We start from the raw sequence: 132,817 nt of genomic DNA, 5'->3' as shown, positions 1-132,817 counted from the left end.
TTCTGCATTTATATTATATTATTTGATTGCTTCCATTAAGGTGATCTTGGCTTATAAGGGTTTTATGTTAAGGAACTTTATCAAGAAATTTTTAAAATTCGTAGCTTCCGCTGCCCATTATAGCATGCTAGAACCCTACAGTGGTATCAGAGCCACCCTTAATTGGTTCAATCAGGTGATTAGCCATGATGTATATATGCTATGAGATAGTATTATGTTATAAATTTCATGATATGTGTTCGTCCGATTCCTGTCTACCTAAAAATATGCTAAACAGATCGTTGTTAGAACCGATAAACAAAGTTTAAATTAATTTCACTCTTACCTGTTCTACTCGAAGAATAGTGGTTGTAAGAGGTCGACCCACAGGAAGGCGATTGGAGTTGCATAAAAATTAGAACGTTCACTCGGATTTGAAATTAATTTTTGAATGATAAAAGGAAAACATTATTTTGTTGATGGATTCTCTAGTCTACCGGAGAATGTTTTCTATTTGAAAATAAACAAAGAAAAGAAAGAAAACTTGCAATTGAAATTTGATGCAGAGTAGAAGTCGATTTCTAAAGACAGAATATAAATTAAAATCATAAATCGAACTGCAAAGATTCATTCCAAGGTTATCTTAAAATTAAGAATTCTAGAATGCATATAATAAATTATAAAATATTAAATTAACACTTAGACATGTATTGCATCAAAGAAGAATTAAAAGATTGCATTAAAAAAACATAAATTAACTTGAACCTAGAACAAGGATTGCATGAAAAAGAAATGATAGATTTGATAAAAAGAAAATTCATTACAAATAAAAGTAGAGATTGGAAACCTCATATTTCTTCTCTTTTACAAATAACATAAAACAAATAAAACAAAAAGCTTCTCCCTCCCGTTAGAACATAAAATATGTTTTTTTTATTCTTTTCTTCCCCAAAAACAGAGCTCCCTCTGTTTTTTTTTTCTTTCTCACTTCTCTCCCCAAACAGAACCTTTCTTCTTCACGCTCCCGGCTCCTTGGACCTGCCGGCCACCACCCCCAGAGCTCTTCCAACCTGTCTCCTTATTGTTTTTGCTAGAGATGTCGTTTATTTATTTATTTCTTTACCTTTCTCTCTTCTCTTGAACAGAAGAAGATACAAAGGCACATGCCGGCTATGTTGGCCCACTACCCAGCTCAGGCGACGGTCATGATGGAGACAGGTCTCGAATCACAGACACTGTTCTCGATTATAGTTTTGATCCTCCCCCATGGCTACCCGGACCCCCACATGGTCCACCGGCGGATGTGATGGCCCGAGCTCTCCCCGCCTCCCCCTTCTTCTTCCGATGGCTCCCTATTTATAGGTCATGTGAGGATGCTTGAGATTCCGAAAGGGGCGGACTCGGAGGCTTGACTGCGGGATCGTTGCTGGGACCGCTGCTGGCATCACGGGAGGCTTGGATTCCGGGAGCTGATGCACGCGGGATCTCGGGAGGAAACCATTCATGGTCGCGTGATGCTGGGAGGAGCTGGGATGCTTTAAATCGGAAGGGAGGAGATGCAGTGGGCGGACGGGATGCTTGGGGGATCCGATTTCTGGGAGTCCGATCACGGCTTGGATGGGGCGGAGGGCGTCAATTCGTGCTAGATCACGGGCTGGAGGAGGCACGGGCTGAGGCGGAGGAGTTGTGGCGTTGATCACGAAAGAGCTAGGAGCGCGAGATCGATCACGGAATGAAGGAGGAGATGCGCGTGGGCAGACGGGATGGCTGGGCGTTGTGCGATCTTTGGCCCTCCTGATATGGGAGCTGGGAGACACCAAGTTCAGTCATATAGATAAAAAAACAAATAGTGTGATGTGAAATTTGGTTTGTAAATGGACGGACTCAGTTCGTCACGAATCATTTGTTCTGACTGGAGGTCTATTGCAAGTCTTTCAAGCCATGGGTTACCCAGCACCTCATAGTTATGATATGGCCAAATTAAATTTGCCCAAAATTCTTTCTCAATAAGCCTAAAAAAATTGGACTCGAACCCGACTCGGACCCGACCCAATCTTCAACCGGGTCGGATCTGGGAAAGGATCCTTCTTTAGTCAAATTTGTACTCAATGTGCATTTTATCTCTAATTTATGAAAATCTGTGTCAAACCCAAAATAATATTAATCCAGTGAATTTATCATTATCGGTTAGCAATAATACTGATTTAGGTGACATGTAGGTCGCACTTTTGTGCTCTCATCAATATGAATTTTCATATGAAGATATGTTAATTGATTTAGTTAATTGGTAATAATTTATACATGCTATGAGATAGATATGATGCATGATAGTTGGTTATGATTTATATATGCTATGAGATAGATATATAATTTGTTATAGCATATACAAAGACATATGTTCAATATGTTATAATTATAGAATGTGCATGAGACCAGTAAGCCCTCAATAACATTATATTAAGTCATAGTATTGAAAAACTTTAAGCTGACCCATTCTAGAACAATTAATCTAATTGGTGTCTAAGGAAAGCACTAAAGGTGGTTACTTAATTAGGACCTTACTCTCTGAGTAAGGGGAGCCTCCCACCTGCTTACCTGGCCAATTGTTTGATTGCCTATTATGGATAAGCTTAATGTTGATAAAACACTACTGATATCCTTCCTTCATGCCTCGACATTATTATGTCAAGATCCATGTTAGTTTGTTGTGTAACCACAAGACTTGCAATGAGAACTGATGTTATATTGTCTTGGTGCATAGAGATGCTTATGGCATATTTTAATATGTTGCTTTGTTATGCAACCACAAGGGCAATATTATTTGAATATGACTATATGGAAATGAAGGATTTGACTTAACTAAAATATTATAGTTTGTTGTGCAACCACAAGGCTATAAGTGTTTTAAGAGGATAGGAAAAAGTTGAGAATTGCATGAGATGCAATTGGAAAGAGTTTCCTACCTTTGAACTCATAAAGGTTTGTTGTGCAACCACAAGGCTTTTATGATGAATTAGGATCTCAACCCTACTAAGAAAAATTAGATTTTCTCGTTTATCATAGGAGAGGGCTATGATATTCGATAAAATAGTGGGAGTAACAATTAGATAAAGTCCTTGTCTAATTGTATATATGTCATCATGATTGGTTTGTTTATGATAGTTTTGTTCTTTGCTTATGTAGAATTAATTCTGAATTAAATGGCATCTTCACTATCACTAAGAGGCATCTTGGATGCCAACAAGTTGACCGGTCTAAACTATGTAGACTGGTTGAGGAATCTTAAGATTGTACTCACTCAGGAGAAAATTTCCTATATTCTTGAAACCCCTGATCTTGGAGATCTAGGGGATGATGCTACAGAAAAAGGAGGTAGCCACACATAAGATGTGGAAGAATGACAGTTTAACTGTCAAATATATCATTCTTGCCTCCATGAGCAATGAGCTACAGAGACAACATGAGAACATGGACACTCAATCCATACTTCTTAATTTAAAGGAGTTGTATGGAGAGCAGAGTAGAACTGCTAGATATGAGATATCTAAGCAATTGTTCAGTGCTAGAATGAATGAAGGAACGTCCGTGCAAAACCATTGTCTTATGGTTATAGACTTGATCACCAGATTAAGTCAATTAGGTTTTGCTATGGAAAGTGAGCTCAGTCAGGATTTGATTCTGCAATCACTACCTGAATCATTCTCTCAGGTTGTTGTGAATTTTCACATAAACAAGCTGAATGTCTCACTGCCTGAGCTGTTAAATATGTTAAAGACAGCTGAAACCCATATCAAAAAGGAAAAGGGTCCGATCCTTCTTGTTGATAGGGGCTCAAGGAAGAAATCAGGCAATAAGGGTTTTAAGAAAAGGTTGAACCCTAATAGTAGCAAGATCAAGAAGAAGAAAGGAAAGAAAAACTCCAAACCCAGTACCTGTTTCCACTGCGGCAAGGAAGGCCACTAGAAGAGAAATAGCAAGAGTTTTCTTGCAAGTATGAAGACCGATGCAAGAGTTGCATCGAAAGGTATGTTTATGTTACATGTCAACTTATCATTAAGTTCTTCAAATTCAAATTCATGGGTATTAGATACCGGCTGTGGTTCTCATATTTGCAAATCTTTGAATGGACTACAGAAAATTAGAATTTTGAAGAAAGGTGACTTCGAGCTGTATGGTGCTGAAGGAGAGTCCATCCAGGCTAAAGCTGTTGGAACCTACCATTTGGAGTTGCCTTCGGAAGAGCTCCTGGAATTAGAAGATTGTTATTATATGCCCAAAATTATTAGAAATGTAATTTCCGTTCCTTTGTTGTTAAAGAAAGGATATGAAATTAATATAAAGAGCAATGGTTGCTCAATTTCTTTTTCTAATAAAGTCTATTGCAATGGCACTATGGAAAATGGTCTTCTTGTTCTATTACTTAATGACAATGTCTTTCATATTGATAAAAGCAATAAAAAAAAGAGAGAAGAAGTAAATAACACCCTTCTTTGGCATTGCCAACTTGGTCACATAAGCGAATCAAGAATCAACAAGTTGTACAAAGAAGAGTTCTTTGATCCTTATGATTATGAATCATTAGGAACTTGTGAATCTTGTCTTATGGGTAAAATGACTAAGTCTCCATTCATTAGACATGGAGAAAGGGCAAGAGAGTTATTAGGACTTGTGCATACAGATGTATGTGGTCCTATGACAACTCCTGATAAAGGTGGATACTTTTATTTCATCACATTTACTGATGATTTATCAAGGTTCGGATATGTGTATCTTATGAAACATAAATCCGAAGCCTTTGATAAATTTCAAGAGTATCAAAGTATGGTTGAAAAACAAACTGAAAAATGTATTAAAATTTTTCGATCTGATCGAGGAGGTGAATACCTTTCTAGTGAGTTTTTAAATCATCTTAAAGAAAAGGGCATTCTCTCTGAATGGACATCGCCGTATACGCTACAATTAAATGGTGTAGCCGAACGGAGAAATCGTACTCTATTAGATATGGTACGGTCCATGATGTGCTTTACAGATCTTCCTATTTCCTTCTGGGGTTTTGCCCTAGAAACTGCTGCACTTGTATTAAATAGGATACCATCAAAATCTGTATCTAGTACTCCATATGAGATATGGAGAGGATAGAAGCCTAATCTTAAGTATCTTAAGATATGGGGCTATAAAGCTTATGTCAAAAGAAATTTTAGACATAAGCTAAGTGCTAGATCAGATAAATGTATTTTTGTAGGTTATCCTAAAGATAGTATAGGATACATCTTTTATCATCCTACCGAACAAAAGGTCTTTGTAGGTAGACATGCCACTTTCTTAGAGCAAGAGTTTATCTTAGAAAAAGACAAGGATAGGAGAATTGAACTTGAAGAAGTTCAAGACCTACAAATGGAAACACAAGATATTCCTCAACCAGATGTACCCATTGATGAAGTACAACCACAACACACATCTCCTGTCCAAAGATCAGATAGAGTGCGAAATGCACCTAAGAGGTATGGATTTATCATTGAGAATGATGAAGCCCACATCGTTGAAAATGATGATCCTCTGACCTATTCGGAAGCTATCATGAGTAATGACTCTAACAAATGGTTAGAAGCTATGAAATCCGAAATAGACTCTATGTATACCAACTAAGTATGGACTTTGGTTGATGCACCAGAAGGTGTAAACCCTATAGGTTGCAAATGGATCTATAAGAAGAAGATTGGAGCATATGGCCAAGTAGAAACCTACAAGGCTAGATTGGTGGCAAAAGGTTTCAGGCAAAAGCAAGAAATTGATTATGATGAAACTTTTTCACCAGTTGCCATGCTTAAATCTATTCGGATTTTGCTTGCAATAGCTGCATACTATGATTATAAAATTTGGCAGATGGATGTCAAAACTGTCTTCCTTAATGGTTATCTTGAGGAAGAGATTTACATGACACAGCCAGAAGGATTTGTCTCAAGTGGGAGAGCAAATCAAGTATGTAAGCTTAAGAGATCCATTTATGGATTAAAGCAAGCATCGAAGAGTTGGAACATTCGTTTTGATACAACAGTCAAAGAGTTTGGTTTTATCAAAAATGTGGATGAACCATGTGTGTACAAGAAGACTAGTGGGAGTGCTGTTGTCTTCTTAATATTGTATGTAGATGACATACTAATCATTGGAAATGATATTCCAATGTTACAATCGGTCAAGACTTGGCTATCAAAAAGCTTTTTCATGAAAGACTTGGAAGAAGCATCCTATATACTTGGTATAAAGATCTATAGGGATAGATCTAAAAGGATGCTAGGCTTGTCCCAGTCTAAGTACATAGATCGTGTGCTGAAAAGATTCAGCATGGATGAAAGTAAAAGAGGTTACTTACCTATGAGTCATGGCATACGTCTCTCTAAGAAGATGTCTCCTAAGACATCTGAAGAGAGGAATAGAATGAATTCTATTCCCTATGCTTCGGCAGTAGGATCAATTATGTATGCTATGCTATATACTAGGCCTGATGTTGCTTATGCCTTAGGCATAACAAGCAGATTCCAGACTGATCCAGAAGAGAATCATTGGATAGCTGTGAAAAATATTCTTAAGTACTTAAGAAGGACTAAAGATATTTTTCTAGTTTATGGAGGATCTGAGTTGAAACTAGAAGGATTTTCTAATTCTAGTTTTCAATCAGACCCAGATGATAGCAAGTCCACTTCAGGGTATGTCTTTACCCTAAATGGTGGTGCAGTGAGCTGGAAGAGTTCCAAGCAACAAACTGTAGCTGACTCAACTACTGAGGCAAAATACATTGCTGTAAGGGAAGCCGCTAAGGAAGCTGTTTGGATGAAGAAGTTCATCTCTGAGTTGGGAGTAGTTTCTGAGATTGCTGGACCAGTTCCAGTTTATTGTGACAACACTGGAGCTGTTGCTCAAGCAAATGAACCAAGGTCTCATCACAAATCCAAGCACATTCTAAGACGCTTCCACCTCGTTCGAGAGATCGTCGAGAGACAAAACATAGTCATTGAATGAGTAGACACAAAAAACAACTTAGCAGATCCGTTCACTAAAGCTCTACCACAACAGCAGTTCGATCGCCACCTCAATTGTATGGGGATGAAATATAAGGACGATTGGCTTTAGTGCAAGTGGGAGATTGAAAGAGTAGATGCCCTACAAGCCAATCGCAATATGTATTGTGAAGGATTTTCTTTTGATTTTCCAAATCATGTACATGACATTTAATATAAATAAAAGCATAGTGTTTCATCATATGCTGTTGATTATATTTGTGATGAACCCTTTAGATTAAGGCAATGATTTTGAGGCTATGATGAGATCATACTAGTGAGACCTAAAATTCTAAAATCCTAATCTTAAATATTCCCAGTCATTGGTACATTGAGTCGGGGATCAATATTTACCGGAAAGACTGGCACATCTTATGTATGCTCGATGCAGAGGGTGATTGATCTCACAATCACTTGTGTGGAGACACTAATACAAAAATGTGGGTGCTCATTAGAGAAATGAGTTCACTGAATTGACTACAAAGAGAAATCTTATGAAGTCTTACTTATATGTCAAAAGATGATTCTCTTAGTGGGAGTTGTGCAACTAATCCTTCGACCTGAGATCACCATAGTATCTTGTGCACATAAATCCATATTTTGGTTTCCACTCATTCATGACAATAAGTTATGTACGAGCTTCTGGATATAGTGGATTGTGTACGAAGGTTATGAGTAGGTCAACAAGGAATTAATCACTTCTAGTAAGAGAAGATCGCATCCTATTTATTCTAATCATATGGTAATTCAGAAAGCCTTTGATCAAAGCACAATGAAAATTAGAAAGAGTTTTTAATGTTTCATTATTCGAATTATCATTAGAAGATTGAGAAATATATGAATATAAAATTGAGTTTGACATATATTCATACTCATATACATATTCGGGATGCAGTTTGATTAAAGGATTGAATTGCACGGTAACTTGCCACTGAAGGGTATTTTTGGTATTTTCACCAAATTTCATATTTTTCGGGTAGACATGATACGTTGCTAGACGTCAATCTTGTCTTATAGGTTTGATCGAATTAAAGAGTTTAATTCGATCACCAATTAGAAAGGATTCTAATTGTTAAGTTCGGGTTCGCGCAGTTTGGACTTAAATCGATTAGAAGAGTTCTAATCAAGTTGGGTCAACTCGCACTCACACCTATTGCTGGCTAAGTATGGAATCCAATGGGTCACACACAAGAAAACTTATTAAGGGTCTAATTGGATTAGATCATGTTTGCAAGATAGACATCCTAGCAGGTGTTGCAAACCCTTAGCTCTTGATTCGAATTGGATTCGAATCCGATTCTTAATTGATCTAATTTGATTAGATCATGTTCTAATATGGGTTAGTCAAGAGTTGGCACCTAATTGGCTTGGTTTGAGTCTAATTGGATTAGATTTAATAAATCATTCAATCTAGACCGTTAGATCTTGATCTACCGTTGGATGAAGACATAATGGAGAGTTGGTTTAACCCAATTGGATTGGGTTATAGGATGGCTATCATAATTGACCATTGGATCTTAATCCCACCATTGGATGAAGACATAATGGGTCAAGTGAATGGCGCCTTGCATTGGAGCCCTTGGATCATCATCATTAAAGATCAAGAGGTGAGGCGTGATGGACATGTGATTAGCATGTGATGTTGACTTGGTCAAAATATGGCACAACATAAAAGGACATATCATTTGATACACCTCCTCACCTGATCTGCACCTCCTCTTATTTGATATGGCCCTTTAGATGATGCCCTTTCATGAGAGGATGTGTGGATGGGATGCATCCCTTGGAGATGCATCCCCACACCTATTATAAATAGGCTAGCACTCCATGGGTTTCATCATTCCAACTCCACCCCACTCCTCTCTTCTTTCTTTCTTACATTAGTTTCTTTCTTTCTAGCATTGCTTCTAGTGTGTCCTAAGCCAAGACAAGGTGGTCTTCTTTAGGACAAAAGGATTAGAAGTGATTTTAGAAGGTTAAAGAAAAATAGAAAGAAAGGAAAGCAAGCCATTAGAGTTCTTTAGAAGAATTCTGCATTAAGGATCAAGTCTTTGGAGCTTAAGACTTAAATCAAGTTTTCGTGTGGATCAACGTTGGAGGGTGAACACTTGGGCACCTAGTGGAAATTCTGCACATTAGATTAGCGTTAGAGGTATTCTTCTATTTCTGAATTTATATTATATTATTTAATTGCTTCCATTAAGGTGATCTTAGCTTATAAGGGTTTTATGTTAAGAAACTTTATCAAGAAATTTTTAAAATTCCTAGCTTCCGCTGCCCATTATAGCATGCTAGAACCCTACATCTAGTTATGTATTGAATGCAGTTCTTTCTTCTTTTGCTTGTCTTTTCTCTCAATAGACTCTTGGTAGATAGAAAACACTTAATCCTCAGATGGAGTGACTCTCTTAGTGTCTACTACTGTTCACTCTGGCTATTTAAGCAGTTTTCTTTGAAAACTAGCTGTTAAACACTAATTTGTGGCCGTTCTACACAGTCTGCAACTCCTGACAATGTATCCGTTGGGGTCGGAGTCGACTCGCTCGATCTGGGTCGACTCGGCTGTTATTGGAGTCGACTCATGCTTTACTGGAGACAACTCGCTCTCAGGGTTCCAGAGATCTAATTTTCTGTATTTCTTTCTCGAGTCGACTCGGATCATCTTGGAGTCGACTCGGCTCTCAGAGCCCGAAAAACTGATCCTCTGTTTTTGGAGTTGAACTGCCTTGGAGTCGACTCGGATCATCTTGGAGTCGACTCGGCTGATTTGGGGTCGACTCTCGTATTCTCGGAGTCGACTCATTCACAGAGTCACTTTGTTTGATTTTCTGCCTTTCAGTCTGCTTTTCTCTGAGAGTCGACTCTTGCTTGTTTAGGAGTCGACTCGCCAAACGTTGGAGTCGACTCGAATTCTTCTGGAGTCAACTCGGTAACAAGGTCCAGAAAATACTTCTCTGTCCTTCTGTCTGTTACTCCTTGGAGTCGACTCGGTAAGCATCGGAGTCGACTCGAAACCGTTGGAGTCGACTCGGTGACAGGGTCTGAAATTCATCTTTCTGTCCTTCTGTTTATTCTCAGTCGGAGTCGACTCGTAGTGTATCGGAGTCGACTCGAGCTCGTGCCAGAACCTCTGAAACACTTAGAGTCGACTCGTACTCTTCCGGAGTCGACTCGTACTCTTCCGGAGTCGACTCGAGCTTCAGACTTTGGCTTAAATTAGTTCAATACTTAGCCAAATGACTTTGACAAAGGCTCGATGCTATTAAAGATAAATTCACATATATTTGCCTGAAACACTAGATTGAATTCATTAGTACAACTTGAAATATACTCAAATGCTTTGAGCTCATCAAAATCAAATAGGGGTATAACCAATCACTCCACAATCTTCCTCTTTTTGATGATAACAAAATATTGAGTATTTGTAAAGTGAATTGCTCAAACAAAAGGAGATTTATAATAAAGTTTTGAAATGAATTCAAATGTCTAATCATTTAATTTATCCAAAATTAAAAGATATGAAACAGTAAATCCTGAAATTAAAGCTCCCCCTTTCATTTGGAATTATATAAGCCTTAATATCATGCAATCAATTGTTTGACTTATATGTGTTTAATGAATTTGCTTTCTTAAGATTTCAGATTCTCCCCCTCAACATATGCATTCAATTTTGTTTGGGTTCTCTGAATTTTCTTTTAATGTCTTGAAGCTTTTGATCTTAAATTCTTACTTTCAGAGGGAAGATCTGACAATATGTTCTTGAGTATGATTCAACTAATCTCCGAATATCCCTTGAATAGATTCTGGAGATTACTCCTTGAGGAGCTCCAACAGAGAGATAATGAGCCTCGAGGTATCGAATCCACTAAGAACAAATTACTTTTTGCTTTAAGATTTTTCTTTTTAGTGATTCCCTTTACATTTAAATTCATCATATTTTCTCTCCCTTTTTATCATCATAGCAAAAAGGCACAATACCTAGAAAAGTATTAGAACTCAAGAATGCACAATTTTGAAAGGAAATTTCTACTCATTGTATTAAATTCAAATTTGAGTACAAGTGTGATTACATATCCAAAAAGTCCTCAAGGGACTGTACATCATAAAAATAGATAAAAATACACTAATTTTTCTTTGTAGTGGAGGATGTGGCTCCCGAACTCAGTCTAGTGTGTTTGATGACCATGCTTAACCCCTCACTGACGTTCCCTATTTGTTCGAGGATCTCCGAGGTGGCCCTAGACTGTATCGAGGTGAACTAGGTCAGACTTTCTTGGAGGGTGTCAAGTTTGGAGATCAAGGCATGTGCTAGCCTTTCTGCACCCTGACTTTGGCTACCAAGCTCATTTCTGATGCTATCTCGCATCTTCCTCGTGTCATCCTTTACGTCACTCATATTCCAATATTGAGCCTGGACTAGGCTTCTGATGTTGTAGATTTCCTCCTTCAGGTCTGCAACCATCTTGGACACGGCTGCTAAGGAGGGAACAACTTCAGAGGAGGGAGCACTGAGTGGACCTCGGAGCTCTCTCAACAGATCATCTCTCAGCTCCCTCACAATCTCCTGTCTCATCTTCCGGAGCTGCTCAGTGCTGATCCGGACTTTGAAAGGTTGCTGAGGTGGTGGAGCTGTAGAGGGTCCAGCAGAAGTAGATGGGAATGATGGACCAGATGTGGAAGAAAAAGTGGAAGGAGCTATGTAGTGGTCCTGGTCATGATCAGGACTAGGTGAGTGATGAGTGGTAGGATCGGATGGTGTGGATGAAGATGTTTTTCTAACCCAGACATTGTCTACTTTATGGAACCCCATTCTATGGAGAGTCCCCTCACCCATGTGATCAATGTTACGAAGTGAATGAGAGGGTTCCCCCTCAGGAATAGGGACCTCTAACTCCCTAAAAAAAAGTGTGAATAGCATGCCATAAGGGAGACTCAATCTAGATTTATCTAGGGGTTCACAAATATATTTGTAGATGGGTTTGGGAAAGTTGATGGGAGTGTCTCGGAGAATGTAGAACATTAGTGCTAGGTCTCTCTCGGAGATGAAGTCAAACCTACTTGTTTTGGAAAAGAGAGTCCTAGAAATGATACTTAGGAGGAGCCGCATTTCAGCTGAAAGCTGATTTGCAAACACCTCCTCTATTGGGGATTGAGGTGGGCTCCCTAAAATGGCCGTAAGGGCCTCAGTCCTATCCTGGGGATGAGTGGAAAAGATCCCTTCTCGGAAGAGATGGAGGATTCGAGCAATGAAGTCCTTCGAGATAAAAACAGGGACACCCGCTACGGTTCCCTGGATACCACCACTACTTCGGGCTACAGTCCCATAAAATTTCCTAACTAACCCTGGGTAAGTAGGGAGGTCTAAAGAACAAAACAACTCTAACCCTTGAGCCCTAAGATGATGCCCAAGAGTGAACCCTTTTTGGGAGAGGAAGTCAAGGTTGACTTTCCTCCCGGTAGAGAATGCCCTTCCGGCGCACGGACGTGAGGGAACCGGCCTAGGCGGGGAAGGAACCGGAGGTGGTGGCCTCACGGGTTCGTTCCGTGCCTTGGACCGTCGCTCGGCGCCGCTCGTGGAGAGAGGTCTCTTCCGGCTCGGGACAACGGCTTTCCGAGGTATTTTGACCTAAAAATCGAGGGATGGACAAGAGAAATGGAAGAAAACTTGAGGGAGAGGACCTAGAACGGGTCGGAGACGAGGTCGGAGACGTCTCTAGGGATTTGGAACAGTGGCGGCCGAGAATAGAAGTGAGGAATAAACGTTTCGATTAGGGTTAAAAATCGGATTTCCGACCTCGAGTCGACTCTGGTATGTCGCAAGTCGACTCGACCTCGAGTCGACTCCTAAATATGCGCGAGTCGACTCGAACTCTGTCACATAATCAAAAAATCTTGTTATTACCGTGCCATAGGAGAGAGTTATGGAAATATCTAAGATTTAAGATCTGATTTGATGACCATAGATAAGAAATCCTATATCTAACATAAGCTAATCATCAAAATCAATCATTTAGAGGGGAGTATCACAAGAATGGATCAATCACTCCTAACCCTCTTCTAAGAATGCAAAATCGATCTTCACTCAAGAGTTTTGTGAAGATATCAGCAAGTTGATCATCAGTGCAAACAAATTCAAGCATTACATCACCATTTAACACATGATCTCTTATGAAGTGATGTCTTATCTCAATATGTTTAGTTCTTGAGTGTTGAATTGGATTTTTAGTTAGATTTATGGCACTTGTATTATCACAATTTATGGGAATCTTATCTTGTTTAATGCCATAATCTTCAAGTTGTTGCTTGATCCATAAAATTTGAGCACAACAACTCCCGGCAGCAACATATTCGGCTTCAGCCGTAGATAGTGCAATCGAGTTTTGTTTCTTGTTAAACCACAAAATTAAGTTTTCTTCTAAAAATTGACAAGACCCGCTGGTGCTTTTTTATCAAGTTTACAACCAGCGAAGTCTGAATCAGTGTATCCTATTAAATTTATGCTTGATTCTTTAGAGTACCATAGACCTATGTTTTTTGTTCCTATGAGATATTTGAAAATTCTCTTAACTGCAATTAGGTGTGATTCTTTAGGATTAGATTGATATCTAGCACACATGCATACACTAAACATAATATCAGGTCTACTTGCTGTAAGATATAGTAAAGATCCTATCATACCTCTATACAGCTTTTGATCAACTGATTTACTTGATTCATCTTTGTTTAGTTTGCATGATGAGCTCATGGGGGTGCCAATTGCCTTATTTCCATACATATCAAACTTCTTTAGCATTTTCTTGATGTATTTAGCTTGATTGATGAAAATTCCTTCCTTGGATTGTTTGATTTGAAGTCCAAGGAAGTAGTTCAATTCTTCCATCATGCTCATCTCAAATTCACTCTGCATTAACTCAGCAAACTCTTCGCAAAGGCGATTGTTAGTAGCACCGAAAATAATATCATCTACATAAATCTGCACTACCAACATATTTTTGTTTTCCTTTTTCAAAAACAGAGTTGTATCAACATTTCCTCTAAAAAATTCATGGTCTAATAGAAATTTGCTAAGTCTTTCATACCATGTTCTAGGGGCTTGTTTTAGACCATAAAGTGCTTTGTTTAGTTTATAAACATGATTGGGGTATTGATGATTCTCAAAATCAGGATGTTGTTCTACATAAACTTCCTCATTAATATACCCATTCAAGAAAGCACTTTTTACATCCATTTGGAATAATTTGAAATCTTTATTGCATGCAAATGCTAGTAACAATCTAATTGCCTCAAGTCTAGCTACAAGAGCAAAAGTCTCATCAGAATCTATACCTTCTTCTTGATTATAGCCCTTTGCTACTAGTCTAGCCTTGTTTCTAATCACAATTTTATTTTCATCAAGTTTATTTTTGTATATCCATTTAGTTCCTATTATTGAGTATTCAGTGGGTCTTTCAACTAAGTTCCATACTTTATTTCTTGTAAATTGGTTAAGTTCCTCTTGCATAGCATTTATCCAATTTACATCACTTTCAGCTTCTTCTATGTTCTTAGGTTCAAAGTGCGAGACAAATGCAAGATGATTATTTAAGTTTCTAAGAGATGTTCTAGTTCTAACAGGTTGAGATGGATCATCTAAAATTAATTCTTTAGGGTGACCATGAGCATACCTCCAAGCCTTAGTAAGCCCATGATCAACAATTACCTCTTGGCTTGTTGAAGTTTCTCCAATTTGCTTCGGTTCATTCTCTTGTAATGTCATATCATCTATCCTTTTCTTAAGTATTCCTGCATCATCATCAAGAGCTACTCTCTTGCTAGAAGAGACATCATTAGTATCATCAAAAACAACATGTATAGACTCTTCAATAACAAGGGTTCTTTTGTTGAAAACTCTATAAGCTTTACTTGATTTAGAATATTCCAAAAAGATACCTTTATCAGATTTAGAATTAAATTTGCCTAAGTTATCTTTGCCATTATTATGAATAAAACACCTACACCCAAAAACATGAAAATAGTTTACTTTGGATTTTCTATCTCTCCAAAGTTCATAAGGTGTTTTCTTTATAATTGGTCTCAATAAAACTCTATTTAATATATGACATGACGTGTTAATGGCTTCTCCCAAAAATACTTAGGGAGGTTACTTTCACACAACATGGTTCTAGCCATTTCCTCTAGGGTTCTATTCTTTCTTTCCACAACTCCATTTTGTTGTGGTGTCCTAGGTGCAGAGAAATTATGAGTTATCCCCTTTTTACTACAGAATTCATCAAATAGATAATTTTCAAATTATCTATAACTGAAGCATTTCTTGAGTTAGTTACTTTCTTATGAAATTTCTTAAATACTGAAAATGCTTCATCTTTATGAGCTAAAAATATGACCCATGTGTATCTAAAAAAATTATCTACAATGACAAGACCATACTTGTTTCCACCAAGGCTTGTGGTTCTAGTTGGTCCAAAAAGATCCATGTGAAGTAGTTCAAGGGGTCTAGCAGTAGAGACACAATTTATGGATTTAAAGGAACTTCTAGATTGTTTGCCATATTGACATGCTTCACAAATTTTATTTTTCTCAAATTTTAGCTTTGGCAAACCAATCACAGAATCTCTTTTAACTAATTTTGATATTGTATTCATACTTACATGACCTAATTTATGGTGCCATAACCAACTTGCATCATTGACTTTAGAATCACTAGCTACTAGGCAACGGCTATTATTGGCGAGATCTTCAAGATCTACTACATAAACATTGCCTTGTCTTATTTCTTTGAATATTAAGCTATTGTCAATTGAGTTGGTTATGATGCATAGAGATGGCTTAAACAGAACATCAAAACCTCTATCACATAATTGACTAACGCTAAGTAAGTTATGCTTAAGACCATCTACAAATCGTACATTATCAACGAAGGTTGAAGAGGTGATTTGTACTTTACCTATGCCAACGATGTGACCTTGGTTATCGTCTCCAAAAGTCACAGCACCTTCTTTTTTAGGCTCTAGGGTGAAAAATTGCTCCTTGTCACCCGTCATGTGTCTTGAGCAGCCACTATCCAAGTACCAACAGTTTTTGTCGACTTTGGCTGCAAGACACTCCTACACAAGGAAATCATACAATTTTAGGTACCCAAGTTTTCTTGGGTCCTTCAAGGTTAGTAATGTTGGTTCCTTTTGGAACCCAAATATTTTTAATTTTTCTTTTAGCTTCTACTTTTCTATTGTCACACACATTAGCTTTATGTCCTACTTTTCCACAGCAAAAACATGTTATATTTTTAGTTTTACTTTTCCCAGCTTTTATATAAAAGTTTTTAAGAAACTATTGCTTATTCTTAGGCTTATACCCTAAATCAACTCTATTAAACACAGCTCGTTGATTATTAAGGATCATCTCCAATTTTTCAGAACTATATATAAACTTTCTACAATAGGTTTGTATTTTTCAAGTTCTTTTGTTAACTTCAGTTTTTCTGTTTTTAGTAAGTTTAAGTCTTTTGTAAGATTATCTTTTATAGTTTGTTTACTGTTTCTGTCTTTCGTTATCTTTAATTAAGGTATTAGTTTTTTGAGTTAGCATTTGGTTGCTTGTTTTAAGTTCTAAATTTTCTTTGATGATAGAATCCTTGTCCTTAATTAATTTATCGTACTTATGGGAGTGAGATTGATTAGTTAGTTTTAATTCTTTATTTTTAAGGTTTATTGTCTTATATTCATTCATTAGTTCATTAAAAGCATCATACAATTCATCAAAGGTAAAATCTAAATGCGTTTTAGATATTACCTCATTATCATTTGCCATGAAGCAAAAATTTGCTTTTTTCTCTTGTTCCTCATCCGATGATGATGATGATTGATCGGAGTCTGTCAAGGTGGAGACAAGAGCTTTCTTCTTCTTGTATTTGCTGCCCTTCTTCAGCAAGGGACAGTCGATTCTGAAATGTCCCGGCTTCTTGCATTCATAGCAATCAATTTTCTCACTTTCTCTTTTCTTACCTTTGTCCTTGTTGTAGGAACTTGAGGAACCTCTCCTCTGATGAAAGGATTTCTTCCGGTTGATGAATTTTTTGAACTTTCGCACGAGAAGAGCCTCATCTTCATCTCCCTCATTGTCTTCTTCTTCACTGCAGCTACTGCAAGAGGGATCCTTGTTAGAAGAAGTAGAATTAAGGGCAATTACCTTTTTCTTGTGGGTGGACTCTTCTTCACTGTGTTGCTTCATTGTGAGCTCATGTGTCATTAAGGATCCAAGGAGCTCCTCGAGTGCCAGCTTGTTCAAGTCTTTGGCTTCTTGGATCGCCGTTACCTTGGCTTCCCATGACCTTGGTAAACATCGAAAAACTTTTCTGACAAGATTACTGTTAGTATAACTTTTGCCAAGGCTTTTTAGGCCATTGACAATATCAGTAAATCTAGTATACATGCACGTGATAGTTTCATTAGATTCCATTTTAAATAGTTCATACTTATGAACTAGCATGTTTATTTTGGATTTCTTGACTTGATTCGTGCCCTCGTGGGTCACTTCAAGTCTTTTCCATATCTCTTTTGCAGAATTGCAAGTAGAGACTCTATTGAATTCATTACGGTCTAAGGCACAAAAAAGTACATTCATCGCTTTGGCATTTAGTTGTGCCTTCCTTCTATCATTGTCATCCCAGTCTTTTTCAAGCTTGGGTATAGTAATGTTATCTACAAAAATAGAAGGAATGTATGGTCCAATAACTATGATGCTCCAAACCTCATAGTCTTGGGTTTGGATAAATATCCTCATCCTAGCCTTCCAATAAGTGTAGTCGGTTCCATTAAAGAATGGAGGCCTATGGGTGGATTGCCCCTCAATAAGGGAAGATCCAAAAGGGGTTGTCATTTTGATCTTTTACTCTTTTAATATAAGAGCTCTGTCTCTGATACCACTTGTTGCCCAAGAACACAACCCAAGAGGGGGGTGAATTAGGTTTGGATTAATTCTCGACCAATTAAAAACTATGATTAGTAATTAACTAAATCTATTGCAAGCAAATTAGTTAAGTTACTAGATGAAGTGAATGAAGAGAGAGAGAGAGAGAGAAAACAGCAACCAATACAAACACAAACCAATTTATAGTGGTTCGGAGCTAACCCTTGCTCCTACGTCCACTCCCCAAGCTTCACTTGGGAGTTCACTATAATCCTCCGGATTACAGCCGATTATTTTACAAGTTTACAACCCAACTTGTTGTTTTCGCGAGATCACAACGAACTCGGTCGGTTTTCACAGGCTCATCGACTAGAACCGCCCGATTGTTTTTCCGGGATCACAATCGAACCCTTACACCGTTGGTTTTACCTTCGGCTCACCAACAAACCTTACAACCCTTGATTCAATCCCCTAATTGAATCAAGTAAGAAAATAGTTTGGAAAAAGTTACAAGGAAAGCTTCTTAACAAGCAAATATTAAACAATATGAAAAGAGTAGAGTTAGAAGTCCTCGAACAGATTTTGAAAGAGGAAGAAGGAGCTTCTCGAACTCTGAGTCTCCTCTTTGAATGCACTGAAGATCTGATGTCAGAGGAAGAGCCTTGAATGTGAAGGGAAGACTTCTAGTTATGTATTGAATGCGGTTCTTCCTTCTTTTGCTTGTCTTTTCTCTTAATAGACTCTTGGTAGATGGAAAACACTTAATCCTCAGATGGAGTGACTCTCTTAGTGTCTACTATTGTTCACTCTGGCTATTTAAGCAGTCCCCTTTGAAAACTAGCCGTTAGACACTAATTTGTGGCCGTTCTGCACAGTCTGCAACTCCTGACAATGTATCCGTTGGGGTCGGAGTCGACTCGCTCGATCTGGAGTCGACTCGGCTGTTGCTGGAGTCGACTCATGCTTTACTGGAGATGATTCGCTCTCAGAGTTTCAGAGATCTAATTTTCTGCATTTCTTTCTTGAGTCGACTCGGATCATCTTGGAGTCGACTCGGCTCTCAGAGCCCGAAAACTGATCCTCTGTCTTTGGAGTTGAACTGCCTTAGAGTCGACTGGGATCATCTTGGAGTCGACTCGGCTGATTTGGGGTCGACTCTCGTATTCTCGGAGTCGACTCGTTCACAGAGTCATTTTGTTTGATTTTCTGCCTTTCAGTCTGCTTTCCTCTGAGAGTCGACTCTTGCTTGTTTAAGAGTCGACTCGTCAAACGTTGGAGTCGACTCGAATTCTTCTGGAGTCGACTCGGTAACAGGGTCCAGAAAATACTTCTCTGTCCTTCTGTCTGTTACTCCTTGGAGTCGACTCGGAACCGTTGGAGTCGACTCGGTGACAGGGTCTAAAATTCATCTTTCTGTTCTTCTGTCTGTTCTCAGTCAGAGTCGACTCGTAGTGTACCGGAGTCGACTCGAGCTCATGCCAGAACCTCTGAAACACTTAAAGTCGACTCATACTCTTTCGGAGTCGACTCGAGCTTCAGACTTTGGCTTAAATTAGTTCAATATTTAGCCAAATGACTTTGACAACGGCTCGATGCTATTAAAGATAAATTCACATATATTTGCCTCTAGATTGAATTCATTAGTACAACTTGAAATATACTCAAATGCTTTGAGCTCATCAAAATCAAATAGGGGTATAACCAATCACTCCACAAATGATGAACCCCATAAATTAGGACATTGGTTTTAGGGTTATGATGACATCATACCAGTGAGACCTAAAATTCTAAAATCCTAATTTAGAATATTCCCAGTCAAATTGGTATATTGAGTCGGAGATCAATATTACTGGAAAGACTGGCACATCTTATGTATGCTCAATGTAGAGGGTGATTGATCTCACAATCACTTGTGTGAGACACTAATATAAAGATGTGGGTGCTCATTAGAGGAATGAGTTCACTAAAATGACCAGCCATGAGAACATCTTACGGATTCTTACTTAATTGTCAAAAGATGGTTCTCATAGTGGGAGTTGTGCAAGTGATCCTTAGACCTGAGATCACCATGGTACCTTGTGCACTTGAACCTATATTTTGGTTTACCCTCATTCACGACATTGCGTTGTGTACGGGGTATTCTAGATATGGTGGAGTTTGTATGAAGGTTGTGAGTAGGTCAACAAGAAATCAGTCATTTCTAGTAAGAGAAGGTAACATTCTACTTACTCTAATCTTATGATGATTCAAGAAGCCTTTGATCAAAGCAAAATGAATATTAGAAAGAGTTTCTAATGTTTCATTATTTGAATTATCATATAAAAGATTGAGAGAGACATGAATAAGTGATTGAGTTTGATATTGATCCATACTCATGTACTTATTCAGGATGTAGTATGACTGAGGGATTGAATTGCACGGTAACTTGCCACTAAAGGGTATGTTTGGATTTGTCCAATACATTCCTCATCTTCCGGGTAGACATGATACGTTGCTAGACGTCAATCTTGTCTTGTGGGTTGATCGGATCAAAGAGTTTGATTAGATCAAAGCATCAGAAAGGTTCTGATTGCTAAGTCAGGTTTAGCACTAAATTGAACCTAAATTGGATTAGAGGTATTCTAATCAGGTTAGGTCAACTTGCATCTGCACCTACTGCTGGCTAAGATAAGGAATCCAATGGGTCACACACTAGGGAATTGATCAAGGTCTAATTGGATTAAATCATGTTTGCAAGATGAACATGCTAGCACGTGTTGCAAACCCTAGCTCCCGATTCAAATTAAATTCGAATCTGATTCTTAGATTAGGTTGATCTAATATGATTACATCATGACCTAATATGGGTTAGCCAAGAGTTGAAACTCATTTGGCTTTAATTAGACCTGATTTGATGAGGTTTAATGTTTCCTTTAAGTTGGTTAAACCCAATTTGATTGGTTTTGATAGGGCCTTCACTTCTGGACCATTGGATCGCTCCCTGGATGAAGGATCTGGTCCACTGGTTGGCGCCTTCATCTGGACCATTGGATGGCTTCCTGGATGAAGGATCTAGTTCACTGGTTGGCGCTTTATTCTGGACCACTGGATGGCTCTCTGGATGAAAGATCTGGACCGTTGCTCAGCGCTTGAATCTGGACCATCGGTAATGACATCTTGCTTCTGGACCATTGGATGGCACCCTGGATGATGATGCCTTGATCTGGACCATTAGATGGCACCTAGATCTGGACCATTGGCTTTGGTTCACTGCATTTGGGCCCTTGGATCTTCAGGATTTAAGAGGAAGACATGAGAAAGAAGTTGATACACCCTTCTCCTTAGCACCCCATCATGATGGGATGCCTCTCTTGGCACATGCCTCATCATGATGAGGTGTGTGGATGGGATGCATCCCTCCATCTCTTATAAATAAGGAGGTGCCTTGGGGTTCTAAAGATCATCCAAAAAAAAGCCTCTTCTTCTCTCTCCCTTATCCCTTCTTTCTTACAAGCCTCTCTCTTTTGTCCTAACCCAAAACAAGAGGGTCTTCTTTAGGACAAAAGGGCTAGTGAATGTTTTAGAGGTAGAAAGGAAGAAAGAAGTGAAGGAAAATCAGCCAATTAAATCCTTTGGAAGGATTGAATAACTAGAATCAAGTTTTGGTGGAGCTAGAGTCTTGAACCCATTCCTGTGTGGATCAACATTGAAGGGTGAACATTTGGGCACCTTAGGACATCTTCAGACATATTGGATATAGCATGACAGGTATTCTTCTATACCAAGATTATATTTTCTACATTATTTGGTTATACTATTAAGGTGATCTTGGCTTATTAGGATTTCATATAATGGGCTTTATAAGAAAATTTTATAATTCTGTATCTTCTGCTGCGCCCTAGGGCACTGGGAAACCCAACATCAACTCTAGCACAGTTGGAGTCGACTTGATCTCAGTGTATCAGAAACTGACCTTCTATCTTTGGAGTTGGCTCATCCTCCGTTGGAGTCGACTCGATCTCTGATTTGGTCCTTGGAGTCGACTCGGCCTTCATTGGAGTCAACTCGATCTCAGTGCCGTAGAAAACATTCTTTTATCATTCTTGTCGAAGTCGACTCATCCATAGCTGGAGTCGACTCGATATCAGTTGGCTTAAAAATGAGGCTTCTGTCTTTTCGTAGGAGTCGACTCATCCATAGTTCGAGATGACTCGATATCAGTTGGAGACGACTCGATATCAGTTGGCTTAAAAACTGATCTTCTGCCTTTTCGCAGGAGTCGACTCGCCTACAGTTGGAGTCGATTCGGGCACTGTACCTCAGAAAATACTTCTCTGTCTTTGCTCTTAGAGTCGGCTCGATCTCAGTCGGAGTCGACTCGTGCTCTGCACTTAGAAATTCTGCTTTCTGCCAATCCATCAGGAGTCAACTCGTCCGAACTGAGAGTCGGCTCGAGGGTGTGCCATTTAGCAACCTTTGTGCTAGAGTCAACTCGAGAATCTTCGGAGTCGACTCGAGTGTAGGGTAAAAATTGAAATGGTTCCAAACATAGTAAAGGTAGAATTTAAAAACCTCGAACCAATTTTTAAGTCATTCTAGCACATTCAACAATATTTTTTTTGAAACACTCATTTGAATTCATTAGTATAATATGAAATATACTCAAGTATTTTTGGCTCATCAAAATCAAATAGGGGAATAACAATCACTCAACAAAAACTATCCTTGGAATCTATATTTAGAGATCTCTTCTAGCTCGTATCTCAAATATCTCATTCCTAAAGCTAAACTTTTTATCCTTGATTTTGGTGATATTTGTTACCCCTGAAATTGTTTCAGATTTACTCTTTTTGAAAAAGAGATAAAAGAACCTTAAAAGAATGTTAAAATAATCAAATTTGTTGTGATCTCATCATAATTTTGAAACTATCTTAATTGGCTCTGATCTATACTCATTATCTTGCCCTGACATTATTGCCTTGAGTTACATGATCCATATTCTTACAATAATTTGACATGCATTGAATGAAATGTTGCTTTGTGCTTAATATTTCATTATTTTGCAACCTTTTTGATGTTGTCAAAAAGGAGAAAAATCTGAGTATATGCTCATAATGCTTTATGTTTTGAATTGAATATAAATCAGCTTAGTTTGAAATATGTTGATTATGTTAAAGCTCATTAACTCTAAAGCATTGTCATGAAGTATGTTCTTAAAGTGTCTCCTCGATTTTGCATTTATTTTGACTAGTGTTTACTCTCTGTTATTGTCTGTATTTCTTCTCTAAAACATTGTACTTTTGGTTTGGATGAAATACAATGTTTCATCTTGAGTTATGATATTTGTGATTGCCATTACAATGCTATCCATTTCATTGTTATTCATTCTTTTTGATGATGACAAAAAGAGGGAGAAAATATAAGAGAGAAACTAGAAGCAAATTCTATAAGAAAGATTGTATAGGAGAGAAAATATGGGAGAAAATATGAGCATCAACCCTTAAACTAAGAGGCATATATTATATACTTAAGGGGGAGACATGTGACAAAAAGAAAATCTGAATTTTGACAAAAAGAAAAATCTAAATTTTGATGCATAATCATAGAGATTTTTCTTGCCTCGATACATAACATAAAACTCTTGTTTTGGCACAAACTTTTGAAAATTTTGCTTTTAATGATACACAAGAGTAAGGTGGGGGCAAAGCTGAAATTCTTTTGACATTCATTTGGATAAGATAGGGGGAGTTTTTGGTTCAACCCATGCTATATGATACGGCCTACCATGATACTATCTTGATACTCTTGAACCAAAAGCATTTTAGGAATGTTAAATCTAACTTTTCATATGAACGCCAATTTGCTTACACTAAATGTTTTGTAATCATCAAAAAGGGGAAGATTTAGTATCCTAGTGTGATTTTGATGTTTACGAAGCCATTGAGGCCATATGGAAGTACTAATGCCATTAACTCAATTGATCAAGTATATAAACACTCAAGTAAGAAAAAAGCAATACATTCTCGATATATTCTTGATCTTATACGTTTAAAACAACTCTCAAGAACTTTTATCTAAGGACAAATTTATTAGAAGAACTTAAGAAAAAAATCTAAATTTCACTTTGACAAAGTTAAGAGTGAAGTTTCCTTGTTAAGGGGCAATTCTGTTTTTTTTACTAGTCAAAGAGATGAAACTTTTAAGTGCCAAGCATCCTAAATTACTTGCAATGTCTTTTATTTGTTTTATGTGTAAAACTAACCTTAAGATGTAGAAAATCAGGATTAGAGTCGATCTAAAAAAGTTTGGAGCCGATTCTGATACATTTGGCACACTTTGGCACGCTTGGCATAGGGCTCGAGTCGACCGCCAAAAAAAAGGCACAGTACTCGGGTAGACCCCAACTATTTCCAACAAAAAATTGCTCTCTAGATTTACTGTCAGAATCGACCCTAAGCAAGGTCAGGTCGACCCCAGCCAAGGTCAGGTCGACCCCAGGAAAGCTCGAGTTGACCCCAGCTTGAAACATCAGAAAAATAGTTCTTTGGATTCTTTGTTAGAGCCGACCCCAAGAAAGTTGGAGTCGACCCCAACCATACTCGGGTCAACCCCAACAAAGCTTGAGTCGACCCCAGCATGTGGCACATTAGCTTTGGTCGACCCTAGATCTGCTCGGGTCGACCCCAGCTCGACTGACAGCCTAACGGCTAGTTCTGCAGAAGTACATTTTAAGGCTTCAACGACTATAAACAGCTAGTTTCTTCAATCCAACGGCTAGTAACTGATATTTGGAGGTTGGAGAAGTATTTAATAGCCACTATTCATCAAAGGAAAGCATCTTGGTGAGAATTTAAGTGTGCATTCAAGAAAAAAAAGCAAATCCAAGAGAGTTCCATTATTGCTTCAGTTCAAACTCAAAAAAAAAGTGTGTTGAGCAGAAATACAAGTGCCTTCAAGAGCTCAACCATCCATTAAAGTGTTAAGCAATCTCAGCAAAGAAGAGAAGAGCATCTTCAAAGCGATAATTATTTTCTTATCTCTTCCTTTAGTGCATATATTTGTTTTATTTGCTCATTTAGGAGTTTTACACCTTATTCTTCTGTTTCTTTGTAAGGTTTGTTGGTGAGCTCGTAAGACCAATGGTGTAGATTTGTTGGTGAGCCCATAAAACCAACGTTAAGGTTTGTTGGTGAGTCCGTAAAACCAACGTTTAGGTTAGTTGGTGATCCCATAAAACTAATTGTAAGGGTTTTTGGATTGTGAGTCCGAAAAAACAATCCAACTGTAATTCGAGGGGTTATAGTGAATTTCCAAATGGATGCTTGGGGAGTGGATGTAGGTGCCTTGGGGTGCACCGAACCATTATACATACTTGTGTTTATATAATGTTCTTTTCGTGCCTCTTGCTTACTCTCTTTGTTATATCGTGTAGTTGCTCTAGCTTAATTTCTAAAAGTGATTTAATTGTGCTTAACTAGAGCTTAACTAATTTTGCCTTCACTGTACTTATACACTTCACATAAGTCAAATTGCATATCCGTTTATAAATAAAATTTAAGGTCATAAAATTTAGAAAACCCAATTCACCTCCCTCTTGTGTTGTCACCTTGGGCAACAAATGTATAACCCCCAATTGCTAGGATTGAAAACATAATCAGGCTGAGAGTCGAAATCTGATAAATATTAAAGTTCTTTTTTTACAAAATAAATAAATATCATAATCTAATCAATATAACACTAGTATAGAAAATATTACTCTGAGTTATATATCTATTTTTTCATTCAAAAGACTATCTCATAAATTCATAATTCACATATAAATCGATTAATAATTTACTTGATGTAAAAATAATATTATATAAATAAAAAATCTAGAAAAGTCAGATGATTACTTACCTTGCAATGCAATCCAACTAATAGATCTTATTAATCTCAAAAATTCTTATTAGAGCCTAATATTCCAAAATTATACTTTTTATTAGAATTTTATCATAATTATTTTAAAATTAAAAATTTTAAATTTCAACACCCTCATAGGGCTGACTAAGAAGAAATGCCCAATATTTGGATTGGTCCAATCAAGATGATTTTATCGAATCATGTTCGAACTAGAACACAGATGGTTCAATAAGGAACTGGGGTGATCAAATTCAACAGTGTTTGGTATGGGCCAAGGTGGGCTGACACATCGTCCGACAACCTTGGATCGGGACCCTTCACCTAGGTCGATCCAGAAATCACTAAAAGTCGTACTTATAGGTCCAATCAACTCTAAAGAGAGAAAATCCAAATAGAGAGAGAAACTTTGTAGAGAGAAATACGACTGAGAAAGGATGGAAAAGAGAGAGAAATAGAGAGAAGAGGGAAGAATAGAGAGAAACCCCTCTCTTTTCTCTCTTCATGAATGGGGAAGTTTCTCTTCCCCTTCTCCTTTTCCTTTCCCCCTTCCCCCCACAAGTTCAAGGGGTTGACAGCCGCGGTGGCCCAGCCACACACCAGACAACATCCACAGGCGGCCGCAACCTATACTAAACCCAGCGACTGGTGGCAGTGGGATTGGAAGATGAATACCGAAACAGGGCACCCCTATTTCGAACGATTTTTCGGTGATTCGGTGGCTCAAATCGTGATGGTTCACACCTAAATCTTGGGTGACAGAGAAGGAGATGAGGAACACTTACCTCGGTCTGGCAAGATGGTCCGGTGACTCCTTTTGATGACAAATCGAGAAAGATGATCCAGAAAAGAAGCTTAGGATCGGTGGCTTAATTTTGGATGAACTTGAAAGAGGAGGAGGAGATCTCCAGCCTTATTCGGCCGGTTTTTGGATTATAATGAGCTTTTCGATCTTCGATGCAATCGGGAAGAAAGAAGACTCTCGGTTGAAGTTTTTTTTTTTTCCTATCTTACTTACGTGCGTCACATGTGAAGGTTGGTCCAAAAATTGGCTGGCTCAGCCAAGTGGACCGGGCCTAGTCCACTGGTTTCAGTGGCCTGTTTTTTCTTAACGCAACCTAGTTCGCAGGTCCCAGCTTTCGCAGGAAAAGCAAAGGTAAAGGAGTCTCGCTCGACTCGGACTGGCGTGCGACTCCCTTCTCCCAATCCTCCATCTCTTCTTTCTCCGCCCTCGCGGCCTAGGGCGGAAAGAGAAGGCACGCCGGTCCAAGTGGCTCCTGCGAAAGCGGGGACCTGCGAACTAAATCGATAAACCCAGTCGCTCCGTGACCATCTCCGCCACAAGAATAACAGGAGCCCTTCACCTCCCATTCCCACTCCCGCCAGTACCATCCCTCTTCCGCTTCGCCCGCCTCCCCCACCTCCTCAAAGGACTAGTTGGGTTTCCTGTCCATGTTCTGCGCTTCCTGGGCTTCCACCTGTCTCCCAAGGCGCCAAGTGTTCGGCTGCTTTCCGGTCCTGCAGAAGGAGAAGTCTCATTTGAAGCTGTTTGTGGGCTGCAACGTTTTCTTGGACATGAGCGCAACCGGTGCGCTCTTTCTCTTGATACTAAATAACTCCGCTTATATATTTGTTGCATTTTGATGAGGTTGCTAGGTCCTAGAGATCACAATGCCGCGTGCTATTTAAAAAAACTTGTGCTCTCTTCATATTATGACTTTTGATGAAGCAGATATTTTCTCTAATTCCAAGGATTTCATACTGATTCACAGCAAGGAGTACATGTTGTTCTTTCTTATTATTTCAGACGATTGTGTAGTATTGTTTCATTGTTTCTGTTCTCCCATGTTGTGTCATTGCTTTCTGCTTCAACAAAGATTTTATGGTTTCCTTCTGCTAATGCAATTGTAACTACAGTACAGACGCTGACTTTACCCCCTAGAATTTTCTGTTTTGTAACTCAGACACATGATATATCATGTTCTTCTTGGGAATGCTTACTTACTAGTAAGTATTCTAGAGTAGTTATGCTATGTTATTGACGTTATAGACCTGCATCTGCTTTGATTAGGTGCAGTGTGAATGTCGTGAACTAGAGAAGATCATAGAACTAGGAATAGAGTAAATAGATATAGGGCTCGTTTGGTTCGCGGGAAAAGAAGGGGGGAAAGTGTGGTCAACGGGAAAGTAATGAGATGCCTCTTGTTTGGTTGGAGTTTTCAAAGGAGAGAGAAGGGAAAGTTGTATTCCCATGGGAATGTGATTCCCATATTTCATGGGAAAGTCTTTCCCATGAGAAACATGGGAAAGTTACTTTCCCATGAGGCGGGAATCACTCCATTTTTATTTTTTCCCAAAACGTCCCTTCAGCATTAAAGAAGCATTAAAGAGGCATTAAAAAACTAATTTTTATTAAGGGCATAATAGGAATTATATATAACTTTCCTAGGAAAGTGGATGGCCAACCAAACATAAGCACCTTGGAAATTTGTCACTTTTCCATGGTCAACCAAACATGCCAAAAGTACTTTCCTAGGCATCCTCTTCCTAGGAATTTGTTTCCCAGGAATCATATTCCTAGGAAGGAAAATGCTTCCCGCGAACCAAACGAGCCCATAGTTGTCGAACACATAAATTTTTCTCAATCCTTTTATGTTTTTATTTGCTAATTTTCCATAGGTATTGCAAATTATTGTATGCATGGTCTTCATGGGAGCACTGGCTGATTGGATCTGTATTCTGGAATGAACTGATGCGGTTGGATCCACTAGACCGCCTCGGACTTAATCATTTGGTTATTTTTGCTTTTGAGTCCTTGATGTTAATTTTATTTCAGCATAGCCTTGCTCGGGTTAGCCGACTTGGCCTTTATTAAAGTCGCTTTGGGTTTAGTTGTTTCTTGAATTCAATTAGATCAAGTCAAGTTAAGGGATCAGGTAGCCACCTATAAATAGATGTGGTGAGCACCTATTTCAGTATGCAAAAATTAATTGAAAGGCTTTTGCCCTAGCTCTCTTCCCTTCTCTCTTCTCTTCTTGCGACGCCTTCCCCCTCTCCCTAGGCCGCCGTCCAAGGCCGCCGCCCCCTCCTTCATCCGGCTGCACCACCTCTGTCCCGAGAGGCCAGCCACCTTCTCCCTCTTCTTCCTCTCCTCCTTGATCCCTTCCAGCCTCTACAAACAACTCCATCCCGTCGGATTTTCAGCCCGTCCTTCCCTACGCAGTCATCAGTCGGAGGCTGATATCTCAAGATCCCGACATCATCTCTAGACCCACGACCTACCGCTGGAAAGCTAACGTGGAGATCTACAACATATCCAAAATTGAGATCGATCTGACGGACGGATCTTCAGAAATTGTGTCTGCAATAAGGTCGGAACTACCCTTCCAGAAATCAAGAAGAGTCAAGAATCTTGAGATACGGATCAAATTCTATCGGATCGCATCAATTTGGTATCAGAGCAGTTCAATCCTTGGCCTTGGAAGATGGTGAACACCCGCTCTACAACCTCGAAGCAGCAAGAAGCGGCATCTTCAAAGGGCATTGACCCACATCAAGAAGGCTCGCGATCACCCGCGGCCTCGGCGGACCTGAGACGCGATCTTGATTCCACCGACCGTCTCTTGGAGTTCTTGCATGGGAATCAAACAACTATGCAGCAGAGCCAACAACAATTGATGGAGAAGATGGATACCACGCAATGCCATATCGAGATGATGTTGCAACTATTGCTAAATCAGCGGCAAGAAACTCCACCGGGGGGAGCTCCGCGTCGGACCCGGGTGGAATCTCTGGCCCCTACCCGTGGACGACCAGGACGGAGGGGACCCCCTCCTCGTGAGCCTCTCCTTCCCAACCCACCAGAGGAGATGCGGCTGGACCAAGGAGAAGATCGACCTAGACCTCGACCCGAGCTCATACCGATTGGCGCACGCGCTAGGGCTCGGGGGATGAGCCCGATTGGCATCGATGACGGGTCGGATATGGAGGATGATCCCATCCAAAATTTTCAGATGAGGAACCAGCGTGTGGGAGAGTACCCACGCCGAGGATATGAACGAGATCGGGACCGTAATGGAGATCGAGAGGGAGGAAATCGCGGACTGACTCTTAGGCTGAAATTTCCCAAGTTTAAAGACGGCGATCCTCTCGATTGGGTGTATCGAGCTGAGCGGTTCTTTCACTACCATGGCACAACGGAGGACCAAAAGGTATTGATCTCATCTTTTCACCTAGAAGAGACCGCCCTGCGATGGTTTCAAACCGTCGACCGAGCCCGACCTTTCAACGGTTGGGAGGATTTTTCTGCAGCAATTTGTCGGCGTTTCGGCCCTACCGAGTACGATGACTTCCAGTCTATGCTATCAAGGGTCACCCAAAAGACTACTGTTAGAGCCTTTCAAGAGGAGTTTGAGAGGATCAGCAACCGAGTGGTGGGGTGGAGCGACTCCGCGCTGAAAAGCGTATACCTCGGAGGACTTCGTGTCGACATTCAAGCCGAGGTGAGGACTTTGCGGCCACAATCTCTGGAGGATGCCTTTGCCTTGGCCCTAATGGTGGAAGAGAAGATCAAGACCACTCGATCAGCGGCATGGGGCAGCTGGACCAACCCCCGGGCCGGCCAAACCGCAGGGGGCTCCATCGGCCAGCCGAGAGCGCCGACGGTTGCAGCAGCCAACACAGGGCCGAGGACCCCTCTTCGCTTGTCAGGTGACGTCAAGAGGGTTGAGCGTCCACCCGGGAGGACCTTGACACCAGCACAAGTGGAGGAACGTCGAGCAAAAGGCCTATATTTTCGCTGCGACGAGAAATTTACACCGGGACACCGGTGCGCGCGGCCCGTCGGAGCGGTGATGTTGATCGACGGATTGGAGGACGAGGCCGTGGCTGAAGATGGTGATGAGGTTGCTGAGGATGAGTCCCAAGATTTAGAGGCCAAGGAAGAGGACGTGCCACCTCAGATTTCATTGCATGCCTACTCTGGATCGGCGACACCGAAAACGCTACGCGTGGACGGCATGATCAAAAGACGTGTGGTGCGTATCCTCATAGATACGGGCAGCACCCACAATTTTTTGGATGAGAGGCTCGTCAAACAGATCGGTCTCATAGCAGAACCGACATTGGGCTTCGACGTGGCATTGGGTGACGGAGCCACGTTGAGGGCGGAGGGGATATGCCGAGGCATCACTTTGACGATCCAGGGCAGCCAATTCAAGCTCGATCTCTATCCGTTGGCATTACGAGGAGCTGATTTGGTCCTTGGTACGCAGTGGCTGCAGAGTCTTGGCCCGGTTACATTCGACTTCGCCGAGATGTGGGTGACTTTCAGACGGAGCGGACGGCGAGTTAGATTGGATGGCATTCGGCCTAGCCCAAGGGCTGCACTTCAGCCCCTAGTCGGCTTGCCCGGACCCGACGCGCACAGCTACTTGATGCAGCTCTTACCTCTGTCGACGGAGACCACGACGGAGGCAGGTATACCTACTGATTTGGCTGCTCTCTTACAGGGGTTCGCAGATTTATTTGAGGAGCCTCATGGTCTTCCACCCGAGAGGGAGCACGATCATCACATAGAGATTGTACCGGGAGCAGAACCGGCGAATGTGAGGCCTTACCGCTACCCGCACGTTCAGAAGGAGGAGATCTCAAAGATGGTACGAGAGATGTTGGAGAGCGGCATCATTCAGCCCAGTAGAAGCTCATATTCATCGCCGGTGCTGCTGGTACATAAGAAGGACGGGACGTGGCGATTCTGCGTTGACTACCGGGCACTTAACGCGATCACCGTTAAGGACCGGTATCCGATTCCAGTCATCGAGGAGCTGTTGGATGAGCTTGCTGGTGCGGAATACTTCAGCAAACTTGATCTTCGTGCCGGATACCACCAGATCCGTGTCAGGCCCGAAGATGTGCACAAGACGGCGTTTCGGACACACGATGGCCATTATGAGTTCCGGGTGATGCCGTTCGGCCTCACCAATGCACCAGCGACGTTCCAGGGGCTCATGAATGACATATTCAGACCATTACTACGACGGTATGTCCTTGTATTCTTCGATGACATACTGGTTTACAGTCGTTCATGGCAGGAGCACCTAGAGCACTTAGAGGAAGTGCTGAAAATTCTGCGCAGAAATCAATTGAAGGTTAAGCGATCTAAGTGCCTATGGGCCGAGCCGAAGGTCGAGTACCTAGGCCATGTCATCTCTGCTGTAGGTGTGGAGCCGGACCAAGCAAAGATACATTGCATGACCGAGTGGCCGCTACCGAAGAACCAAAAGGAGCTGCGAGGATTTTTGGGCCTAACCGGTTATTACCGCCGGTTTGTGGAGGGATATGGAAAGATCGCCGCGCCACTGACCCTGTTGCTGCGAAAGGGCGAGTTTAGATGGACCGAGGCAGCGACGGAAGCATTCGAGAAGCTCAAGGAAGCCATGACGACGGCCCCGGTTTTGGCGCTACCCGATTTCGCCAAACCGTTTGTAGTCGAGTGCGATGCTTCCGGTGCCGGCATTGGTGCTGTTTTGATGCAGGAGGGACGGCCAATTGCTTTCATGAGCAAGGCGTTGTCCCCTAGGACCCGCTCGCTGTCCACATATGAGAGGGAGATGATGGCGGTCATCCATGCAGTCACAAAGTGGAGGCCGTACCTTATCGGCCGCCGATTCATCGTTCGGACTGATCAGCAGAGCCTTCCATTTTTTCTTGAGCAGCGCATACATACTCCAGCCCAGCAGAGGTGGGTGTCGAAGCTTCTCGGCTACGACTATGAGATGGTGTACAAAAAGGGCGCAGAAAATCGAGTGGCGGATGCACTATCGCGCCATCCCGAGTCCGGCGAGTTGGCGGCTTTGACTACGCCGGTTTTTCCTTTTATTTCAGACTTGAGGACCGCTACATGCCGGGATCCGGACCTAGTACAGATCCAGAGGGAGCTGGCAGCAGATCCGAGCAGTCATCCCGAGATGGAGGACCGAGATGGGTTGATTCTGGACCATGGGTTGATCCGCGTGCCCACCGATTCAGCCATGCGGCAGGTATTGATCCAGCACTTCCATGATACTCCTTTTGCTGGACACGAGGGATTTTTCAGGACTTACAAGAGGCTGAGCCAGAGCTGTACGTGGGTAGGCATGAAGGCAGCAGTCAAAGCTTATGTACAGCAATGCGATGTGTGCCAAAGGGCGAAGGCGGATTCACTGCGACCTGCAGGTCTACTTCAGCCTTTACCGATTCCTGATCAGGTTTGGGAGGATGTGTCGATGGACTTCATTGAGGGGCTGCCATTAGTTCGAGGGTACTCAGTGATCATGGTCGTTGTGGACCGCCTCAGCAAGTATGCCCACTTTTCGGCGCTCGCACATCCATTTTCTGCTCGACGGGTGGCAGAGGTCTACATACGGGACATTGCTCGATTACATGGTATGCCTCGGACTATTGTTTCTGATCGTGACCGCATTTTTGTTAGCGCATTCTGGCAGGCTTACTTCAAACAGCAAGGGACGAAGCTTGTCATGAGCTCGGCTTACCACCCTCAGACCGATGGGCAGACGGAGGTGTGTTGCCCAAGGTGACAAGCCAAGAGGGGGGGGTGAATTGGTTTCTTTTTAAATTTAAACTATCTTACTCAAGTCAAATGGATGGTTAGTAAGCTAAAGCAAATCACAACACAAACAACACAAAGTATAGTGGTTCGGTGCTCTCCTTAGCACCTACGTCCACTCCCCAAGTGACCCCTTGGGAATTCATTGTTACAAATTGCTCCCCCTTGGATGTATAAGCTTTCTTATATGATTTTCAATTTGTTTGCCCAATTATTTCTCTTTTCTTGCATAAGTTCTTATTTCTCTTTCTTTACATAACTTCTTATTTCTTTTTCTTTACTTCTCCTTTCTTTAACTTTCTTTACTTTTGCTCTTATTGATCTTTCTTTACTTACTCTAAAGATATCTTTAGTTCTCCCCTTTTTGTTACTTTATTTACTCTAAACAATATCTTTACTTCTCCCCTAAGATCTTTACTTCTTCTAAAATAAATATTCTTTCTTTACTTCTCCCTTTTTTTGTTATCATCAAAAAGATACATGGGAAAGATGCAATAAATACCAAACTTCAAATTTCATTGATCAAAATGGGAACATTTTCATACATTCATGCCAAAAACAAAAACAGATACAATGTTCCTGAATCAAAGTTTAAAGATACATGATAAAAGCAAAATACATACGAGAACTAGATATCTAGCCTAGGCTCTAAACATAGATGCTAAGATCAGCCTAGGGAGACTCTAACGGCTGGGATCTAGTCCTCATCCTCCTAGTGTACGTGGCGAGGGGAGGTCGAGCCTGGTGAGACTGTGTCTGGCGTGGAGCACGACGAGCTGGATGACTCTGTGCCGAAATCTCTGACTCAGCAGCCTGTGGCACAGATGGTCCATGGGTCTCTCTCTCTCTCCGGAGTGCTCCTATCTGCTGCCTCAGATCACTGATCTCAGCAGACATGACGTCCAATCGGGCGTCCAATCGGCTCGTTAGCCCGTCAGTGATAGTCCTCGCCTGAGCTGACATGAGCTCAGTCATCCTGCTCCAGAACTCATCCGTATCTCTCGGAGGAACGGATGATGATGGTCCAGCCTCTGAAGGTGCAGTAGGATGATCCATATGCTCCTCATCCTCATCCTCTGGTGCATCTCCTTCTGGTGCCTCACCCTGAATGCCTGCTCCAGTGTGAATCCACTGCCCGTTCACTTTCTCATATCCCATGCATATAAGTGTCCGTGCAGTGTATGTGTCAGTATGATGCAGACTCTTGGATGCCTCCTCGAGAGCTAAACCGTGCTGTCGAAAAATCAAGGTGAGTATCATACCATAAGGTAGTGATACCCTGGAGTTGCACATCACCTTCCTCATCTGTCTCAGTATCATGGCCGGAAGATTTAGGGGAATCCCCTGAATCATACACTCCATCACTGCTAGATCTCGCTCTGTGATGAGATCGAATCTCCCGGTCTTTGGAAATAAGATTCTATTTATTATACTGAGCAGTAATCTCATTTCAGCAGTAAGAGAACTAGCTATTACCTTCGCGGAAAAGTCGAAGTTCTCATTTTCCATGATCAACTGTAGAGCTCTCATTTTGTTTTCAGGCTTTTCCGGAGTGGCTCCTACGCAGGGTAGATGAAGTAGCTCACTCAAGCTCTCCTCGGAAACTCGAACTCGAACCCCTCGAACTTCCGAAACAAGCCCTCCCATACCAGTTTTGAGGAAGGCATAGAACTCCTGAACCAATCCGGGGTAGATCATCACGTCTAGGGAGCAAAGATACTCCCAACCTTGCCTTTGGATCCATTCCCTCAACCGAAACCCTTCTTGATCAAAGAACTCGGAATGGATCCTTCTCCCCGTTGTAACCGGTCTCCCCGCAAATCTTGCAAGTATCACTGAGGGGGAAGGAGGAGGAGGGGCCTCCGCACATGCCTCACGTCGTGGAGACACGGTAGATGGCTCCGTAGGTTGCCTTTCCTCCCGTTGGATCTGTGTGACTCTTCCGGATCTCTTGGCTACGGCTCTTTTGGGTCCCATTTCTCTAAGATCTCAAGGTAATCTACTGTTTGGAGGAGTTTGGAGGAGTTTGGAGAGTGGGGATTAGAGTATTCAGAAGAGGACAAGGGCAAACAGTGCCCTAACAATGCTCTCGGGTCCCCTTTTAACAGTGGGGTCCCGACGTTGGGTCGACTCAAGATTTTTCTTGGGTCGACTCAACGTTGGGTCGACCCTATTCAGGGTTGGGTCGACCCAAGTGCAGAATTTTTTCTTTTCTCTTCCTTTTTGCTTGTAAGAATTTTTCTTGCTTCCAATCCTTATAAACTCTTTATGGGACAATGATACATGAGTAAGGAATCTCTAGATAACAAATTTGACTCATGTTTCATGGGATTTTAGAAATTGGAAGAATGTATCATGAGACTACTAGCTCCCTTTTATATTTCTTCAATAAAAAGGATCACATATGCCTAATTCCCTCCTTAGCATGCAGAATCTATCTTCACTCAATGGTTTCGTAAATATGTCGGCTAATTGTTTTTCAGTGCATATATGCTCAATACATATATTTCCATTTTGCACATGATCCCTAATAAAATGGTACCTTATTTCTATGTGTTTGGCTTTAGAGTACTGAACTGGATTTTTAGTAAGATTGATGGCACTAGTATTATCACACTTAATAGGAATATTATCTAGTTTAACTCCATAATCCTCTAGTTGTTGCTTAAGCCATAATACTTGAGCACAACAACTACCAGCAGCTATATATTCAGCTTCAGCTGTGGACAGTGCCACTGAATTCTGCTTTTTGCTAAACCATGATACTAAGTTATTTCCTAAGAATTGACATGTGCCACTTGTGCTCTTCCTATCTAATTTGCATCCGGCAAAATCAGCATCTGAATACGCAAGCAAATTTAGACAGGAGTCCCTTGAGTACCATAGCCCTATATTGGTAGTTCCTCTTAAATATCTAAGGATTCTCTTAACAGCACTTAAATGTGACTCCTTAGGATCCGATTGGTATCTAGCACATATTCCTACACTAAATACGATGTCGGGTCTACTAGCAGTAAGATAGAGCAAGGATCTAATTAGTCCTCTATAGAGCTTGATATCAATACAGCGGTTAAGGTACGCGGCAGTGAGGGAATATGGTGACAGCGGTTCGACCTCCCTTTTTCATCCTTGTCTAGCTTGCTAGTGGGATTCATTGGAGTGCCTACTCCCTTATGATTTTCATTCCCAAACTTCTTTAGTATTTCCTTTGTATACTTAGTTTGATGAATGAAAATGTCTTCTTTAGTTTGTTTGATTTGTAATCCTAGAAAGAAGCTTAGTTCTCCCATCAAACTCATTTCAAATTCTCCATGCATTAAATCAGCAAATTCTTTGCAAAGAGTATCATTTGTGGCACCAAAGATTATGTCATCTACATATATTTGTACCATCTTTCTGTCTATAAATAACTGCATGCATTGCGCGATGGATGTGAAGAAGTAGGCCGTTATCGCGACTAATAGATTTTTGTCCTTTCTTTTGAGAAATAGAGTTTTATCTACATTTCCTCTACTAAAGTCATTATTAAGCAGAAATTTGCTTAATCGATCATACCAAGCCCTAGATGCTTGCTTTAATCCATATAATGCCTTATATAGTTTAAAGACATGATTTGGCAATTCATGATTCTCAAAACCTGGAGGTTGTTCTACATATACTTCCTCCTCAATAAAACCATTTAAGAATGCACTCTTCACATCCATTTGATATAATTTGAAATCCATGAAACATGCAAATGCTAGAAGTAATCTAATAGCCTCTAATCTAGCTACAGGAGCAAATGTCTCATCAAAATCTATTCCTTCTTCTTGATTGTATCCCTTAGCTACAAGTCTAGCCTTATTTCTTATAACTAATCCATTTTCATCTAATTTATTTCTAAATATCCATTTTGTTCCAATTACTGAATTATGCTTTGGTCTTTCAGTTAATGTCCATACATTACTTCTTTTGAATTGATTTAATTCTTCTTGCATGGCATTTATCCAGTTAGTATCTTTTTCAGCTTCTTCATAAGTCTTAGGTTCTAATTGTGAAACGAAAGCAAGATAATCATTTAAATTCCTAAGAGATGATCGAGTTCTTACCCCTTGAGATGGATCACCAATGATTAAGTCTTTAGGATGTCCATATGCATACCTCCATTCCTTTGGCAAGTTTTGGGATTGTGGTGGCACACTATCATCTCCCTTATCTTGATTTGGCACGTCATCAATATTCAACTTTTCAAAATCGATAATTCCTGTATCATCATCAACAATATTTTCTTTCCTAGCAGACTCACTATCAGACTCATCAAATATAATATTGACTGACTCTTCCACTACTAAGGTTCTTTTATTGAATACTCTGTATGCCCTGCTAGATGTGGAGTATCCTAAGAAGATACCTTCATCTGACTTGGCATCAAATTTACTTAGATCCTCCTTGCCATTGTTTAAGATGAAACATCTACATCCAAAAACTTTAAGATATTTAGCAGTTGGTTTCTTATTCTTCCAGAGTTCATAAGGAGTTTTCTTGGTTATAGGTCGTATTAAAACTCGATTTAGAATATGGCAAGCAGTGTTTATAGCTTCAGCCCAAAAGTACTTTGGAAGATTTGACTCACACAACATTGTGCGTGCCATTTCTGCCAATGTCCTATTTTTCCTTTCAACAACCCCATTTTGTTGAGGCGTTCTAGGTGCTGAAAATTGATGTGATATTCCATTTTTAGTGCAAAATTCTTCAAAGTGTTGATTTTCAAATTCCGTACCATGATCACTTCGAATTGCTACTAAGGTGAGTTTCTTTTCATTTATGATATTATTATATAGTTTCAAAAATTCTGAAAATGCTTCATTCTTATGTGCCAAAAATGAAACCCATGTATACTTTGAAAAATCATCAACAATAACTAGTCCATATTTCTTCCCTCCTAGACTTGTAGTTCTAGTAGGTCCAAATAAATTCATGTGTATGAGTTCAAATGGTCTAGTTGTTGATACTACATTCTTCGATTTGAAAGATGATTTACTTTGTTTTCCCAATGAACATGGTCCACATATTTTGTCCTTTTCAAAGATCAATTTTGGCACATCTTTTATTAATTCCTTCTTAACTAGTTTTGATATTAATTCCATACTAGCATGTCCTAATCTTCGATGCCAAAGCCAACTAGTTTCATTTTTCTTTTCTTCATTAGTAATTAAGCATAAACCATTTTTCCTGCCTAACTCATGAAGATCTACTAAGTAAATATTTCTTTGCCTTTGTCCTACAAGTACAATGCTATTATCTTTAGGATTAGTGATTATGCATACAGATGCTTCAAATGTAACTTTAAACCCTTTATCACAAAATTGACTTATACTAAGAAGGTTATGTTTCAAACCCTTAACTAATAAGACATTTTCTATAAAAATAGATGGAGCAATGAAAATTTTATCCTTTCCAATGATATGCCCTTTACCATTGTCTCCATAGGTTACTACTCCACCTTTCTTTGATTCCAAGGTGACAAATTGATCTACGTCACCGGTCATGTGTCTTGAACAGCCGCTATCTAGATACCATCGTTTTTCCACTTTATCAGCTGTAAGACACACCTGCAATCAAGATCAAGAAGAAACTTTAGGTACCCAAACTAAGTTGGGTCCTTTAGGGTTAGTACTCCATGTTCCTTTTGGAACCCAAACTTTCTTGAAGTTAATCTTTTGATTATAACTTGATTTGTTTTGACTGGACTTTCTAAAGTTACATTCATATGCTCTATGTCCGAACTTATTGCAGCAATAACAAGTAATATTTTCACTTTTAGCTTTTACAAAAATGTTCTTTAAGAATTTTTGTTTCCTATTTGTTCTATATCCTAAACCAGCCTTATCATATACAGCTTTTTGGCTATCAAGAATCATATTTAATTTGGTAGAACTAAGTGTAAATTTATCTACCAAGGATTTATATTTTTCAGCATCTTCTTTTAGCTTGATATTTTCAGCAATTAGATCCTTGGTTTCATTTGTAAGTTTCCTACTCAAAGTTTCACAGGTATGAGACAGTTTTAACTTGTCCTTAATAAGAGATTGATTTTCTTCTTTTAAAACTTTATTTCTATTAATTAGTTTCTTATGTTCTTCCATGAGTTTTAAGAATGCATCATGTAATTCATCAACAGTAAAATCACAGTCAAGTTCAGAATCTACCTCATCGTCATTGGCCATATGACACATTTGGGCCGTCTCTTGATGATCTTCCTCCTCCGAACTTGATTCCTCACTTTCACTCCATTCAGCCATGAAATTCTTCTTTTTCAACTTTCTTGCCATCCACTTCAAATCTGGGCAATCTATCTTATAATGCCCGGGTTTGTTACACTCATAGCAAATGGGAGTTTCTTTTTCCTTTTCTTTGTCCTTACCCTTTTCTTTGCTTGAGTTACCTTTAAGGAAGGGTTTCTTTTTATGGAACCTATTCTTACCTCTCATAAATTTTCTGAATTTTCTTCCAAGCACAGCCATCCCTTCTTCATCGATTTCTTCATCATCATCTGAATCTTCTGATTCAGTTAGTTGTTTAGGGGTGGTAGTCTTTAGGGCAATGGGCTTTCTTCTCTTGACCTCATCTTCTGAATTTTGCCTCATTGTCAACTCATGGGTCATGAGTGATCCTAGAAGCTCCTCTAACTGCAGTGTGTTGAGGTCCTTTGCTTCTTGAATAGCGGTTACCTTGGCCTCCCAATTCCTTGGTAGAGACCTGAGAATTTTTCGCACCAAATCAGAGTTAGAGTAAGACTTTCCTAAACTCTTAAGCCCATTTATAATATCAGTAAAACGAGTAAACATATCAGTTATGGACTCAGTAGATTCCATTTTAAACAATTCATACTTGTGTACTAATATGTTTATCTTTGACTCCTTAACTTGATTGGTCCCTTCATGTGTGACCTCAAGTCTGTCCCAAATTTCTTTGGCAGTAGTGCAAGTAGATATTCTATTAAATTCATTTACATCTAATGAGCAGTAAAGTATATTTATAGCTTTTGCATTTAACTGTGCTAATCTTCTATCACTTTCATTCCAATCCATTTCTGGTTTGGGTATGATAGTGCCCTCTATGTTAAGTGTGGGTGTGTGTGAGGTCCTCTAGTGATGATTTGCCATAGTTCATAGTCTGAAGCTTGAATGAATATCCTCATTCTAGCTTTCCAATATGTGTAGTTTGTGCCATTAAATAGAGGTGGTCTATTTGTGGATTGCCCCTCACTCATAGAACATCCCACTTGGGTTGTCATGATCTTTAACTCTTGATTGTGAGATCAATGAGTACTATTAGAGCACCTCGCTCTGATACCACTTGTTACCCAAGGTGACAAGCCAAGAGGGGGGGGGGGTGAATTGGTTTCTTTTTAAATTTAAACTATCTTACTCAAATCAAATGGATGGTTAGTAAGCTAAAGCAAATCACAACACAAACAACACAAAGTATAGTGGTTCGGTGCTCTCCTTAGCACCTACGTCCACTCCCCAAGCGACCCCTTGGAAATTCACTATAATCTCGCGGATTACAGTTGGATTGTTTTCCGGGCTCACAATCCAAAAACCTTTGTTGGTTTTACGGGCTCACCAACGAACCTTTACACTTTGGTTTTCCGGGTTCACCAAAAACCTTTGTTGGTTTTACAGGCTCACCAACGAACCTTTACAGTTGGTTTTCCGGGTTCACCAATCAACCTACTCCGTTGGTTTTCCGGGCTCACCAACCAACCTTTACAAGTTGTTTAATAAATAAAGAAGGAAGATTTAAACTCCTAAATGAGCAAATGAAACAATATAAACTACAAAGAAGAGTATAGAAAATATTTATCGCTTTGAAGTGGCTTCTCTCTTCTTTGTCAAGAATGCTTCACTCTACAAGGGAGGATGGAGCTCTTGATGACTCTTTGAATCTGCTCAACCCCTTTCTTTGATTCTTGAATGAAGCACTTGGATGAAGAAGATTAGGGCACTTTTGTTTTCTTGTGTACTCTTTGATATTGCTTTCAAAAGGTTGTTCTATCTGATGAATAGTGCCACTTTAAATAGTCTCCTACATCCATTGAACAAGCCCCAATGGTTAGAATTCAAAAACTAGCCGTTACTGACTTTGGAAAGGACAAAAAGTACATCTGCAGAACTAGCCGTTATGCTTCAGCCCGTGTTTGGGTCGGCTCAACCTGTCCTTGGGTCGACCCAACTTTCACTTGGGTCGACTCAAACATTCCTTGGGTCGACTCTCTCAGAAAACACAGAAACTTGAAATTCAGCCTTCCTTCCCTTGGGTCGACCCAACCATTCTTTGGGTCGACTCAAAGTTCACTTGGGTCGACTCAACTTCTTCTTGGGTCGACCCTCTCAGTAATTCCAGAGAACCATTTTCTGTCTTCTTTTCTGTCTTGCCTTTGGGTCGACCCTCTCAGGGTTTGGGTCGACTCAAGCTTGGGTCGACTCAACTACTTCTTGGGTCGACCCTCTCAGTGAATCCAGAGAACCATTGTTCTGTCTTGTTTTGAGGATCTTGATGTTTGGGTCGACTCATGCTTTCCTTGGGTCGACCCAACTCACTGTTCATCTGTGCCATTTTTGCAGAAGTGTGCCAAATGATTTCTTGATGTGCCGGGGTCGACCCAATCATCCTTTGGGTCGACTCAATCCACACTTTGCTGTATCTCAAGGTTAGATTCATTCAAATAAACAATGAAATGTATCTATATCAATTTATACAAATATCCTGAGAGTAATAGTCTTATAAATGAAGTATCAATTTAACTTATAACATACTCTAGATAATTGCTTGTTAATCATCAAAATAACACTATCATCCTCAAGGTGGTAAACCGCTGCATCGAGCAGTACTTGCGCTGTATGATTGGTGATCGGCCCCGAGAGTGGCTTTCTTATTTACCTTGGGCCGAGTATTCGTACAACACCGCTTTCCACTCAGCCATAGGGATGACACCCTTTGAGGCGGTGTATGGACGAGTACCACCGACTCTGCGAGTTTATGATCCACTGTCACATGCGGACCGGACAGAGGCAGATTTTGAGCTCTTAGACCGCGATGCTACCTTACGGCGGTTAAAGTTCCACATAACGACTGCGCAGAACAGGATGAAGCAGCTGCATGATCGGAAGCACAGAGATCCAGTATACGTGGTGGGCGACTGGGTATACGTCAAGGTGCAGCCTTATCGACAGTTGACACTGCGGCCCATGGCGAACCAGAAGCTCTCTCATCGCTTCTATGGGCCCTTTCAGATAATGGAGCGCATTGGACCCGTGGCGTATCGCTTGGACTTGCCGACTACATCAAGAGTTCATCCGGTATTTCACGTGTCGCTTCTGAGGGCCCGGCTTGGACCCAAGACATCTGTCGGCCCAATCATACATGAGCCACCGGAGGACGAGGTAGTGGAGCTAGTTCGAGTGCTGGCGAAGCGCAGAATACGAGTAAAAGGACGACTGGAAACCCAGATACTAGTGGAGTGGCTGGGGAGAGCATCAGACCAGGCCACATGGGAGTTTGAGACTAAGATACTTGATCGTTTCCCTGACTTCCGACCTTGAGGACAAGGTTAAAGAAAGCGTGGTGGAGTGATGCGGTTGGATCCACTAGACCGCCTCGGACTTAATCATTTGGTTATTTTTGCTTTTGAGTCCTTGATGTTAATTTTATTTCAGCATAGCCTTGCTCGGGTTAGCCGACTTGGCCTTTATTAAAGTCGCTTTGGGTTTAGTTGTTTCTTGAATTCAATTAGATCAAGTCAAGTTAAGGGGTCAGGTAGCCACCTATAAATAGATGTGGTGAGCACCTATTTCAGTATGCAAAAATTAATTGAAAGGCTTTTGCCCTAGCTCTCTTCCCTTCTCTCTTCTCTTCTTGCGACGCCTTCCCCCTCTCCCTAGGCCGCCGTCCAAGGCCGCCGCCCCCTCCTTCATCCGGCTGCACCACCTCTGTCCCGAGAGGCCAGCCACCTTCTCCCTCTTCTTCCTCTCCTCCTTGATCCCTTCCAGCCTCTACAAACAACTCCATCCCGTCGGATTTTCAGCCCGTCCTTCCCTACGCAGTCATCAGTCGGAGGCTGATATCTCAAGATCCCGACATCATCTCTAGACCCACGACCTACCGCTGGAAAGCTAACGCGGAGATCTACAACATATCCAAAATTGAGATCGATCTGACGGACGGATCTTTAGAAATTGTGTCTGCAATCAGGTCGGAACTACCCTTCCAGAAATCAAGAAGAGTCAAGAATCTTGAGATACGGATCAAATTCTATCGGATCGCATCATGAACTCTAAGTAGCGTGATATAAACTTATTTTTGCACAGGAGCAAAATTATATATGAGTAAAACAGGAGAGAAATTATATGAATGACGATATGAATAAATTAGATTAAACATTAGAGACAATGATTTCCTTTACTGAGGCAAGATTTCTACCAGTTTGACTATTTGAATCCACTTTCAAATTTATATAGAACCCTATCCTTTATGTTAGTAAGCTTCGGCGAATCCTTTCTCATAAATTTCATCCTTTTTTGGCCTACATCCTACATTTTTGTACATGGCATAACATTGGCGAAGGTAGAGTTATAGATCGGAGGAGGCTGGCTTTGGGTGATTCGACTAGGTTAGATTTCCTAAGAGCATGTTGTGGAGAATGATGCTGTTCTCTTTTGTTAGCTTTTCTCCTTTATTTTTTTTCCTTTCAACCATAAATGCAAGGTTTATCCAATCCAATAATGACTGGATGGCATGATCTGGATCGTTCAATTATTCTAGTAATTGGAGAGGGTCTGCATCTACTGGTAATCACCCTAATCTAAGGACATCTTGGGTATTTATAAATTGGGGATGTAGGGCTTTAATTAAGGGATTGTTTCATTTATACTCATTGAATCATGAGGCCTGTGAGACAAGAATTGAGGCTTTGTCATATTCTTCAACTCAAAAAGCCACTCTCCTCTCTCTCTCTCTCACATATTTTTAATTCTTATTTTAATCTTCTCATCCATCCTCTTCAAATTCTTTTCTTCATTCCCTTTATTAATTGTTGAAAATTTAACTGCTGTTTTCAACTGATAGGTGAGTGATGATTCACCTATCCAAATTAACATCCTACAATCGATATTTTCCATCATCAAGCTAAATCTCATATTTAACCTAGGTTCATAATGTTAATCTGAATTCTTGATATTCTTTCTGCTAGTACTTGTGGACTGATTATTTTTTTGCTAATAAACCCCTTCCAAATCCAATTTAAGATCCTTATAATCCATACACACAGTTTTAACATAGTTTTTATTAGTTCTTAAAGATTACTAATTATTACAGTAAATTCCCAAATTTCTGAACGTAGATTTTTCTGGACAGTAGCTACTTGTTTTCTGAACGTAGATTGGGGTAACAGCCTTCTTAAGCTCTGGATTAGTTGAATCTTCCAATTCTTTCTTTTCTGAATTCCCTAAAGCTTTATGTGCTTATCTACCTGACCTTCTTTAGTCACTTCTAATAAACTCCCGATACTCTGGTAATTAGTCCTTAACCCTATTGCTGGATTACTTTGCCGTCATTCAACCTGATTGTCACTTTTCCTTTGTTCTAGATCCTTTGCTTGCTCCTTTTTTTCCAATGACTTATAACACTGTGACTGATGATCCATCTGGTTTAAAGCCTTCAGTAGGATATTTAAAGCACTCGAATTCTGTTTTGCTGCTAAATGCAATGTCAGGTTAGAGTTAAGGAAACAGGAGAAAGAAAAAAATTTAGTGAGCTAGTTAGGTGCTAAATTAGGATTCTTAGCAACCGAAGAACTCAATATAGGAATATACTGAATGGAGCAGAAAGATTTTCCTGAATCTTTGCATGATTTAAGACAGAGATACTGCAACTTTCAAGGGATGATTTCAGACTGAAGGATGAGAGACCACTTTCAGAGGATACACCTAAACACATTATTGGAGGAGCATGTGCGATTTGAGGTGGCAGGCTTTAGGGAAAGATGGATCCTAAGAACATATTGCACTGATTGGATACTTGCAACAACTAATTTGTGAGGCACTATGACGCAGTCGGAGGAGGGGAGGTTGCTGAAACTTGGATGATGGCGGCTGATCTCCCTCTCTCTCTTTTTTTTCCTTCTCTTCAATGGCGGCTAGGGCTCTTTGCGGATGGAAGGGAGGAAGAGGAAGGGGATGGCTAATGGGTTCAATTGAGTTCAATGTGAGGTGGCCGAATTGGGGGTTTGGGCTTGAAGTGTTATGGGGCGGATGGGCTTTGGTTGGACCCAAAGTTGATTTGGGTTTGGGCGTGAGACTTGGAGGCATGACTGGAGGTTTAGGAGTTCTAATGGGACTATAACTCTGGGTGGGTGTGAGCAAGGTATGGTGTGAGATAAGGTTGGATAACTATGGGCTTGAATGAGAGAGTCTCCCCCTCATTCAATCCAAGGGTTGGCGTGAAAGGGAGTTGGCGTCTCACCTATCCCTTCAGCCACTTCTTGGCGTTGCACCAAGGGAAGAAGAATCTCTCTTCTCATGTGAGGGGATCTCAAAACTCAATGAATTAATCTCTTTAAATTTTATTCTTCAACCTTTCCTATTTATAGAGTAAGAGGTTAGGACAAATTGGACTCCTACAATTTGAAATTTAAAGAACTCCTTCTAAACATGGACTCTTTTAATTTTAAATCAAATGATTGACTAAATCAAATAACTAACTAAGACTGCACTTGACTTTGGACTCTTCATGACGCATGGACTAGAGTCCAAGTCAGCTAGGACTCCTTCCCACACGTCATGAAACAAAATGAAATAGACTCCAACGAATCTAGGACTCCTCAATGCCATGGACTCAATGGGATTTTGGGCATTGGACACTAGGACTCAAAGGGGACTTGACACGCCCCAACAAATGGACTCAATCCTCGCACGCCCAAAGGGATTGGGCTCAATGCTCCTGCATCAATTCTCTTCTATTGCGAAAGAACTCGGCTCTGTCGAGTTATGCGACTGATAGAGCTCGTACAGGTCTGGGTTCAGGCGCTGGACCTCTTCCGTCTTCAACTACAAACAATCTGAAAGGGATCGGTTCTTCCACTTCACTAGAAATTTCTAGTATCCTCCTTGATGTGTAGAAACGATTTGATCATCAAGGATGTCTTCAATTACATCTTTCGGGGCTGATTGTCGAGGGAGTGCTGGTATTGGCGGGGTGTCTTTAATTTCAGCATGGTGGCCTTCATAGAGCTGCAAGTCTTCAACATTAAATATGGGGATCATTTGAAGATCCTCGGGCAACTCTAGCACATAAGCATTCGATCCCAATCGCTTCAGCATCTTGAATGGCCCGGCTCTTCTTGGATAAAGCTTCTGAAAATTTCTACGAGAAAACCGTTTAGCCTGCAGCCACATCAAAACTAGATCTCATTCCTTGAATTCCAGGGGACGCCTTCTTTCATCTGCTTGCTGCTTGTATAGCTCGGTATTGGTGGCTAATCGGTGTCTAACTTCAGCATGTAAGTTCTGGATGTGCCTTGAAAAGTCTTCTCTACTCTCGCTGATCCGTGAGTTGTTGGGTAGAGGGACTAGATCAATAGGCTGCCATGGCTTCATCCCTAGAACAACCTCAAACGGAGATAGCCCAATGGTTCGATTGATGGAATTGTTGTAGGCGAATTCTGCATTCGGCAAAATCAGATCTCATGAAGTCACATGATCACGAACCAAACAATGAAGTAGGTTGCTAAGGCTTTGATTCACCACTTCAGTTTGCCCATTGGTTTGAGGATGATAGGCGCTGGAATAAGACAGCCGCGTGCCAAGCTTTGCCCAAAGTGTCTTCCAAAACTAACTGATGAACTTGACATCATGATCTGAAACTATAGTCTTTGGTAGCCCATGTAAACGAACCACTTTTCTCAAGAATATGGCAGCCACTCAAGAAACATTATAAGTTTTGGAACAAGGCATGAAGTCTGCCATCTTAGAAAACCGATCGAAAATGACAAAAATCGAGTCATGACCACGTACCGTCTTTGGTAATCCTAGCACGAAGTCCATGCTAAGATCTTTCCATGGAGAACTCGGAAGAGGCAAGGGAGAGTAGAGCCCGACATTGGTCTTGGTGCCCTTGGCGAGTTGGCATGTCCAGCAGTGCTTGATGGCTCAACTGACGTCCTTCCGCAGGGTCGGCCAGAAGAAGCGATCCTCCACCATGGCAATGGTCTTATCACGACCAAAATGTCCAGTCCTCCACTATGGATCTCCCTAATGATATGGTCACGAAGAGAAATTTTTGGGACACAAAGCCTTGTGCCTCGAAAAAGAAACCCGTCATGAAAAGAATACTCCATGTGCTGCCGTTGGTTTCCTGTGGATAGATCCATGTAGATCGGCTGAAAATAAAAATCTGATGCATATAAATTTTTCAGGTCTTCAAATCCCATTACTTTTGCATTTAAAAGAGTTAGAAGATGGGCTTTTTGGCTTAAGGCATCAGCAACTTGATTCTCCACGCCTGATCGATGCTTCAAAACAAAAGTAAATTGCTGCAACACATCTATCCGTCTGGCATGTCGTGTATTAAGTTTTTTTTGGGAGTTGATGTACTTCAGCGAATTATGATCAGTATATAAAACAAACTCTCGATAAAGAAGATGGTGCTTCCAATGCTTGAGGGATATGGGCCGGTACGGGCTGGTACATACCAGTACCACCCCAAATCGGTACCGAATCAGCATGGAATCCGGTACCGGGTTGGTTTTTTTGGAGAACCGACCGGTACATCTTCTGTATCGGTCGATACCGGCCATGTACCGGTGACGTACCGGTGCGAATCGGCCGGTATGCACCGATATGTCAGTTTTTCAAATTTTTTTAAACCACAGCACGGCGTGCTGTGGTTTTTCAAACGAAGTGGCCGTTGTCGGCCACTTCTTTTACTGTGGCCGAAAGACCACAACGTGTTTAAAAAAGAAGTGGCCGACAACGGAAGGAACTTGTGCTTTAAATGCATGTAAATGATTTTATCTTAATTTGAAGATATTTTGTGTATCATTTTATCATTTGTATCATTTGGAACGGAAGGAAGTAATAAGATGCATCATCTATCTTCAACCCTAAACCTAAACATAGAAACATCAAAAATCATAAAAAATGCAAGAAAAAAACATCAAATTTCACTTAATTTGACACAATAAGATCTAACAGAGACAAAATTTAAAAAAAAAAAATCCACCGGAATCCAAAACTCGGCTATTCAACCGAGACCGGTACGAGACTGGTACGAGACCAATACGTACCGCTCCGGGCTGCTGCCGGTATGCCGATCGGTATCGGTACGGCGGACCTTCTTTGAGGGTTTAAACAACAACATAAAACGCAATGTTATAAGTAGAATACCTCTTCTTCGCATTGTTGAGTTTCACGTTGAAGAAAGCTACCGGGTGTCCTTGCCTCCGAACTCCTCCAATGCCGACATGGGAAGCATCACACACGACCTCAAAGAGCTGATTAAAGTCTGAAAGTCGAAGAATAGGGGCTTGAGTCAATCTCTCCTTGATCTCCTCAAATGCCTTGATAGCTGTAGGTGTCTATTGTAGCAATTTGGCCTTCATGCAGTTTGTAATTGGCGTGATAATGGTGCTAAAATTTCTGATGAACTTGCAATAGATGGTAGCTAGGCCGTGAAAGCTCCATACTTCATGGATGTTGCTCGGAGTTAGTCAATCCCGTATGGCCCGAACTTTCTCCGGATCTGCTGCAACGCCTTGATTTGAAATTATGAATTCTAGAAAGAAAACTCGAGATTTAGCAAAGGAACATTTTTTCAGATTTACATAAAGCTTCTCCCATCGTAGAACTTGAAGCACTTGTCGAAGGTGCTGTTTGTGCTTCTCTCGGCTTCGACTAAAAATCATTATATCATCAAAATAAATGACTATGAATCTTCCAATAAACGATTTCAGCATTTGGGTCATAACCCGCATGAAAGTGCTCGATGCATTAGATAGACCGAATGACATGACCAACCACTCGTAGAGGCCATCTTTGGTCTTGAAGGCGGTCTTCCATTCGTCCCCAGGTCTAATCCAGATCTAATGGTAGCCGCTTTGCGAGTCCAACTTGGAGAAGATAGAAGAACCAGGCAGCAAATCTAGCATATCATCCAATCATAGAATAGGAAAGCGATACTTCACCGTTATTTTGTTGATGGTCTGGTTGTCCGCGCACATACGCCATGTACCATCCTTCTTCGGAGTGAACAATGCTGGGATGACGCAGGGGCTGAGGCTTTCCTTGATGACTCCCTTGTCCAAAAGCTCTTGGACTTGGCGACGTAGCTCCTCATGCTCCTTGGGGTTCAGCTGGTATGCAGGAAGATTCGGTAGACTAGATCTTGGGACGAGATCTATGGCATGCTAAATGTCGCGCATCGCTGGAAGTTTCTTAGGAAGATCCTCAGGTGTGACGTCAGAAAAATCATCTAAAATAGTTTGAAAATCGGATGGTATTACTTCTGAAATTTCAGACCCAACTTTCCTCGAAACCAATGGGAACATGACTCCAAACTCATGGCCGATTTCTTCAAATCACCTCGTAAATAAAATCCTTTGGATTACTAGATTTTCAGGTGTGAAATCAGCAATCCGAAGTGGTTTTAGAACAATTTTCTTATTGGCATACATTAAGGAATAATAGTTAAAATGTTTGTCATACTTCACCCGCCGATCATACAACCAAGTTCTTCCTAGAAGGATGTGGCACACCTTCATGGGTAGAACCTCACACCACACATCGTCATGGAAGTTCTTGCCTAGTAAAAAGCTAACTAGGCATCTTTACTTGACGGGAATAGAGGTGTCATCGATCCAACTTACTTGGTAAGGCTTGAGATGCGGTTCTGATTTCAGCTTCATCTTTTTCAACAAGTCATTGGAGACGATGTTCATGCTACTCTAGTTGTTGATGATGAGATTTAGGGCCTTGTTGTGGTACTCGACACGGGTGTCGAAGATGTTGGTGCGCCTCCAATCTTCTTCCACGTCCTCCTCTTGTTTGCTACCTATAAGGATCCTGCGAACAATGCAAACAGGCAGATTTGAATCTTCTAGCTCCACCGCAAGTGCCTCTTCTTTGTTGCATTCCTCCTCTTCTTCAACCTCAGTGGGTATAGGAAAATTTCAGAGGGCTCCGCGATCTCATCTTCTTCACATACCAACACAAAGCACTGGTCTTTGGTAGGGCAAACAACGACGAAGTGGCCTCGCCCACCGCACTTGTAGTACTCGGATTGGCTCCCTCTTTGTGCCATAGGTTTCTTTTTTTTCCGCTGAACCTTGCTGCTCCTCGCTCCATATTTGGACCCCTATTTGTAGATGTATTAGATCTCATAAAAGGGAGGTTACCTTGAGGGAAAGGAGTGCCTTTGGTGCTGTGTTCTGGAGGCCATCACCCAACTGATGGATTGGCAGGGCGTCGTTGTCGCAGCTGCACCACCACGCGAAGAGTGATTTGATACGCCTCCTCCAAACTAAATATACGAGACGTTACCAACTCTCTTCGGATGTCCTCCCTCAACCTGGATGGGTATCGAGCCAAGGCTTGCCGCTTCGTCTCCGTAATATTGCTGTAGATCGTTAGTTCATGGAATCAGGCGATGTAGTCCTCCACAGATGAATTTCCTTGGCGGTGCTTCAGAAGATCTTTAAGGAGGGTCTCTTCATAATCAAGGGAAAGAAATTTTTCTTTCAATTGAAGTTTCATCTCTTCCCAATTGGTGATGGGAGGCTGACGAAGGCGATGAAACTTTTCCTCTACGCTGTACTACCAAACAAGTGCTTGGCCCTTCAGCTTCATCTTCACAAATCGAACCTTTCGCTCGCTGGTCATGTTTTACCACTTGAAATAATCTTCGAGCGACGTCAACCAATCCTAGAAGGTGCTCGAATCCATGCTTCCATTGTAATCAGAAACATTGACACATACCTGCTTCGATGCATCGTCGAAGTCATCACGTTCCTATTGTTGTTGCTGCCAATATGGGTTTCCAAAATTAACCCCCATGCGAGGATTGATTGGGGGGAGGTGCACGGGGACCCTTTGGGTGGCACTGGGGTGGAAGACCCCTAGGATAATGGATCTCGACATTGGAATCTCCTTGTGGCGCTTTTGAATTTTTTGGGTGTTCATAGGCGCCAAGGTCATCTTCATAGTTGTTTGGCTCGAGAAAGATGCGCTCCCAAATGGCTTCCATCCTGTGATTCAAGGTAGCCATTTGATGGAGAAGTTCAGCCATCTCCTTAGCATATTGCCTTTCGTTGTTGTAAGAGCAGCTGCTTCTGGTACTTAATGTGATTTAGGAACTTCGCTCGGATACTACTTGACGCAGTCGGAGGATGAGAGGTTGCTGAAACTCAGATGATGGCGGCTGATCTCCCTCTCTATTTTTTTTCTCCCTTCTCTTCAATGGCAGCTTGGGCTCTTTGCAGGGGGAAGGGAAGAAGAGGAAGGGGATGGCTAATGGGTTCAATTGAGTTCGATCTGAGGTGGCCGGATTGGGGGTTTGAGCTTGAATTGTTAGGGGGTGGATGGGCTTTGGTTGTACCCAAAGTTGATTTGTGTGAGCATGAGACTTGGAGGCGTGCTAGAGGTTTAGGAGTTCTAATGGGACTAGAACTCTATGTGGGTGTGAGCAAGGTATGGTGTGAGATAAGGTTGGATAACTATGGGCTTGAATGAGAGTCTCACCCTCATTCAATCCAAGGGTTGGCGTGAAAGGGAGTTGGCGTCTCACCTATCCCTTCAGCCACTTCTTGGCGTTGCACCAAGGGAAGAGAATCTCTCTTCTCATGTGAAAGGATCTCAAAACTCAATGAATTAATCTCTCTGAATTTTATTCTTCAACTTTCTCTATTTATAGAGTAAGAGGTTGGGACAAACTGGACTCTTACAATCTGAAATTTAAAGGACTCCTACTTCAATAATGACTTCTTCTAAACATGGACTCTTTTAATTTTAAATCAAACGACTGACTAAATCAAATAACTAGCTAAGACTCCACTTGACTTTGGACTCTTCATGCCACATGGACTAGAGTCCAAGTCGGCTAGGACTCCTTCCCATGTGCCATGAAACAAAATGAAATAGACTCCAACCAATTTAGGACTCCTCAATGCCATGGACTCAATGGGATTTTGGGCGTTGGACGCTAGGACTCAAAGGGAACTTGACATGCCCCAACAAATGGACTCAATCCTCACACGCCCAAAGGGATTGGGCTCAATGCTCCTGCATCACACTATATGTCAAATGTATGTCAAATGCTCGTTGAATTTAATTCACAACCCTAAATTTGAGAAGGGAAGCTTCTATGTGGTGGTGGCAGTGGCAAGATGATATTAGATGACATGATAGGGATACTGACATATAGGAGGATGAATATGGTGTAGAAGAGATGCAAAAAGATGTTCAGATTCAACACTGCAAGTTGCAATAGGATGACAAATGAAGCCATAATGACTAGTTCCATGAGTTGGCGATGGAGATCATTTTGTTGCATAATTTGGAGACTTTACCTGCCAAATCTTGTGTTAGACTTAGAGAAGATGAAAAGGATCATATGATTGGAAAGGAATACTGGACCTCAGGGAAGCAAGTTGATGTAGGAGCATGAGCCCAAGCCTGGAGCGTGCATAGAAATTGAGTCTCCTACTTGGGTGAGTACCAAGTTACATCAGGTCCACAAAGTTCCAGCACCGAATTACAGTAGGTCCAAGATTTTCAGCACCTAGTTATGTTGGGTTCGAGTGTTTCAACGCCCAATTACATTGAGTCTTAGTGGCGTTGAAGAGTCCTAAATAATTTGGAGTCTTTGTAATGGGCCCATGTGTCGTGTAAAAGAGTCCTAGCTGATTTGGACTTTTAGTCATGTGTCAATTAAAGAGTCCAAATTAATTAGAAGTCTTGAGTTTAGGAGTTTGGGTCCCAACACCATGAAACCACATTGCGTCCATGGCGTTGAAGAGTCCTTGAGTGATTAGGAGTTTGTCTATTTGGTCCATGTGGCATTGGAAAAGAGTCCTAGCTGATTTGGACTCTCTTTCATGCGCTATGAGGGGTCCTAGTTATTTGGAAGTCTTAGTTAGTTTAGTGGATTTCGTCAGTTGATTTTGTCAATTGATTTCGTCAGTTGATTTTGTGAAATAATTGATTTGATTTAAAAGAGTCCATGTTTAGTTGGAGTCCTAAAATTCTGGTTGTAAGAGTCCTTATTTTTCCAACCTCTTACTCTATATAAAGAAGAGGTTGAAGAATAAAATTCAGATTAGAGTGTTTTGAAAAACAAATTATGATCTTTTACTTGAAAGGAGAGATTCCTTTCTTTTCCTTGGTGCGATGCCAAGAGGGACTGAATAAGGATAGGTGAGACGCCATCTAGCTCTTCACGCCAACCATTGGATTAAGTGAGGGTGAGACTCTCTCATTCATTCCATAGTTATCCTAATTTTCCTGCACGCCATTCTTTACCCACGTCCATCTAGAGTCCTAAACCCTTTAGGACTCGACATCCTCATCCACGCCAACAACCATCACGCCCAAACCCAACCTAAGTTTGGGTCCCAACCAATTTCAGCCGCCACAACCTCTCAAGCACAAATCTCCCAATTTCAGCCATCAATCATTGAATCCAATTGAACCCTTTAGCCATCTTCTTCCATCATCTTTTTCCTTTTCCATCCACTAGAAACCCTAGCCGCCATTGATAGAAGAGAAAAGAAAAAAAAAGAGAGAGATCAGCCCCATCTTCTAAGAATTCAGCAACCTTCCCACCCCGACTGCGTCACAAGTGCAGCATTTTACCATTTTGGGAAGATAGGATGTTGAGCCAGTAAATTTTCATGTGGAAAATATTGTCTTTGGAGAGGAAATTGTTAATGAAAATACTGGAGAGCAGGGTGATGGTATTGCAAAAGTTGTGCTCAAAGGAGATACCAAGGTTGATGCATTGGCATTGGTAACCAACAGTGCAGATGATTGGAAATTGAGTAGCAATTGTTGCACTGTAGTCTCTTTCGAACAGATACCCTGTGCTTTAGTTTTTGATTTAGGGACTCCATGGAATGTGGTATAAGCTAATTTAGTGAAGATGCATACACTCAATGCCAAGCCACATCCTTTCCCTTAATATTTGCATGGGATTTGAAGGGATACTCAAGCTATATCTGCACACAGATGCATCATGCTCATTCAGCTAGTAGATGAGGTTATTCATGGATCTATTGTAGAGATACTGTATGTATTGATTGGACTATTAGTTACAGCATCAGGATCCATGAGAAACAACATTGGTTACATCTTGAAAAGATGAGGCCAGAGTTTAATCAATGAGAGAAGCTGCATTTCATGATAAATTTCGAATAATCTGATAAATTGCTAGTTCTCATCTTGGTGAAGGAGGAACTCCAAGAAATTACTATCTGCCTCAGCAACCTTATAAATGAGATGCCCAACCTCACCTATAGCTATGAATAAATTTTTCTAATACCTAGGTCAATATGATCCTCCTTGTTAAAAATACTTTATTTCAAGGTATGCCATATCATATCGAGCAGGCAGTGAGGGGTATATCGACACTCGGTACGCTGAACCAGCCCTTGTGCCTGGTATACCAACACAGTAATAGAGTGGCACCCATATGGGGCTCGGTATTGAGATGGCGTACCTTGCTCCATTTATTTGGATAAACCCCCTGGAGTATCCTATATTGTATGTGATCATGGAAAAGGCAAATTTCATGCATTAAACCAATAAGTATTTACAATAACATGCAAATAGCTTTGAGATCATACACTACTTTAACACCTGCTTCTTAAGTTTTTCTTACTAAAATTGCCTGTAAAATATTTGCTTCCCTGCACCTGCACTGGCTTCTGGTTTGGAAACTAAGATCCATCCTTCTTTGTTTAGCAAAGTCCAATGACTTCTACCAAAGAAGACAATAAAGAAGGGGATTTGAGGCTATCCTAGTGTTTCAATTGCAACAAAATGTAGGAGGATGAAGAAAGCAGTTTCTATGGTTTGCTTCTGATTTAAGAACCCCTCAGATTTGTTCTGCAGAATAGAAGGTAGAATTGAGAAAAAAAGAAAATAGGGTTGGTGAAAGTAGATAGGTGAAAAGGAGAACAATAATAGCTTAGCAAGGGAAGTGGAGGCCAAAAGGCATTTCTTTTCTCTTCTTTTCCATGCTAAAATAAAAATCTTGATTTCCTTTTCCTTTTTAGGAAATTATAATCCCATTCAATGTACTAAATATACCCCCTAATTTTTCCAATTTGACTCCATTTAAATCTCCTGCTAAGCAAAAAAATAAATAAAGGAGAGAAAACGTGGGTTGTCATATCCAATCTCACTTAGAAAACTAGAGAAGGAGATAAAAGCCATATGACTGGCCATACAATTCCCAAATTCTCTCCAACAGAAATAATAAAGTCATGACTAAAGTGCTCTCTAATCATTTGTTGAAATCTTTATAAAATATGGTTTGGATCTTTTGATGTTCGAGGTCCTCTTGCGCTCAAAAATGTGCTGTTTATAGCCTAGGCCCATCCTAACTGCAGCTTGCATTGACCACGGCCCATATAAATATAATAGTCCTGCTCTTCCATTCATGCATCTCAGTCTTAAAAAATTCATAGCTGTATACTTTGGCAAAAAGGAATAAGGTCTTGCTGCATTCTTAGCAGTAGGAAGTACGGGTATCGCATTCATTTGAAAATCTCTTTGCAACTCATCTCTGCACCTTCTAAGCATTTTCTTATTTTATTTTAGTACTTTTAAAAGTCAGCTTCTACTTACCTGCCCCAAAATTTTGCTTGCACCATATCTCCTGCTTCAGGTAACTAAGATGAGGTCACTTAATTTGTACCAGGATCTGTTGTAATATTCGAACGGCACACCTCAAGATTGATAATTTGGGCCACATTTGGGAAATAATTTTAGAAACTTCATCAGGTGCTATTTGTTACATTATGATAGTAAAATATCTAGAAGTGATGTTATATATATGAAAAGTTAAAAGGATTTCCTGGATAGAACTTTTACATCAGTTAGGGCAATCTGAATATTTTCCACAAGTGGAAGTTGTAGATCAAAGGAGCAAGTATCTTCTGAACATTCTCTAATGACATTTTATCAAAGATAGTCATTGTCTACTCAAAGCAATTCCTATAGATGCTCAGATAAATCGGAATTTAGTATTGGTTGTTGATAAGGAACCTTTAGGAAAAATATATTTTTAAGAAATCACCTTTTTTAAAATGTAGGGAAATTTGAGGTTGTCTTGTATGCTAACTCAGTTAACCATTAATGAATTGGATGTTTTGTTTTCTATTAATTTTTAGGCATGCCCTTCAAAGATTGCTAGAGGTGGATTTGGCTGCATGGTTGTCTTATGTTTACTATAGGTATATGTAAAAGAAAGGAAAAGAGTTTCATGGTCAGGTCAAGTGCGGTAGTAAGGGCACATATATTGGCTATTTGTAATAATTAAAATGTCTATTGAATATGAACATTATTATTAAAAGAACCAATATATTTCTACCCTGATCATTAAATAATTGTATATATTGCAAGTAATTTACGTGCTTTCTTAGGGAACTAAGCTCTGAAGTCAATTGCATGGATTGGTATGATGGCCCATGCTAGTCAGCATTGTATGGCACATGCTGCATTAGCATTGGACTAGCATGTGGCACGGCTGTGTGCCTGCCTGCAACCAGAAGGGAACCAGTATGCTAGTTTTCTAGTGGGTAACAGGCACTGACATAACACAAAATGACATGTCCTTCAAAAGATTAAAAGTAAATAATATGACTGCTCCATTTGTTAGGTCCTGAGAATAGATTGTGTATATGTTAATGAGAGCGCTTAGAAAAGATTGTCATTTGTCACTCCAAGATTGGATGCTTCAGTATCTATGCTGCACCGCGAGGATCCTTAAAAAGCAAATTTTATTAAATTAGTTTATGCCATTATATCTCCTATATATTTTTTCTTAAATTAGCTGAACCTTGGTTAATGGATTTCAGGCCTACTTTACATGAATTTATCAAGTCCGCACAGTACTGCCCCAAACTAGGGTGTGTACCATACTGTACCGACCCATACTATTTGGTTTCAGGTGGTACTATGACAAAAGTGAGAAAAAGGGATCTCGGTACGGGATGAATATCATATTGCACCAGCCATATCGTACTGAACTGGTAATGTACCAGTATGGTGCTTGATACTGAGATTGAGGACCTTGATACAAGTTGCAGCCGGATCATTAGGAACGTTTGGTCTTTTAGCTATAGTTGTTGCTCCCTGATGAGGTAAAAGCAAGGAAGGGCATGCCGCCTAAATAATCTAGCGAAGAACCGCAATTCCTCTCTTCCCATTCATCTTTCTTCTCTCACGAGCTATTTTAATCCTCATAGAACATTTATAGTTTATTATTTCTAAGTTTCTTATCGATAGATTAATGGGTATCCTTTCAAGGTTACTTTTTCCTACTATTCATGAGGTTTTCTTGGGAGAAGTACTATAAACACTTTGTTTTGGCCTTTAAGGATTGTATGATCCATCGTGTTAAATTTTATGAGTTTTTACAACATGAAACAGCAGATTCAATTGAATACTTTACAATTACACAGATTTTAAAGTTTTAAGGACAAAATTGCTTATGTAACATACTGTTTGTAATGCATTTCCAGCCTAGACAAACACGTAGTTTAACGAACCTGTTAATGTAGAAAGAAAGTATAAGAAATCTTAATAGCTGGAATCTTCTATCTAGATTTGGAATCCTCTTAGAATCTGGAACCCGCACTCACTTCCTAACCACTTCTTATTAGAAGTGTTTGTGCAACATCCGCTTCCCATATCCCGCACCTGCGTTCACTCCTGCACCCCCTCCCCAGTCTGGCAATTAAGTGAAAAATATCTCTACACCACAATTGTAGAAATGATATAACAAATTAGCAGCAAACCAAAAAGAAAAAAACTCTTACATCATCTAATTTTGTTTTTCTCTCTTCTCCTCTAATACCTTTTATTATGTAATTATCTTTGCAGATATCTTTACTTCTCATCCTGTGTTTAGAAAGCATCTAGGTGCACTAAAGACTCAGCCCCAATGTCATGGCAAAATTGCACACGGACTTTCTTCAGTAAAGGAAAAAAGAGTGGGCTCTTTGTGGAAATACCCTATTCAAATAGCAAGGAAGACAAATTTCAAAGGATGGTCTCTTGACAAGAAACAGGCGCCTCTTATTAAAGCAGTTGCTACTGTTGAACCAAAATACTTGGTTCCCACTGAGAATGACAACAGATATGATTCCATGTTGAAATTTTGTTCTAATTCAGATTCTCAACTGTTCCAAATTTCAAATGATGAGTCTTCTGAAATAGATGATAAAGAGAGACTGAGACGAATGAAGATTTCTAAAGCAAATAAGGGGAATGTTCCATGGAACAAGGGAAGAAAACACAGTGCAGGTATTTACATGAATCTCACAACATGTGATATTTTGCATTCTTTGCTCACTGTTTCTTCTTCCATATTTTCCCCTTGTTATTTTATTCATGTTGGATGCAGCAACACTTCAACGCATTCGAGAGAGGACCAGAATAGCAATGCAGGATCCCAAGGTGATGCCATGTAAGAATATTGCAAATTGTCACAAATGAATTGTTAGCTGTAGTAAAATAGTGAAGATCTAATAAAGGGAGTTCATCTCTAAAGAAAATGCCAACTCCTGCATGACTATCCTAAAATAGTATTTTACATGTGCCATGAACATGACTTTTGAGAAGGGGGAGGGGTGAGAGAGACAGAAAAGAAAAGGCATGTGGAGTCACATGGACTCTGTAGCAGACTTCTTTTTTTCAAAAAAAGTTAAATAAGACACAAGAGGCTCAACTTTTGTGTAGTCTGGCTTCAGGTCTCCAACTCCTAGAGTTCTCATTACAATATAGTAGATTTTCATGCTGGCAATATGACAATCTATATAATTTTTATTATTCTTCTGTACTAGTTTCATGCAATACATATTATTTTTCCTTTTCGCATGCTAATGATGATTATAATTTTTGAACAAGAATATTTGAAATCATATTTTCAATTTGGCCTAACTTATTCGGTGCAAATTTATAATTAATATACTAAATTAGTCAGATTTCAATGTTGAGTAACTAGTTAAGTTCTATTGGAACTTTTCTGAGTGCCATATATCTATGTTTCTATGTACAACCTATGTTGCCCAGACATTTAGCCTAAAGTACCTGCAACTGACATCTAGACATGGACAATCTATGACCCTTTGGACACGACCCTGTAAGAACTTGGATATTGAAAGGTCCAATGCTTAGGCATGCACCCACGCCCAAGTTTATATTGTTGGGATCCCCCGCACGCCGCAGAAAAATCAGAACGCAGCGGAAGAGGCATGCACGAGATCCTGTTCATCGCATGAACATTTTTTAAAACCGTCATTCGTAGATAGATTAGGACTAAAACTTTTTTATAAGATTAGAAAGATCAAATCTTCATCTTGTGCGAGTAGATCACCGCAAACTGATAATCGTGGTATTTGTTAGAAGGTTCGCTTGAAGCTGCACACGCGTCCGGCCTCTATGGGTATCCACACGAGGCAGAGGACCAATCAAAGCCTTTGAATCTCTTCGGGGTGCTAGCTCCCTTGCAGAAATTACTTTTGATGGCTGAAATCCTCTCTTGATCTATCAACTCTTTGATTGATCTCAAGAGGAAGAAGAAGAAGGATGGATCAAAAGGAAGAAAGCAAAGCTCCTTTGCAGCCTTTTCCTTTTCCCTTGCATTGGAACCAAAGAAGAAGAGGGAGGAAGGGATGCACACCTCCTTTTCTTTCCCTTGTTGCTGGTGGCTGAAAACCAAGAGGGAGAGAGGCTCACGGCTGAAAGGAGAGAAGAAGAGAAGGCCCTAGGGGGTCGCCCCCTATTCTTCTTTTAAGACGTGTGGAGCTTCTATTTTTTAGGAGCTCCAAGTCTATCCCTAGGAGGGGCGTACGCCCCTCCTATTCCCCTCTTACGTCTTGGCCAAGGGAGGGGCGTACACCCCTCCCTTTTATCCCTTCATCACGCACGCCCAAGCCCTCATCTCATAAGGGGCGTGGGCTGATTCAATTTTGGGTAGAAAGAGTATTAAGTGGCTCCATGACTTATCCATATGAGTCCTAATCTAATTAGGATCCAATTGGATCTTGACTCAATTGAACTCTTGAAACTCTTCAATCCTAATCCAATTAGGAGTCATCTTAATCTATTAGATCAAAATTAATTAAGACTTAAGGATTCCTAATATAATTAGGTTTCATATAATTTTAGTCTTAATCCAATTAGGACTTTAGGAATCCTACTCCAAATAGGATTCTAATTTAATTTGAACTCCTAATCTAATTAGGAGTCTAAGAGTTTTACTCTAAGTAAGACTCTAATTAAATAAGATCAAGCCCAATTAATTAAGTCCAAGTGATTCAATTAAATTGCAATCCAATTGAAATTATTCTTTTTTCAACTCACTAACTCTTAGTGGGTTACACCAATTATCGATCAAATTGATAATCATGAACTATTTGTGACTCCAAATCACAATTCAACCATCGGATCGGTTAATACCTCTAATGTGTGTGACCCTATAGGTTCTATTCTGTTTGATAGTGAGATTTATTGCGATCTTTATCACAATATCATTAAAAACTTTTTTCAATGGGTTGGAATAATTTCAACTCATCTCACCAGAGATTATCGATCATCAAGATAGTTCCTGTGAGTCTTACCATCCACCAGTGACACCTAGCAGCATGTAGTGGCAATCCAACAGAATGGAATAACGAACCTCTAGGTGCAGTTATTGTATGATACAGTCATTCTGTCGTGGATCTCTACAAGACGGAGGTCATTGATGAAAGGTTTTATCATGTCCTAATGGGCAGCGGAAGCTACGAATTTTAAAAATTTCTTAATAAAATTCCTTAACATGAAACCCTTTTAAGCCTAGATCACCTTAATGGTAACAATCAAATAACATATAAATATAAATGTAGGAATAGAAGAATACCTTTAATGCTAATCCAATATGAATGATCTCCACGAGGCGTCCAAGTGTCCGCCCTCCAATGGTGATCCACATGAAAAACTTGATTCAAGACCTTAGCTCCAAAGATTTTGATCTTTAATGCAGAATTCTTCTAAAGAACTCTAATGGCTTGCTTTTCTTCCTTTCTAATTTTCTTCTTCTTTCTAAATTTGCTTCTAATCCTCTTGTCCTAAAGAAGACCACCTTGTCTTGGCTTAGGACACACTAGAAGCAATGTAAGAAAGAAGGGAACCAATGTAAGAAAGAAAGGAAGAGAGGAATACGGTGGATTGGGATGATGAAACCCATGGAGCGCTAGCCTATTTATAATAGGCATGGGGATGCATCTCCAAGGGATGCATCCCATCCACACATCCTCTCATGAAAGCGCATCATCTAAAGGGCCATATCAAATAAGAGGAGGCACAGATCAAGTGAGGAGGTGTATCAAATGATATGTCCTTTCATGTGGTGCCATATTTTGACCAAGTCAACATCACATGCCAATCACATGTCCATCACGCCTTACCTCTTGATCTTTCATGATGATGATTCAAGGGCTCCAATGCAAGGCGCCATTCACTTGACCCATTATGTCTTCATCCAATGGTGGGATTAAGATCCAATGGTCAATTATGATAGCCATCCTTTAACCCAATCCAATTGGGTTAAACCAACTCTCCATTATATCTTCATCCAACGATAGATCAAGATCTAACGGTCTAGATTGAATGATTTATCAAATCTAATCCAATTAGACTCAAACCAAGCCAATTAGGTGCTAACTCTTGGCTAACTCATATCAGAACATGATCTAATCAAATTAGATTAATTAAGAATCAGATTCGAATCCAATTCGAATATGGAGCTAAGGGTTTGCAACACCTGCTAGGATGTCTATCTTGCAAACATGATCTAATCCAATTAAATCCTTGATAAGTTTTCTTGTGTGTGACCCATTGGGTTCCATACTTAGCCAGCAATAGGTGGGAGTGCGAGTTGACCCAACTTGATTAGAACTCTTCTAATCGATTTAAGTCCAAACTGCGCGAACCCGAACTTAACAATTAGAATTCTTTCTAATTGGTGATCGAATTAAACTCTTTAATTCGATCAAACCTATAAGACAAGATTGACGTCTAGCTACGTGTCATGTCTACTCGGAAAATATGAAATTTGGTAGAAATACCAAAAATATCCTTCAGTGGCAAGTTACCGTGCAATTCAATCCTTCAATCAAACTGCATCCTGAATATGTATATGAGTATGAATATATGTCAAACTCAATTTCATATTCATATATTTCTCAATCTTCTAATGATAATTCGAATAATGAAACATTACAAACTTTTTCTAATTTTCATTCTGCTTTGATCAAAGGCTCTCTGAATTATCATATGATTAGAATAAATAGGATACGATCTTCTTTCACTAGAAGTGATTAATTTCTTGTTAACCTGCTCATAACCTTCGCACACAATCCACCATATCCAGAAGACCTCGTACACAACTTACTGTCATGAATGAGTGTAAACCAAAATATGGATTTATGTGCACAAGATATCATGGTGATCTCAGGTCAAAGGATTCGTTGCACAACTCCCACTAAGAGAATCATCTTTTGACATGTAAGTAAGACTTAATAAGATTTTTCTTTGTAGGTCAATTCAGTGAACTCATTCCTCTAATGAGCACCCATATCTTTATATTAGTGTCTCCACACAAGTGATTGTAAGATCAATCACCCTCTGCATCGAGCATACATAAGATGTGCCAATCTTGCCGGTAAACATTGATCCCCGATTCAATGTACCAACGACTGGGAATATTTAAGATTAGGATTTTAGAATTTTAGGTCTCACTAGTATGATCTCATCATAGCCTCAAAACCATTGCCCTAATCTAAGGGTTTCATCACAAATATAATCAATAGCATATGATAAAACACAATGCCTTTATTCATATTTAAATGTCATGTACATGATTTGGAAAATCAAAAGAAAATCCTTTGCAATACATATTGTGATTGGTTTGTAGGGTATCTACTCTTTCAATTGATAACTCGTCAAACCCCAATGTCTGTCATATGTTAAGATTTATTCGACTTAAGTTCGAGAGTGGAAAACTCCTTTTGCACTATACATACTGTTCCAGCCGAGGTCTTATGAACTCAGTCTTATAAATCACATAGAATCACTTCTTATCTACCAAGGTCGATAGATTCCATGTAGGTGCATATCCTACTCTTATAGTGAACTTACTGCAACCAATCTACACCACAAGGATCCATATGGCTAGAGACCATGTATATGTGTAGTCAAACTACAGTAACCTCACTGTTAATAGCCGAAGCACCACAGGTCAAAGGACCAGTGATGCGGAACCGGTCACGGGAAGGATGCTGTGGTGACAGATCAATCTCGGGGTGACTGTTGCTGCTGCAAAACCAGGAGACAGAGGAGGGAGGAAGAAGAGGCGGAGAAGAAGAGAGGCAGAGAGGAGACGAGGGAGAAGAAGGGAGGCGGAAGAGAGAGACGGGAAGGAAGGAAGAGACGTGGGGGAAAGAAAACTTTAATCACTTCATTAAACCTTAATCATGAAGATAGTTCCTTATATATAGGGCTCAAATAAACACAATTAGCGTAAAACCCCCTTACACAGAAATAACTCCAAATAAGCCCAAAAATAACACAAATAAGCCCTAAAATGCAAACAAGCGCAGAAATAAAAAAAATAAATATGCAAATAAGATGGTGGACTAGGCGGGTAGATAATCAGCTCCGATGTCCCCATCAACTCCTTCCGAATGGAAAAAACTCGACCCGGTCAAATGCAAGTCTGGCCGGTTGTCGTATTGCTTCAGAAAGTCAGGATCAAGGCGCTGCAACTCGGCTCGCGAAATCTACGTCACATCCGATTCGGATCGACCTTTCCATCGAACAAGGTAACGTCGGTAACTTTCTCTCCTGGTAGATATAACCTGCTCATCTAATATATGTTCTATGTATTCTCTGATGGTTTATTTACAGGTGCATGCAGAAAATTAAAATTTTTTCTTAAAAACCGTGGCTGCACCTGATCGGATTGCCTACGTACCCCTTCGAAAGGAGGATCAAGCCACACGTAGTTCTTAATGTTTAAATCGCAGTGGAAAGATAGAATTAAACTATTTAATTCTAGCATGCAGAATAGATCATAAATAAATACCAAGACTGTTTAAACGATTATGCATAAAACCAACTATGCATGATTATCATTAGATCTGAAAATAAGAGCATAAGTAAAGTTCTAAACTCAACTAATTTTGGATCCAATCTATCTCCGAATGCTCATTGAATGAGATCTGGAGATCACTCCATGAGGAGCCCTAAAAGAGGTATGAACCCTCGAGGGATTGAACCCGATCAGAACTTAGCACAAAATTATATCTCTAAATTTATACCTTTATGAATTACAGAGACAAATGAATATGATGCTCGAGCTTCGTAGCCACACAACCGTTTAGCCTCCACGGGTGATCCACGCGAAGCTCATGGATGATCGACATCCCCGGGATTGCTAGCTTGCGAGGATGTGCTGTAATCTTGAAACAATCAACCCTTGATCGTTCCTTTGAAGGCGACAGAGGAGGAGATGAAGGAGATCAAAGAGAGCTTGTGACCTTCACGTGTTCTCTCCTTTTTCAGAACTTAGGCTATCTAGAAATTCTCACACACCTTGAGGAGATCGCATGGAGGGCCTCTTTTTGCTAAAAAAACCCACACCTTCCTTCTTTGCACCAATTAATTGCCATCAAATGGCAATTGAAATCCCCATCAAATACGGACCATGTGCGGTGGAATAAAAGAGGAGGTGTGGCCATTGAATGCTGCATTTGAATCTCTAAGGAATAGGGATTCATTTCTTCCAAAAGAAGCAGCCGCTTGCCCCCTAATTTTGCGTCCCCTGCTAGGATCTCACCACATGTCACTTGGCGCCATCAAATGAAGGAATTAAAATCCTAATTAAATCAGGATAAATTCTCTTCATGGCGCCACACAATAGATCCTTGCCATGTGTCATCATGCGCCATCAACTAAAAAGAAAAAATCCCATCTATGGCGCCATTGATGTGAGGGTGACATGTGTCATCTGATTTCCAAAACTGGGTTCCTAATTTTCAGGAATTGATCTCGAATTCAAATTTCAAATATTTGAATTCAGAATCTTCATCAGATGAGGACCTTGGATCATGCCCAATCCAATTGGGTCAAGTCCTATTAATTAGGTTAAGCCCAATATTCTTGGTTTAAACCCAATCTAATTAGGTCAAATCCTAATGTAGCCCAAATTGAATCTAATTCAGTTTAGCTCAACCCAAGCTCTATTACTCAATCAAATTATGTCAATTAACAATCTAATTGCATATTAATCCTCCAATAATTCATTAATTATTTTATAGCAATATTTTACTTAGGATAATTTGTCAATTGAATTGACCAAATTACCTCTGTATGATTCTTAATTGTCCATCAACCTTTATGATCAACCTAGAAAACTTTTATGCGTGTGACTCCATAGGTTCGAACCTAAGCCGGTAGCACAGAAACGATTTTCTGTACTAATCGATGTGACCATCTAGCAATGGTACCCGACGTCCGGATAGGCCGAATTATTACGAAGCAATATTCTGAAACCCTGAACTATGGTTACCGTATAATTCATCCCTATGACTCCTAATGCCAGGATGACATCAGAGTTCTGTCAACTCTGTAATAGTACATCCACTCTGTGATTCAATTTTTACAAATTTTGTGACTCCTCACAAGGATTACCCTGGCCAATGTTTTGCTAAATTGAACACAAGGGCATTATCTCCTGTCACCAGGTTGGGTCAATTCCATCTTGACTCACACGCCGACTTCGCAAGTACTTGACTGCACCCAGTGACCTTCCGTCCTTGAATTAGAAATTCAGTTAGTCCGATACCAAAGTACAGTGAGTTGCTTACTAATCACCGTGGTGATCTCAGGTCTGAGGGACACATATACCCATATCCACTCGGAACATCTCTTGACAGCAGAGCATTCCGGAATTAGTCACGTTCAGTGAAATGTACTCCTACACTTCACCTGTGTGACATATTAGTGTCTCCACACTCCTTGGTTAAGAGGACAACCAACGTATATGTCACACAACGACCTAAACTCGATAATGCTGTTGTCCTATTAACAATATATCATTTGGTCGTGAACTGGTTTAAGGACTCAGATAAATCCTCCTTTATCATAAAAGAATCCTAAGGATTTCATCATACTACAAGAGTTCATTTAAAGATGTACAAAAAAAATGATGAATAATGCCAAAATAATACTTTATTAATTTGTCAATTCATTTACAAAATCAATCATCAACATGCTGACGATTGACTCTTAGGGTACAATTCCTAACATTCTCTGCGTGCATGAAACTTTGGAGGTGGAGGCTCAATAACAGGTGATGGGTCAAGGTGATCAATAAAGGCGGGTGTATCAACAAAAGGGTCAAAAGGAATGAATGTTGACCTTTTGTATGGGACTAAATCTTCAATATTAAATGTTGTACTAATTTCATAGTCTTCAGGAAGATCTACAACCTAAGCATTCGAACTGATTTTCTTTAAAACTTTGAACGGTCCCGCACTACGAGATTGCAACTTTTTGAACGTTTCCGAAGAAAGTCGTTCAGGTCTAATTTTCACCATGACATAATCTCCTACATTCAACTCTTTATAACGTCTGTGCAAATCAGTAAGGGATTTATATTTTAAGTTATTAGAGTGAATACGTTTGCTGATTTTCTGATGCAATGAATGCAGGTGTGATGCAAATAATTGTGCAGACTCAGAGACTCTATGTTGATGAGACATGGGAATCAAGTCTATAGGCTGCCTAGGTTTATAACCGTTCACCACCTCGAAGGGACTCATGCCTAAGGACCTATTGACCGAAGTATTATATGCAAACTCGGTGGTCGGTAACACTAAATCCCAAGTCCTAGCTTGCTCACCTACCAGACATCTTAAAAGATTTTCTAGACTTCGGTTAACAACTTCTGTCTGGCCGTCAGTTTGTGGATGATAGGCAGACGAAAATTTTAATTTGGTGCCCATCATGTGCCAAAGGGTTTTTCAAAAGTAACTCATGAATTTAACATCCCTATCAGACACAATAGATTTTGGGAGGCCATGGAGTCTAACGATTTTCTCAAAATAAAGTTTCGCAATCCTAGAAGCATCAGAAGTCTTAGAACAGGGAAGAAAATGAGCCATCTTGAAAAATTGGTCCACAACCACAAAAATGGAATCGTGTTTGGTGGAGGTACGTGGAAGCCCTAACACGAAATTTATACTAACATCTTGCTAGGGACAATTGAGAACGGGTAGTGGAGTGTAAAGACCAGTGTTTTGCTTACGTTGTTTGGCTAGATGACATGTGCGACCCTGACCGACAATTTTGGCCACGTCTCTCTTGAGACTCGGCCAGAAGAAACGTCTCTACCATTTCAATCATTTTGTCTCTCCGAAATGCCCAGACAGTCCTCCAACGTGTATTTCCCATACTAGAAAATCTCTCAATGAGGTTCGGAGGATACACAATCGGTCGGAGCGAAAGAAGTAATCATCTTGTAGGAAGAAATCATCTTGTTCTCTCTCTACTCCATCTCGAGGATCAGGTATACTTCACTACAGTCGGGACTGGTGGTATATTGTTCCCTTATCCTTTCAAAACCAATTACTTCAGTGCTCATCACGGATAGGAGGAAGATCTGTCGACTGATCGCATCGGCAGCCTTATTTTCAACTCCGGCTTTATGCTTCAGGACAAAAGTATAGGCTTGAAGAAACTCGATCCATCGACCGTGCCGATGGTTCAGTTTCTTTGAGGAATTGAGATACTTTAAAGCATCATGGTCTGAGTACAATATAAATTTTTGCGTTAGCAAATAGTGTCGCCAATGTCGCAAAGCTTGCATTACCGCATAGAATTCCTTATCATAGGTGGAATAACGCAATTTGCTATCGCTTAATTTTTCGCTAAAGAATGCAACAGGATGATCTTCCTGGCTCAACACGCCACCTATGCTAACACCAGAGGCATCACATGCGACCCCGAATATCTTCGTGAAATCAGGAAGGCGCAAAACAGGAGCTTCGGTCGTCCATTTCTTAATTTCATTAAATGCTTGGGATGCCGACTTAGTCTAGATAAAGTCTCCTTTCTTCATACAATCTGTAATAGGAGACATTATTGAACTAAAATTTCTAATGAAGTGACGATAGAAAGTAGCCAAGCCATGAAAACTACGTACTTCCGCTAGGATCTTGGGCTCAGGCTTATCGACTATCGCGCTTTTTTCGGATCAGTGGAGACACCCTTAGAAGACACTATGGACCCTAAGAAAGTGACGCAATCGGTCAAAAAGGCACACTTCTTGGGATTTGCAAAGAAGCTTTCTCTTCTAAGGACATCACAGACCCGCCTTAAGTGTGAGAGATGGAGCTCTTGAGTTTAACTATAGATGAGGATGTCATGAAACTATACAATGATAAATTTATTTAAAAAAGGTCGAAAGATCTGTGTCATCATCCTCATAAAAGTACTGGAAGCATTTGTTAACCCGAACGGCATCACTAACCATTCGTAGAGTCCATCTTTGGTCTTTAAGGTAGTTTTCCATTCATCCCCAAGACGAACACGAATTTGGTGGTATCCCTTTTTTAGGTCGATCTTGGAAAAAACTGTAGCACCAGATATAAAGTCCAAAAGGTCGTCCAGCCTAGAAATGGAAAAATGATATTAACCGTGATTTTATTGATGGCACGACTATCGATGCACATCCTCCAAGAGATATCTTTCTTGGGAGTGAGGAGTGCGGGTACAGCACAGGGGCTCAAACTCTCACGAATATACCCTCGGGTGAGGAGTTCGTCAACTTGATGTTTCAGTTCAGTGTGCTTGTTTGGGTTGAGCCTATGATGGAGAAGATTTGGCAAGGATGCTTCAGGAACGAGATCAATTGCGTGCTGGATATCACGCATCGGAGAAAGTGTATCTAGAAAATTCTTAGAGAAAACAGAGTGAAACTCCAATAGGAAAACTATTGCTGGTGGGTGCTCAGGATTCAACTCCACATTGATAACTCTATCTACAAGGGCAAACACAGGTGATTGGCTTTCGATTTCTTTCATTATCTCTTTCGAAGTAATGATGTAAAGTAATTCATCTTTCCGTAGTGTAGCACTCTTTTTTTCAGGGTCGGGCTCTCTAGGAGGCAATGAGTTCAGTATAATTTTCCGACCATGAAACATAAAGCTACACGAATTCGAACGTCCATGAAGTGTGACGTCCATATCATATAACCAAGGTCTCCCTAAAATGACTTGACCTACGTCAATTGGAATGCAGTCACACCAGATTTTGTCTTTATAAGAGAGGAATTGAATCGGGACGAGGCATCTTTCCGACACCGAGATGGACGTCTTATCTACCCAAGCTACCTTACATGGGTTGGGAAGAGGGATAGATTTCAGGCCGAGGCAGGAAACAACTCCGGAAGCAATGACGTTGATGCAACTTCCGCTATCAAAAAGGATTTTGCACGTTTTACTATTGATCTTAATAAGCATGTAAAATAGGGAGGTCTCTAGAGTACACCTAACGACATGAACCCTAGGGTTTTGGTCATTCCGAGTAGTGGGTTCCTTTTGGGTTCAGCCTTGATAAACTCTAACCCGGTCTGTTCGTCTCCAAAGTCTTCTATAAAATCCTCGATGTTTGGTTCATAGACTTTTTCGACACATTCATTCTCCTGGGTCCCAACTTCAAGTTTAGTCATTAGATAGGTTTTGGTATTACATTGGGACGCTATATGGCCAAATTTTTGGCATCTGAAACATTGGGTTTTGCTTCTAGAAGGAGGGTTGGAACCTAGTATGCCTTTTCCTTTATCATTTAACAGGTTCTGGACAGGCATCAGGGATGTTCTAGTCGATGCTTGGCTAGAACCAGGCTGGTTAGGAGGGTTGGGAAATGGCTTGGATTGCGGGAGATAATTTTGATTAGGTCGGGCTCCTCGAGCTATGGGTCAAGGTTCGGTACGCCTTACTGCAAGGATCCGTAAGAAACTATCCACATCTTGAGCCAACTGGTATGCTTGGCCAAGGGTGGTAATCTCTCGGAGGATTAATTCTTTCTGGATCTCCTTGTGGAGTCCTGCTCGAAACCTAGAGAGAGTAACAATCTCCTCTTCGATTACACCGCACCTCATATGAAACTCCTCAAATCGTGTAATGTAATCCGCAACGGTTGATGTCTCTTTAGTTAGTTTCTGCCACCTATCCATAAGGCGTTGTCGGTAAGAGAATGGCAGATACTTCTCATTCAGCTTTTTCTTTCATATCCTCCCAGGTGGTGATATGAGGAAGCCTTTGGGTCTCACACATATATTCAACATTATGCCAGTACCAGTGAGCTTGCCCAATAAGCTTCGTTTTAGCAAATCGTACTTTTCTATCGTCAGTCATTTCGTACCACTCAAAATAATTATCCATGGCTGCTCTCTAATCAAGATACACGCTTGGCTCTAGTTGACCAGCAAAGGTGGGGGCATCTACTCTTACGGTACGAAGTGGCCGTTCGTCAAGATCGCATTGGTGATCAGGAGGATGTTGGTTCTTAGGGGGATGGGGAAGACCTACAGGTGGCGTGGCCAAACCAAACTCAGGATAGGCTGCGATTGGGGTTGACGGTTCAGGAGTCCTAATGTGTTGCATTAGAGCACGGACCTCTCGCTTGAATTCTTCATGGTTAGCTTGTAAGGCAGCAATGCGTTCCACGAGATCTTGCAGAACCTTGGAATCTATTGTAGCTAAAGGGGTCTTAGAATGAGTGAGGAGGTACTCTTTACCACTACGGGTTGGCATGCAAAGACTACACTAGTTGATGATATAACATGTAATGCTACTAATGATCCCTAAATGACCAAATATGATGCAGGACAACCTACTAATGCAACCTACTATGAATTCGGAAATCAGCAAATTTTCACAAAAGTAAATTAAAATTAAATGTTACCAATTTGTACTTCGGTTATTTCAGAATTAAAGTATGAAATTAGTCACTATAAGAAGTTAGGTTGCAAGCACGTATTACAGTCGTTCTAATCCTAAAGTAATCTGATCGATGGATGTTGAAAAATATCCTATCGCTAAGGTGTGGTAATTTAATATCTAGATTTAAATGGTGAGCAGAATGGGTGTGGTAGTAGATGTTCTAGATTTTGAAGTTTGACAGAAAAGTAAGTTTTCAAAATAGGACTGTCATGCAAGAGAATTAGAACATAATTAGATAAACAAGCCCAAAGGAAAGAACTTGTTACCTGTGGTGGATGCAGTCAACCGGAAGCGTCCGTTGTAGAGTCTCGAGCACGAAGATGGCGCCGGGCGGAGCTAGCTGGAGCTGTGGATCTGGATCTGCAGCACAAGGGGCTCTTGGGCTTCTAAAATGGACTGAAAAATATGCTGGATTGGGCCTGAAATAGGGCCTGCGGCCGATTGGGCTTGGGCCGCTCTCCAGCAAAAGGGCGCGCGGGCCTGGACCAAGCCGGTCTTGTGGCCGCCTGGGCTTGGGCCGCGCTCAGAGGGGCTAGCGCACGGGCCGGGCTATTGGGGTGGTGGCCTGCGGATCTGGGTTTGAAACCCGGACCCGAAAAAGGGAAAGGGGTGTGGGGGCCGTGGAGCGAACGCAGGATTTCGTTCTGAGATGAGAGAGGGGAATGGGTTTCCGTGGTGTTGCCAGTGGAGTCAGGGAGCGGTGAAGGAAAGGCTGTGAGGCGGGTGTGGCGGAAGGGCGGATTTGAGAAGGCGGTGAGGCGGGTTCGGACGGGAATGGCGAAACGGGAGCGTGGCGACGATGGTGGCGAACGTGGCGACGGCGGTGGCAAACACGGCGGCGCGGCCCGAAGAAGAAGAATGGCGAGGGCTGGCGGGGCTCGGCGTCTGTGGGATGCTCGGTGGCGTTGATGGCGGAACAGCGGCAAAAACCCTCTAGGGTTTCCTCTTCGTCGGGAATAGAGGTAAGTAGTTTTTTTTTATTTTTAGGGCACGTGCAGGTCATGTGCCTTCACCTGAACCTTTCACGCGCGGCTCAACACGTGCGGGAGTCACGTGCAGGTCACGTAACCCTACGAATTTTTTTTCTGACCCTTTACGAGTTTGGGTTATCGGGTTCGGATTTTCGATCGCAACCCGCTCCGATAACCATTATCTTCAGCACGTGCAGATCACGCACACTTTTTTTTCCTCAGGAACGGATCCAGGTTGCTAAAAAAAAAACTGAGTCACGGGTCTATACTTGACCCATTAGCAGACTGAAACCTCCCTACGGTTTTAGGAGGCCGCATCGAGATCCGTGCCAGTGGTTGCGGCGGAGCTCTGCGACCTGTGGTGGTGGCCGGCGACCGGTCACCAACTCCGGTCACCAGCAGATCTGGAGACTCCTTCCCTGTGGTTGATGCCTGCGGCTGTCATAGTGGACCTGAGAGTTGCTGCTTTCGGTGGGGCTCAGGGACAGTGACGTGAGAAGGTTGGTGATTCCCCTTCTTTTTTTGGCAGTGCGAATTGCACGGGGGTCTTCAACCCGCTCCGGTGTCCGCGAGGCGAGAGGAACGAAGAACTCGTGCGGCAGCCTGATATGCGGGATCGGGGGCTGCTCTGCCATGCACCAGGATCCGTTGCTTTGGCACAGAGGCAAAGCACGGCTCTGATACCAAGTTGATGCAGAACCGGTCACGGGAAGGATGCGGTGGTGACAGATCAATCTCGGGATGACTGTTAATTGATGTAGAACCGGTCACGGAAAGGATGCTGTGGTGATAGATCAATCTCGGGGTGACTGTTGCTGCCGCAAAACCAGCAGTCAGAGGAAGGGGGGAAGAAGAGGAGGAGAAGAAGAGAGGCAGAGAGGAGACAAGGGAGAAGAAGGGAAGAGGAAGAGAGGGAAGGGAGGAAGAGACGGGGGGGGAAAGAAAACTTTAATCACTTCATTAAACCCTAATCATGAAGATAGTCCCCTATATATAGTGCCCAAATAAACACAATTAACGTAAAACCCCCTTACACAGAAATGACTTCAAATAAGCCCAAATATAACACAAATAAGCCTTAAACAAGCCCAGAAATAAAAATAAAATAAATATGCAAATAAGATGGTGGACTAGGCGGATAGACAATCAGCTCCGATGTCCTCATCAACCAGTCACACTACTGCAATATCAAGTAAGTCATTGACGAGTGGATAGACATCCAAGTGACTTCTTGCTTTGGTCACGCTCAGTACCTTGTTCTCTAACAAGCACCTGCACTATCACTTCAGTGTCCCTACATTGTGGATTCGAGACTCGTCCACCCAAAAGAAAAGTGATCTGTGCACTAATCTCATCGGATCAATCATCGTCCTCATGATGATCCATCGATCAGGAACATTTAGGAATTAATCACCCATGACACATGGCTCAAATTCTCAACTCTTGAGAATATGCATCATCATCTTATTAATTCCTTGGATGATTCATAGACGCATACACAATATGAATGAAAAAGATGCTCATTTATTATTCAATAATAATAAAGTCAAGTACAAAACTATATTCCATAATTAATAATGTGTTAGCCAGATTGGCTTCTAGGGCATACATCTAACACATATAACATAGCAAACAGTTATATATACTAGGTCTTAAGCAATCGTTTCTTATCTAGCCCCCTCACTTTACACCATTATATGCTTACACAACTTTATATGAAATACTATAGTTTTTTGATCTGTTCAATTTTTTCATCTACATCTTTGATATAATGGTGATTTTGGTGTGCAGGTCAAAATGAAGTTAGTGAATTTGGGACATCGTCAGAGGTCGGTAACCCTTTATATTATTTATTTGCATTTCAAAAGAAAAGCTTATCAATATGTTTTTCTCACAAATATCACCAATAAAATTACTAACGGCTAGAGTTAATAGCAACCAGTACTTCTTTTTGTAGATCGAATGCCTGAACCAATTCTCAAACAAATTCTCTTGCACAAAGCCTCTCTTGTTTTCTCAACAATGAATTTTGTTGGCATACTCGTTCATGTTGTTGAGAATTATGTTTGGAATTTGGTTATATCTCATCCTTTCTTGAGAGGAAAATGCTTGGTGGTCGTTGATTGTTTGTATGCTAATGTTATTCAGATTGTTTTTTGCAGAAAATTTGGTTCTCATATATAATTTTCATTGGCATTTTTCATTTCTGAGGTTATTGTGCTTTTGGCAATAGATTAAGCAATTGAGCCTTATTGTGCTTGAAACATAACTTGAGGGAAAGTACTAATCTTGCAAAAGCCCATCTGTTATCAGTTATCACCTTAAAACTACTATAGCAGCAGCCATGGTTTATGATTTTCTAGCCCTTGATAGGAACAAATGACAAAGAAGATTTGCAAAGATGTAATAAGTGCGACGACTTGTTAGTTTTTATTTTCTTAACCTTAATGATACATAAATACCTTCCCAAGTACAGCATATTCCTTACAAACACGTCATATCAAGAAAGATCTTAATTAGATCTTATTTATAAAGATACTATGTTTTCTAAGCCCATATAGGCCAAGTACTTAATACATATTCTGATCTAAAAAGGTTTATTGTACATGGCCATCATTGTTAGGAAATCTAGCATGTGTATCCTACATACCTATCACATAAATGTTCCACCTCATTGTGGTATTCATGCCTGACAGTTTTTGAAGTTTTCACTCATAATAGTAGTAATGCATTTATAACTTGGATTATTTTATTGCAAAATCTTGGTTTTGTAGAAAAGAATCTTATAATTCTAGAATCTAAATATCAGAAAATATGTCTTTCTTCTATTGATCTCTTTTTACCCTTTAACCTACACGAATACTTCAATGTGTTTAATAAGCAAAAGTATGTATTTAAGAATCTTCAAGAATGTATATATGTTGCAGTTATTGTTAGAACCCGCCCATACTGCAGAAAATTTTAAAAAAATTCAGATGCAGCGGAAGAGGCATGCGCGGGATCAACCGTTCATCGCATGAACGTTGTTCAAAAACCGTTCGTAGTTAGATAAGGATTAAAAACTTTTAAAAACATTAGGAAGATCAGATCTTCACCTTTGTGCGGGTAGATGATTACCGCAAACTGATGATCGTGGTTTTGGAAGAAGGTTCGCTTGAAGCCGTTCAAGTGTCCGGCCTCTACGGGTATCCACACGAAGCAATAGGATGATCCAAACGCTTCAATCTCCCCGGGGTGCTAGCTCCCTTGCAGAGATTGGTTTTGATGGCTGATCTCCTTCCTTTCTTTCAACTCTTGAATGTGCTTGGGAGGAGGAAGATGAAGGACTCAAGGAAGAAGATCACCAAGCCTTGCGGCCTCTTTCCTTTGCATGCGTTGGAAGGAGGAAGGGAGGAAGAGGATGCCGCCAACACTTTTTCTTTGCTTTTCCTTGCTTGCAGCTGAAACAAGAGGAGGAGAAGGGAGGCCACGAGTTGGAGAGGAGGGCTTCACATAAAATGCCCTATGTGCTGCCCAAGTCCCCTTTTATAGATATCTAGGGCTCCTACAAATTAGGAGCCCTTGACCCTTTTCAAGAGGGGCGCCGGCCCCTCTTGTGTTGCCGCACCAACAAAGAAAAGGAGGAGGGGAGGAGGATTAGGAGGCCCCTATTTGGTTTAGTCCTAATCCAATTTGGGTTTAACCAAATCATGAATCAATTGGGTTCAATCTATACTAGTCCTAATCCAATTAGAACTTGAATGAACCATGACTCAATTGAACTCTTCAATCCTAACCCAATTAGGAGTCATGTTGATTCATTAGATTAATAATTAATTAGGACTTAAGAAACCCTAATCGAATTAGGACTTATTTAATTTTAGTCCTAATCCAATTAGGACTCTAATTTGAATCCGAAGTCCTAATCCGATTAGGACTCTGGGAATCCTACTCCAAGTAGGAATCCAAATTTAATTCAAAACTCCTAATCTAATTAGGATTGTAGGAATCCTACTCCAAGTAGGAATCCCAGTCCTACTCCAAATAGGATTCCCAGTCCTAATCCAATTAGGACTTTAGGAATCCTACTCGAAGTAGGATTTGTGTTTAAGTCCATTTAATTAATTCCATTGTTCCTTCTTCAACTGATTATCAATCGAATTGATTACTTGTGATTCCTAATCACGATTCAACCATCGGATCGGTCAATGCCTCTAGTGTGTGTGATCCCATAGGTTCTATTCTGACTGATAGTGAGATATATTGTGATCTCTATCATAATATCATTGAAAACTCCTTTCAATGGGTTGGAACGGTTCCAACTCTACTCATTAGGGTTTATCGACCATCGAGATAATCCCTGAGTCTCACCATCCACCAGTGATACCTGGCAGCATGTAGTGGCTACCCAGCAGAATAGAATGATGAACCTCTAGGTGCAGTTATCGTGTGATACAGTCCTTCTATCGTGGATCTCTACAGGGCGGAGGTCATGGACAACTCGTCAAACCCCATCGCCTGTCATATGTCAAGATTTATTTGACTTAAGCTCGAGAGTGGAAAACTCTTTCTCCACTGTACAATCTGCCCCGGCCGAGGTCTTACGAACTCAGTCTTATAAATCACATAGGATCTCTCCTTATCTATCAAGGTCGATAGATTCCTTGTAGGTGCATACCCTACTCCTACAGTGAACCTACTGCAACCAATCTACACTGCATGGACCCATATGGCTAGAGACAATATGTGTGCAGTCAAACTACAATAACCTCACTGTGAGTAGCCGAAGCATCGCAGGTCAAAGGACCAGTCATACTACTGCAACATCAAGCAAGTCATTGACGAGTGGATAGACATCCAAGTGACTTCTTGTCTTGGTCACGCTCAGTACCCTTGTTCTTTAACAAGCACCTGCACTATCAGTTTAGTGTCCCTACACTGTGGACTCGAGTCTCGTCCATCCGTAGGGAAAGTGATGTGTGCACTGATTGGATCAATCACCGTCCTCGTGATGATCGATCGATCAGGAGCATTTAGAAATTAATCACCAATGATATATGGCTCAAATTCTCAACTCTTGAGAACATGCATCATCATCTTATTAATTCCTTGGACGATTCATAGACACATAAACAATATGAATGAAAAAAATGCTTTTTATTTATTTCAATAATAAATAGTCAAGTACAAAATTATGTTCCAGAATTAATAATGTATCAGCCTTATTGGCTTTTAGGGCATATATCTAACAATCTCTCACTTGCACTAAAGCCAATTAGTTATATATCTAAGCCCCATCTTCTCAAGGTGGGCTTCAGTCTTCTGCTGACTCAGCTGCTTAGTGAACGGGTCCGCCACGTTATCCGCAGAGTCTACTCTCTGCACCTCAACATATTTCTTCTCAACGTATTCGCGTATGAGGTGATAGCGCCGCTCTATGTGCTTCGACTTCTGATGAGACCTTGGTTCCTTAGCAAGAGCTATGGCGCCATTATTATCGCAGTTGAGTGTTATGGCATCTGATGTCATCACATCCAATTCTACAATGAATTTCTTGTACCAGAAGCCTTCCTTAGCAGCTTCAGATGCAGCGATGTATTCAGCTTCCATAGTAGAGTCAGCAATGATCGGTTGTTTAGAACTCTTCCAATTCACCGTACCACCATTGCACAAAAACACATATCCGGACGTAGACTTTCTATCATCGACATCTGTCATGAAGTCTGAATCCGTGTATCCTTCTACCTTTAATTCTGATGCTCCTCCAAAGACCAAGAACAAATCTTTAGTTCTTCTTAAGTACTTAAGAATGTTCTTCACAGCAGTCCAGTGCTCCTCGCCTGGATTTGACTGATATCTGCTAGTGACACTCACTGCAAGTGCTATATCAGGTCGTGTACACAGCATGGCATACATGAGGCTTTCTATTGTTGAAGCATATGGAATCTTACTTATGCGTTGAATCTCCTCAGATATGTTAGGGCACATCTTCTTTGAGAGATGAATTCCATGCCTAAGGGGTAAGAGACCCCTCTTGGAGTTTTCCATGCTGAACCTCTTCAGCACCTCCTTTATGTACATCTTCTGTGATAGGCCAAGCATCCTTTTAGATCTATCTCTATAGACCTTAATCCCCAAAATATAGGATGCTTCTCCAAGGTCTTTCATGGAGAACTCTTTTGACAACCAGACCTTGATCGAGGTTAGCATGGGAATATCATTTCCAATCAGGAGAATGTCATCCACGTACAGTACGAGAAAAACGACATCACTCCCACTAACCTTTTTATAAACACACGGTTCCTCTTCGTTTTTGATGAAATCAAACGTTTTGATTGCATCATTGAAATGAGTGTTCCAACTCCGAGATGCTTGCTTTAGTCCATAAATGGACCTTTGCAGCTTGCAGACCTTGTGATCTCCATCACTGGAAGTGAATCCCAAAGGTTGTTCCATATAGATATCTTCATCAAGATATCCATTCAGGAAAGCAGTTTTCACATCCATCTGCCAAATTTCATAATCATGAAATGCTGCAATGGCCAGCAGTGTACGGATGGATTTCAGCATGGCTACAGGTGAAAAAGTCTCTTGATAGTCAATGCCTTCGCGCTGACTATACCCTTTCGCCACAAGCCTTGCCTTATAGGTCTCTACCTTTCCATCCGAACCTATTTTTCTTTTGTAGATCCATTTACATCCAATAGGTACAATACCTTCTAGTGGATCTACTAAGGTCCAGACTTGGTTGGAATGCATGAAGTCTAACTCTGACTTCATAGCTTCCAGCCATTTCTTGGAATCGATATCTGATATCGCCTCGTTGTAGGTTTTGGGATCTTCTATGTGTTCCCTATCTCCCATGAGAAACATTTCCTCAGTATCCTCTTCAAGCATACCTAAGTATCTATCAGGAGGATGGGAGACCCTACTTGATCTACGAGGTGGAGGGGGGACAACATGTACTGGCTCTATATGAATGGGTTCTATAGGATCCATGACTCGTTGTTTTTCAGAGACTCTCTTCAAGCTCAATTTTCCTCCCACTGCCTCTATCAAGGATAAACTATTTTTCTAAGAAGATGGCATGTCGGCTCACAAATACATTATAATCCTCTGAGATGTAAAAATTATACCCTAAGGATTCTTTAGGATATCCGATAAAACGAGCATTTATGGTCCTAGCCTCTAACTTGTCTGCCTGTAGTCGCTTGACATGGGCCGGACATCCCCAAATCTTGAGATGACCAAGACTTGGTTTCTTACCATGCCATATCTCATACGGTGTGGTAGGATCGGATTTAGAGGGAACTCTATTCAATAAATAAATTGCTGTGAGTAAGGCATCTCTCCAAAGAAACATAGGTAAATCAGTGAAGCTCATCATGGACCTGACCATATCCAATAGAGTCTGATTTCTTCTTTCTGACACCCCGTTGAGTTGAGGTGTACCAGGAGGTGTCCATTGTGAGACTATGCCATTTTTCTTGAGATAGTTCCGAAATTCTCCACTAAGGTATTCGCCTCCTCGATCTGATCGAAGAGCCTTAAGAGGTTTTCCAGTTTGTTTTTCTACTTCATTTTTGAACTCTTTGAACTTTTCAAAAGATTCAGACTTGTGTTTCATAAGATACACATACCCATATCGTGAATAATCATCGGTAAAGATAATGAAGTATGAATAACGTCCCCTAGCTAGCACATCGAATGGGCCACACACATCTGTGTGTACTAGGGTAAGTATTTCAGTGGTCCTCTCCCCATGTCCTATAAAGGATAATTTAGCCATTTTTCCTTGAAGACAGGACTCGCAAACTGGATATGACTCGGAAGTCAATGAGCCGATAAGCCCATCTTTCTCCGTTTTGTTCATTCTGTCTTCTCCAATATGGCCAAGCTTGAGGTCCACAAATACTTCTGGTTTATTTCATCCCTGGATCTCTTGGATCCTTTGACATTCACTTCTTACTCAGAAACATTCACAAACTCATCAATATGTAAATGATAGAGACTGTCAATCATAAAACCACGTGCGACTATTTTATTTCTGAAATAAATAGAACAGCAGTCTTTGTCAAAAGTAAAAATATGACCATCCTGTGCTAGACACGAAACAGAAATCAAATTTCTGCTAGCAGCAGGTACATAATAACAGTCTCTAAGTAATAAACTAAAACCAGACGGTAGTCGCAGAGGATAGGTGCCCACAGCCACAGCAGCAACTTTTGCTCCATTGCCAACCCGAAGGGTTACTGCACCTTCCGCCAGCCTTATATTTTTCTTTAGACCCTGCATGGTAGTGCACAAATGAGCACTAAAACCAGAATCTATAATCCAACTAGAAGTAGTAGAAATCGTTAGATTAGTTTCAATTACGAGCAAGTCTATACCTTCTGAAGGTGTGTCTCCCTTCTTGTTCTTCAAGCTCTCGAGATATGAAGGATAATTTCTTTTCCAGTGGCCATCGACATTGCAGTGGAAACATTTTTCTTTGTCATTAGCCTTTTTCTTTTGAACTTCCTTCTTTGGCTTCTTGTCTTTCTTCTGCTTCTTTGCAGGCTTTTTTTTTCTTCCAAGTAGACTTTCTCTTGGAACCAGAAGTCAGCTCAGCAGCAAGGACATTGCCCCTCGAACCTTTCAAGGCTCCCTCAGCAGTTACCAACATGTTTAACAGTTCAGTCTTAATGCATTCAATCTTATTCATGTGGTAGTTTACTATAAACTGTCCAAATGAATCAGAAAGGGATTGAAGGATCAGATCGACTTGCAATTCCTTGTGCATGTTCATACCGAGCTTCTCAAGCTCTTCTAGGTCCTTGATCATAGTCAGACCGTGATCATGGACAGACTGCCCTTCGCACATCTTTGCTTTGAAGAGTCTCTTGGACACTTCAAAACGAGCTGTGCGACTCTGCTCACGATACAACTCTTGCAGGTGTGCCAGTATGTCCCTAGCAGTCTTCATATTCTTATGCTGGCATTGGAGTTCATTGGACATGGATGCCATGATGTAGCACTTGACTCTAACGTCATCATCCGTCCACTTTTGATGCGTCTTACGCTGATCATCAGTAGGACGTGCTGGTAGTCTGAGGATATCTGTTTCGAGTATGTAGCCTAATTTCTCACAGTTCAAAACAATTTTGAGGTTTCTAAGCCAGTCCTTGTAATTGGTTCCAGTCAATCGGTTGGTCTCAAGAATACGGGTCAAAGGATTTGAAGCTGACATTGTGATCTGCAGAGATTAAAGATTCTAGTTAGACTTTGTACTTGATCTAAATTTGTCTTAAGGTCTTTTAGAACAAATGTTCCTCCCACTATTTTCTCGAATCCCTTACACTCCCCTGGTAGGAAAAACGGAAAACCTTCGCGACTAGGGTTTCTAGTGGGTACTGCGGTCCCACCGATTTACATGGCACCTCACCTAACAGTTATTAGTGACACATAAATAGATGAGTGTACAACTCTTGTACAATGCTTCTCAAGCATGTTGCAGTGCTACTTGGTCTCTAAGCCATTAAGACCTTACCTAACAGTTATTGGTCCCATTTCTTTGTTAAGTCAGACCCACCGTATTACCATAGAAATAAAGTCGTTATTGGGTCCTCACCTAACAGTTATTGGTGCCCAACCCCACCTTTACCCTACAACATCTCATGTCTTTAGAGAGGTCCAGCCCCCTGATGCAACTTGCCCACTGTATCCAGCCGAGATAAATCATCAAAAAGACCTTAGCAGCTTTACTACAGTGGAAGACTTATTGACTTAATATTGGTTAATCATGTCTTAGTGTTTGCAACCTTGAGCTCTTCATAAGAGGTAATCGAACAATTGGCCAGGTAAGCAGGTGGGAGGCTCCCCTTACTCAGAGAGTAAGGTCCTAATTAAGTAACCACCTTTCATGCTTTCCTAGACACCAATTAGATCAATTAATCTAATATGACTTGCTCATGTTGGTTCACTCTTGACTTGATTGAGGAGGTTTTAGTTTAGGTCTCATTGGGTTTGCTACGTCACATGTAAACCTATCTACCCCGTTCTCATTCACATCACATGCAAACGGCACATCACAGGTAGTTATAATCGCAGCAATAAATAAAGCTAAACTTTAAATAGGTGATGATCATGGATTCTAATTAGGTCATATTATAAGCACATGCACGTCAATCGATCAACTGGTCTTCAACTCTTGAATTGGTTCCAAGCCTCCTTGATTCGATGCTTGATCAACTCTTGATCCAATTGCCATCAATTGCTCAGATCGCCGTTCATCTCATGCACTGTCTTCGACTTGATCGTTGACGTACATCACATCACAGAAATACAACCAGATATAAAATAAAAATAATAATAAATTACATCTCCTTTTAGGAGGCACGCAGGCCTCTCAAAACATCAAATAAGATGCATGCAAGCATCTGAAAAATTACATGACATTACAGATCACATCGCAGGTCATTACATTTGATACCAAAAGGGTTTGAATCCTATGATCATCACCACATGCAGCAATTATACTTTTCAGATCTGAAACTTAATTGATTATGTTATGACATAGGTTGCTGATCATGCTAATCATGATTATAAACTTTGTAATCCCATTAACAATGCAATTAGAATCATTGATTTATCACATAAAAATCAGTATGCAAAAATCAGCATGCAAAAATCAGCAACCCTGAAAAATCTGCATGCAGAAAATTTTCAGCATGCATAACCTTTTAAATTTCAGATCCAAGATGCCTATTAATAATTAATTCTTACCTTAATCTACGATGCCTAGGCTCTGATACCACTGTTAGAACCCGCCCATACCGCAGAAAATTTTAAAAAAATTCAGATGCAGCGGAAGAGGCATGCGCGGGATCAACCGTTCATCGCATGAACGTTGTTCAAAAAACGTTCGTAGTTAGATAAGGATTAAAAACTTTTAAAAACATTCGGAAGATCAGATCTTCACCTTTGTGCGGGTAGATGATCACCGCAAACTGATGATCGTGGTTTTGGAAGAAGGTTCGCTTGAAGCCATTCAAGTGTCCGGCCTCTACGGGTATCCACACGAAGCAATAGGTCGATCCAAACGCTTCAATCTCCCCAAGGTGCTAGCTCCCTTGCAGAGATTGGTTTTGATGGCTGATTTCCTCCCTTTCTTTCAACTCTTGAATGTGCTTGGGAGGAGGAAGATGAAGGAGGACTCAAGGAAGAAGATCACCAAGCCTTGCAGCCTCTTTCCTTTGCATGCGTTGGAAGGAGGAAGGGAGGAAGAGGATGCCGCCAACACCTTTTCTTTGCTTTTCCTTGCTTGCGGCTGAAACAAGAGGAGAAGGGAGGCCACGAGTTGGAGAGGAGGGCTTCACATAAAATGCCCTAGGTGCCGCCCAAGTCCCCTTTTATAGATATCTAGGGCTCCTACAAATTAGGAGCCCTTGACCCTTTTCAAGAGGGGCGCCGGCCCCTCTTGTGTTGCCGCACCAACAAAGAAAAGGAGGAGGGGCGTGATCCCCTCCTTCTTGTGTTGCCCTAATCCTCCTTTAAGGTTGATTAGGAGGCCCCTATTTGGTTTAGTCCTAATCCAATTAGGGTTTAACCAAATCATGAATCAATTGGGTTCAATCTATACTAGTCCTAATCCAATTAGAACTTGAATGAACCATGACTCAATTGAACTCTTCAATCCTAACCCAATTAGGAGTCATGTTGATTCATTAGATTAATAATTAATTAGGACTTAAGAAACCCTAATCGAATTAGGACATTTAATTTTAGTCCTAATCCAATTAGGACTCTAAATTTGAATCCAAAGTCCTAATCCGATTAGGACTCTGGAAATCCTACTCCAAGTAGGAATCCAAATTTAATTCAAAACTCCTAATCTAATTAGGATTGTAGGAATCCTACTCCAAGTAGGAATTCCAGTCCTACTCCAAATAGGATTCCCAGTCCTAATCCAATTAGGACTTTAGGAATCCTACTCGAAGTAGGATTTGTGTTTAAGTCCATTTAATTAATTCCATTGTTCCTTCTTCAACTGATATCAATCGAATTGATTACTTGTGATTCCTAATCACGATTCAACCATCGGATCGGTCAATGCCTCTAGTGTGTGTGACCCCATATGTTCTATTCTGACTGGTAGTGAGATATATTGTGATCTCTTTCATAATATCATTGAAAACTCCTTTCAATGGGTCGGAACGGTTCCAACTCTACTCATTAGGATTTATCGACCATCGAGATAATCCCTGTGAGTCTCACCATCCACCAGTAACACCTAGCAGCATGTAGTGGCTACCCAGCAGAATAGAATGATGAACCTCTAGGTGCAGTTATCGTGTGATACAGTTCTTCTATCATGGATCCCTACAGGGCAGAGGTCATGGACAACTCGTCAAACCCCATCGCCTGTCATATGTCAAGATTTATTTGACTTAAGCTCGAGAGTGGAAAACTTTTTCTCCACTGTACAATCTGCCCCGGCCGAGGTCTTACGAACTCAGTCTTATAAATCATATAGGATCTCTCCTTATCTATCAAGGTCGATAGATTTCTTGTAGGTGCATACCCTACTCCTACAGTGAACCTACTGCAGCCAATCTACACTGCATGGACCCATATGGCTAGAGATCATGTATGTGTGCAGTCAAACTACAATAACTTCACTGTGAGTAGCCGAAGCATCGCAGGTCAAAGGACCAGTCACACTACTGCAACATCAAGCAAGTCATTGACGAGTAGATAGACATCCAAGTGACTTCTTGTCTTGGTCACGCTCGATACCCTTGTTCTTTAACAAGCACCTGCACTATCAGTTCAGTGTTCCTACACTGTGGACTCGAGTCTCGTCCATCCGTAGGGAAAGTGATGTGTGCACTGATCGGATCAATCACCGTCCTCGTGATGATCCATCGATCAGGAGCATTTAGAAATTAATCACCAATGATACATGGCTCAAATTCTCAACTCTTGAGAACATGCGTCATCATCTTATTAATTCCTTGGACGATTCATAGACACAAACAATATAAAATGAAAAAGATGCCTTTTATTTATTCAATAATAAATAGTCAAGTACAAAATTATGTCCCAGAATTAATAATGTATCAGCCTTATTGGCTTCTAGGGCATATATCTAACAGTTATGCCCCGGACCTATAGCCTGCATGACTCTATTCTTATAACAGATTAATTATGCTTATAAAATGTCTCCATGTGTCTAGCTTTTCCTGAATTTTAGTTTGAAAATGCTTTATCTATAGCAATTTTGAAGAGTTTTAATGCTTCATTTAAACCATTTTCTTCATCATTTTCTAATAAATTTGACAATCTAGTGATTTATGTACTTTTTTGAATTTTTAAATTAAAGCAACTATTCTAGTAAGTGGATGTGTTTAGAGAATATGATATTGTTTTACATAGAAAACATGCACCATTATATTGAATATGGGTGTCTTCTTTTTACTTGTTTGCTTTAGTCTTTACTCTGTATGAAGTAAGGTTCGTCGATCCGACATCAAGACCCGTACCGGTCGGCAACTGGTATGGTTCGGTACCGGATGGAACCGCCCGGTTCTCTTTTAGTGCTTTCAACTCCTATCTTGGTTGCAACTTTTGAAGGAGTTTTAAAATTCACATAGTAAAACCTGATAGGTTGTACTACATGAACATGCTGATCTTTTTTATCTACTACATGAACATGTTGATTTTAATTACCAACACATAGTGTTTGCTACTAGCACTGAAGTTCAATAACTTTCTAAAAATTTACATCTACCTAGCAGGGCCAATGTTTGCTAGATGCCCTATATCCTGATCGCCTAATCCACTATCTTGAATCTTTTTTCTATTTGAGCTGGTTTTTATTAAACTTTTTTAAGTGTCAGACAGAACGTCTCTTTAAATATTTTTTTTGTAATTGTATAGTGAGGAGACAAGGATTAAAATTGGGGCTGGTGTGAGGCAAGGTTGGCGGCGGCGACGTGAGAAGTTGATGTTGCAGGAGAGCTGCTTCATAGAGTGGCAGAATATGATTGCAGAAGCAGCTAGGAAGGGTTATGCTGGTGAAGATGAGCTGCAGTGGGATTCATACAGAATCTTGGACGAACAGCTGAAACAGGAGTGGCTGGAGAATGTTGAGAAGAGAAAAATGATGCCTAGGCCGAAAGGGAGCAAGAGAGCACCTAAATCACTTGAGCAGCGTAGAAAGATATCAGAGGCCATTTTTGCAAAATGGGCAGATCCTGTAAGCGCGTGCCTTCCTACTTTGGTGGGGTTTATTTTGCATCATTATTAAGGAATTGATCATATATGCTTCCTCCTTCATAGATGCACAATCCTTATGTCAAGCTCTCTTATGACAATGTTTGGAGATGTACATGGAGATGAGCTAGCGTCTATCAGAAGAGGGGAGCATTTATGGTGCACTGTTTTTATGTCTTTGATTGTTTTATACTCTCCTTCAGTTTTCCATGATTTTTTCTCCCTTTCTATTAGGAATATCGTGAGCGAGTATGCACTGCACTGGCTAAGTATCATGCTACAGCCATTGGAGCTGAAAGAAAACGAAGGAGAAGACCAACTGGCAAAACCCCCTTGAAAATGGATTCTGTGGAAAAGAAACTCACACAATCTAAAAGCATTAGGAGTGAGGCAAAAAGTATCCAGAAGACAATTTCTAAGAGAAAGAGAACCCCTACTCCATACAAAGACCCAATGGCAGGATCCAAGTTGGAGATGATAAAAAGAATTAGAGCACGAAGGGTAGCTATGGAAACAAAAAAGAGAAAAGCTGTGGAAAGGGCAAAGTAAGTCTACTATATTTACTGGGGTCACATTTATCTGGAGCTATAGAATCTATATATAAAGAGAACTCCAATAATTGGACATGGAAAGCTGGACTCCATGGGAGAGTTCTCTTTTAATTTCCCATCTCCCTAGACCCCCACCCCCCTTTCCTTTATTCAAAGGCACGTTCATATTACGTGCAAAATACTCATATATCTATTGAGCTCTTATATATAGAAATATTATTGGGACATAATGTACCACTAACATCCTACTATTTAGTTGAATAATGTCCTGCAACTTGTTTCTGAACTTCTATACGGCTATTAAAGCAAGAAAAGATCTTCTATTTGGCTATTGTAAATTTTATGCATGTATTTAAAATGACGGTCATCATCATCATTGGTGAAACCATAACCTCTTAATTGGATTTCAGGTTATTAATTGCTGAAGCAGAGAAGGCTGCAAAGGCTCTTGAGATGGCTGCACTAAGGAGCCCTCTCGCACAAGCTTCGCTTATGGAAACCAGGAAGCTGATTGCTGAGGCAACACGTTCCATGGAAAAAATAGAGAATGGACAATTGACATTGCAGGATGTTGGAGATGATGCATCTTTAAGTTCTGTTGGACCAATAAACCATTTGCAGATTAATCGAGAAACTCAAAGCAATGACAAATTCTTGGATGAGCAACTTGTAAATGGCACTCATCTTCTTGCTTCAGGTGAAAGTAATCACAAAGATTTTGATTTTCAAAATTTCACTCTGCAGAATGCACTGAACGGCAGGGAGCCCTTGACAGCAGAAAAGTGTACAGAGAATTCCTCTGATGCAACCTGTGGATATCTCTCATCTCAGTCTAGATGTGTGAGAAAAGAATCGGAAACAAATAATTTGCAAGCGGATCAATTGACGGTAAATGGATCTGTCAGGTACGACGATCCTGCAGCTAATAGAGAAGAATGGAGAACTTCAGAATTAAAAGAAAGTGAGAGCTCCACAAAATTTGTGACTAAAACTAAGAAGAAATGGGTGCATGGAAAGTTACTTGAAGTCGAAGAAGATTAAGCGCGAGGTAAACCATACGGTGGGATGTACATAGAAGTCTCGTCTTTAAACAAAATCTTTCTCATGTTCAGTAGTCTGTGGCCTCAAGGGTTGGTAAAGTGAATGTATGATTATGGTGTTATATATTTTGTCAAGTTATGATCCCCAGTATTCAGTTCCGGCCAATACAATATTGCAGCGGGTTAATTTCTTGAGGCAATTAACTTTTTGCAGTCAATTTTGATTTGAAAGGATTTACCTGAGGATTTCCAGCGAAGTAGCTAAATCAAACTGCTAATATAATGCATAACTGTTTTAAGAAAGCTATCGCAAACATTATGTCCTACTAATGCGTTCAAAATAATCATTCTATTTTGCGCATCTGTAAGTTTCAGTTACATGATAAACCATTGCCATCTGTGCTAAAGAATATCTTAGCATGGAGAATGATATTTCGTATTTCAAAATAAACTTTTGTGATTTTTCCGTTTCCTGGTAGATCATTACATAGGTTAGTATGCTATAGAAAAGGCTTTAGCCCACTGCAAGTTTATAAGCGGTTGCATCCACTCGGCCTTGGGCTGTTCTCCGCTATTTTACATTAAAATGAACACTTTTCCAAAGATGGAACGCATTTTCCACCAAGTGGAGAGGCGCCAAACACTAGCCCAATGCCTGGCGGCCAAGATAATCGACGGTGTCCAACCATAAACGATGAAATCATCCCGTATCAAACTCCTCTAACGTGCTATCTAGCATATCACAAACGGAAATGCATCAATCTGCTCTTTCTTCTAAGAACAAGGTTGTGGTCTTTAACCCATACAACATGTGTTTGCACCCTACCCATCAATTTTTGAAGTCATGCAATACATAAATTGGAAGGGTTAATTACTGAAAAAATCCTGTAATTTAGTAAAATTTTCAATTTTAGCACATCGTTCCGACTTTTACAACCGGATATGTGTACTTTATAAAATGTTGCAATGTTAGCCTATCGTCAATCAGCATCCAATTCTTCCGTTAAAATTTTCTTATGGAAATGATGTGGAAATTTTGAAAAATGATATGGAAAATAACAATAATGAGATGGAAATGATGTGGAATAAACCAAGTTAAATAGATAATAAAAAGCTTTTTCCTCCAGCTTACTCCTACCTTCTTCCCTGTCTCTCCTTTGCCTCCCCTTCAGAACTCCCTCTAACGCCACCTCTCCCTTCTTCCAAATCACTCGCCATCTCCTCCTCTCTCGACTCTCCTGTGCTGCGACCTCCCATCCTTTCAAATTTTCATTTAATGTTGGAATTTTAGAGTAAATCCCACATTGTAAAATTATTGTAACCCCTACTTCATTATCTATAAACTTTTTGTTGACCTAGGGATTAATGTTGATGATTACAAAATAACTGAGTAGGTTACTAATGATCATATGTTTTGGACTAGTTTAAATTGTTTTTCAGGGAAGCCCTAAAAGCTTAAACGAGTAAAGTAGCATGGAGAAACTCAAGAGATAAAACTTTCATGTTGGAGATAAGTTTGAAGGAGTTTGGAGGCTTTTGAAGTATGAAAGCGGACCCTACTCCGCTAGGAGTCGATCTTGGAGTGTCTATTGGATACAACGATGAAGAATCAACACGCTGAACATTAGGAATCTGCCCCTGGAACATAGGGGTTGACCCCAAGGTCGACTCCGACACTTTGGTGATGAGTTGCATGCTTGGCATAGACTAGGAGTTAATCCTGGGGTCGACCCCTAGACTTGGTATTGACCCCCAGGTTGTCCCTTGACGTGTCATAAGCGAGAAATAGAGAAATAGTTTTTCTGGTTTCCTTTGGGGTCAACCCCTGCATCAAGTGTTGACCCTTAACGTGCCATAGGCAAGAAATAGAGGGATAGTTTTTCTAGTTTTCTCTGGGGTCAACCCCAGCACCAAGGGTCAACCCATAGGGCGACCACTGCACCAAGGGTCAACTCTCCGGTCAACCCCTCTAGGCTGGTAGATTGTAATAGCTTATTTTTCAATAGAAAAGAAGCACATTTAATAGGATCTAACCTTTCTCCAATGGTCTTCAACGACTGGTAATTACTCTCTGGCAACTTCTCTTTATAAATAGGCCTCCAAAAGGTAGAAAACAACAAGTAGAATTAAAGAAAAATCAAGAGAGAAAACATTCAAAGCAAGAAAGCTATTCATTGAGTGAGAAGTATTCAATCCAACTTCAACAACCACTTCAAGAGCATTCATTGAGCATTCTCAACTAAAGTGCACATCAAGAGGCTTCTCCCAACATTTCAAAGGGCGCTTAATTAGTTTTCTTTTTCCTCCGAGGAGCTTTAATTGTATTCATTATTGTTACATTGTATTTCATTGTATTCATGGGGACAAGTTTTGGTTGAGCTAAGACTTGGAAATGTTGATATGTAGCTTGAAACGGAGTGTGTATATGGCTTGCTCGTGCCTAGAAAACTAGTGACTAGCTTGGGAGAGCCAGGGTTGTTTGGTCAGTGGTATCCGACATTATAATCATTTGGAAAGTAGATATTAGATTTTCCAAGTAGAGAGCTTGGGAATGGGTGTACATATTAGATTTGGTACCGAACCACTATGAATCTTTTGTGTTTATGGTGTTTTAATTGTATAACTTATTTGTTGACATAAAAGATTTGATTTTGATGATACAAAATGTTTGAGTAAAAAATTTACCAACCACTTATTTGCGGTACATAAGAATGCTCATAAAAAGCTAAGAAGATATCAAACTAGATCTCTTAATGTGAAAGAATAAAACTCAAGATTATGAAGCTCTGAGCTAAGAGGAGTTAGCCCTAAGAATACTACGAACTGACTCCTAAATGTCCATAGGTAAAAATAGAAGACTTCAATTTTGGACAGTTTCAAGAGTCGACTTTAGAAAAACACGAGTCGACCCCTAAATTAGTTGAGTTGACCCTAAAACAGTCTTAGAGGAAAGATAAAAAGAGGTAAAAACTTGCGCTTTCATAAGTCGACCTTTGAAGATCATAAGCTAACTCCTATTGACCGAGAGTCGATCCCAGAATTTGATAAATCGACCCCAAAATAGTCACAGATAGAAGACAAAAAATAGTCAAAATTAGCATAACAACAAGTCAACCCTGGAGGACAATGAGTGAACCCTGAGTCATGAATGAGTCCACCCCAAGGAATAGAAGAGTCGACCCCACAATGACCATATACGAAAGATAAAACGTAGCAAAAACAAGAGCTATCTCGAGTCGATCCCTGAAAATTACGAGTTGATCTTTTAAGAAGTTGAGTCAACCCATTTGTACTCAACAATAGTAGTGACTAGTTTTTCTGTAAATCCAAAAGAACTATTTCACCTCCCTCCTTTTCTTGCATTGGGTCTCTTCATGGATCAGGGAATAGATGGTGTCCCCTAGAGACTAGATTCAGTTTAGTGATATGTACTTAGATCAAGGCTCTACTTGTCGCCAAGACTAAGAGAGAGCAAAATGGTAGATTTTTCAATGAATTTTTTTTTCATTAGTCGAATAAAAGATTTATTTTATTTCTACACTGGTAATTTAGGAAGGTAAATTTACTTTGATTGTTTATATGTAGTATATGAATATTTATTTTTTCGTAAATATTGTTTTTATTTCTTTGAAAGCTATCTACATTTTTCTTGTTCTCTTGTTCTATTTGAAAAAAAAAAAACTGTTATATGTTCACATTTGATCAAGTCTAAAGACAACAGCTATTGGATTATTTTTTGGCTATGAAACTATTAATATTTTAAAATTTTCTAAGTGTTTTAGTTTTACCACTGCGTATGAAGATCCATCTGAAAAAAATTAATATTGTAGGTAGGCCTTGCATGTCCTATAAGTCAAATCTTGGAATACGTGGGGTGGTCTATCATCTGCCCGCTCGTGCTAGAGTGATGGGGCATGACAGCTCGGTCAAAGGATTTCCCAAAAAAGAAATTTTTGCTTTTACCAACCTATTTCAAGGTTCAACAAATGGAATTCAATAATCATTTACTGCATCATATCCTTATGAGGAGGCACCATGTCATAAAAATCAAAAGTTATCTAATATATAAAAAAAGAACCTCAATCAGACGTTGTATGGGCAAGTTAGATCCTGTCTAGTCCTTCTTGTAGTGGGTAGAGTAGTCCATATATTGATCCTGGTGAACGTCCTAGTTCAGAAAATGAGGGAGGTGAAGTAGTATGTTTTAGCATGGGAGATGCACAGCCAAGAAAAATAGGAGAAAAAGCAAGGGGTGGTAATGTTTAGTTGTTAGGAGAGGCATCTCTCAATCATGTTCTTTATGCAATGGCTTACTGGAAGCAGAAACTGAATAGAGAAAAATGTTTTGATATGATGCCAATGGAAATAAATCTTGTTTCATGCAGAACATTACTTTTTCTAGCCCAAATTATCGTTGTGCGCACATAATGATTCATACTTTTGTGCCATTTGCTTGCACCCATATATATGTTTGTATGTATGTATGTATGTTTGTACATATGTATGTAGTTATGAATGTATGTATGTTTGCAATATGCATATATATATATATATATATATATATGCGCATGTATGTATGTATGTATATGTGTATTTATATACATATATATAAATATACATACATATATATATTAAATACATACATACATGCATATATATATATATATATATATATATATATATATATATATATATATATATATATATATATATATATATATATATATATATATATATATAGATCTATGTGTATGTATAGATGTATATATTTATATAACTGTGTTTGTATGTATATTCGTATGTATTTATGTATGTGTGTTTGTATGCATATGCATTGGATGACTCTTCATGTGAATAAATTATTGGTATGTCTACATTTTAAGCCATTTCATATGCAAATCATAGCACAATTAGTCTGGTAGATGGGTGGTTGAGGACTTGTGTTGTCAACAAGATGTATCTTCAGTGGATCATGTTGCAAGCAAGATCCATCTTTAGTAGTATTGACAAATGGTGTTAAGGTGTGGATTAGAATCCCAACATACCTAATTGCTGGGCTAATTATTAATGTTTTGGGCTAGCCCCATGTTGATTGGACCACATGATACTAATAGGTGTTCGACATAAGCCTTGCTAGGAAGGCATATTTTTTAAGCAGTAGCCTACACAAGCAGGGCCGTGAGCCCTAGCCCACCGAGGCGGTAGCCTAAGGCCCCGGGCCAATGGAAGGCCCCAGGAGGCTGACCAAAAGGAAGCAAAGGCCCCATATAAAACGGGATCTGGAGCTGGCGACGAGTCTTCCCCCTTGACGGAAGGGAGGTGGAGAGTTTCCTAGCCTGCAGAGGGGCAATTTGGGAAGTTGGGGACAGTAGTTTTGTTTTGGGTGGGGAGAGAGAGAGGAGGGATTTGGTTGGCTTGATAGACGCCTGAAGCCACTCTTATCTTTCATCCCTTCTCTTTTTTGGTTTTGGTCTTGGTTTTCCTTCCCTCACATTACTCCTGATCCAGCTGGGCCATTCGGAAGAAAGATAGGGGGATTGGAGATGGACTTCTTGGAGGGTGGAGATTTTTTTAGTTTTCTCCTCTCGATTTCTTCTCCCCTCTTGGGTGGTAGAGAGAGAAAAGGAGGGAGGGGGTTGAATGGCTGCCGTGCTGTGATGTTGCAGTTGCCGCTTGGGCACTCACATGAAGGGGGAGATGGTGGGATGGGGTGAATTTTCCATAATGACCCTACTTTCTCTTATAGAGAGATTCCTTTATGGACAAATTTTTTTCTTTACCTTGACCATGCAGTGCCATGGGATGACCTTTTCATGGTAAACAGTATTGCTAAGCATTATCTCAATTATTTAATCAGTTTCATGGCCCTTCATTTAGAGTAATTACTTTTATGTGCTTCCATTCAAGAATTATATTAAATTGAAAAGGCTTCTTGTCTATCTTTGTTAGATTCATGTATCTTTATTGAAATAATGTACTTGATAGCTATCTATTTATATATATATTTTTTAAGTATTTTATATTTATTAAAAAAATTATTATTAAAACAAAGGCCCCGTTCATTGGATTCGTCTTAGGCCCCAGAATGTATTGAGCCGCCCCTGTACACAAGGAGAAAATACATAAGAAGAAAAAGGGAAGAAGCGAGAAGAGATAGAGTTTTGAGTTTCTACATGCAATAAGAGTCTCTCATATGAGGGTGGTCTTGGATTGAAGTTCAAGGCACAAGGGGTTGTTTTTCTTCACTTATTTTATCTATAAGAGTGTTTAATGCTTCTAGAAAGTTGGGTTTTCTCTTTTTGAGGCCATACTTTGCAAGTTAAAAGCTTGTTGATGATTTTCTTGTAGTGGTTTTCCTGCGCCCTTGAAATTTTTTAGTTGTTGTAGAATTTTTGTACTCTATAGTTCATTGATTAGTGGATTCTTGCTTGGTGTCCCTTAGTTTTTTCCTTCTTTATAGGGTTTTTCACATTAGAGTTTGGCGTTTCTACTCTCTTGGTTGCTTTGTTTTGCTACTTTTATTGAGTTATTGATTGTCATTGTGCATTGGGCATGTGAAATATTGCCCATGCTTGCCTGGTGGGGAAGGGTGCACTTCCCAACAAGTGGTATTAGAGTTATGGTTGGTGTCTACAATGTGTTTGATGAAACTTCTATGTCAGTTCTAGAGGTGAATACAAGTAGAATCATGAGCCTAAATAGTGGCAATTGGAGAACATGGAAGGGTAAGAAGTTAGACTTTATTGTAAGGAGATGCATGCTCCCATGGAGGGTAATAATGCTAAGACTAAAGATATGATTGACGAGAATTGGAAACTCTTGAACCAGCAATGTGTTGGCTTAAATTGGTAATGGTTGGGTGACAATGTTTGCCCCCATATAGAGAATGCAACATCAGCTAGTATACATTGGAAGAAGCTGGAATATTTGTGTTGCTGGAAATTGGACCCGGGGGCGGCCGCGGACCGAGGAGAAGGAGCTCCGGCGAGAGTGGCGGATGGCGGTACGTCGGCGGGCGGCGTCCTCCGGAGGACCTGCAACAAGCCGGTGGTCGGGGTTTTCGGCGCCGGCCCTCCGATGCTTAAGTCAGAAGGGGAAATATAAGTAGGAGCAATATGTCCAGAGTTTCAGCGTCCAGCCCCCTTTAAGGTAGAGGGGTTCTCCTTTTATAGTGGGGTGCTGGGTTACGTATGATGCGACGGGACCAGGCTGCTATATGACTGAGCACGTCGCATGAATTGGTGCATGACCATGTGAATTAATGCCTTATCGTAGAGGATGAGGTCGGAATCAGGAAGTTGTCACGGTTGATTGAACGCGGCCGAGCTGACTTGCTATGGAGGACTGGAGATCCGTAGACAGCAGGAGCTATGTGCATTAATTGTTGAGTAAGCCGGAGGTCTGCGGAGACCATGTGCATTAATTGTTGAGTAAGCCGGATGTCTACGGAGACCATGCGCATTAATTGTTGAGTAAGTCGGAGGTCTGCAGAGACCATGCACATTAATTGTTGAGTAAGCCGCCTAAGGCGTGGTCCCGAATCAGGCCGTAGGAGGATGTGACTGCAGTGGGTAGTCAGTGAGGTCCGACTTCTGGGATCGGATGCCTTTCGAGATCGGGTGCTTTTTAGGTCGGACATTCCGAGGTTGAGAGTTCCAGGGTTGGGCGCCTGGTCGGGCGCCAGGTCATCCGAGGTCGGGCGCCAGGTCGGTCGTCCGAGGTCGGGCGCCTCCAATCAAGTGTTTTGGGGTGACTTGTATTTTCCTCAACACTACCCCCCGACTTCCGAGTCCGAGCTGCTAGCGAACTGGGACGTGGGAAGTAATTGCTTTTGTTGCAGTGGTGGGGGTTGGGGAGGCTTAAATTATGCCGGTGCTTCGCGCGCTTCGGGGTGCTTTAATGAGGGGAGAGGAGGCGGCGCCCTTTCGTCCTTCGAGGTCATTTCGAGTAGTGGGCTCATGATGGGGCCCCGAGATCCGATGGGACGGCGCCTTGATTCCGTATTCGAGGCGCCCGTCCAGAATAAATGCACTGTTTCGGTTCTCGGGGCCGATACGTGGCGTATTCCGGACGGGAGGCGGGTTTTAGCCCTGCCGATCTGGGCCGTCGGAAGGGTCTATATAAACCTCCGATTTTACCCTAAAAAGGTCTCGCTTGTTTGCTATTGCTTTTGTCTTTCTTTTTTCTTCTGGTTGCGGCCGAGCTCCCCGACGGTGTTCAGAGGCGATTTTCGGCGGTGTTCAGAGGCAGTTTCCGGCGACCCCATAGTAGGTCGTTTTTCCGCATTAGCTCGGAAGTCCTTTTCTTTTCCTTAAATACCTGCTTTCTTCCTCTTTTTCGTTTTCGTTTATCGCTTCTTCCTTCATTCCCCCTCTTTTTCTTCTGAGATGGGTCTTGGTCCCGGTGAGGTTGGGTCTACTTTGACCGAGGAGGAACTGGAACTGGTCCGTTTCCGGTTTTTCTTCCGGCCCGGGTTTCGTCTGGAACTCGCAGGGTCGGAAGATCGGGTAACTAGACCTCCGTCAGGTCGAATCGGAGTGTACATCGATGCGCTCTGGGCCGGCTTGCGGTTTCCCCTTCATGAGTTCGTGAATGACTTGCTGGTGGAGTACCAACTCGCCCTAGCACAGCTCACTCCGAACTCATGGAGGACCATTGTTGGGTTCGCGTCCCTCTGCCTTGCGCATGGGATCCTGACCTCGGTGAGTGTCTTCCGGCGGTGTTTCATGTTAAAGACGAACCTGGCGGATATAGAGTGGTTGTATTTTGCCTGGAGGAGCGGTATGTCGCTTTTTCGAGGTACCCCTTCCTCGATTCACGAGTGGAAAGGGGAGATTTTTCTTTCTTTCTTCCGAGCTTTCGTGGGGGTTCGATCCGAGCTGGGGGCGTCTCGGGCTGAAGGCCCTGAATAGGCTCAGCGGCCTTTCGGTGGAGGAGCAGAGGGCTTTCGACGCTCTGCGGGGGCTCGGGAGGGACATCCTTCTGACCGAGTTTCTGACCGAAGAAGCTCCGGTGAATGTCGGCCTAAGCTCGGCGCGCTCCGAGGGTAAGGGCAGTCGTACTGCTCTTTCATTTTTCAGTTTTTGCCTTATCTGTTCCTTTCCTTTGTTCTCTTGAGGTTAGTTCGATACTTAGTAAAATTTTTCCTTTTGTTTGTTTCAGATATTCCCCACGTGCCGACCAGCAACGCATCCCTCTTCGCCTGACTGAAGAGGAGGTCGGACGAGACCGGCGAAGCTCTCCCCAAGCCCTGAAAGAAGGCTAGGCTGGCTGCTACTTCTGCCTCTACTGAGGCGAGGGGCTCGGGGGTCGGAGCTTCGGGGTCTTCCCGGGGGAGAGCTCTAATTATTGAGCGCGCAAGCTCGGGCTCCGGGGGAGCATCGGGCTCGGCTTCTTCGACCCGCCCTGCTCCCATTCCTCAGCAGGCGAGCCGGCCAGTCATCCGTTTGCGGCGCTCGGGGCCCAAGCCGAGCAGGGGCCCCGGGGTTCCGGGCGCGTCCCGTCCCGTTACCATGAGCTCGGGCGGGGCGAGTTCTTCAGGGGCCGGAGGACGCTTTGAAAGGAGATCGGCCGACCCAGAGTCCTCGATCTCGGAGGGTAGCTCGGCCTTCCGGGATGGTGATGTCGCGCACGCCGTATTTCACCGCGCGATGCTCCTGGCGGACCAGGTCGAGTTCGGAGCCCTCGGCCTTGAAGAAATTGTCGATCAGACGTACTGCAACACTGCTCGGATAAGCTGCTCTCTTATCTTGTCTTTAGTCGTCGGTATTTTCTTCATTCTTACTTATTGCTATTTTTTCTGCAGCATATTCACGAAGTAGATACTCTGGTATTCATTGCCTTGGAATACCAGAACGAGTCTCGACGATTCCAAAAATAATCGGAGTCAGCCGAGAAGAGGCTTGTGGAGGTGGAGGCCGCGCTGGCGGAAGCCATAGCATGGAGGGAGGCCACTGAGGCGGGTCGGCAAGCTGTTGTCGACAAACTCGAAGAGGAGAGGGCTGCGCACTCCTTGACGAGATCAGCACTGCGCGCCTCCGAGGTGCGTCTTGCCGAGCCCCGCTCCGAAGCCGCCGGCCACAAGTACGAGGGCAGGGTCCCCCACCTAAAGGTCGAGCAGCTCGAGGCCCGAGAGAAGAGGGCACTCGAGCGAGTTGAGAATGCCGTGGAGCTCTTTAAGGAGTCGGAAGAGTTCCGCGACATGCAGGAGGAGGAAACTGTGGACGGGTTTCTCTGGGGATTTGAGAATTTTTGAAGACAAATGGCTTGGTATTGCCCCCAGTACGATCTTTCATGTTGCCCAAGAAGACAACCCAAGAGGGGGGGGGGGGGGGTGAATTGGGTTATGATTTAAATTTCGACCAATTAAAAACTACGTTTGGTTAATATCCAATTCTATTGCAAGTATTTCGGTTAAGTAACTATATGCAGTGAAAGATTAGAGAGAGTGTAAGAGAGAGTGCAGCAACCAACACAAACACAAAACAATTTATAGTGGTTCGAAGCTAACCCCTGCTCCTACGTCCACTTCCCAAGCTACACTTGGGAGTTCACTATAATCCCTCGGATTACAGCCAGTTGTTTTACAAGTTCACAACCCAACTTGTTGTTTTATGAGATCACAACAAACTCGGTCGGTTTTCACAGGCTCACCGACTAGAACCACCCGATTGTTTTTTCGGGATCACAATCGTGTTAGAAAACCCGCCCATGCTGCAGAAAAATTTCAAAAATTTCAGATGCAGCGGAAGAGGCATATGCGGGATCAACCGTTCATCGCATGAACGTTGTTTAAAATCGTTCGTAGATAGATAAGGATTAAAACTTTTTAAAACATTAGAATATCAGATCTTCACCTTGTGCGGGTAGATGATCACCGCAAACTGATGATCGTGGTTTTGGATGAAGGTTCGCTTGAAGCTATTCAAGTGCCCGGCCTCTACGGGTATCCACACGAAGCAGGAACCGATCCAAACGCTCCAATCTTCCTGGGGTGCTAGCTCCCTTGCAGAGATATATTTTGATGGCTGATCTCCTCTCTTTCTTTCAACTCTTGAATGTACTTGAGAGGAGGAAGAAGAAGGATGAAGAAGAGATGAAGAAGATCAAAGCCCTTGGCAGCCTTCTTCTCTTCTCATGCGTTGAAGCCAAGGAAGAAGCCCAAGAGGAGGGAGACGCCTCCTCTTCTTTTCTCTTGCTGTTGGTGGCTGAAACAAAGGGGAAAAGGGTGGCCACGGCTAGAGAGGAGAGGGCTTTCAGATCATTAGGTCAGCCCCCAAAAGCCTCCTTTAAATAACATGTGGAGCTCCTAACTTTTAGGAGCTCCCTTGAAATTATTCCAAGAGGGGCGCCGGCCCCTCTTGTTGCCGCAACAAGGAATCAAAGGAGGAGGGGCGTGATCCCCTCCTTCTTGTGATGCCCTAATCCTCCTCTAAGGAGGATTAGGTGTCCCTCTTATGGCTTAGTCCTAATCCAATTAGGTCTTAACCAAATCATGAATCAATTGGGTTCAATCTATGCTAGTCCTAATCCAATTAGAACTTGAATGAACCATGACTCAATTGAACTCTTCAATCCTAACCCAATTAGGAGTCATGTTGATGTTGGGAACCCGCCCATGCCGCTGATATTTCAAAAATTAAATCAGATGGCAGCGGAAGAGGCATGTGCGGGATCGACGTTCATCGCATGAACGTTGTTTCGAGACCTTTCGTAATTAGGTAAGAATTAAAACTTTTAGAACTATTAGGAAGATCAAATCTTCACCTTGGGCGGGTAGATGATCACCGCAAATCTGAATTCGTGGTGTTGGAAGAGGGTTCGCTTGAAGCCGTTCAAACGTCCGGCCTCTACGGGTATCCACACGAAGCAGGATCCGATCCAAGCTCTCTATCTCACCGGGGTGCTAGCTCCCTTGCAGAGATAGCTTTTGATGGCTGATCTCCTCTCTTTCAATCAACCCTTGATTGTGCTTGAGAGGAGGAAGAAGAAGGATGAAGAAGAGGAAGAAGATCAAAGCCCTTCGCAGCCTTCTTCTTTTCTTATGCGTTGAAGCCAAGAGGAAGGAGAAGGGACGCCGCCAAGCTTCAACTTGCTTGCACCTTGCTTGCGGCCCAACCAAGGGAGGAGAGGGGCTGGTGGCGGCAGCAAGAAGAGGAAGAGAGAACTACCTAGGGCGCCGGCCCTAGGTCCCTTTTATAAGCATCAAGGGCTCCTCCAAAGTAGGAGCCCTAGATGATTTTCCAAAGAGGGGGGCGCCGGCCCCTCTCTTCATGCCGCACACAAGGAGAGGAGGAGGGGCGTGATCCCTCCTTCTTGTGATGCCCTAATCCTCTTCCAAAGAGGATTAGGTGCCTCTCTTATAGTTTAATCCCAATCCAATTAGGATTAGCCAATTGGGTTCAATCTATGCTAGTCCTAATCCAATTAGGACTTGAATGAACCATGACTCAATTGAACTCTTCAATCCTAATCCAATTAGGAGTCATGTTGATTTATTAGATTATTAATTAATTTAGACTTAAGGAATCCTAATCCAATTAGGATTTGTTTAATTTTAGTCCTAATCCAATTAGGACTCTATTTGAATTCGAAGTCCTAATCCAATTAGGATTTCTAGGAATCCTACTCCAAGTAGGAATCCAATTTTAATTCAAAACTCCTAATCTCATTAGGATTTTAGGAATCCTATTCCAAGTAGGAATTCCAGTCCTACTCCAACTAGGATTCCCAGTCCTAATCCAATTAGGACTCTAGGAATCCTACCCGAAGTAGGACTCTTGTTTCAAGTCCAATTAATTAATCCCCTTTCCTTCTTCAACTTCTTTATCAATCAAATTGATTACTCGTGATTCATAATCACTTTTCAACCATCGGATCGGTCAATACTTCTAGTGTGTGTGACCCCATAGGTTCTACTCTGACTGGTAGTGAGATATATTGTGATCTCTATCTCAATATCATTGAAAACTCCTTTCAATGGGTTGGAACGATTCCAACTCAACTCATTTGGGTTTATCGATCATCAAGATAATTCCTATGAGTCTCACCATCCACCAGTGACACCTAGCAGCATGTAGTGGCTACCCAGTAGAATAGAAAGATGAACCTCTAGGTGCAGTTAACGTGTGATACAGTCCTACTATCGTGGATCCCTACAGAACGGAGGTCATGGACAACTCGTCAAACCCCATCGTCTGTCATATGTCAAGATTTATTTGACTTGAGTTCGCTAATGGAAAACTCTTTTTCCACTTTATATTACTGCCCTGGCCAAGGTCTTAGAACTCAGTCTAACAAATCACATAGGATCACTCCTCTTCTATCAAGGTCGATAGATTCCTTATAGGTGCATACCCTACTCCTACAGTGAACTTACTGCAGCCAATCTACACTGCATGGACCCATATGGCTAGAGACCATGTATGTGTGCAGTCAAACTACAATAACCTCACTGTGAGTAGCCGAAGCACCGCAGGTCAAAGGACCAGTCACACTACTGCAACATCAAGCAAGTCACTGACGAGTGGATAGACATCCAAGTGACTTCTTGTCTTGGTCACGCTCAGTACCCTTGTTCTCTAACAAGCACCTGCACTATCACTTCAGTGTCTCTACACTGTGGACTCAAGTCTCGTCCATCCAGAAGGAAAGTGATCTGTGCACTGATCGGATCGATCACCGTCCTCGTGATGATCCATTGATCAGGAGCATTTAGAAATTAATCACCAATGATACATGGCTCAAATTCTCAACTCTTGAGAATATGTATCATCATCTTATTAATTTCTTGGACGATTCATAGACACATAAACAATATGAATGAAAAGATGCCTTTTATTTATTCAATAATAAATAGTCAAGTACAAAATTATGTCCCTAGAATCAACAATGTGTCAGCCAAATTGGCTTCTAGGGCATACATCTAACAATCTCCCACTTGCACTAAAGCCAGTTGGTCATATATCTTAGGCCCATCTTCTCAAGGTGGGCTTCAGTCTTTTGCTGACTCAGCTGCTTAGTGAACGGGTCTGCCACGTTATCCGCGGAGTCTACTCTCTGCACCTCTACATATTTCTTCTCCACATAGTCGCGTATGAGGTGAAAGCGCCGCTCTATATGCTTAGACTTCTGATGAGACCTTGGCTCCTTAGCAAGGGCTATGGCGCCATTATTATCGCAGTAGAGTGTTATGGCATCTGATGTCATCACATCCAACTCTGCAATGAATTTCTTGAACCAGAAGCCTTCCTTAGCAGCTTCAGAGGCGGCGATGTATTCAGCTTCCATAGTAGAATCAGCAATGATCGGTTGTTTAGAACTCTTCCAATTCACCGCACCACCATTGCACAAGAACACGTATCCAGATGTTGACTTCCTGTCATCGACATCAGTCATGAAGTCTGAATCTGTGTACCCTTCTACCTTTAACTCTGATGATCCTCCAAAAACCAAGAATAAATCTTTAGTTCTTCTCAAGTACTTAAGAATATTCTTCACAGCTGTCCAGTGTTCTTCACCTGGATTCGACTGATATCTGCTTGTGACACTCACAGCAAGAGCTATATCAGGTCGTGTACATAGCATGGCATACATGAGGCTTCCTATTGCCGATGCATAAGAAATCTTGCTCATGCGTTGAATCTCTTCAGATGTGTTGGGGCACATCTTCTTGGAAAGATGAATTCCATGCCTTAGGGGTAAGAGACCCCTCTTGGAGTTTTCCATGCTGAACCTCTTCAGCACCTCCTCTATGTACATTTTCTGTGACAGGCCAAGCATTCTTTTAGATCTATCTCTATAGACCTTTATTCCCAAAATATAGGATGCTTCCCCAAGGTCTTTCATGGAGAATTCTTTTGACAACCAGACCTTAACCGAGGTTAGCATGGGAATATCATTCCCTATTAGGAGAATGTCATCTACGTACAGTACGAGAAAAACGACAGCACTCCCACTAACCTTTTTGTAAACGCACGGTTCCTCTTCGTTTTTGATGAAATCAAACGTTTTGATTGCGTCATCGAAACGAGTGTTCCAACTCCGAGATGCTTGCTTTAGTCCATAGATGGACCTTTGCAGCTTGCAGACCTTGTGATCTCCATCACTGGAAGTGAAACCCAAAGGCTGTTCCATATAGATATCTTCATCAAGATATCCATTCAGGAAAGCAGTTTTCACATCCATCTGCCAAATTTCATAATCATGAAATGCTGCAATGGCAAGCAATGTTCGGATGGATTTTAGCATGGCAACAGGTGAAAAGGTCTCCTGATAGTCAATGCCTTCGCGCTGACTATACCCTTTCGCCACAAGCCTTGCCTTATAGGTCTCTACCTCTCCATCCGAACCTATCTTCCTTTTGTAGATCCATTTGCATCCAATAGGTACAATACCTTCTGGTGGATCTACTAAGGTCCAGACTTGGTTGGAACGCATGGAGTCTAACTCTGACTTCATAGCTTCCAGCCATTTCTCAGAATCGACATCAGATATCGCCTCGTTGTAGGTTTTGGGATCCTGTATGTGATCCCTATCTCCCACCAGGAACATTTCCACGGTATCCTCTTCTAGTATACCTAAGTATCTATCGGGAGGATGGGAGACCCTACTAGATCTACGAGGTGGTCGAGGGACATCGTGTACTGGCTCTGTATGAATGGGTTCAATAGGATCCATGACTCGTTGCTTTTCAGAGACTTTCTCTTCAAGCTCAATTTTTCTCCCACTGCCTCTATCAAGAATAAACTGATTTTCCAAGAAGATGGCATGACGGCTCACAAACACATTGTGATCCTCTGAGACGTAAAAATTGTATCCTAATGACTCTTTAGGATATCCTATAAAACGAGCACTTATGGTCCTAGCCTCTAACTTGTCCGCCTGTAGTCTCTTGACATGGGCCGAACATCCCCAAATCTTGAGATGACTCAGACTTGGTTTCTTACCATGCCATATCTCATACGGTGTGGTAGGAACGGATTTAGAGGGAACTCTATTCAATAAATAAATCGCTGTGAGTAAGGCATCTCCCCAAAGGAACATAGGTAAATCAGTGAAGCTCATCATGGACCTGACCATGTCCAACAGGGTCCGATTCCTCCTTTCTGACACCCCGTTGAGTTGAGGTGTACCCGGAGGTGTCCATTGTGAGACTATGCCGTTTTCTTTGAGATAGTCCCGGAATTCCCCACTAAGGTATTCTCCTCCTCGATCTGATCGAAGAGCCTTAAGAGGTTTTCCAGTTTGTTTTTCTACTTCATTCTTGAACTCTTTGAACTTTTCAAAAGATTCAGACTTGTGTCTCATAAGATACACATACCCATACCGCGAATAATCATCGGTAAAGGTAATGAAGTAAGAATAACGTCCCCTGGCTAGCACATCGAATGGGCCACATACATCTGTATGTACTAGGGTAAGTATTTCAGTGGTCCTCTCTCCATGTCCTACAAAGGGCAGTCTAGCCATTTTTCCTTGAAGACAGGACTCGCAAACTGGATATGACTCGGAAGTCAATGAGCCGAGAAGCCCATCTTTATCTATTTTGTTCATCCTATCCTCTCCAATATGGCCAAGTCTGAGGTGCCACAAATATCTTTGGTTTATCTCATCTCTGGATCTTTTGGATCCTTTGGCACTCATATCTTGCTCGGTAACATTCACAGATACATCCATATGTAAATGATAGAGACTGTCGATCATGAAACCACGTGCGACTATTTTATTTCTTAAATAAATAGAACAGCAGTCTTTGTCAAATGTAAAAACATGACCTTCCTGTGCTAGACATGAAACAGAAATCAAATTTCTGCTAGCAACAGGTACATAATAGCAGTCTCTAAGTATTAAACTAAATCCAGACGGTAGTCGCAGATGGTAGGTGCCCACAGCCACAGCAGCAACTTTTGCCCCGTTGCCAACCCGAAGGGTTACCGCACCTTCCGCCAGCCTTCTACTTTCCTTTAGACCCTGCATGGTAGTGCACAAATGAGCACTAGAACCAGAATCTATAACCCAACTAGAAGTAGAAGAAACCGTTAGATTAGTTTCAATTATGAGCAAGTCTATACCTTCTGAAGGTATGTCACCTTTCTTGTTCTTTAGGCTCTCGAGGTATGAAGGACAGTTTCTCTTCCAGTGGCCTTCGACATTGCAGTGGAAACATTTTCCTTTGTCGTTAGCCTTTTTCTTTTGAACTTCCTTCTTTGGCTTCTTGTCTTTCTTCTGCTTCTTAGCAGGCTTCTTTTTCTTCCAAGTAGACTTTCTCTTGGAACCAGAAGTCAACTCAGCAGCAAGGACATTGCCCCTTGAACCTTTCAAGGCTCCCTCAGCAGTTACCAACATGTTGATTAGTTCAGTCTTAGTGCATTCAATCTTATTCATGTGGTAGTTTACTATAAACTGACCAAATGAATCAGGAAGTGACTGTAGGATCAAATCCACTTGTAATTCCTTGTGCATGTCCATACCGAGCTTCTCAAGCTCCTCTAGGTCCTTGATCATGGTCAGACCGTGATCATGGACAGACTGCCCCTCGCGCATCTTCGCTTTGAAAAGCCTCTTGGACACTTCAAAACGAGCTGTGCGACTCTGCTCACCATACAACTCTTGCAGGTGTGCCAGTATGTCCCTAGCAGTCTTTATATTTTCATGCTGGCATTGGAGTTCATTAGACATGGATGCCATCATATAGCATTTTACTCTAATGTCATCATCCAACCACTTTTTATGCATTTCACGCTGAACATCAGTAGGACGTGCTGGTAGTGTGGGGATATCTGAATCGAGTATGTAGCCTATCTTCTCACAGTCCAAAACTATTTTGAGATTTCTAAGCCAGTCTTTGTAATTGGTTCCGGTCAGTCGGTTGGTCTCAAGAATACGGGTCAAAGGGTTTGAAGCTGACATTGTATCTGCAGAGAGTAAAGATTCTAGTTAGACTTTTGTACTTGATCCTAATCTGTCCTAAGGTCTTTTAGAACAAATATAACTCCCACTATTTTCTCGAATTCCTCACACTCCCCTGGTAGGAAAATGGAAATCCCACACGACTAGGGTTTCTAGTGGGTACTGCGGTCCCACCGATTTACATGCCACCTCACCTAACAGTTATTGGTGACACATAGATGGATGAGTGTACAACTCTTGTACAATGCTTCTCAAGCATGTTGCAGTGTAACTTGGTCTCTAAGCCATGAAGACCTCACCTAACAGTTATTGGTCCCATTTCTTAGTTAAGTCAGACCCACCGTATAACCGTAGGAATAAAGTCGTCATTGGGTCCTCACCTAACAGTTATTGGTGCCCAACCCCACCTTTACCCTACAACATCTCATGTCTATAGAGAGGTCCAGCCCCCCGATGCAACTTGACCACTGTGTCCAGCCGAGACAAATCAACATCAGAAAGGCCTTAGCAGCTCTACTACAGTGGAAGACCTATTGACTTAATATTGGTTAATCAGGTCTTAGTGTTTGCAACTTGAGCCCTTCATAAGAGGTAATCGAACAATTGGCCAGGTAAGCAGGTGGGAGGCTCCCCTTACTCAGAGAGTAAGGTCCTAATTAAGTAACCACATTTCATGCTTTTCTAGACACCAATTAGATCAATTAATCTAATATGACTTGCTCATGTCGGTTCACTCTCGACTTGATTGAGGAGGTTTTGATTTAGGTCTCAATTGGGTTTGCTACATCACATGTAAACCTATCTACCCGACTCGCATTTACATCACATGCAAACGGCACATCACAGGCAGTTATAATCGCAGCATCAAATTAAAGTTAAACTTTAAATAGGTGATGATCATGGATTCTAATTAGGTCGTATTACAAGCACATGCACATCAATCGATCAAGTGGTCTTCAACTCTTGAATTGGTTCCAAGCCTCCTTGATTCGATCCTTGATCAACCCTTGATCCCATCGCCATCAACCGCTTGGATCACCTTTCATCTCATGCCTTTGCTTCAACTTGATCGTTGATGTACATCACATCACAGAAATACAACCAGATGTAAAATAAAAATAAAAATAAATTACATCTCCTTTTAGGAGGCACGCAGGCCTCTCAAAACATCAAATAAGATGCATGCAAGCATCTGAAAAATTACATGACATCGCAGATCACATCGCAGGTCATTACATTTGATACCAAAACGGTTTGAATCCTATGATCATCACCGTATGCAACAATTATAATTTTCAGATCTGAAAACTAACTGATTATATCATGAGATAGGTCGCTGATCATGCTAATCATGATTCTAAACTTTGTAATCTCATTAACAACGCAATTAGAATCATCATTTTATCACATAAAAATCAGCATGCAAAAAATCAGCACCCCTGAAAAATCTGCATGCAGAATTTTTCAGCATGCATGATCATTCAATTTTCAGATCTAATATGCCTTTAGATATTTAATTCTTACCTTAATCTATGAAGCCTGGGCTCTTATACCACTGTTGGGAACCCGCCCATGCCGCTGATATTTCAAAAATTAAATCAGATGGCAGCGGAAGAAGCATGTGCGGGATCGACGTTCATCGCATGAACGTTGTTTCGAGACCTTTCGTAATTAGGTAAGAATTAAAACTTTTAGAACTATTAGGAAGATCAAATCTTCACCTTGGGCGAGTAGATGATCACCGCAAATCTGAATTCGTGGTGTTGGAAGAGGGTTCGCTTGAAGCCGTTCAAACGTCCGGCCTCTACGGGTATCCACACGAAGCAGGATCCGATCCAAGCTCTCTATCCGGGGTGCTAGCTCCCTTGCAGAGATAGCTTTTGATGGCTGATCTCCTCTCTTTCAATCAACCCTTGATTGTGCTTGAGAGGAGGAAGAAGAAGGATGAAGAAGAGGAAGAAGATCAAAGCCCTTCGCAGCCTTCTTCTTTTCTTATGCGTTGAAGCCAAGAGGAAGGAGAAGGGACGCCGCCAAGCTTCAACTTGCTTGCACCTTGCTTGCAGCCCAACCAAGGGAGGAGAGGGGCTGGTGGCGGCAGCAAGAAGAGGAAGAGAGAACTACCTAGGGCGCCGGCCCTAGGTCCCTTTTATAAGCATCAAGGGCTCCTCCAAAGTAGGAGCCCTAGATGATTTTCCAAAGAGGGGGGCGCCGGCCCCTCTCTTCATGCCGCACACAAGGAGAGGAGGAGGGGCGTGATCCCTCCTTCTTGTGATGCCCTAATCTCTTCCAAAGAGGATTAGGTGCCTCTCTTATGGTTTAATCCCAATCCAATTAGGATTAGCCAATTGGGTTCAATCTATGCTAGTCCTAATCCAATTAGGACTTGAATGAACCATGACTCAATTGAACTCTTCAATCCTAATCCAATTAGGAGTCATGTTGATTTATTAGATTATTAATTAATTTAGACTTAAGGAATCCTAATCCAATTAGGATTTGTTTAATTTTAGTCCTAATCCAATTAGGACTCTATTTGAATTCGAAGTCCTAATCCAATTAGGATTTCTAGGAATCCTACTCCAAGTAGGAATCCAATTTTAATTCAAAACTCCTAATCTCATTAGGATTTTAGGAATCCTATTCCAAGTAGGAATTCCAGTCCTACTCCAACTAGGATTCCCAGTCCTAATCCAATTAGGACTCTAGGAATCCTACCCGAAGTAGGACTCTTGTTTCAAGTCCAATTAATTAATCCCCTTTCCTTCTTCAACTTCTTTATCAATCAAATTGATTACTCGTGATTCATAATCACTTTTCAACCATCGGATCGGTCAATACTTCTAGTGTGTGTGACCCCATAGGTTCTACTCTGACTGGTAGTGAGATATATTGTGATCTCTATCTCAATATCATTGAAAACTCCTTTCAATGGGTTGGAACGATTCCAACTCAACTCATTTGGGTTTATCGATCATCAAGATAATCCCTATGAGTCCCACCATCCACCAGTGACACCTAGCAGCATGTAGTGGCTACCCAGTAGAATAGAAAGATGAACCTCTAGGTGCAGTTAACGTGTGATACAGTCCTACTATCGTGGATCCCTACAGGACGGAGGTCATGGACAACTCGTCAAACCCCATCGTCTGTCATATGTCAAGATTTATTCGACTTGAGTTCGCTAATGGAAAACTCTTTTTCCACTTTATATTACTGCCCTGGCCAAGGTCTTAGAACTCAGTCTAACAAATCACATAGGATCACTCCTCTTCTATCAAGGTCGATAGATTCCTTATAGGTGCATACCCTACTCCTACAGTGAACTTACTGCAGCCAATCTACACTGCATGGACCCATATGGCTAGAGACCATGTATGTGTGCAGTCAAACTACAATAACCTCACTGTGAGTAGCCGAAGCACCGCAGGTCAAAGGACCAGTCACACTACTGCAACATCAAGCAAGTCACTGACGAGTGGATAGACATCCAAGTGACTTCTTGTCTTGGTCACGCTCAGTACCCTTGTTCTCTAACAAGCACCTGCACTATCACTTCAGTATCCCTACACTGTGGACTCAAGTCTCGTCCATCCAGAAGGAAAGTGATCTGTGCACTGATCAGATCGATCACCGTCCTCGTGATGATCCATTGATCAGGAGCATTTAGAAATTAATCACCAATGATACATGGCTCAAATTCTCAACTCTTGAGAATATGTATCATCATCTTATTAATTTCTTGGACGATTCATAGACACATAAACAATATGAATGAAAAGATGCCTTTTATTTATTCAATAATAAATAGTCAAGTACAAAATTATGTCCCTAGAATCAACAATGTGTCAGCCAAATTGGCTTCTAGGGCATACATCTAACAGTTGATTCATTAGGTTAATAATTAATTAGGACTTAAGAAACCCTAATCGAATTAGGACATTTAATTTTAGTCCTAATCCAATTAGGACTCTAAATTTGAATCCAAAGTCCTAATCCGATTAGGACTCTGGGAATCCTACTCCAAGTAGGAATCCAATTTTAATTTAAAACTCCTAATCTAATTAGGATTGTAGGAATCCTACTCCAAGTAGGAATCCCAGTCCTACTCCAATTAGGATTTCCAGTCCTACTCCAATTAGGACTCTAGGAATCCTACTCGAAGTAGAATTTGTGTTTAAGTCCAATTAATTAATTCCATTGTTTCTTCTTCAACTGAATATCAATCGAATTGATTACTTGTGATTCCTAATCACGATTCAACCATCGGATCGGTCAATACTTCTAGTGTGTGTGACCCCATAGGTTCTATTCTGACTGGTAGTGAGATATATTGTGATCTCTATCACAATATCATTGAAAACTCCTTTCAATGGATTGGAACGATTCCAACTCTACTCATTAGGGTTAATCGATCATCGAGATAATCCCTGTGAGTCCCACCATCCACCAGTGACACCTAGCAGCATGTAGTGGCTACCCAGCAGAATAGAATGATGAACCTCTAGGTACAGTTATCATGTGATACAGTCCTTCTATCATGGATAACTCGTCAAACCCCTTCGTCTGTCATATGTCATGATTTATTCGACTTAAGTTTGAGAGCGGAGAACTCTTTCTCCACTGTGCAATCTGCCCCGGCCGAGGTCTTACGAACTCAGTTTTATAAATCACATAGGATCTCTCCTTATCTATCAAGGTCGATAGATTCCTTATAGGTGCATACCCTACTCCTACAGTGAGCCTACTGCAGCCAATCTACACTGCACGGACCCATATGGCTATGACCATGTATATGTGCAGTTAAACTACAATAACCTCACTGTGAGTAGCCGAAGCATCGCAGGTCAAAGGACCAGTCACACTACTGCAACATCAAGTCACTGACAAGTGGATAGACATCCAAGTGACTTCTTGTCTTGATCACGCTCAGTACCCTTGTTCTCTAACAAGCACCTGCACTATTACTTCAGTGTCTCCACACCGTGGACTCGAGTCTCGTCCATCCATAGAAAAAATAATGTGTGCACTGATCTCATCGGATCGATCACCGTCCTCGTGATGATCCATCGATCAGGAGCGTTTAGAAATAAATCACTAATGATACATGGCTCAAATTTTCAACTCTTGAGAATATGCATCATCATCTTATTAATTCCTTGGACGATTCATAGACACAATAACAATATGAATGAAAAAGATGCCTTTCATTTATTCAATAATAAATAGTCAAGTACAAAATTATGTCCCTAGAATTAATAATGTGTCAGCCAGATTGGCTTCTAGGGCATACATCTAACAATCTCCCACTTGCACTAAAGCCAATCAGTCATATATCTTTGTCCCATCTTCTCAAGGTGGGCTTCAGTCTTTTGCTGACTCAGCTGCTTAGTGAATGGGTCTGCCATATTTTCCGCGGAGTCTACTCTCTGCACCTCGACATACTTCTTCTCAACATAGTCGCGTATGAGGTGGAAGCACCGCTTTATGTACTTGGACTTCTGATGAGACCTTGACTCCTTAGCAAGAGCTATGGCGCCATTATTATCGCAGTAGAGTGTTATGGCATCTGATGTCATCACATCCAACTCTGCAATGAATTTTTTGAACCAGAAGCCTTCTTTAGCAGCTTCAGAGGCGGCGATGTATTCAGCTTCCATAGTAGAATCAGCAATGATCAGTTGTTTAAAATTTTTTTAATTCACCGTACCACCATTGCACAAGAACACATATCCAGATGTTGACTTCCTATCATCGACATCAGTCATGAAGTCTGAATCTGTGTACCCTTCTATCTTTAACTCTGATGATCCTCCAAAGACCAAGAATAAATCTTTAGTTCTTCTCAAGTACTTAAGAATATTCTTCATAGCTGTCCAGTGTTCTTCACCTGGATTCAACTGATATCTGCTTGTGACACTCACAGCAAGGGCTATATCAGGTCGTGTACATAGCATGGCATACATGAGGCTCCCTATTGCTGATGCATAGGGGATCTTGCTCATGCGTTGAATCTCTTCAGATGTGTTGGGGCACATCTTCTTGGAGCGATGAATTCCATGCCTTAGGGGTAAAAGACCCCTTTTAGAGTTTTCCATGCTGAACCTTTTCAGCACTTCCTCTATGTACATCTTCTGTGATAGGCCAAGCATCCTTTTAGATCTATCTCTATAGACCTTTATTCCCAAAATATAGGATGCTTCCCCAAGGTCTTTCATGGAGAACTCTTTTGACAACCAGACCTTGACCGAGGTTAGCATAGGAATATCATTTTCTGTCAGGAGGATGTCGTCCACGTACAGTACGAGAAATACGACAGCACTCCCACTAACCTTTTTATAAACACACGGTTCCTCTTCGTTTTTGATGAAATCAAACGTTTTGATTGCGTCATCGAAACGAGTATTCCAACTTCGAGATGCTTGCTTTAGTCCATAGATGGACCTTTGCAGCTTGCAGACCTTGTGATCTCTATCACTGGAAGTGAAACCCAAAGGCTGTTCCATATAGATATCTTCATCAAGATATCCATTCAGAAAAGCAGTTTTCACATCCATCTGCCAAATTTCATAATCATGAAATGCTGCAGCGGCAAGCAGTGTACGGATGGATTTTAGCATGGCTACAGGTGAAAAAGTCTCCTGATAGTCAATACCTTCGCGTTGACTATACCCTTTCGCTACCAGCCTTGCCTTAAAGGTCTCTACCTTTCCATCCGAACCTATTTTTCTTTTGTAGATCCATTTACATCCAATAGGTACAATACCTTCTGGTGGATCCACTAAGGTCCAGACCTAGTTGGAATGCATGGAGTCTAACTCTGACTTCATGGCTTCCAGCCATTTCTCAGAATTGATATCTGATATCGCCTCGTTGTAGGTTTTGGGATCCTGTATGTGATCCCTATCTCCCACTAGGAACATTTCCTCGGTATCCTCTTCTAGTATACCTAAGTATCTATCGGAAGGATGGGAGATCCTACTAGATCTGCGAGGTGGTTGAGAGACATCGTGTACTGGCTCTGTATGAATGGGTTCGATAGGATCCATGACTCGTTGCTTTTCAGAGACTTTCTCTTCAAGCTCAATTTTCCTCCCACTGTCTCTATCAAGGATAAACTGGTTTTCCAATAAGATGGCGTGACGGCTCACAAATACATTGTGATCCTCTGAGACGTAAAAATTATATCCTAATGACTCTTTAGGATATCCTATAAAACGAGCACTTATGGTCCTAGCCTCTAGTTTGTCCGTCTGTAGTCTTTTGACGTGGGCCGGACATTCCCAAATCTTGAGATGACCAAGACTTGGTTTCTTACCATGCCATATCTCATACGGTGTGGTAGGAACGGATTTAGAGGAAACTCTATTCAGTAGATATACTGCAGTAAGTAAGGCATCTCTCCAAAGAAACATCGGTAGATCAGTGAAGCTCATCATGGACCGGACCATATCCAATAGAGTCCGATTTCTTCTCTCTGACACTCTGTTGAGTTGAAGTGTACCCGGAGGAGTCCATTGTGAGACTATGCCATTGTCCTTGAGATAGTTCCGAAATTCTCCACTAAGGTATTCTCCTCCTCGATCTGATCGAAGAGCCTTAAGAGGTTTTTCAGTTTGTTTTTCTACTTCATTTCTGAACTCTTTGAACTTTTCAAAAGATTCAGATTTATGTCTCATAAGATACACATACCCATACCGTGAATAATCATCGGTAAAGGTAATGAAGTACGAATAACGTCCCTTGGCTTGCACATCGAATGGGCCACACACATCTGTGTGTATCAGGGTTATTTTGTTCTTTTCAAATTTTAATTTTGGCAAACCTATCACGGAGTCTCTTTTAACTAATTTAGTTATTGTGTCCATGCTTGCATGACCTAACTTACGGTGCCATAACCAACTAGCATCATTATCTTTAGTTTCATTTACAACTTGACATTGGTTATGTTTTGCAAGATCTTCTAGGTCTACAACATATACATTTCCACGTCTAATCCCTTTAAAAACTAAACTATTATCATTAGGATTTGTTATAATACATAGTGATGGTTTAAACATAACATCATATCCTTTATCACATAATTGACTGACGCTTAACAAGTTATGCTTAAGACCATCAACATATCTAACATTATCTATAAAAGTAGAAGGGGTGATTTGAACTTTACTAATACCAATGATGTGACCTTGGTTGTTGTCTCCAAACGTCACAGCACCTCCCTTCTTAGCTTCAAGGGTGAAAAATTGGTCTTTATCACCCGTCATGTGCCTTGAGCAGCCACTATCCAAATACCAGCAATTTTTGTTGACCTTGGCTGCAAGACACTCCTACACAAGCAAATCATGTCATCTTAGGTACCCAAGTTTTCTTGGGTCCTTCATGGTTAGTCAAGTTGGTTCCTTTTGGAACCCATACCCTTTTAATTTTTCTTTTAGTTTTACTTTTCCTAAAATTACATACATTTGCTTTATGGCCTACTGTACCACAACAAAAGCAGGTTATTTTCTTAGTTTTTGTTTCCCCAGCTTTAACAAAGAAGTTACTAAGAAGTTTTTGCTTATTCCTTGGTTTATATCCTAAACCGGCTTTATTAAACACTGCACGTTGACTATTTAGTATCATGTTTAATTTTTCAGAACTATAGGTAAATCTTTCAACTAAGGGTTTGTATTTGTTAAGTTCTTTAGTTAGTATTTAATTTTCGGCTTTTAGATCATTAAGTTCTTTAGTAAGATCCTTATCTAAGGTTTGTTTATATTTTTTAAGTTCTGAAAGTTCCTTAGTTAGTTTTTCATTATCTTTCGTTAAGGTGTTAGTCTTCTTAATTAAGAGTTGGTTGCTTGTCTTAAGTTCTAGATTTTCTTTGGTAAGATTATCTTTATCCTTAATTAATGAATCATGCTTATGAATATAAGTTTGGTTAGTTACTTTTAGTTCTCTGTTTTTAACATTTATATCCTTATACTCAATCATTAATTCATTGAACGCATCATAAAGTTCATCAAATGTAAAATCAAAATGCGTATCGGAAGTTACCTCGTTTTCGTTGGCCATGAAGCAGAAATTGGCCTTCTCTTCTTGTTCTTCATCTGATGAGGAGGATGATGAGTCGGAGTCCGATAGGGTAGTGACAAGTGCCTTTTTCTTCTTGTACTTACTCCCCTTCTTCAGTAAGGGGCACTCCGCTCTTATGTGACCCGGCTTCTTGCACTCGTAACAACCAATCCCCTCATTTTCCCTTTCCTTACCTTTGTCTTTGCGGTAGGAATTTGAGGGGCCTCTCCTTTGATGATAGGACTTCTTGTGGTTGATGAATTTCTTGAACTTGCGCACAAGAAGAGCCTCACCACCATCTTCCTCGTCTTCTTCTTCTTCACTGCTGCTGCTGCAAGACAAGTCCTTGTTAGAAGAAGTAGATTTAAGGGCTATTACCTTTTTCTTATGGGAGGACTCTTCCTCGTTGTGTTGTTTCATGGTGAGCTCGTGCGTCATGAGGGATCCAAGAAGCTCCTCAAGTGGTAGCTTGTTCAAGTCCTTGGCTTCTTGGATTGCTGTCACTTTAGCTTCCCACGACCTTGGTAGACACCGAAGGATTTTCCTGACAAGCTCACTGTTAGTATAGTTCTTGCCAAGGCTTTTTAGACCATTGACAATATCAGTAAACCTAGTGAACATGGATGTGATTGTTTCATTTGAATCCATTTTAAATAGTTCATATTTATGAACCAAGATGTTTATTTTGGATTCCTTGACTTGATTCGTGCCCTCATGGGTCACTTCAAGTCTGTCCCAAATTTCTTTTGCTGAATTACAAGTTGAAATCCTATTGAATTCATTACGGTCTAAGGCACAATAGAAGACATTCATTGCTTTAGAGTTTAATTGTGCCTTCCTCATGTCATGTTCATCCCAGTCCATTTCTAGTTTAGGTACCTTAACACCATCTACGTAAATGAATGGGATGTATGGCCCATTTACTACAATGGACCACATCTCATAGTCTTGGGCTTGGATGAATATTCTCATCCTAGCCTTCCAGTATGAGTAGTCAGATCCATTGAAGAAAGGGGGTCTTTGGGTGGACTGACCCTCAATGTGAGAAGATCCAAATGGGGTTGTCATTTTGATCTTTTAACTCTTGAGTGGAAGAGTTTTTAGCTCTGATACCACTTGTTGCCCAGATAGACAACCCAAGAGGGGGGGGTGAATTGGGTTTTTAAAATAATTTGACTAATTAAAACTTTGTGGATGATTAATTAAAAACTATAGCAAGTTATTTAATTAAGGCCTAGTGCTGTGAGTAATGTGCGGGGAAGAAGATGAGAGACAATGCACTACAAACACAAAGTTTTATAGTGGTTCGGAGCTAACCCTTGCTCCTACGTCCACTCCCCAAGTCTCACTTGGGAATTTCACTATAACCCCCTTGGATTACAGCCGGTTGTTTTGCAAGCTCACAACCAAACTTGTTATTTTACGAGCTCACAACGAACTCGGTCGGTTTTCCCAGGCTCACCGACTAGAACCAACCCCGATTGTTTTTCCGGGCTCACAATCAAACCCTTACACACGTTGGTTTTAACTTGGCTCACCAACCAACCTTAAACCTCTTGATTCAATCCCCCGATTGAATCAAGTAAATACAAGAGATAGAAGAAAACAGAAAATAGCTTCTCAAAAAGCAGATTTAAAACAATATAATCGTAAAGGAGTTAGAAGCCCTCAAACGCTTTTAAGCTGGTGAAGAGGTATGGCTTCTGGAACTCCGGTCTCCTCTTGAAAGAGTGATCGACTTGAATGCAGGAGGAGGAAGCTTTGATTGTTGGGAAGAAGTTGTTGGAGCAGTAAATGCAGATCTCCCCTTTTTTTCGTTTAAGAGCACTTGGAGAGCTTGAAAACTTGAATGCTTGGAGTGGAATATCTGTTCTCTACCTTGCTACAGTCCTCTGTGGCTATTTAAGCCAACCCCCACGGAAACTAGCCGTTACTCTGCTTTTTCTGGCCGTTCTGCATACTCTGCGCAGCCTGACAATATGACCGTTGGGGGGTTGGAGTCGACTCGCGCGATCAGGAGTCGACTCGGCTGTAGCAGAGTCGACTCACGCTTTTCCGGAGTCGACTCGGCAACTATTCCAAATTTGAATTAAAGTTGCCGTCTTGACTGGGAGTCGACTCGTCTTGACCTGGAGTCAACTCGCCAACTTCTGGAGCTGACCTGGCAATTTTGGAGTCGGCTCATCCACTGAAGTCCGTGGATCCAATTTTGAATTTTGTCCACTCGAGTCGACTCAACTGTCCTGGGAGTCGACTCGAATCTCAGAGCCCGAACTCCCGTTTCTCTGTCTTTTGGCTCATCCAGTCTTGGAGTCGACTCGAACTTCCTTGGAGTCGACTCGGCTCTCAGTTTCCGAAAGTTGGTCTTCTGCCTTTTGACGTGAAGCTTGTCTCGGAGTCGACTCGAGCTGTCTGTGAGTCGACTCGAATTTCAGAGTCCGAAAATCGTTCTCTGACTTTTTCCTTGTGTTCCTCTGAGAGTCGACTCTTACCTTCTTTGGAGTCGACCTGCTAACCATCGGAGTCGACTCGCGTTCCACTGGAGTCGACTCGAATCTCAGACCCGAAAACTGCTCTCTGACTTTTCTTTGTGTTTCTCTTGGAGTCGACTCTTACTATCCTGGAGTCGACTCGTTGAACATTGGAGTCGACTCGCGCACTTCGGGAGTCGACTCGTTGACAGTTTCTGAGTTGAAGCTTTCTGTCCTTCTGTCTGTTCTCAGTCGGAGTCGACTCGTACTGATCTGGAGTCGACTCGAGCTCGTGCCAGTGAACTTGATACGCTTGGAGTCGACTCGTGATACTCGGGAGTCGACTCGAGTCTCAGACTTTGGTTCAGCAGACTTCTTACCTTATCCAAAATACTATGAACCAAATCTAGAGACACTTGGACAGGATTTTCACTGAAACACTCAATTGAATTCATTAGTAATCACAAGATATACTCAAATGCTTTGAGCTCATCAAAATCAAATGGGGTTTTAATCAATCACTCCACAATCTCCCCCTTTTTGATGATGACAAAACTTTGAGTATGTGAAAAATGAATTGCTCATAAAACAATGAAGTAAAATCCATAAATGAATTCAAATGTCTGATAATTTAATTTATCCAAGTTTGAAAGGAGTGAAACATTAAATTTCGGAGTTAGAGCTCCCCCTTTCATTTGGAATTATATAAGCCTTCATATTATGCAATCAATTGTTTGGCTTATATGTCATTAATGATTTAGCTTGATTAAAATTCAGATTCTCCCCCTCAACATATGCATTCAACTATGTTTTGATTCTCTGAATTTCCTTTTAATGCTTTGAAGTTTTTGAACTGAATTTTATCTTTTTAGAGGAAAAATCTGTCAATTTGTTCTTGAGTAGGATTCAGCTAATCTCCGAATATCCCTTGAATAGATTCTGGAGATTACTCCATTAGGAGCCCCAAAAGAGAGATAATGAGCCTCGAGGTACCGAATCCACTTAGAACAAATTTGTGTGTGTTATTAAGAGTTTATCTTTTTATTTATTTCTATTGATTTCTTTTACATATTTTTTCATATTTCTCCCCTTTTTCCATATTTTATACATATTTCTCCCCCTTTTTGTCATCATACCAAAAAGGAGGTAATCACCCACAATCAATGGCACAACCAATCATCAAATGGCACATAATTGAAGATAAAATGTCTACTCATTGTATTGATATGAATGTGAATACATGTGAGAATACAATAAGTAAAGCAAAGCAAGACAAAACACAACTCAAACACATCTATGTCCTCCTCGAGGATGAAGCTCCCCCTCTCGAGGATGCATCTCCTCCTCTGGAGGGTGTGGCTCCTCCTCTCGAGGATGTGGCACCTCCTCTGGAGGATGGTGCTCCTCCTCTCAATCGGCTCTGCTCCATGAGGAGGGTGACTGCATCTGTCACATGTCCGAGCCGCGTGATAATAGACGTGGTGGCTCTGCTATGTGTAGTGGAGAGCTCTGTCACCGACGCCTGAAGCCCAGTCACCGATGTCTGAAGTGCGTCCAGCTTGTCGATGAGTACATTCGCCAAGCGCTCGGCCCCCTCGGTGGTCGTGTGCATGTCACGACCTATCTCCTCTCGCATCTGTCGAGTGGAGCTCGTGACCTCACTCATGCTGTGGAACTGGGCCTGGACCAAACTCCGGACATTGTAGATCTCTTCCCGTACATGAGCCGTCATGTCAGTCACGGCTGTCAAGGAAGGGACCAACTGAGAAGATACGGGTGCAGGAGTGGGGGCAGGCACCGCACCTCGGAGCTCCCGAAGCAGCTCATCCCTCAGATCTCGGACGATCTCCTGCCGCAGCTCCCGGAGCTGCTCTGTATCAATACGGACCTCCATAGATGGTGGAACTGAGGAGGAAGGTCCGGCAGAGGTGGTAGGAGCAGGAGGAGTGGATGGGAGGTCTGGATGGTCTGGAAGGTCTGGGTAGTCTGAATCTGGCTCAGGACTGGGTGATGGTCTGGTGGTCTGAGCAGTAAGAGTGGACTTCCTAACCCAGATCCCTTCTCTCTTCCGAAACCCCATCCTATGCATAGTCCCCGTACATAAGCGATCAGTCCATCGCAAGGCACGAGAGGGTTCCCTCTCAGGAATGGGAATCTCGTACTGCCTAAAAAGAAGAGTGAATAACATCCCGTATGGGAGTGAGAGCCTAGGTCTATCTAGGGGCTCACACATATACCTATAAATGAGCTTTGGGAAGTTGATCGGGGTGTCCTGAAGGATATAAGACATAATAGCTAAGTCCCTCTCATTCACAAAATCAAATCTCCCTGTCTTAGGGAAGATGGACCTGGACAGAATGCTCAAAAGGATTCTCACTTCAATAGGAAGTGAGCTAGCAGATACCTCATCTAGGGGGGACTGAGGTGGATGCCCTAAGACGACCGTAAGGGCCGCAACTCTATCCTCAGGGTGTGCGGGAGCCACCCCTACTAATGGAAGGTGAAGGATATGGGCAATGAGGTCCTCTGTGACACGCAACGGGACACCTACTACCGTGCCCTCGATACCTCCATCTCCCCGATGGACGGTGCTGTAAAACTCTTGAACTAGGCCAGGATAGGTGGGAAGGTCCAAGGTGAGGAAGTACTCTAGGCCCTGGGCTCTAAGCCTATCGCCTATGGTGAACCCCTCTCGGGAGAGATAGTCGAAATCGACAAACCTCCCGGAGGTGACGGCCTTCCCGGCCAACGGCCTAACGAGAACCACCCTAGGCGGGGAACGATCCGGAGGTGGTTCCCTCGCGGGATCGTGCCGCGCCTTGGAGCGCCGCTCGGGACCGGCCTCGGGACGGGACCTCTTCCTAACGACGGTCTTACGAGGCATCTTGACCTAAACGGGAAGAAAAATACCTAGAGGACGGTGAAGGACCGACAGAGGAAGCTCGGGACGGACCGGAAATGACCTAGGAACGGACGGAAACTCAATGTCCGGCAAAAAATCGACGGGAAAAGGGCTTGGAGACGATCGGGGATGACCTAGGAGTCGGCTCTAGGGCTTTGTGAACAGTGGCGGCTTGAGGAAAAGTGTTTGCGAAACGACAAACCTAGGGTTAAAAAGTCGGATCCCGACTGTGAGTCGACTCCCCTGAGTCGCGAGTCGACTCGACCTCGAGTCGACTCCAGAATATGCGCGAGTCGACTCCCGACAGTGTGCGAGTCGACTCCCCCTCAGCTGCCAACTTTGCGAGTCGACTCCCGCAAATGCGCGAGTCGACTCCCCCTCAGGAGCCGGCTCTGAAACTTACTCGAGTCGTCTCTAACCTTGGCACGCACCTAAAAACCATGCCATAATCGTGCCAAATGAGGAAAAATCACCTAATTAAGGACTGATTTGATGATCACTGCATAGAAACTCTATTTTAACCTCATTCTAATCATCAAAATTAATTAATCTAGTGAAAAACCCACTAGGATGGATCAATCACTCCTAATCCCCTCCTAAGCACACTAAACCTCTCTTCACTTAGGGGTTTTGTAAAAATATCTGCTAATTGATTATCAGTACAAACAAATTGGAGTGACACATCACCATTCAATACATGATCTCTTATGAAGTGATGTCTTATCTCAATATGTTTAGTTCTTGAATGTTGAATTGGATTTTTAGTTAGATTTATGGCACTTGTATTATCACAATTAATGGGGATTTTATCTTGTTTAATGCCATAATCTTCTAATTGTTGTTTAATCCATAAGATTTGAGCACAACAACTCCCGGCTGCAACATATTCAGCTTCTGCAGTGGATAATGCAACCGAGTTTTGTTTCTTGCTAAACCATGAGATTAGGTTTTCTCCTAGAAATTGACAGGACCCGCTGGTACTTTTTCTATCAAGCTTACATCCAGCGAAGTCTGAATCTGTGTACCCTATTAAGTTTAGGCTAGATTCTTTAGAGTACCACAGCCCTATGTTCTTAGTTCCAATTAAGTATTTAAAGATTCTCTTAACTGCAGCTAGGTGTGATTCTTTAGGATTAGCCTGATATCTAGCACACATGCACACACTAAACATAATATCAGGCCTACTTGCAGTAAGATACAGTAAAGAACCTATCATACCTCTATAAAGTTTTTGATCTACAGATTTACCTGATTCATCTTGGTCTAACTTGCATGATGAGCTCATGGGGGTGCTGATTGACTTGTTTCCCTCCATATCAAACTTCTTGAGCATCTCCTTGATATATTTTGCTTGATTGATGAAGATGCCTCCTTCAGATTGTTTGATTTGAAGCCCGAGGAAGTAGTTCAGCTCTCCCATCATGCTCATCTCAAACTCACTCTGCATCAAATCAGCAAATTCCTCGCAGAGACGATTGTTAGTAGCACCGAAAATGATATCATCAACATAAATCTGTACTAATAACATATCCTTATTTTTCTTTTTCAGAAATAATGTTGTATCTACATTTCCCCTAGAGAATTCATGTTCTAATAGGAATTTACTAAGTCTCTCATACCAAGCTCTAGGTGCTTGTTTTAGTCCATAAAGTGCTTTGTTCAGTTTATACACATGATTAGGGTATTGATGATTTTCAAAACCAGGAGGTTGTTCTACATACACTTCCTCATTTATATACCCATTTAAAAATGCACTTTTTACATCCATTTGAAATAGTTTGAAATCCTTAGAGCATGCATATGCTAATAATAGTCTAATAGCCTCAAGTCTAGCTACGGGAGCAAAGGTTTCATCAAAATCTATGCCTTCTTCTTGATTATAATCCTTTGCCACTAGTCTAGCCTTATTACTTATAACAATTCCATTTTCATCTAGCTTATTTTTATATATCCATTTTGTACCTATAATTGGATATTCAGAAGGCCTCTCTACTAGATCCCACACTTCGTTTCTAGTAAATTGGTCTAGTTCTTCTTGCATTGCATTTATCCAATTTACATCATTTTCGGCTTCTTCTATATGTTTGGGCTCAAAGTGTGAAACAAAAGCTAGATGGCTATTTAGATTTCTTAGTGAAGCTCTAGTCCTAACCGGTTGAGATGGATCATCTAGAATGAGTTCCTTAGGATGCCCGTGAGCATACCTCCAAGCTTTTGTTAGCCCATGATCCACAATAGCCTCTTGGCTTGATGATTCTCCTTCAATCAACTTTTGATTATCATCTTGTAATCCCATCTCATCTATCTTTTCCTCAAGTATTTCAACATCATCATCAAAATTAACTTTCTTACTAGAGGAGATGTCACTAGAGTCATCAAATACTACATGTATAGATTCTTCTATGACTAAGGTTCTTTTATTAAATACTCTATAGGCTTTACTAGTTGTAGAATAACCTAAGAATATTCCTTCATCAGATTTAGGGTCAAATTTCCCTAGATTGTCTTTCCCATTATTATGCACAAAACACCTACATCCAAAAGCATGAAGATAATTAACCTTTGGTTTTCTGTTTTTCCACAGTTCATATGGTGTTTTCTTTATAATGGGTCTTAATAAAACTCTATTTAATATATGGCAGGAAGTATTAATGGCTTCTCCCCAAAAGTACTTAGGAAGGTTACTTTCACATAACATCGTTCTAGCCATTTCCTCTAGAGTTCTATTTTTCCTTTCCACAACTCCATTTTGTTGTGGTGTCCTAGGTGCAGAAAAATTATGGGTTATCCCCTTTTTACTACAAAATTCGTCAAATAATTGATTTTCGAATTCGGTACCATGGTCACTTCTAATGGCTATGACTGAAGACTCTCTAGCATTTGTTACTTCCTTATGGAACTTTTTAAACATAGAAAATGCTTGATCCTTATGTGCTAGGAACATGACCCATGTGTACCTGGAGTAATCATCTACTATAACAAGATCATATTTATTTCCACCTAGACTTGTTGTTCTAGTTGGACCAAATAGGTCCATGTGTAATAATTCTAGAGGCCTAGAGGTAGAGACACATTTTATGGATTTAAAAGAGTTCCTAGATTGTTTGCCAAATTGACATGCTTCACATATTTTGTTCTTTTCAAATTTTAATTTTGGCAAACCTATCACGGAGTCTCTTTTAACTAATTTAGTTATTGTGTCCATGCTTGCATGACCTAACTTACGGTGCCATAACCAACTAGCATCATTATCTTTAGTTTCATTTACAACTAGACATTGGTTATGTTTTGCAAGATCTTCTAGGTCTACAACATATACATTTCCACGTCTAATCCCTTTAAAAACTAAACTATTATCATTAGGATTTGTTATAATACATAGTGATGGTTTAAACATAACATCATATCCTTTATCACATAATTGACTGACGCTTAACAAGTTATGCTTAAGACCATCAACATATCTAACATTATCTATAAAAGTAGAAGGGGTGATTTGAACTTTACTAATACCAATGATGTGACCTTGGTTGTTGTCTCCAAACGTCACAGCACCTCCCTTCTTAGCTTCAAGGGTGAAAAATTGGTCTTTATCACCCGTCATGTGCCTTGAGCAGCCACTATCCAAATACCAGCAATTTTTGTTGACCTTGGCTGCAAGACACTCCTACACAAGCAAATCATGTCATCTTAGGTACCCAAGTTTTCTTGGGTCCTTCATGGTTAGTCAAGTTGGTTCCTTTTGGAATCCATACCCTTTTAATTTTTCTTTTAGTTTTACTTTTCCTAAAATTACATACATTTGCTTTATGGCCTACTGTACCACAACAAAAGCAGGTTATTTTCTTAGTTTTTGTTTCCCCAGCTTTAACAAAGAAGTTACTAAGAAGTTTTTGCTTATTCCTTGGTTTATATCCTAAACCGGCTTTATTAAACACTGCACGTTGACTATTTAGTATCATGTTTAATTTTTCAGAACTATAGGTAAATCTTTCAACTAAGGGTTTGTATTTGTTAAGTTCTTTAGTTAGTATTTGATTTTCGGCTTTTAGATCATTAAGTTCTTTAGTAAGATCCTTATCTAAGGTTTGTTTATATTTTTTAAGTTCTGAAAGTTCCTTAGTTAGTTTTTCATTATCTTTCGTTAAGGTGTTAGTCTTCTTAATTAAGAGTTGGTTGCTTGTCTTAAGTTCTAGATTTTCTTTGGTAAGATTATCTTTATCCTTAATTAATGAATCATGCTTATGAATATAAGTTTGGTTAGTTACTTTTAGTTCTCTGTTTTTAACATTTATATCCTTATACTCAATCATTAATTCATTGAACGCATCATAAAGTTCATCAAATGTAAAATCAAAATGCGTATCGGAAGTTACCTCGTTTTCGTTGGCCATGAAGCAGAAATTGGCCTTCTCTTCTTGTTCTTCATCTGATGAGGAGGATGATGAGTCGGAGTCCGATAGGGTAGTGACAAGTGCCTTTTTCTTCTTGTACTTACTCCCCTTCTTCAGTAAGGAGCACTCCGCTCTTATGTGACCCGGCTTCTTGCACTCGTAACAACCAATCCCCTCATTTTCCCTTTCCTTACCTTTGTCTTTGCGGTAGGAATTTGAGGGGCCTCTCCTTTGATGATAGGACTTCTTGTGGTTGATGAATTTCTTGAACTTGCGCACAAGAAGAGCCTCACCACCATCTTCCTCGTCTTCTTCTTCTTCACTGCTGCTGCTGCAAGACAAGTCCTTGTTAGAAGAAGTAGATTTAAGGGCTATTACCTTTTTCTTATGGGAGGACTCTTCCTCGTTGTGTTGTTTCATGGTGAGCTCGTGCGTCATGAGGGATCCAAGAAGCTCCTCAAGTGGTAGCTTGTTCAAGTCCTTGGCTTCTTGGATTGCTGTCACTTTAGCTTCCCACGACCTTGGTAGACACCGAAGGATTTTCCTGACAAGCTCACTGTTAGTATAGTTCTTGCCAAGGCTTTTTAGACCATTGACAATATCAGTAAACCTAGTGAACATGGATGTGATTGTTTCATTTGAATCCATTTTAAATAGTTCATATTTATGAACCAAGATGTTTATTTTGGATTCCTTGACTTGATTCGTGCCCTCATGGGTCACTTCAAGTCTGTCCCAAATTTCTTTTGCTGAATTACAAGTTGAAATCCTATTGAATTCATTACGGTCTAAGGCACAATAGAAGACATTCATTGCTTTAGAGTTTAATTGTGCCTTCCTCATGTCATGTTCATCCCAGTCCATTTCTAGTTTAGGTACCTTAACACCATCTACGTAAATGAATGGGATGTATGGCCCATTTACTACAATGGACCACATCTCATAGTCTTGGGCTTGGATGAATATTCTCATCCTAGCCTTCCAGTATGAGTAGTCAGATCCATTGAAGAAAGGGGGTCTTTGGGTGGACTGACCCTCAATGTGAGAAGATCCAAATGGGGTTGTCATTTTGATCTTTTAACTCTTGAGTGGAAGAGTTTTTATGTCTGATACCACTTGTTGCCCAGATAGACAACCCAAGAGGGGGGGTGAATTGGGTTTTTAAAATAATTTGACTAATTAAAACTTTGTGGATGATTAATTAAAAACTATAGCAAGTTATTTAATTAAGGCCTAGTGCTGTGAGTAATGTGCGGGGAAGAAGATGAGAGACAATGTACTACAAACACAAAGTTTTATAGTGGTTCGGAGCTAACCCTTGCTCCTACGTCCACTCCCCAAGTCTCACTTGGGAATTTCACTATAACCCCCTTGGATTACAGCCGGTTGTTTTGCAAGCTCACAACCAAACTTGTTATTTTACGAGCTCACAACGAACTCGGTCGGTTTTCCCAGGCTCACCGACTAGAACCAACCCCGATTGTTTTCCCGGGCTCACAATCAAACCCTTACACACGTTGGTTTTAACTTGGCTCACCAACCAACCTTAAACCTCTTGATTCAATCCCCCGATTGAATCAAGTAAATACAAGAGATAGAAGAAAACAGAAAATAGCTTCTCAAAAAGCAGATTTAAAACAATATAATCGTAAAGGAGTTAGAAGCCCTCAAACGCTTTTAAGCTGGTGAAGAGGTATGGCTTCTGGAACTCCGGTCTCCTCTTGAAAGAGTGGTCGACTTGAATGCAGGAGGAGGAAGCTTTGATTGTTGGGAAGAAGTTGTTGGAGCAGTAAATGCAGATCTCCCCTTTTTTTCGTTTAAGAGCACTTGGAGAGCTTGAAAACTTGAATGCTTGGAGTGGAATATCTGTTCTCTACCTTGCTACAGTCCTCTGTGGCTATTTAAGCCAACCCCCACGGAAACTAGCCGTTACTCTGCTTTTTCTGGCCGTTCTGCATACTCTGCGCAGCCTGACAATATGACCGTTGGGGGGTTGGAGTCGACTCGCGCGATCAGGAGTCGACTCGGCTGTAGCAGAGTCGACTCACGCTTTTCCGGAGTCGACTCGGCAACTATTCCAAATTTGAATTAAAGTTGCCGTCTTGACTGGGAGTCGACTCGTCTTGACCTGGAGTCAACTCGCCAACTTCTGGAGCTGACCTGGCAATTTTGGAGTCGGCTCATCCACTGAAGTCCGTGGATCCAATTTTGAATTTTGTCCACTCGAGTCGACTCAACTGTCCTGGGAGTCGACTCGAATCTCAGAGCCCGAACTCCCGTTTCTCTGTCTTTTGGCTCATCCAGTCTTGGAGTCGACTCGAACTTCCTTGGAGTCGACTCGGCTCTCAGTTTCCGAAAGTTGGTCTTCTGCCTTTTGACGTGAAGCTTGTCTCGGAGTCGACTCGAGCTGTCTGTAAGTCGACTCGAATTTCAGAGTCCGAAAATCGTTCTCTGACTTTTTCCTTGTGTTCCTCTGAGAGTCGACTCTTACCTTCTTTGGAGTCGACCTGCTAACCATCGGAGTCGACTCGCGTTCCACTGGAGTCGACTCGAATCTCAGACCCGAAAACTGCTCTCTGACTTTTCTTTGTGTTTCTCTTGGAGTCGACTCTTACTACCCTGGAGTCGACTCGTTGAACATTGGAGTCGACTCGCGCACTTCGGGAGTCGACTCGTTGACAGTTTCTGAGTTGAAGCTTTCTGTCCTTCTGTCTGTTCTCAGTCGGAGTCGACTCGTACTGATCTGGAGTCGACTCGAGCTCGTGCCAGTGAACTTGATACGCTTGGAGTCGACTCGTGATACTCGGGAGTCGACTCGAGTCTCAGACTTTGGTTCAGCAGACTTCTTACCTTATCCAAAATACTATGAACCAAATCTAGAGACACTTGGACAGGATTTTCACTGAAACACTCAATTGAATTCATTAGTAATCACAAGATATACTCAAATGCTTTGAGCTCATCAAAATCAAATGGGGTTTTAATCAATCACTCCACAATCTCCCCCTTTTTGATGATGACAAAACTTTGAGTATGTGAAAAATGAATTGCTCATAAAACAATGAAGTAAAATCCATAAATGAATTCAAATGTCTGATAATTTAATTTATCCAAGTTTGAAAGGAGTGAAACATTAAATTTCGGAGTTAGAGCTCCCCCTTTCATTTGGAATTATATAAGCCTTCATATTATGCAATCAATTGTTTGGCTTATATGTCATTAATGATTTAGCTTGATTAAAATTCAGATTCTCCCCCTCAACATATGCATTCAACTATGTTTTGATTCTCTGAATTTCCTTTTAATGCTTTGAAGTTTTTGAACTGAATTTTATCTTTTTAGAGGAAAAATCTGTCAATTTGTTCTTGAGTAGGATTCAGCTAATCTCCGAATATCCCTTGAATAGATTCTGGAGATTACTCCATTAGGAGCCCCAAAAGAGAGATAATGAGCCTCGAGGTACCGAATCCACTTAGAACAAATTTGTGTGTGTTATTAAGAGTTTATCTTTTTATTTATTTCTATTGATTTCTTTTACATATTTTTTCATATTTCTCCCCTTTTTCCATATTTTATACATATTTCTCCCCCTTTTTGTCATCATACCAAAAAGGAGGTAATCACCCACAATCAATGGCACAACCAATCATCAAATGGCACATAATTGAAGATAAAATGTCTACTCATTGTATTGATATGAATGTGAATACATGTGAGAATACAATAAGTAAAGCAAAGCAAGACAAAACACAACTCAAACACATCTATGTCCTCCTCGAGGATGAAGCTCCCCCTCTCGAGGATGCATCTCCTCCTCTGGAGGGTGTGGCTCCTCCTCTCGAGGATGTGGCACCTCCTCTGGAGGATGGTGCTCCTCCTCTCAATCGGCTCTGCTCCATGAGGAGGGTGACTGCATCTGTCACATGTCCGAGCCGCGTGATAATAGACGTGGTGGCTCTGCTATGTGTAGTGGAGAGCTCTGTCACCGACGCCTGAAGCCCAGTCACCGATGTCTGAAGTGCGTCCAGCTTGTCGATGAGTACATTCGCCAAGCGCTCGGCCCCCTCGGTGGTCGTGTGCATGTCACGACCTATCTCCTCTCGCATCTGTCGAGTGGAGCTCGTGACCTCACTCATGCTGTGGAACTGGGCCTGGACCAAACTCCGGACATTGTAGATCTCTTCCCGTACATGAGCCGTCATGTCAGTCACGGCTGTCAAGGAAGGGACCAACTGAGAAGATACGGGTGCAGGAGTGGGGGCAGGCACCGCACCTCGGAGCTCCCGAAGCAGCTCATCCCTCAGATCTCGGACGATCTCCTGCCGCAGCTCCCGGAGCTGCTCTGTATCAATACGGACCTCCATAGATGGTGGAACTGAGGAGGAAGGTCCGGCAGAGGTGGTAGGAGCAGGAGGAGTGGATGGGAGGTCTGGATGGTCTGGAAGGTCTGGGTAGTCTGAATCTGGCTCAGGACTGGGTGATGGTCTGGTGGTCTGAGCAGTAAGAGTGGACTTCCTAACCCAGATCCCTTCTCTCTTCCGAAACCCCATCCTGTGCATAGTCCCCGTACATAAGCGATCAGTCCATCGCAAGGCACGAGAGGGTTCCCTCTCAGGAATGGGAATCTCGTACTGCCTAAAAAGAAGAGTGAATAACATCCCGTATGGGAGTGAGAGCCTAGGTCTATCTAGGGGCTCACACATATACCTATAAATGAGCTTTGGGAAGTTGATCGGGGTGTCCTGAAGGATATAAGACATAATAGCTAAGTCCCTCTCATTCACAAAATCAAATCTCCCTGTCTTAGGGAAGATGGACCTGGACAGAATGCTCAAAAGGATTCTCACTTCAATAGGAAGTGAGCTAGCAGATACCTCATCTAGGGGGGACTGAGGTGGATGCCCTAAGACGACCGTAAGGGCCGCAACTCTATCCTCAGGGTGTGCGGGAGCCACCCCTACTAATGGAAGGTGAAGGATATGGGCAATGAGGTCCTCTGTGACACGCAACGGGACACCTACTACCGTGCCCTCGATACCTCCATCTCCCCGATGGACGGTGCTGTAAAACTCTTGAACTAGGCCAGGATAGGTGGGAAGGTCCAAGGTGAGGAAGTACTCTAGGCCCTGGGCTCTAAGCCTATCGCCTATGGTGAACCCCTCTCGGGAGAGATAGTCGAAATCGACAAACCTCCCGGAGGTGACGGCCTTCCCGGCCAACGGCCTAACGAGAACCACCCTAGGCGGGGAACGATCCGGAGGTGGTTCCCTCGCGGGATCGTGCCGCGCCTTGGAGCGCCGCTCGGGACCGGCCTCGGGACGGGACCTCTTCCTAACGACGGTCTTACGAGGCATCTTGACCTAAACGGGAAGAAAAATACCTAGAGGACGGTGAAGGACCGACAGAGGAAGCTCGGGACGGACCGGAAATGACCTAGGAACGGACGGAAACTCAATGTCCGGCAAAAAATCGACGGGAAAAGGGCTTGGAGACGATCGGGGATGACCTAGGAGTCGGCTCTAGGGCTTTGTGAACAGTGGCGGCTTGAGGAAAAGTGTTTGCGAAACGACAAACCTAGGGTTAAAAAGTCGGATCCCGACTGTGAGTCGACTCCCCTGAGTCGCGAGTCGACTCGACCTCGAGTCGACTCCAGAATATGCGCGAGTCGACTCCCGACAGTGTGCGAGTCGACTCCCCCTCAGCTGCCAACTTTGCGAGTCGACTCCCGCAAATGCGCGAGTCGACTCTCCCTCAGGAGCCGGCTCTGAAACTTACTCGAGTCGTCTCTAACCTTGGCACGCACCTAAAAACCATGCCATAATCGTGCCAAATGAGGAAAAATCACCTAATTAAGGACTGATTTGATGATCACTGCATAGAAACTCTATTTTAACCTCATTCTAATCATCAAAATTAATTAATCTAGTGAAAAACCCACTAGGATGGATCAATCACTCCTAATCCCCTCCTAAGCACACTAAACCTCTCTTCACTTAGGGGTTTTGTAAAAATATCTGCTAATTGATTATCAGTACAAACAAATTGGAGTGACACATCACCATTCAATACATGATCTCTTATGAAGTGATGTCTTATCTCAATATGTTTAGTTCTTGAATGTTGAATTGGATTTTTAGTTAGATTTATGGCACTTGTATTATCACAATTAATGGGGATTTTATCTTGTTTAATGCCATAATCTTCTAATTGTTGTTTAATCCATAAGATTTGAGCACAACAACTCCCGGCTGCAACATATTCAGCTTCTGCAGTGGATAATGCAACCGAGTTTTGTTTCTTGCTAAACCATGAGATTAGGTTTTCTCCTAGAAATTGACAGGACCCGCTGGTACTTTTTCTATCAAGCTTACATCCAGCGAAGTCTGAATCTGTGTACCCTATTAAGTTTAGGCTAGATTCTTTAGAGTACCACAGCCCTATGTTCTTAGTTCCAATTAAGTATTTAAAGATTCTCTTAACTGCAGCTAGGTGTGATTCTTTAGGATTAGCCTGATATCTAGCACACATGCACACACTAAACATAATATCAGGCCTACTTGCAGTAAGATACAGTAAAGAACCTATCATACCTCTATAAAGTTTTTGATCTACAGATTTATCTGATTCATCTTGGTCTAACTTGCATGATGAGCTCATGGGGGTGCTGATTGACTTGTTTCCCTCCATATCAAACTTCTTGAGCATCTCCTTGATATATTTTGCTTGATTGATGAAGATGCCTCCTTCAGATTGTTTGATTTGAAGCCCGAGGAAGTAGTTCAGCTCTCCCATCATGCTCATCTCAAACTCACTCTGCATCAAATCAGCAAATTCCTCGCAGAGACGATTGTTAGTAGCACCGAAAATGATATCATCAACATAAATCTGTACTAATAACATATCCTTATTTTTCTTTTTCAGAAATAATGTTGTATCTACATTTCCCCTAGAGAATTCATGTTCTAATAGGAATTTACTAAGTCTCTCATACCAAGCTCTAGGTGCTTGTTTTAGTCCATAAAGTGCTTTGTTCAGTTTATACACATGATTAGGGTATTGATGATTTTCAAAACCAGGAGGTTGTTCTACATACACTTTCTCATTTATATACCCATTTAAAAATGCACTTTTTACATCCATTTGAAATAGTTTGAAATCCTTAGAGCATGCATATGCTAATAATAGTCTAATAGCCTCAAGTCTAGCTACGGGAGCAAAGGTTTCATCAAAATCTATGCCTTCTTCTTGATTATAATCCTTTGCCACTAGTCTAGCCTTATTACTTATAACAATTCCATTTTCATCTAGCTTATTTTTATATATCCATTTTGTACCTATAATTGGATATTCAGAAGGCCTCTCTACTAGATCCCACACTTCGTTTCTAGTAAATTGGTCTAGTTCTTCTTGCATTGCATTTATCCAATTTACATCATTTTCGGCTTCTTCTATATGTTTGGGCTCAAAGTGTGAAACAAAAGCTAGATGGCTATTTAGATTTCTTAGTGAAGCTCTAGTCCTAACCGGTTGAGATGGATCATCTAGAATGAGTTCCTTA

The 132,817-nt window shown here is 41.3% G+C and overlaps 1 protein-coding gene across 2 annotated transcripts; it reads left to right on the top strand.

Annotated features, from left to right (window-relative positions):
* Positions 1-26,971: 26,971 nt before the first annotated feature.
* LOC103697567 (uncharacterized) lies at positions 26,972-88,728 on the top strand. Of its 2 annotated transcripts, XM_039118833.3 has the most exons (8): positions 26,973-27,402; positions 58,560-58,982; positions 59,083-59,135; positions 74,494-74,531; positions 86,602-86,920; positions 87,172-87,482; positions 87,899-88,157; positions 88,233-88,728. In XM_039118833.3, exons 1-8 carry the CDS (start codon positions 27,267-27,269, stop codon positions 88,527-88,529), a joined length of 1,836 nt encoding a protein of 611 aa, XP_038974761.1. In that variant the 5' UTR covers positions 26,973-27,266; the 3' UTR covers positions 88,530-88,728. The 2 variants fall into 2 exon arrangements, with proteins under 2 accessions (XP_038974760.1, XP_038974761.1); XM_039118832.3 differs by having other exon boundaries at positions 26,972-27,402; positions 87,899-88,728.
* The last annotated feature ends 44,089 nt before the right edge of the window (positions 88,729-132,817 follow it).

Source organism: Phoenix dactylifera, chromosome 15, assembly GCF_051530095.1.
Source record: "Phoenix dactylifera cultivar Ajwa chromosome 15, Ajwa_hap1_PhDact_Kaust_v1.1, whole genome shotgun sequence".
Taxonomy (NCBI): Eukaryota; Viridiplantae; Streptophyta; class Magnoliopsida; order Arecales; family Arecaceae; genus Phoenix; species Phoenix dactylifera.
This window is presented reverse-complemented; position numbering and strand designations above follow the sequence as displayed.

Coding starts and splice junctions, on each gene's coding strand:
- LOC103697567 (XM_039118832.3), top strand. CDS start 27,267: ATGTTCTGCGCTTCCTGGGCTTCCACCTGTCTCCCAAGGCGCCAAGTG. Junction 58,983..59,082: donor GGGAAGAAAACACAGTGCAG/GTATTTACATGA, acceptor TGTTGGATGCAG/CAACACTTCAACGCATTCGA. Junction 59,136..74,493: donor TAGCAATGCAGGATCCCAAG/GTGATGCCATGT, acceptor TTTGGTGTGCAG/GTCAAAATGAAGTTAGTGAA.